The following is a 114852-nucleotide window of genomic DNA, read 5'->3' as shown; positions in this document are numbered from 1 at the left end:
GAATTTAATTCAGTGTAATTTAAATTCAACTAATACCCCGTAAATCTCCGGCAACAGATTGTTTCATCTAATAATCTTGAAACAGACTCAATTCTGTTGAGATAGCCACAGAACAGAATGTTGAGGTGCAACAGCCTCAACACGTGCATGCCCCTTCCACCCCGATTGGAACTGTGCCAATCAATCATGGGGAAAAGCTAGAGAAGTTCAGTGGACTGAACTTCAAGAGGTGGCAGCAAAAGATGCTCTTCTACTTGACCACACTCAGCCTGACTCGGTTCTTGATTGAGGACCCTCCCAAGCGTGCTGAGGATACTGATGTGCAGACCATCAGTGCAGTGGAGGCATTGACTCATTCTGAGTTCCTTTGCCGAAACTGCATCCTCAACTGCCTTGCCGACTTGTTGTATGTTGTGTATAACATGAAGAGAACGACTAAAGAGTTGTGGAAGTCTCTGGACAAGAAGTATAAGACGGAGGATGCAGGGGCCAAGAAGTGTTGGAGCAATCTGGGTACCCTAGGTTTTGATGTTTGGGCAAAGGTTTAAGTTAAATTTATTGTTGTATTTGATATGCATTGTGAGTGTGCAGGATATAGGTACAACACGGAAAGTCCAAGGGTGGCAAAGGAGGAAAGTCCAAGGATGAGTCTTGGCGGTGTAAGTCCAAGCATGTAGTCTTGACAACGTAAGTCCAAGTGTGACTTAGCAATGGATGAACTCCCGGAGACGCGACTTCTTGGCAAAGGAAGATCCGACAACAATGACAAGGCCGATGGAAGCTCCAGAAGGCAAGACGTGAAGGATGAGGAGACATCCGAGGGACACAAAGCTGATGGAGAAGGTTAGAAGGCTAGGTCTAGGTTAGTCGAGCGAGGACGAGTGATGAGTGAATGTACTCGGGGGTTAAATCCTAGGATTAAGGTTTTACTGTAGCGTTACGGTAGCAGTACTGTAACGTTACTGTAGCAGTCGACTGGTGTTTTCATCAGTCGACTGGTGCGGTCGACCGGGCAACCGACTGGGAGCGAACAGAATGCTTCTATTCATTCGGTTAGTAAGTATCAGTCGACTGATATTGAATCGTTGGGTTGTAACGGTCGAATCTCCATAGAGGGCAGTCGACTGATGGTTTTGGCAGTCGATTGGTAGACGGAGTTTTCCAACTCGTGGCTTACATAATCAAGCATTGGAAGCTTGGTTAAGTTTGATGAAATTAATGGTGGTTAACCCTAATTAGAGTCTTTAAGTGTCCAAGTGATCTAGCATGCTTGTACGAGGTTGTGACGAGATTTCTCCACCCACAAGGAGCTACGCGAGCTAATTGGAAGTTCTCCGGGGAATCATCCACCGATGGATTGAGATAGTCCACCTTACGGGCAACTGTGGAGTATGAGCTTTATCTCCAAACCATGTTAAATCAACGTGTTAGGTTAGCTTTCTATTTTTAATATTTGTTTTTGTATTCCACTGTGTGTACTAACCATTGTAGGAAGTGATATTTTGGGTGAGACGCTATTCACCCCTCTCTAGCGGACGTCAAGGTCCCAACAGGAGATCCACTCAAGTTCATAGTGGGTCGATTCCTGGACTACAAGATGGTTGACTCCAAGACGGTGATTAACCAAGTCCAAGAGCTTCAAGTGATCTTGCACGAGATCCACTCAGAAGGGATGGTTCTGAGTAAAACTTTCTAGGTGGTTGCTATTATTAAGAAGCTGTCCCCCGGCTAGAAGGACTTCAAGAACTACCTGGAGCACAAGCGAAAGGAGATGAATGTGAAGGAACTTATAGTTCGACGTCGCATCGAAGAAGACAATAAGAGTTCAGAGAGAAAGCTGTTCTCTCAGGCTACTGTGAAAGCCAACGTGGTCGAGCACGGTCAAAGATCGAAATGGAAGAACCTCAAATCTTCCAAGATGGGACCCAGAGGAGACATCAGCAAGAAGAAGTTCTCTGGGAAGTGCTTCAACTGTGACAAAGTGGGTCACAAATCTTAGGAGTGCAGGAAGCCAAAGAAGAAGCGAGAGGTCAACTTGAACGAGGGACCAGAAATGGACAACTTCTATGCAGTGGTCTCAGAATTGAATATGGTCGGTTCAAACCCGCGACAATGATGAATCGATACTGGAGCCACCAGACATGTGTGCTGCAACAAGGAGTTGCTCCACAACTTCGAAGAAGTCACTAGAGACAAACTATTCATGAGAAACTCATCAACCTCGGACATCATAGGCCAAGGAAAGGTGGTGCTGAAGATGATCTCGGGCAAGGACCATACTCTGAACAATGTATTGTATATTCCTAAAATTCGGAAGAATATAGTGTCCGGATCACTGTTAAGCAAGCATGACTTTCACATTGTTTTTGAGTCGGACAGAGTTGTATTGTACAAGAATGGAATGTCTGTAAGAAGGGGTTATGTATCTGATGGACTATTTAAGCTTAATGTAATAGTTATTAGACCCAAGATAAATAAAAATGAAAGCTCTTCCACTTATATGCTTGAGTCTCTGTGTTTGTGGCATGGTAGAGTAGGACATGTTAACTACAACGTGTTGTGTAAATTAATAAATATGCAAAGCATACCTACAATTCACCTTGACTCAAAACACAAGTGTGAGATTTGTGTTGAAGCGAAAATGACAAGGTCATCCTTTCAACATATTGAAAGAAGTAACGAACCACTTGACCTAATCCACACAGATGTGTGCGACCTAAAATGTACGCCAACACGTGGTGGTAATAAATATTTCATCACTTTTGTAGATGATAACATAAAATACTATTATATGTATTTTCTCAAAAGTAAGGATAAAGCTATAGAGAAATTTGCTCTCTATAAGAATGAGGTTGAAAACCAGCTTAATAGAAAGATTAAGGTGGTTTGAAGTAACCGAGACGGTGAATATGTATCACCGTTTGTTGAGTTGTGTACTGAACATGAGATCAGACATGAAACAACTGCTCCTTATACTCCTCAGCAAAATGGAGTTGTTGAGCAAAAGAATCGAACTCTAAAAGAGATGATGAATGCTCTTCTATTGAGCTCTGGATTGTCAGAATTCATGTGGGGGAAGCTGTGTTAACAATTAATTACCTTTTAAATAAGGTGCCTTGGAAGAAAATAGATAAGAACCCTTATGAGTTGTGGAATAGAAGACAACCACCCTACAAATATTTACGAATGTGTGGGTGTCTTGCCAAAGTTTTGGTGCCTAATCCGAAAAGGATTAAGATAGGACCAAAGACTGTTGATTGCGTATTTATTAGATATGTACAGAACAACAGTGTGTATCGATTTGTTGTGTATGAATCACAAATACCGAAAATACATAAGAACTCGATAATAGAATCGAGAAATATCTCGTTCTTCGAGTATGTGTTTCCGTATAAGACCTGAGAGGATGCTAGCTTCTCAAAGCGGGCATATGAAACACAAGGTGAAGATGATGATGAGGAACCAGTGGAGGTTGAGCTTAGATGGAGCAAAAGAGCTCAAGTAGAAAAAACCTACGGATCAGATTTTATCACTTTCATGTTGGAAAGTGAGCCTCGGAGTTACTCAGAAGCAGTAAGCTCGTCTGATGGACTTCACTGAAGAGAGACAATTGCATCTGAGATACACTCTATCTTGCAAAATTACACTTGGGAACTTGTGGATCTTTCTCCTGGAAGTAAACCACTAGGTTGCAAGTGGATCTTCAAGAAGAAAATAAAGTCAGATGGCAAGATTGATAAGTATAAGGCCAGATTGATAATCAAAGGATACCGACAACGAGAAGATCTCGATTACTTTGATACGTACTCTCTGATGTCAAGAATAACTTCCATTAGTGTATTGTTGGCTATTGTCGCTCTATGGAATCTCGAAATACATCAGATAGATGTAAAGACTGTCTTTCTAAACGGGGGTTTAGAAGAGGAAATCTACATGGAGCAACCTGAGGGGTTTTCAGTGTCAGGACAGAAAAATAAGGTATATAGATTGGTAAAGTCATTAGATAACTTGAAACAAGCACCAAAGCAATGACATGAAAAATTTGATAATACTATGAAGGAATGTAGATTCAAGATTAAAGAATGTAATAAATATGTCTACATGAAAATCATAGAGAATGACTATGTCATCTTGTGCCTATATATAGATGACATATTTATCATTAGGAGTAATGATAAGATAATCAAATCTATTAAGGATATGTTGAACTCAAGATTTGACATGAAAGACATGAACCTAGTTGATGTGATTCTATGAATCAAAATTCTTAGAACAACAGAAGTACTTATTCTTAGTTAGTCTCATTACGTGGACAAGATTCTTGAGAAATTCACCAAGGGTGATACTGTGTTAGCACAAACACCGATAGATATGAGCCAACATCTATCGAAAAATCGAGGTGAAAGTATCTCTTAGATAGAGTACTCTCGAGTGATTGGAAGTCTGATATATTTGATGAGTTATACACGACCAGGCTTGACCTACACAGTAAGTAAACTGAGTAGATCCACGAGTAATCCCAGTGTTGAGTACTAGAGGGATAATAAGAGTACTAAGGTACTTAAGGTATACTCGTGAATATGAACTACACTATACGAGATATTCTACTGTGATCGAAGGATACAGCGATGCGAGTTGGATATCTGATATAACATATTCTAAGTCTATGAGTGAATATGTATTCACTCTAGAAGGTGCAACCATTTCCTGAAAATCTTCTAAGAAAACCATAATAACTAGATCCACGATGGAGTTTGAGTTTGTAACTCTTAACAAATGTGGTGAAGAGGCTGAATGGCTACGGAAATTCTTAGAAGATGTTCCGAGATAGCCAAAACTGGTGTCGGCAATTTGCATATATTGTGATAGTCTATCTGCAATCAGTCGGGCACAGAGCCAATTGTATAATAGTAAGTCTAGACATAATACCATTAGACAACTACTCTCAACGGGAGTTATCACAATTGACTATGTGAAGTTAAAGGAATGAGCTTGATGCCGTTGTCAGCAATCAGTGCAGAGGATACCCAACCTATGCTGACTAGAGATCTCAAGAATTAGGTTTAAAGGGACAATTAATCTGTACTGACTAGACACACTGTGGGAGATAGCCCAATGAAACAGTGACTAGACCAGGGTAAGCCGATGAGCTTTTAATGATCAAGAAGAGTATATGACAATTCTTGAGGGATCACCTATGTGAGAAAGAAATGAGGTCGCTTCGAAGAGAATTAGAGACACAATTCTTAGAGCTTCTTATAGAACTAGGCGTGTTCATGTCCAAGAATGAATACACTCATAAGAACTAAGTTGTATCAGGGAGAGTTTTGGGTGAGATTTGTTACTACTTACACAGACGGTAGGTTCAAGGACATCGTGCCTACTATCAGTCAGTAAGCAACCAAATCTTCACAAGGGAATGCTCAAAGGGTAAAACCTACCTATCATATACTTGACTCAACTGCTGAATGCTATCACATACCCTATCTCCATTTATGTGGGGGATTGTTGAATATGTGTGAATGGAGAAGAGGTGGAAGAGGATAGAAGCTCTATTGTGAATGAGATTTTAGTCTCACATTGGTAGTTTCTTGGTATATTAGTTGGTTTATATTGATTTACATGCATTAAGGATATGAACAAATGCATAGGGAGAGACTCTCTCTCACGCGTGGGTGCACAGGAGGGGTGTAAATGCAGGGCTCGGATTGCACTGAACCATGTTTACTTATGTGCGGGCATGTCTTATGTGCGTCGAATGCCGACCGATCGAGACAAAATTTGCCCAAGTGGAACAACAAACATTTTGCCATATAAACATTTTGTTGCTGTGTAACGGACGGATGTATTAAATTCGAGATTTATGTAGAATCGAAATAATCGATTGATAACGAGTGAAACGATGAGTGTTTCACTGCTCGGAGAGTAATGGTCATTAATCGACCATTAACACTGCCGTTGATCTAAGCTCCTACATTAGGAGGCTGCGATCATAGGTTTACATACCTAATCGACAGAGTGCCCGTGATAGCAATCGGGTGCCAGTCATTTTGCCGTGACCACCAGTGTTTGGTGGGAATCACGGTCAACTGTTGTATCCTGGGAAACAGACGACACTAGTAAGCCTCGAAACACAGCCGGAGATGAGGCAAATCTGTTTCAAGGAAACTGCAACTCTCGCAGGTCTCGATCGATCTGCCAGTCTGCAACGCAGACCTGCTGCTCAGCCAATCAACTGCTCTACAACGCAGACCTGCTGCTCAGCCAATCTACCGCGCTGCAACTTTGCAATCCAGACCTGCTGCTCTGCCACTCTGCAATGCAGACCTGCTGCTCAGCCAATTTGCCGCTTTGCAACGCAGACTCACTACAAAAAAAAGGGGTTTTAGAAGCGATTTAAAGACACCTATAACAACAGTTTTCACCTGCTGCTATACTTATTGCACCAGATAAAAACTGTTGCAGATGTTGGTGACGCTAAAGCCAACTGAAGCGGTAAAGCTAACCGGTGGTTCATGACTTAGAGCTGATTCTAATGGATAAATATAGAAGCGGTTATTAACCGATTCTAATATATACCTATAGAAGCGGTTAATAACCGATGCAAATGGATACTTTTTAGAAGCAGTCATGACCGGCTCTATAGATTTTTCCAACTCAAAAAATTGATCTTTAGAAGCGGTTTTAACCCCTTCTAAAAGTCTAGTTATAGGAGCGGTTTAAACCGCTCCTATTATTGAATTACTAATTTTAAAAAAGATCTTATTTCTTATTGTACATGTAGAATTTCAAATCAAATGCTCAAATTAAATCAATTGACAATATTTATATTTCATTTCACAAACCTAATTTATTTTCATAATACATAAATATAAATTGGATTACAAAATCAACACATAATATTTATAATTCATTTCAAAATATTCATAACACATAACATTAACTCCATGCTATAACATTAACACAATACTTTTTTCAATCTCCAAAATATACACAAGTTTTTAATATTAAGTTTTCTCCACAAAAAAAGTATCAAAAGACATATGCTTCAAATGACAAAAGGCATGTGCTCCAAATGACAAAAGACATTTGCTTCAAGCGACAAAAGGTGTTCCTCCTCATGAACTTCCAGTGGTTGTGTTCCTTCATATTTATCTTGGAGGAGACGATCTACAGCCACTTTAAGTAAATTCTAATAAGAAAATAAATTGTTAATATAATAAAAAAATATCTAAAAGTTAACTTAAAAAGTAAAATATTATTACCTTAATTCGTATTACCTCATCGTCAATAGCAACACCTCCTTTCTTTCTTCTTCTCCGACTCAATTGTTGTATTTCAATACGACTTGGTTTTCTACCATTCTCTTGAGACTAATAAGATAAGAAATCCACATTTAACACCAAATATTAATAATATAAATTTTTCTATATGTACAACAATTTATATTGCTAATTTGAACATTCCATCAAAAGTTAACTAATATACATTACATTGCTTGTAATCAATATTTAGAATATCATAAAACCTTGGAACTTCAAGGATAAGAGCATTAAAGTGTAAAACAATAAATGAACAGTGAGAAACTAACTATAAGGAAGAAAAGAAATAATTTTGACTCTTATAAATTTATATTCCAATGACAGAGTATTAGTGCATCCCTACGCATGAGTCTTTTTCTTTTTGTTTGCATTTTCTCTATTGATTTTTGAAGCTCTCTCACACAAAAATTTATAATGAAATTATAACATTTATAAATATATGTTAAAAATAATTCATAATAGTTATACCTTAGTAAACTTCCAATAGTTACATAAAACTTCCCAAGTTTGAGGTGTCAATCCATGATGAATGAGTTTTATTGCAACAAACTCTTCTAGTGGAGTATTTGAATTATAAGATATAGCTTTCACTTCAGTCCTCCACCGTCTCCATGCGGCCCCCATCATTTACATTATAACTTTTCTTTGGTGATTGGGGATATAAAAACATGCCTGTATCCATAAAATGAAATATGTTCACGCTTTAAATTTAAAATGGAAGCTAAACACTTGTAAACTTACGGTAACAAGTTTCCATGCATCATTCAAGCTATTTGTGGGCATTTTTCTCTAATCTAAAAAGTGTAGGGGCAACACAAGTCCATTATGTGCAATAGTGCCAATAAAATTTGCAAGCGTCGGTTGTAGATCACCGTAAGATTATCCCCTTTCATTGAATTCCATTACGAGCACATGATCGGGATGTAATGCATGTATATTTATCATAATAGTCTTGCCATGTTTTCTTTGCTGACTTTGGACTGAAGACATGACCTCATTTTCAATTAAAAAAAGTAATTTGCACTTAGTATTACAAAAATAATTTATTGTTTATATCCAAAAATATTTTTCACCTTGCTCATTAACCTCCTCATTTTGTATCTCCAATGGTGAATGAGATTTTGTGTATTATGATTCATTTTTATCATTGATCCTGTCCGAAGGCTGAGTCGGACGGAGGCTGGTCGCGGTGGCCTGGTTGTTGACGGAAAGTCGTGGGCGATTCGGCTTCCACGGGCGGCTGACGCTGCTGCAGGACCCTGCACACACTCAGACGATCTCCCTCCCTCACGTTAGAGACCAAAACCCAGGGAAAAAGTCCCCGGATCAGGCCCTTCGATGCTCAAGTCAGGTCCTTTTTCCCCAGAAAAAGCAGAGAGACTAAAAACGAAAAGTTGTGGAAAAATCACCAGAGAGCGCGTACCCGCGTACGAGGAATCTCCTCCTTTTTATGCACCCGCCTTGCTTCCAGAACCTGTCATCCTGTCAGAAAACGTTAGACGCTAGGCTTTGTCGTATATCCCCGACACCTGTCGTGCTGCTATTGGTCGTGAAGGCATCTTCTTCTTTAGGAACCTTCGCCTTTACACAGGGGTTTTGTCTCGTAGTGAGGGACATCTGTCAGGCTGCCATTGGTTATGAGAGCATCCTCTCGCTTAGGAACCTCCGCCTCCGCACATCTCCCTAGTACGCAATGATTACCCTTGACGGACAGTTGTGATCCTCCGACTCCTACACAGCTTAGCTCGTCCTATTTATCGTGGTCTGCATCTACCTCACACCCTCGACCAGATCCCGCCTCTAAGTGTTATCTGCCAGTCGGGCTGACTCCGACCAGCTCTGCTGCTTCCGACCTGTGAGTCGTGACTTGCACTTCCGGGCCTTCAAATCGCAGGCCTGTAAATCGGGCTGCCTCTACCCAGCTCTGCCACTCCTGACCCATGAGTACTTGCTGGCCCTCGACCGTAAGCCCGTAGATCGGGCTGTCTTTGCACAGCTCTGACGCTTCCGATCTATGATTTGTGACTTACGCTTCCGGGCCTTCAAATCGCAGGCCTGTAAATCGGGCTGCCTCTACCCAACTCTACCGCTCCCGACCTATACCTGGTGTTCCGCCTGTCGTTTCCCCTTGTCTTTCAACTACTTTGCCTCCTTGATCAACAAGTCTGCCTGGCCTCTGACTACCCCACATGCTTGCCTCTGACTGCCTAGTCAGCCTGACCATTGACTGCTGAATCACCCTGACTATTGACCGCTACGTCCTCTTGACTTTTGACCGCTATATGGCCTTGAGCTTTCTAACCCTTTCCTTTTGGGCCCCTCCCTTGCCAACCGTATCACAAGCCTCCCTCACAAGTCTAGTCGAAGGAGGACGAAAGTCTGACTGACTAGACCTCAGCACATCTCTGAGATCTCAGCATATCTCTGTGACCTCAGCCTATCTCTGTGTTTCTACCTCAGCATATCTCTGTGCGCTCTGCTTCTTGCCTTACGCATCAACCTTTGTGTCGCGTCGCCTGGGATACCATGCCTCCTTAATTGCTTTGCCAGTCGCTTGGGGTACCGTGCCCACACAGTTGCTTTGACTTGGCCACCCATCCTCTTTATAAAGAGCCTTACGGTCGTTTCTTTATTCTATCTTCTCTTGCCATGCCTTCCCACTTTCTTTTGCTAACCCGCGTTACACCACCTTCTTCCCCGCGATGCATTCTCCTTTTTCTGAGGAGGTTGATCAACCACCTTCCCAAACGCGAATAGATCAGCTCACCTTACAACTTGCTGAGAAAGAACGTGAACTGGAGCGTGTATCCAAGGATCGAGCTCGTCAGCTAACTGCCCTGCGCTCCATGGAAGCCCAGTATCGTGTCGCGAAGTCTTGCGTGCATTCTGAGAAGGCGAGGAAAGAGGAATGCCAGGCTAGCCTGCAGCGCCAACTCAGCCTTCAGGAATGCTTGAAACAAGAGCATGAAACGGAGCTATCTCTCCTCCGTTTGTATCTCGACGACAAGCAAGACACGATCGCCCGGCAACAAACAGTCATCAACTCCCTACATGCGCAGCTGGCTCGAGCCTTGAACGCCCCAGGGGCTCCTGAGTTCCTAAACATTTCTTCACGCGGCAGTGCTCATTCTCCATGACCAATCCTTTCCCCGAGTTAAAATTAGTTCAGGCCATAGTTGTCTCAGTGGCTCCTTTGCCGCAAAGCGTTCCCTCCTGTGGCCTTAGCTGTATCGCCTGCTAATTGAACTGTGCTGCTGTACTTGTATACCTATCCTTTTCCGGCCTAGTCTTTCCTGCTCAATTTTCATCTAGCAAGCTTTTTTAGAAACTGGCTTGTATGTAAGAGCTAAGAGTTGCATCATGACTCCTCTTTATGTATGAATTTTGGATAATAAAATCAACATGGTGCTTGAAAATTAAAACTGCAATAAACATGCAAAACCTGATTCCGCAGTTAACATCGATGCTTTAGGGGTAGGGTGGGTGGCCTCCCGTACTCCGTACCTTGCTTGTTTGCTGCATATTTGTAATTTGCATAAAGGAGCTAAAATGAAGCCAGATGTAGCTGACCTGATTATTTGGAAATCCCTCTGAAAGGTAGTTAGGCGTGGGCGCCGAGTTCACTTATGCTTTTCGCAGGGGAGTTGATTTTTGATTCCCGCATGAGGGCCGACCTGAAAGGTCGTTGGGCGTGAGGACAGAGCTCACTTTTAACTCGCACTGGGAACCGACCTAAGAGGTCGTTGGGCGTGAGCACAAGACTCACTTTTAATTCTCGCATGGGAGCCGACCTGAAAGGTCGTTGGGCGTGAGAACAGGGCTCACTTATAACTCGCACTGGGGCGAGAGTCTGAGACTACCGACCTAAAAGGTCGTTGGGCATGAGCACAAGGCTCACTTTTAATTCTCGCATGGGAGCCGACCTGAAAGGTCGTTGGGCGTGAGAACAGAGCTCACTTATAACTCGCACTAGGGCGAGAGTCTGGGACTACCGACCTAAAAGGTCGTTGGGCGTGAGCACAAGGCTCACTTTTAATTCTCGCATGGGAGCCGACCTGAAAGGTCGTTGGGCGTGAGAACAGAGCTCACTTATAACTCGCTTTGTGGCGAGAGTCTGGACTACCGACCTAAAGGTCGTTGGGCATGAGCACAAGGCTCACTTTTAATTCTCGCATGGGAGCCGACTGAAGGTCGTTGGGCGTGAGAACAGAGCTCACTTATAACTCGCCGGGGGCGAGTGCAGAGATACCGACCTAAAAGGTCGTTGGGCATGACTCACTTTTAATTCTCGCATGGGAGCCGACCTGAAAGGTCGTTGGGCGTGAGAACAGAGCTCACTTATAACTCGCACTGGGGCGAGAGTCTGGGACTACCGACCTAAAAGGTCGTTGGGCGTGAGCACAAGGCTCACTTTTAATTCTCGCATGGGAGCCGACCTGAAAGGTCGTTGGGCGTGAGAACAGAGCTCACTTATAACTCGCACTGGGGCGAGAGTCTGGGACTACCGACCTAAAAGGTCGTTGGGCGTGAGCACAAGGCTCACTTTTAATTCTCGCATGGGAGCCGACCTGAAAGTTCGTTGGGCGTGAGAACAGAGCTCACTTATAACTCGCATTGGGGCGAGAGTCTGGGATACTCCGGTCCGAGACCGGTGGCGATGGCGCTGGTTTGAGACCAGTAATGATACTCCGGTCCGAGACCGGTGGCGATGGTGCTGGTCTGAGACCAGTAAGGCTACTCCGGCCCGAGACCGGTGGCGATGGTGCTGGTCATGACCAGTAATGATACTCCGGTCCGAGACCGGTGGCGATGGCGCTGGTCCGAGACCAGTAATGATACTCCAAACGGCGAAGGCATAGACGCATTGCTCTTCTCTACCTTCATCTGTCTCGCCTATGCCGACCTCATTGCTGTGGTTGATCTGGTCGTTATCGCTAGCTTTGGGCTTACTCATTTGCGTCGCGTTTCTCCCTGCAATTGCATTATGCGCGATATAGAATTAAGGATAGAGGAGGGAGTGTAAAAACCTTACTCAACCCTTGGGCCACAGTGCCCTTGCAGCTTATGATGACCCCACAGTTCTCGCGATGTGCCTGGTTAGCTGCTCAGATCAGGGACTGTCTAGGCAGAGCTACTTGCCCGGATGGTCCGAGCAAGCAACACCCCACAGGCCCGCTTGATACTCTTCTGATCTGACATTCACTTATGCTGACCTGCTTTGTCTCATTCACGACCCTTTTGAATTGCCTGGCGTCTGTAGCTTTATGAAACTTCCCGCCTAGCCTTGAGCCTTTCACGAAGAATGCTTCTTTTTTGAGGCCACGCCCTTTCATGATTACCTTGCCTTGTCGATCTTTAATGCGTTTTTGCTCGCGATGACACCTGCCCGACGCCTTTACTGCGCACGCCTCCTGACGCCAGCCTCTGACCCTTTTTTGCACCCTTCGGCTCTTATTTCCCATCAGACGGCGCTGGGGCGCGTTACCCCAAAAGATACTCGGCTCGACCCTCGATGTTTCCTAGGAATGAATGGGCTTTATAAACCCTAAAGGTAGTCCGCTTTCCTTACTTCGACGCTTCGTTATCCTCCTCCCTTCGTTCGCGGCCATTTCTGGCAGTGCAACTCCTCGTTCTCCTGCTTGCGCCCGACCTGTGACCCCTCTTGTCTTCATCCCCCTTGCCTGCTTGCTCCTCATAATCATGGATGGTAAGGAACTCTTCTGGTATTCACATTACATCTCTGATTTAGACCATCACGACCTGTCTTCACTGCAATCTAACTTGGGGCTAGGCGCCGCATATGAGTTTCGTCTTCCCTCACCAGATGAACATCCTTCTTCTCCTCCCGAAGGATTTATCACTGTTTTTAGGGATCAAATCTTAGGCGGTCTTCGCTTTCCTTTGCATCCTTTTTTCTTCGAGTTGAGTCAGTATTGCGGTATTGGTATCTCTCAGTTTGCCCCCAATGTATTCCGAGCGGTCTGCGGAACCATCATCTTGTGCCGCATTTATCAAATTCCCTTGACTGCTAGACTATTCCATCACTTCTATTCCTTCCGGCGAGCCGAGGCGGGGGTATTCAACGTTCAAGTCAAGCCGGGCCATAAGTTTTTTGATGACCTACCTTCTTCCAATAAAGGCTGGAGATCTCGCTTTTTCTTCCTCAAGCCCCCCGTCCCCTTAGCCGGGCCTTCCCAATGACATCCCATCCTTGCTTCAGACTTCCCTTTGCACATTCATGAGCCTGTCTGCTCCGCGGCTGTGGCCAAGCTGAGCGGTGTTGTTGTTCGCTTGTCTGTATTGATGCTGGAAGGCATTCTGTACGCTTTTGGTCTTAGTCCTGTCCCCACAGAAATCGGAGCTTCTTTTGGTAAGTTGTTGCTTTTTTATATGCCGCTCTTCGCTAACTGAGATGCGTTTTCCTCTTATTCTTGTAGTGGCTGCCATCCTCCGCTCTTTTGCCAGTCAGGAGACACCTTCGGTGGTCGTTCTGCAAGCTCTGAATGAGGAGCTAACACAAGGCCTATCCTCTGACCCCGCTGTTTCCGCCGGTCCATAGCCCTCGGGACACCAAACCTCCGAGACGGTAGCTGCCTCGGCGCTTATTGAGCCACCAGCCCCCAGACTCAGTCATACCCCGCCTCTCTGATCAACCCGCACCCGAGTCGTCGCCAGCAGGGCAAGTGCCTTCGCTCCCTCCTACTATGAAGCTGCGCCTTACGCGTAAGGGCAAGAGAACGGCCCGAGTCACCGCAACTTCTCCTCCACCTCCTCGCCGTCAACGCGTAGTGAGCATCTCTTTCCCCACCAGGTCCTCGGACACGAGCTCGATGTTGGTTGCTACTCGGAAAACCTAGAGGTTCCACTGTACAAAAATTTTGTACAAAGGTCTGAACCTTTTCCTAGCTACCATGTGTTCTTTTAAATTAAATTTTGGATCGTCTGCGGAACTTAACACGTTTGATCCAAAACTTAATCTATTTGTTCTTTTAGGTTTTGACTTGGATCTCCTGCGGAACTTAACACGTTTGACCCAAGTCACCTTAAGTTATTAATTCCATTAAATATTAATTTCCATAATTGGTTCCCAGTACTGACGTGGCGAGGCACATGGCCTTCTTGGATATGGGAGCAACCACCACCGACTAGACAAAACCTTTTATGGAAAACTAATATTTAATTTCCTAAAATAACTTTAGGTTAACCGAAAAGAACAATCAAATCACAAGGAAAAGAAAAATAAAAGAACACAACTTCGAAAAACATATTCGAAATACTAGAATCGTAAGCCTCTTGTAGTTGGTATTATTTCCATAAATAACTAGCATTATGCGGAAAGGAAAAATTACTAGTTATACCTTCTAAAAAGACCTCTTGATCTTCTACCGTATTCCTCTTCTAACCTCGGACGTTGTGTGGGCAACGATCTTCCGAGATGAGAACCACCAAGCACCTTCTTCTTCCTTGCAAGTTTCGGCCACCACAATTCTCCAAGAGAAGTAGAGGTCCGGCCACCACCACCAAGCTCCAAGGGATGCAAGAAACAAAACCACCTTTCTCTCCTTCTTCTCCTAGCTAGAATCGGCCACCATCAAGAGCTCCAAGAGAGGTTGCCGCCGGCCATAAGAAGAAGAGAAGAGGAAGAAGCTAGGGTCGGCCACCAAGGAGGAAAAGAGAGGAGAAGAATAATAGAGTTGATTACCCGTGAAGGCACCTCTACCCCCTCTTTTATAATCCTTGGTCTTGACAAATAAGGAAATTTTAATAAAAAATTCCTTAATTCTTTTGTCATAAAAAATAAAAATTATTTTAATTAAAAAACAATTTTCTTCTTTTAATAATAATGGTCGGCCACTTCTAATTCCCCAAAACAAGGAAAATTTAATTCACAAAAGAATTAAAACTTCCTAATTTGTTTCTAGAAATTTATAAAAATTTCTCCAATAATTTTTATCCCTTCATGATTGGTTAATAAAAAGAAAATTTTATAAATTAAAATTCTTCTTTTAAACATGTGGATAATTTCCAAAAGAAAAGTTATCTTTAAAAATTAAAATCTCTTTTCAATCTACAAATAAGGAAAGATATCAAATCTTTTCTTAATCTTTTGTAGAAACTAATAAAAGAGAATATTTAATTTTTAAACTTCTCTTTTAAATTATTATCATGGTTAAAAAGGAAAGTTTTTCTTAAAAATAAAATCTCCTTTCAATCTACAAATAAGGAAAGATTTCAAATCTTTTTTTAATCTTTTGTAGAAAGCTTTAAAAGGAAAGATTTAATTTTTAAACTCTCTTTTAAAACTATGATATCCACATAAGAAATAATTTTTAAAAAATCCTTTTTAATATGATGTGGCCGGCCACCTAAGCTTGGGCTCCAAGCTATTGGCCGGCCACCTTAAGGCCAACCTTTAGGCTTGGCCGGCCCTAAGCTCGAGCTTCAAGCTTAGCTTGGCCGGCCCCTATTGGTTGGGTAAGAAGGTGGTGGGTATGTGGTGGGTATAAATCTCTATATACAAGAGGCTACGATAGGGACCGAGAGGAGGAATTGGTTTTGGTCTCCCGATGAAATTAAGCTTCCCGTGTTCGCCCCGAACACACAACTTAATTCCATCAATAATAATTCATTCCACTAAAGAACTATTATTGAACTACCGCACCAATCCCAAATTACATTTTGGGCTCCTTCTTATTATGAGTGTGTTAGTCTCCCTGTGTTTAAGATGTCAAATGTCCATTAATTAAGCGAGTTACTGACAACTCATTTAATTAATATCTTAGTCCAAGAGCAGTACCACTCAACCTTGTTATCATGTCGGACTAAGTCCACCTGTAGGGTTTAACATGACAATCCTTATGAGCTCCTCTTGAGGACATTCTCAACCTAGATCACTAGGACACAGTTTCCTTCTATAATCAACAATACACACTATAAGTGATATCATTTCCCAACTTATCGGGCTTATTGATTCATCGAACTAAATCTCACCCATTGATAAATTAAAGAAATAAATATCAAATATATGTGCTAGTTATTATATTAGGATTAAGAGCACACACTTCCATAATAACTGAGGTCTTTGTTTCTTTATAAAGTCAGTATAAAAGAAACGACCTCTAATGGTCCTACTCAATACACTCTAAGTGTACTAGTGTAATTATATAGTTAAGATAAACTAATACCTAATTACACTACGACCTTCCAATGGTTTGTTCCTTTCCATTATGGTCGTGAGTTATTGTTTATAATTTATAAGGTACTGATAACATGATCCTCTGTGTGTGACACCACACACCATGTTATCTACAATATAAATTAATTGAACAACTACATTTATCATAAATGTAGACATTTGACCAATGTGATTCTTATTTCTAGATAAATGTTTATACCAAAAGCTAGGCTTTTAGTATACACTCTAACACTCGACCCAGGAGACAAGCTTGGCCCGGGAGAAGGCCTCTGATCTGGAGGTGGCAGACCCGCCATTGGACCTGACCGCTCCGGTGCCAATCCAGAGTGTATTACCTGCCCCGCCTTCGTCCTCTGGCGATCAGCCCCCGGACTCGCTGGCTCCCTCCGCCTCTCCTCTTCTTGGGCCTCCGAGCTCGGCCCTGCCGACTCTGAACCTGCCTTTTGCAGACCTGGCCTTTGAAGCTTCCTGGAGGCTCCCTTCAGAGACCGACCCGGCCTACGTGCCCGCTGCCGACCTATCGCCTATCTTTGGTAGGGTCGACTTCTATGGGGACTTGGCCATCTCCTGGCAATCAGCCAATCGGCAGTTCTGGGAGAGCAGTTCCCCTTTGGAGGAGTTTGATCAAATTGCTCGCTCCCTGGTAGCGGTAAGCTCTTTCTCTTCTTCTTCCTGGTATCCGTGTGTTTCTGTAACCCCCTTTCTCTTCTTCCGGCCACTTGCAGACCTGCTCCGCGAGTCTGAGCGTCGTGCAACGAGCGGCCGAGCTTCAACGAGAGAACGCGGTGCTCAAGGCACGTCTTCGGGAACTAGAGCCCCCTGCGGCTTCCTCAGCTCCTCCCGAGCCTTCTCTTGGAAGCTTGGATGCTTATCTGCGTGCCGCCGGGGAATCTGCGGCCTCTGCTCAGGCCATTTCCCATGCCGCCTTTGATAAACTTCAACAGTTGGAGACGGCTTTGAAGACAAGTGAGTCTTCCTTGGCTTCTGAAGCAGATCGTCATCAAGCGACAGTTTCTGAGCTGAAAGCCAAAGAGGCAGAGCTGCTCTCCCGATCGGCGAATTTGAGTTCGCTACAGCAAAGTCAGGAGCTCCTGCAAACGGGGTTGGCCGATGCCCAGGCCCTGGCTAGTGCTGCCGCTAGCCGGGAAGCAACCATGCGGACTCAGTGGGAAGCTTGGCAAGCCACTCTCCAATCTTTGCGAGCGGAGTTATCGAAGGCCCAGGAAGTAGTGTCTCAGGGCCAGAGTGATTTATCCGTGGCCCGCGCCGAGGTTGCCGAGAACAAGAACAGTTTGGAAGCGTACCGAGCTGGCGAATCAGAGCGACTAAAGGCGTACAGACTGGCCTACGTCCGCTCTTCCTTCTTCCTCCAAAAGCTGGGACGCTGGATGGTCTTGTTGCTCTGTCATGGGGCCGCTGGTGGGGTTAGGCAGGCCTTCGAGCAAGGTTTCCTACGCTCGGCACCTCCTGCCACCTTTCTGGACACAGCTCGCCTATCCAGGGAATTGCCGCAGGAAACTTTCCCTTCCTTCGAAGCTGATGACGGACTTTTCCTCCTGGAGGCTCCTCATCCTGCGGCCGATCCAGCTCCCGGGGATATTTCTGCCCAGGCCCCTCCTGTTGCTGCTTCTGAAGCGTCCGCTGATCCTGCGTCTTCCGACATAGTGCCAGCCGACCCCGGGCTCCTTCCGTTGGCTTCCCGTGACCCTGCCCCCTCTTCTTCAGATGTTGTGTAGTCGGGACCATGTTGTAATGTTTACCTTTTATGTGTTGATGTTGAACCTTCCCTGATTGTACTTATTCGTATGGTCGTATTGAACTCTGGATGACTGTACTTATCTTCTCTTACATCCGGATAATCGCATCGCTTCCCCTTCGCGTATCCTTAGCTTGTTTCTTTTCTTAGTAGGTCATCCGTGACTTTGGTTGAGCTCTGCCAGTCTGCCTGCCCTTGCTCGTTTTGCCCTGCTACACCGCTCTTCCTTCAATAATTGCTTTTATACCGTGACTGAGGCGCTGCCCCAGATGAGGTGGATCCAAAATGAGGGAGTAGCCTCCTCTCCAAGATCACCCGACCGCGCCACATTATTTCCAGATCACTGAGGGGCAAAGGCAGAACCTCTGATGCGCGGCACAAAACCTCACACAACGCTTCTCCTTCACCTGCTGCCCCGAGCCGAGATCGGGGTCGTGCTCCAGCCGGCCGTCTGGCCAGACGCGTCTTCCGAGGAGCCCCCCGGGCCTCCAGACGTGGTCGCGCAGCCCTTCATTGCGCAGGTCGAAGCTCATCCGGTCGGGGTGCCATAGACAAGGGTGCTGCAACCTCTTCACAGGTTCAGCCTCGCTCTGAGGATTCTGACTCCGATAACCAGCCTCTGCTTCACAGGCGTCGCCGAAGACCAAGTCTGACTTCACAAACGCTTGATTCTATTTCTTCTACTATCCAATTGTCCCCCGCTGCCATCGTGGCTAGCTCCAACACCATTCCCCTTGTCATTCTTGCTTTGTCTATCTGGCAGCCTCCCCCAACCCTTATAGGGGAAGACCAGCTGCATTCCGCTCTGCCCCCACTCTTGCTGAGGAAGATAGCCCAGGCGATCGTCATGACCCCGTGCCAACTGAACCCGTTCCCGAGCCACCTCCCGCTCCTCCTGGTGCTGACGCCGACCCTTCTCAACCTTCCTCCTCCACCCGCCATCATTACAGGACCACTATCCCCTCCGAAGCTGCTCTTGCTCGGTGACATGACGCCCCCATGAGCCTTCTGATGATGAAAGGTTCTCTTGGCAGCTTGTGGGCGGAGAGCATGAGTCAAATGGGTGGTTTGTCACCATTAGCCCAGATGGATAGGTTCTCAAAGTCCTGGGCTAAAGTAAGTACTTCTCACCTCGCACTTGCCATTAATTTACCTCAGCTGAAGGTTGTTTCTTCCATCTAGACTCATGCAGAATCTTTGGTGCTAAACTAATCCTTCCACACCCTCCATCATGAAAGCAAAGAACTCCGGGAGAGAGTTTCTGCATTAGAGCTGCAACTGAACGACCCTGCCCAAGCCAGTTATGCTTTGCGAGCGGAGATTCAAGCCTTAACCAATCAGACCGACCGGCAGAAACGGTCCCTGAAACAGGCGAAAGATGAGCTCCGAGCTATGAGGGAGGAAAGAGTTGCCTCCGAGGCGGGATATCAGCAACAACTAGCCCACCAAGCTCAAGAAATGCAGTCCAAAGATACTCTTCTGCAGGAGAAGAACAATAAATTGGAGGTTCAGGCGGCACAGTTGGAGACTCAAGGGGCTGAGCTGGAGGCCTTGAGGGCGGAACTATCCCAATCTCGGGCGGCTTTGACAGGAGTATCCACTGCCCTGGCGGTCTATCAAGAAGGAGAGGATGATCGTTGCCTGCGAAGTCGAAGGTCCTATCTGAGCTCTCCTGAATTTTTATCCCAGGCTGGGGCACGCTTTGCTGCGACCGTACCATACACGACGGCTGGAGTTATCAGACAACTGCATGCACAGGACTTCTTGAGCTCCATTCCTCCCGCAAACTTCTTGTATCAAGGTCAGATCATTCAAGGCTTTCCGGATGAGATCTTTGCTCCTTTTAACTGATTTGTTCCAACTGCTTAAAACTGATGAAATTTTTACATGTACATACGTATCTTTAAGTTTTGGGCTTGACTACCATGCTATCTCCAGCCCCCTCGGCCGACCTGGCTTACAGCAACAGGGTTGACATCCCTCACACCCGATAGGGCTGTAGGTAGTTAGCACTCCAAGGTCGGTCTAGCTTCCTTCCTTGAGCGTCTTGCAAATAATAGGCCCCCGACGCCAACTTCTTGACAACTTTGTAAGGTCCGTCCCATTGAGGCGCCAACTTTGTCACTTCCCCCAAGGGTTTCACCTGCTTCCAGACCAGGTTACCTTCTCCGAAGAAACGAGGGATCACCCTTCTATTATAGTTCTATCTCATCCTCTGTCTATAGGCTTCCAGCCTGGCAGCTGTTTGCTCGCGAATTTCATTGATGAAATCTAGCTCGGCCAGCCGTCGTTCCGTGTTCCCCTCGACGCACATCATTCTCTTGACGGATGGTATCCCGACCTCCAGAGGCACCACTGCTTCATTGCCATATACCAAGTGAAAAGGTGTCAGACCTGTGCTCTCTCGGGGTGTCGTACGATAAGCCCACAAAATGCTCGGCAGTTCGTCCACCCAACTGCCCCCCGTATGATCTAGCTTGACCTTGAGCCCTCGCACTATTTCCCGATTGACCACCTCTGTCTGACCGTTGCTCTGAGGATGCGCCACCGAAGTAAAGGCCTGCGTTATGCCGAACCCCTTGCACCAATTTTGTATTTTGCGTCCTTGAAATTGTCTGCCATTGTCCGACACCAATTTGTGAGGTAGGCCGAATCTGCAAAAGATATTCTTCCATAAGAACTGGATCACCGCATCTTCAGTGATTTTGGCCAGGGCTTCCGCTTCCACCCACTTGGAGAAGTAATCCACTGCTACCAGCAAGAAACGTCTTTGCCCTGTAGCCATCGGGAAAGGTCCTACGATATCCATACCCCATTGGTCAAATGGGCAAGATACTATAGAAGTCCTCAGCAACTCTGTGAGTCGGTGCGTCAGGTTCTGATACCTCTGGCATGGCAAACAAGTATTCACCAGCTTCTGTGCGTCCTTCTGCAGGGTAGGCCAGAAATACCCGGCCAGTAGTACTTTCCGAGCCAACGTTCTTCCACCTGCGTGATTGCCACAACACCCCAAGTGTATCTCCCGCAAGGCCTGGTCTGCTTCTTCCATATTCAGGCACTTGAGCAGAGGTCTGGAGAAAGACCTTTTGTACAGTTGATCTCCAATCATAACATAAGAATGAGTCTGTCTCCTGAGCACGCGTGCCTCTTCTAAGTTGGTAGGTACAATTCCTTGCTGGAGGAAACTTACTATGGGCGCCCTCCAATCAATTACTCCCTCCAGGTTATCTTGTAGGTCTATCTGGGCTATAAGGAAGGTCTGCGCTATAGATATGTCAAGTACCCAAGTAGTCAGGGAGCTAGCCATTTTAGCTAGTTCATCCGCCCTTTCATTTTCAGCCCTGGGAATCTTAGTGACTGTGACCTCTTTAAAATCTTTCCTCATCTTCTCATAGGCTTCCTTGTAAACTTGCATCTTTTCGTTGTTCGCTTCAAAATGTCCGGTCACTTACTGAGTTACTAGCTGCGAATCCGAGTATATTACGACTCGGCTTGCCCCCATATGCCGAGCTGCTTGCAAACCTGCTAATAAGGCTTCATACTCTGCCTCATTGTTGGTAGCTCTGAAATTTAGCCGTACAGCCAGCTGCATGATGTCTCCCTCCGGAGATATTAGAAGTGCACCTACACCACTTCCCCGATGGGTAGCTGATCCGTCTACATAAATTTTCCAGACCTCCTCCGAGTCTGCTTGATAAACTTCTGTCAAGAAATCCACCAGAGCCTGTGCTTTGATCGCGGTTCGGGGCTGATACTGTATATCATATTCCCCCAGCTCGGTTGCCCATTTGATAAGCCGACCTGCTACCTCCACCTTGGTGAGAGCTCGACCCATTGTACTATTTGTCAGGACGGTGATGGGATGCGCCAAAAAATACGGTCGGAGGCGCCGAGCCATGAGAACAAGTCCGTAAACCAACTTTTCCAGGGCCGAATACCGAGACTCAGCCCCTTCAATAGATGGCTGAAAAAATACACTGACCGTTGTACATTGTCCTGCTCTTTAACCAGCACGGCCCCCACGGTCTCGGGGGTGGCTGACAAGTAGACCCAAAGGGGCTCTCCCACAACAGGCTTGAACAGCGATGGCAAGGACTCCAGGTATTGCTTTAACTCCTCAAAGGCCTGTGTGCATTCTTCCGTCCACTGAAACTTGGCCGCCTTCCTGAGCACTTTGAAGAAGGGCGCCGCTCGATCTGCAGATTTGGAGATGAATTGGGACAGTGTTGTTATCCTGCCGACCAGCTTCTGCGTTTCCTTCAGATTCTGAGGGATCTGCATGTTCCGAAGTGCTTGAACCTTCTCAGGGTTGGCTTCTATCCCTCGTTCAGTCACCAAATACCCCAAAAACTTCCCTCCTTTGGCCCCGAACAAGCATTTCAGGGGATTTAGCCTTACCCCATATTGCCTCAGAGTCCCACAGGTTTCTTCTACATCTTTTATTAGACTGGACGCCAAGGGGGACTTGATCAGGATGTCATCAACATAGACCTCTACGTTCCGCCCGATCTGACTCTGAAAGACTTTGTCCATCATCCTTTGGTAGGTAGCCCCAGCATTTCTGAGTCCAAATGGCATGACCGTATAGCAAAAAGTACCGTCGGCCGTTATGAAGCTGACTTTCTCTTGATCCTCCATAGCCAAGGGTATTTGATGATATCCTTGATAAGCGTCCATCATGCATATCCTTTCACAGCCAGCAGTTGAATCCACCACCTGATCGATCCGTGGGAGGGGATAATAGTCTTTTGGGGTGGCTTTGTTGAGGTCGCGAAAGTCTATGCACACCCTCCACTTGTTATTAGGCTTTTTTACCAATACAACGTTGGAGAGCCAGGACGGGAACTGTACCTCTCGAACATGTCCTGCCTTCCTGAGCTGATCCACTTCAGCTCGGATAATCTTATTCTGGTCGGCAGAGAAGTTTCTCTTCTTCTGCTTGACTGGCTTGGCCTCGGGTATAATATGCAGCTTGTGCTCAACCACCTCTGGTTTGACTCCGGGCAACTCTTCCGGTGACCAAGCAAAAACGTCCCTATTGCGGATCAGGCACCGTATCAGCTCCGACTTAAGCTCCTGTGGCAAGTCACTGACAATGCGAGTGATGCTCTTTGCTCTGTCAGCATGCAGCCGAATTTCTTCCCAAGGGATAGGCTCCTCGGCAATAGGCAGAGGCTCCTCTTGGATAGCGTGTACTCCCCCATCTTGCGTCCTCCGGCTCTTGCGCGCCTCCACCCGGACCATATCAATGTAGTAGCTGCGGGACACCTTCTGCTCTCCCTTGACTTCCCCGACCTGCTCGCCGACCGGAAACTTGATCTTTTAGTGAAAGGTGGAGACGGCAGCCCGGAACTCATGCAGAGCTGGCCTTCCCAGGATGACGTTGTAGGAGGAAGGCAAATCCACCACTATAAAGGTACTCCTCCGGGTGCGCACCAGTGCCTCAGTGCCCATGGAGATGGCCAGCTTGATCTGACCCATGGGCTTGACTTCATTGCCTGTGAACCCGTACAAAGAAGTGGTTACGGGTTGGAGCTCAGCGGCGTCAATCTGCATCTCCTCGAACGCAGCTCTGAATAAAATGTTGACCGAGCTCCCGGTATCCACAAAGACCCGAGCCACTCGGCTGTTAGCGATAACAACCTTGATTATCAGGGCGTCGTCGTGGGGCAACTCCAGACCTTCCAGGTCTTGAGGCCCAAAGCTAATAACAGGGCCGGAGGCCTGCTTGTGGCTGCATCCCACGGCTCCCACATACAACCGTCGAACGTGTGACTTACGGGCTCGGCCTGAGTCCCCGTCAGTGGGCCCTCCTGAAATCATACCGATCTCTCACACAGCAGCGTTGCCCCGGTTCTCCAGTTCTCCAGCGTCTCTTCGGTCTTCCCCGAGGCCAGCTTGGTTAGATGGGCCAGCTAGGTCGGGTCGGGTCTGACGAGCACGTCCTGCTGCGGCCCGTTCCTCCTCCATCCTCTGTATTTGGGGCGCTAACTCCGGGGGGGGCAGACCCTGCTCGGCAGCTCGCCTGGAATCACGAGCAAATTGGAAGCAGTTGCTGAGATCGTGCGTCCTGGACCGATGGTAGGTGCAATATGGTGCTCCCCTTGGTCCAGGCCTGGGCGCTTGTATGGCAGCTACTCGTGGGGCTGGTCTGACTCCCTGAGCGGGCTGAGGGGCAGGCCTGGGTTGAACGCGCTGAAAGGGCTGAGCTGGTTGGGGTGCTCTCCTTTCAGGTCGGTTGCCAGGAGTCACCGTCCTTTCGGCCTTCCGCCTAGCGGCCTGCGCTTCTTCCACCTTGATGTAGCAAGAAGCTTTCTACACCATATCGTCAAAGCTTCGGGCAGGGTTTTTGATGAGGTCCCTGAAGAATTCCCCTTCTCGCAATCCGTGGGAGAAGGCGCTCATCAATATTTTTGAGGTGGCGGAGGGGACGTCATTGGCCACCTGACTGAACCGGTTGATGTAGCTTCACAAGGGCTCGGTCGGATCCTGCTTGAGAGCAAAAAGACAGTGGTCGGTTTTTTGATACTTACGACTACTGGCGAAACGGCATAGGAAGGCCGTTTTGAAATCCATGAAGCGATTGATGGACTCTGGGGGCAATCCATCGAACCACTTCTGCGCCGACCCGGACAGGGTGTGTAGAAACACTCAGCATTTGACAGCATCGCTGTATTGATACAAGATAGCTGCGTTCTTGAACTTCCTCAGGTCCTCTTCCGGGTCCTTGCTCCCATCGTATTCTCCAATGTTCGGGGCTCAATACCCCTTGGGCAGGCTTTCCCTCAGGATCTGAGCCGAGAAGGGTACCTTGTCATCCGGGTCTTCAGGCAGATCTCTGGCAGGGATTATAGCTTTTCCCTTTCCTGAATCCCGAGGTGGATGTAGAGAGCTTTCCGCCACCGATGCCGGCGGCTCCTCTTTCTTCAGACTATGCTCACGAGGTCCGGCTCGATGATAGTTGCGGCGACGCTCTCGGAAAGAGGTACGGGGGGGTTCTTCCTGCTGCTTCCTCTTCGAGCCCCTGTCGGAGGCAGGAGCTGGTTCTTAAGACGCTTTGGGCGCCAGGCGAGGTCGTGAGACTGTTCCTTGTTTTTCAGAGGCGGCTTGCTTCCTGCCCTCCTTGAAGAGCTCGTACTCCCCCGCGGTCATGGTGACATTAATCCTCCTGCTGGAACTTCGACCGGAGTCCTCCATCTTCACGCTTCGGATCAGGCTGTTGTGTTTCCCACAGACGGCGCCAAATTTGATCCTGTCCGAAGGCTGAGTCGGACGGAGGCTGGTCGCGGTGGCCTGGTTGTTGACGGAAAGTCGTGGGCGATTCGGCTCCCACGAGCGGCTGACGCTGCTGCAGGACCCTGCACACACTCAGACGATCTCCCTCCCTCACGTTAGAGACCAGAACCCAGGGAAAAAGTCCCCGGATCAGGCCCTCCGACGCTCAAGTCAGGTCCTTTTTCCCCAGAAAAAGCAAAGAGACTAAAAACGAAAAGTTGTGAAAAAATCACCAGAGAGCGTGTACCCGCGTACGAGGAATCTCCTCCTTTTTATGCACCCGCCTTACTTCCAGAACCTGCCATCCTGTCAGAAAACGTTAGACGCTGGACTTTGTCGTATATCCCCGACACCTGTCGTGCTGCTATTGGTCGTGAAGGCATCTTCTTCTTTAGGAACCTTCGCCTTTACACAGGGGTTTTGTCTCATAGTGAGGGACATCTGTCAGGCTGCCATTGGTTATGAGAGCATCCTCTCGCTTAGGAACCTCCGCCTCCGCACATCTCCCTGGTATGCAATGATTACCCTTGACGGACAGTTGTGATCCTCCGACTCCTGCACAGCTTAGCTCGTCCTATTTATTGCGGTCTGCATCTACCTCACACCCTCGACCAGATCCCGCCTCTAAGCGTTATCTGCCAGTCGGGCTGACTCCGACCAGCTCTGCTGCTTCCGACCTGTGAGTCGTGACTTGCACTTCCGGGCCTTCAAATCGCAGGCCTGTAAATCGGGCTGTCTCTACCCAGCTCTGCCGCTCCTGACCCATAAGTACTTGCTGGCCCTCGACCGTAAGCCCGTAGATCGGGCTATCTTTGCACAGCTCTGACGCTTCCGATCTATGATTTGTGACTTGCGCTTCCGGGCCTTCAAATCGCAGGCCTGTAAATCGGGCTGCCTCTACCCAGCTCTGCCGCTCCCGACCTATACCTGGTGTTCCGCCTGTCGTTTCCCCTTGTCTTTCAACTACTTTGCCTCCTTGATCAACAAGTCTGCCTGGCCTCTGACTACCCCACATGCTTGCCTCTGACTGCCTAGTCAGCCTGACCATTGACTGCTGAATCACCCTGACTATTGACCGCCACGTCCTCTTGACTTTTGATCGCTATATGGCCTTGAGCTTTCTAACCCTTTCCTTTTGGGCCCCTCCCTTGCCAACCGTATCAATCATCAACTCCTTTGTTTGTTGATTCTTCTCTCTTAGATCATCTTTGATTATTTTGGATTAGCTTTCGCATTTTTTTATTTGTTATTTTCGAAAGTTACCTACAAAACATAATATAGAAATATGAATGAACTTTGAAGTGTAAAATCTAAAACTGTTATAGAATGTATAAGCATAATAATCACATTTTATCCATCACTTTTTGCTAAAAAAAACAAATAAGAATAAAATTTGTTAACATGAATCTCATCTTAACTAAAGTTGCCAATTAGAATATTTATCTAAGGATACATACGTACATAACAAATGCATCTTCCAATAAATCCAAGGCAATGTATGATGTAATAGTGGAAATGATGATTTCATGAAATAAGAAATAGAGTTACCTGTATATAGCAATGATTTAATGGTTCTAACCAATCAAGCTTTACAACTACTTGATCATTAAAGAATACATGACTGTTTCTTTTTAAAATAGCTGCAATGCTATAGCCTAGTGTCATTAACCCACCAAGAAGAAGTACACCATATTGGCAATAGAATTCATACATATTATTAATAATAGCATATGGTATATATAAATATTATTACAAGTAAAAATAGAAAAATACATAAATTAGAAAAATAATAAGAATTTCCTAATAATAATTATTCTCTAATAACTAGAAAACAAATAACTATTTTCTAATAATAATTATTCCCTAATAACTAGGAAATAAATAACTATTTACTTATAATAATTATTTCCTAATACGTCTTCTCAAGATGGTGTCCGAGAAATGACACCAATTTTGTTACAAATAGCAAACAATCGAGGTCAAGAAAGCTACTTGGTAAGTGCATCATCCAATTGATCCTCAGCAGAAATATGAGTAGCTCGCAGTTCGGAGGCCCAAATTATCAGTGAAAAGCACAACAAGCGTGGTAACCGGAAGAAGTAGATATGTCAAAAGTGACTTAATCCATTGGATCTCAGATGTCGCAAAGGCAATGACGTGATATTCAGCCTCAGTCGAAGAGCACGCAACCGTGCATTGTTTGGAAGATGAATCAAGAATATTTGTGAGAGAGAGCCGGCGAGTGATGTTGTCAGCGACAACCATTGTAGAAGACGACCGATGGATATTCTTTTAGAGAAAAATCCACAAGTGCGATCAACGAAACAACGATTTGTTGAACTTTGCCTTTGATGAAAGAAGACAACAACTAGAAGGAAACGAGGTGTTGTTGTTTGAAGGCTGGAATCGGACTTGTCATCGAAATAAGAGCAACAGAGAGAGAAGGCTGCATTTTGGTGGCTGCATATGCTAGAGTAGATGTAGAAAATCTGCTATTGAACAAAACTTGGAAAAAAAAAACTTGCTATTTAGTCTATCAAAAGATGGCTAAAACAATACTCATGAAGGAAAGATCACTATAATGCGACTACTGCTTTAAAAAAACAAATAAACAAAGGAGAGGAGGAAGAGAAGGATGAAATTTGATGTCTTTAAACTTAAGAAAAAAGATAATAATATTGCTCTTGCTATGAGAAAAAACAAGAAGAGAAAGAGAAAAGAGGAGGAATTGAACCTCGGTATTAATGGACCTTTTGAAAGAAGAAAACAAAATTATTATACAGTGGAAAAGAGGAAGTCAGAAAAGAGAATTTTTTTTAGGACAAAAAAAACATAAGAAAGGAAAATAGGGGAGAAAGAAGATTCTAAAAAAGCTAAAGAGATCACAGAAGCAGCCGGACAGAAAACCCGAGAAAAGGCGACACCGATGAAGGAGGTGTCACAGGATTGACTTGAACCTGTGAAGGAGAAAGCAAAGGAAGCGTTGGAGTCGCTAAATTTGTAGAGAACGAGACTGGTGATACAAGGACGTCGGCGAAGGAGGGACAACAAGAACTTTTTTTTTGGACAGCGATAAGGCCGATGGTGGGCTATCTTTGGATGACGACGCCTCCTCTTGCCGCAACAACAAGTGAACAGTAGAAAAGACGCGATAGCAGCGAATCCGTGAGAAAAGGAAACATAGAAGAGAGGAGAAAAAGAAAGAAAAAGAAAAAAAATAAAAAAAGATTGCTGTTAAGCTTATCGCTTTGATGTCATATTGACGATAGAATTCACACGTATTATTAATAATAGCATATGATATATATAAATACTATTACGAGTGAAAATAGAAAAATATATAAATTAGGAAACAATAAGTATTTCCTAATAATAATTATTCTCTAATAACTAGAAAACAAATAACTATTTTCTAATAATAATTATTCCCTAATAATTAGAAAATAAATAACTATTTATTTATAATAATTATTTCCTAATACACCAACTTGAACAATAATTCTCGGTGAAATGATGAAGGGGTTGTTTGTGACTCATTCCTAAGCATTCACTCAATTGAATAATAATTAAACTTTATAGATTTAATTAGAATGAATACATGTTTATAGGCAAGAAGATCCATGTTATAATAACAATTAGAGAGATAGGTAGATATTTTGTAGAGTGCTTATTGAATGGTAAAAGTGACCGTTATTTTTGGATCAATTCTTTCAGCTAAGTAGGTCATGATAGAACTACTCTACCAAACAATGCCTTGCTTCAATGGAATTACAAAACTCAAGAAAATAAAAATTGAAGAACCAAAATTTTCCATAAATGAGCAAAAACAATATAACTAAAGCCTAAAAATGCAACAATATACAAAAGATCAAGAATCTGAAATTTTAACATGATGCACGAGGTTTAAAGTACACGCACAAGCATGGATTTGGCTACAAATATGAATTAGTTACAAAAATAACTTAGTTATGATAAAATGCCACAAGTACCACTTGGAGATTGTCAGGATTGCAATTGTAGATGCTCTTAACAGCAGATTGGAATTGGAAATAAGTCAAATCCTCCGTAGAAAACTTCCAAAATCAATAAACAACAAAATAAATAAAAATTTGGAAATAGTGACGGAAGGAATTGGCGACGATAGCTAGGTAAAATAGCTTGAAGGAGGAGGAGGTTATACTAGCTGCGTATCTGGGAGGGGACGGAGGTTCTCCTGGTCGTGTAACTGGAAGGAGGCGGAGGTCAAAGGTCAGACGTGGAGGTCGGAGGAAGGAATCGACGACAATAACTAGGTCAAATAGCTTGAAGGAGGAGGAGGTTATGCTAGTGCGTACTTGGGAGGGGACGGAGGTTCTCCTGGCTGTGTAACTGGAAGGAGGTGGAGGTCAAAAGTCGGAAGCGACGACACAACACTTGCTCGCACTTCATCGCAGAATCGAGAAATAGTGGTAGAATCGAGAAATAGCGGGGAGCGGAGGGGAGGGAGATGAATAGCAGGAATGTGAAATTTTGGGTGGCGTGTGAGGAAGGGAAATTAATATTAATACTCATTTGTATTATTAATGTTATTATTTATTTAATTTTAATCTAATAAAATAATTTTTAAAAAATTGGGAATGCAAATTATGTTAAGGTAATGAAAATTTTGATTAAAATTTCGAAATATGGAGAAAAGTGTTAAGTTATAAAATTGGATGTGGATTCTATTAAAATATTATTTAACCAATTTTAATTTATTTTTTTTATAAATATAAAAAATATTAATATTATAAACTATAAATTTTAATATTAAATACTATTTTTTTTAAAAAAAAAAAAGAAAAATAACTAAAAAAATAACAATAAAAAATTGAACTTATTAATAACAATAACATTTTTCAACTTGAATTATAAAGATGCCAACTAGTCAATAACTCTCATTTAGCATTGAGATAATTGGAAGTTGAATTCCAATTATGCTTAGAAACAACTTCAAATATTGCTATGTGACAAATATTCTTGTGTATTAGTAGAAAACATCAGTTACAATAAATATGCATATTCTGAAACTTAAGAAAATATATACCCTTGATCATTAGACTAAAACACATTACGAAGAAAATAGCCGGAGAGGCTCAATTCTCACGAGATACCACGAGTTGGTACGATTTCAACAACTTATGGAGTTGTATCAATTTCAATACCAATACAAGGAAATGTCTGAGATAAACAGCTGGAAGCTCCTGATCAGTTAGCTACACAAGCACAATCTCAAGATAATTCGGGAGAGTTAAGAAACCAAGCTTAATCTATCACAGCTGCACCAAATTCAGTTTCAGAGACAGTTCTTGTTCCATTGATTTCAAGCTCAGTTTTATCCACTGTTGTGTCTGATATCCCGCCTGCCTTAAGGCCAGATACCCCATTGCAAGTTAATACACCAGCAGATGGAGACAAAGGGGCAACAATTTCAGCTCATGAAAGTTCTAATACTGCCTTATGCACCTTTCCAACTTATATTTCAGAGTCAGAATCAGTTGAAGGGTTGGATCAGAAAATCAGGTAGGAATAGAGATTGAGGGAGAAGCTAATCTACCACTTCATATTTTTAGACGTCTTGGATGACATGAATAACTGTTGCAATCCTGGTTTTAACGGAAAATACCAAAAGACTTTGGCTGGAATTTTAACCTCGAGACATTTTTTCCACCTTTATATGATCTCCTTGATGATTTCTGCAAATTTTTTCATCTTGGAAGGTTTACACACTCTAAAACCTGTTCATTTTCATTTTTCCCCCAATAAATCATGCAACTATTTGAATAAACGTGTATTTTTTCATAATGAAGTCCTAAACTAGAAATTAATTTCTTTGCTTCATAAAATGACTTAGGCACTTGAGCTTCAGATGGAAGGACTTGACGAAGGAAGTCCACAATGCTGTAAATGATCTTTCACTCTATTTTTCATTCACTTTCAATTGAAATAACTCAACAAGGAATGACAGTTTAGAAAACTCTGTGCATCCGATATATAGATGTTGTTTCCCTTCCTCTATTAGTCGATATAAATCTTTCACATTAGATTCCATCGGTGTATAACTCGTTGATGCTCCAATGTAATTTTAATTACTTGTAGATCCTTCATGCATTCCAAATGCACATGTAACATTTCTTGTACCATGGGTTCATGCTAGTTACCTCAGAAACTTGTTGCACCGAATCATGAAGTTCTATGTATCATGATCTTGTACAATTAGTTTTTCTCCATGAAAATTCCAGATGCGATAATCTTGTAAGATACCATTTATCATCAGATGTTCGTGTATTGTCTCACGATCATGACTCAATGAGTTTATGCATTTGCAACAAGGACATGGTCTCGTGACTTCTGGAGTCGCATCACCAAATGCATAATGTAAAAAATATAGGAATCTCACCCGAAACTCAAGACTGTCATGTGGTGCAGCCATCCATTGCTTCTGCATAATTTGATGTTGTTCAATAATTTATAAAAGTTTACACATTGAAACAAGATTTATCAAAATTAAAGAAACTTCATAGATAAAATTTCAAAGAATTCAACAAACATATATATAAAATATAATTCCTAAATATAAAATTTTAAATATATAAACAGAAGGATTTCAAAAGAAAAAAAATCATATATATATATATGCTAATGGTCAATCGTCTTATGAGAAATCTGTGATATTATTCAACTTAGAGAATAAAAATATGAAAATGAAGCTTAGCATCATAGACATGTTGTAAGCAAAAAATCTACCGGCCAACACAAATTAAACCCTAATCGATTATAATTTTATCACCATTAACATATAAAAACATTATCACCATACGAAAACTAAACAAAGAAATTACCTCAAGAAACAAAATCAAATGTGATTTATGATGTGGATGTTAAAGGATGATGTTAGGGTGCAATTAATCTGATAAGTCGCTAGAATAGTGAGGATCGCTGGAACATAGATGGTCGATAGAAAAGAGAAGGTCGCTGGAACAAAAAGGGACGTCAAAATAGAAAGGTTTGCTAGAATTATGAAAATAATATGAGATGCGAGCATGTTTTTTTTATTAATCTCGTATGTAACCTTTAGAAGCGGTTCTGAAACCGCTTCTAAAAGAAACTTATAGAATCGATTCTAAGAACCGATTCTATATGTGTCCAATAGCAACGGTTTACCAACCGCTTCAAAAAAGATCAATTGGACCGGTTTTAAGAGCGATTACACTTGACAGATTCTATTGGGTCTGCTTTTACAACCGCTTCATCAACCGCTGCTAATTTTTTTGGTCCTAATGTCCTATTATTTTTTTTTTGTAGTGCTTGCTGCTCTGCCACTCTGCAACGCAGACCTGCTGTTTAGCTAACTTGCCGCTCTGCAACGCAGACTTGCCGCTCTACAACACAGACCTGTTGCTCTGCCGCTCTATAACGTGGATCTGCTGCTCAATCAATCTGCCGCTCTGCTGTTGGTGCAATATCCCTGGGTTAGGTTGACTAGGCTTGAGTTGACTCAAGCCTGAATCTAGATGTTTGGGTTTCGATGTTTGACAATACATGGAGATTGCAAATGAAATCGTCCGTTTGGGGATATTGTTAATACAATTAACCTCTGGTCAAGATTGACCAGTTAGATATAAAGAAGAGTCAAGTAGGTCAAAAGGTTGACTGAATACTTGACTGGGAAAGTCCTAACTGGAGGTTAGGCATATGGGAAATCCTGGTGAGTGAAGCTAGGTGAAAATTCTAGTGAGTGAAGCTAAGTGAAAGACCCGATGAGTGAAGCCGGGCAATGGAAAATCCTCGTGAGAGAAGCCAGGTGAAAACTCTAGTGAGTAAAGTTAGGTGAAAGACCCGGTGAGTGAAGTCGGGTAGTGGAAAGTCCTGGTGAGTGAAGTCAGGTAGGTAGAAGTCCCAGTGAGTGAAGTTGGACAGTGGAAAGACCTGATGAGTGAAGCTAGGCATGTGGAAATCTAGGTGGGTAAAGGTTGACCGGACACATGGTGTGGGAAGTTCAAGTAGGTCAAAGGGTTGATTGGATACTTGGCACAAGGAAATCCAGATGGGTCAAGGATGACCGGACATCTGGTGGAAGGAAGTCCAAGTGGGCGTGACACGAGATGGCAAGTCCAAGTGGGTCAAAGTTGACCGGATATTTGGCACGAGAAGAAAAGTTCGAGTAGGTCAAAGGGATTGACCAGACACTTGGTGAAGGAGTCTAGCAGGTCAAGGTTGATCGGATGCTAGGTATGATGTTCCAACATGTCATGATTGATCAGATGTTGGAATTAGGAACTCTAGACTTGGTTTAAGCAAGTTAAAGGGAGACCAATTGATCAACTGATTGATTGAACAGGGGTTCAATCGATAAGTCGATCGATTAGGGATGTGATATGATAAGCAGCGGCCCAATTGATCGGTCGATTGATTTGGAACATATATCGCATGCACAGAAGTGTTCCCAATCAATCAGCCGATCGATTGGGGAACTAAAAAACACGCACAGAAGCTGAATCGATCGAGTGATCGATTCAGGCTATTTCCAGAGAGCACAGATGCGCTCTGAATCAATCAGTCGATCGATTCAAAGCCTCCCCAATCGATTGAGAGTCATTCAATCGATTCGGATCCGACTGTTGTGCAGGTTATAACTGTTGACGAGAGTTTTCCTCCGTAGATTTTCGATTCCTCTCCAGCGATTCTTCTCCACTGAGCTCAGTGACACACCAGTTCTTGAAGGGTCTTGGAATGAGGTGCAGTTGCATTCCCAAGCATCAAGAGATATTCCCAAACAAGAAGAGAGCATAAGTGTGTAAACATTGTAAGGTCTGTGTTTGTATTTCTTCTTGTTTTGAGTTGTTTGCATGTGTGAGTCTTGTATAAGGTTTCTCCACCTCCGGTATTTATCAAGGATGAGTATTTTCCTAATGGAGAGTGCTCGCGTGTGTGACTCATTGGATTAGTCACCTCTTCTTGAGGTGGGTACTGTTGGATCGTGAAACGTCGATAGAGGGGGGTGAATATCGATTCGAAAAAAATAGCGTTAATAAGAGTTAAGCGCAGCGGAATAATAAAAAACTTAGACAAACTGAACACGGTGTTTTTTACTTCGTTCGGAGCCTGTGACGACTCCTACTCGAAGGCCCGTACTCCGTGAGTACTTTCGTTGGGCAATCACTAGCAGTTCGAAAATGATTACAATTTAAAGTACAGGAATGCTAGCAAAATAAAGAAAATACCGACAAGAATTAAAGAAAAGGAAAGGAGCGTATTGTCGGATCTTTGTTAGCGTCGCTGGAGCGCAGAGCAGTAGAGCAAGCAGTAGAAGACTTTCTTTTCGTTGTATTTTTGAAGGTCCCCTCTGACCCTCCTTTTATATGAGGCTCGGGGTGCCCTGGATCCCTTCCGGGTGCCCTGGTGGGACGTGGTAGGTCCAACCAGCAAGCTCCACGTGGCGATGCGCGAGTTTGGATAAAACTTACCTCCAGGCACCCGAATCCCTTCCGGGCGCCCGAATCCCTTCCGGGCGCCCGGACCTCCTATTTCCAAGAACTCCTTCTCTTGCAAAATAGAGTTAGTCTGAGGTAAATATATATCCTGTAAAACAAATTGTTAGCACAATTAAAGTTCAACAAAGTAATAGCAAAGAGTATGACTTAGATTCCGTCTTTCCGAGACCGGAATCTAGTCACGATCTCGACTTAGATATCCGAAATGGATCTAAGCCGGATCGACGCCTAATGTTCCCTTCCTGGGAACGCGTCCTCGCAGTCACTCTCCTCCAGTGACTTACCTCACTTACCTATCAGACGTCCGGTCAGCCCGTCGACCCGTCTGGACTTCGTGCCAGCTATCCGGTCAGCCCGTCGACCTAGCTGGACTTCTCGCCAAGTGTCCGGTCAGCTCGTCGACCCGCTTGGTCTTCTCGCAGGCTATCCGGTCAGCCCGTCGACCTAGCTGGGCTTCGTGCCAGACATCCGGCCAGCCCGTCGACCTGTTTGGACTTCTTCTACACACTTGATCAAAGTGTTAGACAACAACAAATTAACTTAACCTGATTTATCATTCATCAAAACCTGGGTTAAATCGTTAGTGCTAACCGCACCAACAATCTCCCCCTTTTTGATGGAATGACAACCTGGTTAAGTTAGTGAAAACATATGCAAGTAACAACATGCATTTATGTGGTTTTTAATTTAGTTTGTATTTTTAGTTTGGTTTGGCTAACTTAACCACCTAACCCTCCCCCTTTGTCATTCATCAAAAGAACAAATGTCAAGTAAGCATAAATATAGACTTCAGACAAAATAAAATAAAAAAATAATGTCAAGTTAACCTAGGGGAGTAATTTAGCTTTCGTTTCTTAACTTTTGTAAAATAACTAAGTTTTGAAAATAGCTAATTTAGTAACATAACTTAGTATTTTGTACATTTTGAGTAATTTTGAAAGATAATTTTTGCAAAATAAATTGACTTTGCAAAACTTAAGAAAGAGAATTTTAAGATCAAATTTTCAAATTAAGTTTCAACTTTAAAAACACTTTTCAAACATGTGTTTTTAAAACCAAAAATTTCAAGGTTTAGATTTTCAAAATGCGTTTCAACTTTGAAACACTTTTCAATCATGAGTTTTCAAAATCAAAGTTTCAAGACTGAGTTTGAATAAATTTACTTTTCAAGACTGAGTTGGCAAAGGATTCAATTTTCAAAACCTCAGTTTATAAAGTCAAATTGAAGAATTTAGTTTTATAGAAACTAGTTTTCAAGAATAGGTTTATAAGGATTAGTTTTTAAGATTAAGGATTTCAAAACTAAGTTTGAAGAAAAAATCTACTTTTCAATACTGACTAAGTTTGTAAAAACTTTATGTTTAAGGTGGAGAGAATAATTTAGGTGCTAAGTGTTGATTTAATCCTCCCCCTAAACCTGATATCTAAAATAAAGCTTTTGAAAATATTTGCTAAGAATTTTTAATATAAGATTTTCAAAGTAATTTGGGGTAGAATTTTCTAAAGAGATTTTAAAGAGAAAAAATAACACTTAAGGATATTAAAAAAAACTTCCCCCTGAATTTGATACTCCTTTAATTTCTTACTCTCCTTTAATTTATTAATTTTCTAGGGGATTTAAAAAGAAAAAAATTGAACCTCCCCCTAAATTGCTTACTCCCCTTAATTTAATATCTCCCCCTTAAGTTAATACTAAGGTTTGGTTGTGTTAAATTTCAAAGCCCTAACACATTTGTCTAATTTAGTAACACATATATTATTATCTCTGTATCCTTGGTATAAAAGTTTATTTAAATTTGATTAATCAATTATTAATTAATTTTAGATTCAGACGCTTAACTTTAGTTTAAGGTTAAATAAGATAAGATTTTATTAATTCAATAATAGTTAAGCATTATCAATAATTTATTAATTAGTTTTTACTTGATTTAATAATTTAATACTTAGTGAAATAATTAAAATTTCATATTACCTGATTGAGTTGGTCAATGAAAGTGTTAGTTATAATTATTATTATTATTTTTATTTATTTATTTAATTTTTTAAAAGGGATTTCTAAAACAGCATTTAAAAGAAATTTAAAATGATTTTTATAATATGTTTTATGTCAATTAACATACGTTTGATTCAGTTTTGATTTTATATTTAAATTAATATTAGTGGTTAATTTAAGTTTAAGTTTAAGTTAAAATTTTTAATTTTAATTGTAATTTCAATATTAAGATTTAATTTAAGACTTAATTTTCAGTTAAGTTAAATTAAAAAATAATTTTAAGGTTAAAATGATGTTTAAGATTAAAAATAAGTTTAAAGTTAAAATAATAATTTTTAAAGTGAAAATAATCTATAGAAATAATTTATTATTATTACTATTTTTTAAGATAACAGAATTTTATTATAGTGAAAAAATAAGAAGAATTTTTCAAAATGATACATAATTTTTTAAATAGTTTTAAAACGATTTTTAAAATGGTTTTTTTTAAATGATTTTTAAAAGTTTTTAAAATAATTTTTTAAATAATTTTTAAGTTTAAAATAATTTTAAAAATATTTTTTAAGTTAATTAAAATAATTTTTATATTAAAATAATTTTAAGTTGAAATAATTTTTAAGTTAAAATAATTTTTATGTTAAATTATTTTTAAAATAAATTTTAAAAAGAGTTTTTAAATAATTTTTTAAATGAATTTTTTTTTAAAGAATTTTAAAATAGTTTTTAAAGAATTTTTAAAATAGTTTTTAAAGAATTTTTAAAAGAGTTTTTAAAGAATTTTTAAAATAGTTTTTAAATAATTTTTAAAATAGTTTTTAAAGAATTTTAGAATAGTTTTAAAGAATTTTTAAAATTTTTTTTAAAATAATTTTTAAAAGAATTTTTTTAAAAGGTTTTTTTTAAAAAAAAAATAATTAAGTTAAAATTATTTTTAGGTTAAAGTAAATTTTTAAGTTAAAATAATAAATTTAAAAAAATTAAGTTTTAAAATAAATTTTTAAGTTAAAAAATAATTAAGTTTAATTTTTAAAATAGAATTTTATTTTTAATTTAATTTGAAATTTGAAATTTAATTTTAATTTGAAATTCAAAATTTAATTTTAATTAATTTTAATTTAATTTGAAATTCGAAATATAATTTTAATTTGAAATTCAAATTTTAATTTTAATTAATTTAATCCTTATTTATCTCACCCGATCTAGATTATCAATCAGGGAATCCTATAATTTTGTGAGATGACTTAGATTTAATTACAGAGTTTGGTTTAACTTGTGTTAGATTCAGGTTTAGCTTTGATCTCAACAAATAGGTATTCTTCGGATAAACTTCTAAGCTTGGTGAGTCACTTGGACGTCATTAGAAGTAACCAACCTTTCGAGGTTTTCCGAATAGTGCTATCCACGGAGTTTAGTACTAAACCTTGGTCTAACTAGTTAGGATCCATTTAAAGGTAGCTTCGGTCGGTTTCATTTGGCCAAATGCACCAGATTGAAGCCATATCTTTCTAGACATGCGATGCCCAAGCTTCCCCAACATACTATCATCAAAAAACTTCACCAGTATCATGATTCAAGTTAAACTTGAACCCTCTTTAACTAGTCCTAATTACCCTGTCGGGTAGATTGGTTGGTGTTACCCTTTTCGGGTAGGTTGGTTAGGGTTACCCTGTCGGGTAGGTTAGTTTTGGAGGTGTCAGCTATTCTGGAGCCTCCCCCTGAATTATTGGTCATTAATTTAGTTTTTAGTTCTGGGTTTATTATAGTTAAGTTTTGGATAAAATTTAATATTTAATTTGTAATTTAGATTCAAGTTTTTAATTTTGAATTAATTAAATTAGTCCAATTATCTTTCTTTAAGAGAATGTTTTTAATATTTAAATTTTGTTTCAATTTCACTTTTATTAGGTTAATTGAATTATCTTTCTTTAATAGCTTATTTTTAAAATTTAAGTTTTTATTCATTTTTAAATTTGAATTAATTAAATTGTTTGAATTATATTTCCTTAAAGATTTATCTTTTAACCTTTTATTAATTATTAATTTTGAATTTTTCAGATTATCTTTATTTAATATGTTATTTTTAACATTTAATTTTAATTTTGTTAAATTTAGTTTTGATTTTATCAAAGTGTTTGATTTTATTCTTATATTTTATTTATTTTTTAAGTTGATATAATTAGTGGAATTTATTAGATTATTCTTATTGTTAAAATTTAATTTTTTTATTAATTAAATTATCTTGGGTTTGGATAGGATTTTCTAGATTAATATTGTCTAGATTATTAAATAATTTATTAATTTTATCTAGATCACTATTGACCTTGTCATCTCTATCATTTGAGTTTTCAGATTTGTTTAAGTTCAAGTTTGAATTTTTTAAATTAATTGGATTTGTTTTATCAGATAATATCATAGGGGTATTTTTGTAATTATTGTCAACTACATTATTTTCACATATATTTTCAGAAATAACTAGATCAATGCTCATATTTTTTAAACTACTATTAGCAGGTGTATTTTGTTAAATATCACTAACCTTGAGCGCAACCCCTAATTCAGTAGGCTTTTCGATTGGATCTAACCCGAGTTCAGATTCGATTTTTACTTGATCCTCGAGCTCCATCGGCTCCTCGTGAAGTTTGATCAATTGGGTCCAAAGCTCATGCGCATCTTTGTACTTTTTTACTCTGCATAAAACATTGTTAGGTAAAACATTACAAATGATTTTACTTACATTTGTGTTTAGTTCTGAGTTCTGAGAAGGTTTTCTCAATATCAGCCAATAATCAAAGTTTACGCTTCCTAAGAAGCATTCCATTAATCGTTTCCAATAGTTGAAATCTTGATCGTATGGTGGTGGTTCGTGGGGGTTCCGTCCTTCTTGAAGAGTCATTTTTCTTGCACACAGAGAAACAGAAAAAAAAAATCCCAAGACTTGGTCTTGGAGTAGCAGTGCTGAAAAAAAATAATATTTCACTATTTTCAGAAAAAATAATAAAATATTATTAAAATATTAATAAAATATTAATAAAATATTTGAAAAATATTATTTCAAAATTTTGAAAATGTAATATTTTTTAAATACTAAACAATGGTGAAAAGATGGCGATGTATTTTTCAAAAACCGTTTTAGAGGGAAAAAACGAAAGGCGTACCTTTGCTTGATTGGTGGTTGCACCAAATCAGAGCGGTACCTGCTCTGATACCACTTGTTGGATCGTGAAACGTCGATAGAGGGGGGGTGAATATCGATTCGAAAAAAACAGCGTTAATAAGAGTTAAGCGCAGCGGAATAATAAAAAACTTAGACAAACTGAACACGGTGTTTTTTATTTCGTTCGGAGCCTGTGATGACTCCTACTCGAAGTCCCGTACTCCGTGAGTACTTTCATTGGATAATCACTAGCAGTTCGAAAATGATTACAATTTAAAGTACAGGAATGCTAGCAAAATAAAGAAAATACCGACAAGAATTAAAGAAAAGGAAAGGAGCGTATTGTCGGATCTTTGTTAGCGTCGCTGGAGCGCAGAGCAGTAGAGCAAGCAATAGAAGACTTTCTTTTCGTTGTATTTTTGAAGCTCCCCTCTAACCCTCCTTTTATATGAGGCTCGGGGCGCCCTGGATCCCTTCCGGGCGCCCTGGTGGGACGTGGCAGGTCCAACCAGCAAACTCCACGTGGCGACGCGCGAGTTTGGATAAAACTTACCTCCGGGCGCCCAGACCTCCTATTTCCAGGAACTCCTTCTCCTGCAAAATAGAGTTAGTCCGAGGCAAATATATATCCTGTAAAACAGATTATTAGCACAATTAAAGTTCAACAAAGTAATAGCAAAGAGTATGACTTAGATTCCGTCTTTCCGAGACCGGAATATAGTCACGATCTCGACTTAGATATCCGAAATGGATCTAAGCCGGATCGACGCCTAATGTTCCCTTCCTGGGAACGCGTCCTCGCAGTCACTCTCCTCCAGTGACTTACCTCACTTACCTGTCAGACGTCCGGTCAGCCCGTCGACCCGTCTGGACTTCGTGTCAGCTATCCGGTCAGCCCGTCGACTTAGCTGGACTTCTCGCCAAGCGTCCGGTCAGCTCGTCGACCCGCTTGGTCTTCTCGCCAGCTATCCGGTCAGCCCGTCGACCTAGCTGGGCTTCGTGCCAGACATCCGGTCAGCCCGTCGACCTGTCTGGACTTCTCCTATACACTTGATCAAAGTGTCAGACAACAACAAACTAACTTAACCTGATTTGTCATTTATCAAAACCTGGGTTAAATCGTTAGTGCTACCCGCACCAACAGGTACCAAGTAAATCCTTAGTATTAGCATTATAGAATGCTTTGTAGTCTTATTCCGCTGCCCATCAACAACGACGAAGCAAGCAATCAAGCGCGACGAACTATTCACCTCCCCCCTCCTCTAGTACATTTCGATCCTAACATCTGCAACACAGATCTGTAGCTCAGCCGATCTATCGCTCTGCAACATAGACCTGCAGCTCAGTCGATATGCCCGCTCGGCAACATAGACCTATTACTCGGCTGATCTGCCCGCTCGACGACTCAGCCCGTTCTTCGATATGTAGTAGAAATCAATCTCTACTGGTAGCTTAAAATTATCCGTTCAGATCAACTATAGGTTGAATTTAATTTAATATAATTTAAATTCAATTAATAACTCATAAATATCTGACAACCGATTATTTCATCAACCCATACTAAGCGTGTCTTGGGTACTTGATATGATTAACTCAAAATAGGTGTCAATATAAAGGTAATGCGCCGAATATTGACAAGTAATAGAAATGTTTAAACACATCTTTCGATTTTTGAATTGTCCCATGTAAATTCATGAGCTTTTATTAATATAATTTATCTTCCTCTAAAAACAGAAAATTATCTTTTACAATGTATAAACGCGTCCTTTTAAATTTTATTAATAAAATTAGATGTCTCAAATTATATTTTATATAAAAATTTACTTTTTTATTATATATATATATATATATATATATAAACCTAATAATACTCAAATAATTTAACCCCTCTAGCATAGTTAAGTTGGTATTTAAGTGTAGATTGTCACACGAAAGAAGGGATCAAATTCTCAATGAAATAATTTCTTAGAGAATAAATATTTTTTACCTATAGAGGTTATTTGGAGAAGTTTATGTCTAACAAAAAATATTATATGATTTTTCAGGGATTAAATAAAAGATCTATTTGTGAAATTTAGATAGGTGTTTGCAGTCATATAGTAGTTTTATCTAAAACTTCTATATGGATTTAAATTTTATAAATTCCATAAAAAATCACTTTATTTTATTTTCAAGATCCTATTATTCTATGTGTTTTCAACTGATTTTGAACGGTTTAAATTTATATAATAGTTTTTACCCAAACAGTTATAAGAATTTAAATAATAATAATAATAATAATAATAATAATAATAATAATTGTTGTATTTTTTAGACTTTGGAGTTGTTTTATTTATTTATTTTTAATTTTAAAATTTTGACAAACAAACACTTCTAGAGCTATTTTATGTATTTTTAAAATTTTGTAAATTTCATTAAAAAAATATTTTATTGTATCCACAGATTCTTTGTAATTATTCTATATTGTTTTTCTAATTTTGAACCATTTAAATTTATATAATAGTGTTTATCCAAACAATTACAAGAATCTAAATAACTAAAAATAATAATAATAATAAAATTAGTGTAACGAATTTAGGATCCAAAACTAGGATGTTTTGTTGGTTAAGACGTACGGTTCTAGTGGTTTCATCCAAAATTGCTTGCTTAAAATAACATAGACACTAAAAAATTAACCCAAATATATAAACCTGAAGCAAAACTCTAAAAACCATGATTCATAAAACCTCTAAACATTTCACAGCAAACATTTACGTCTTATTTACTTGAGGGGGGGACTATGAAAAATTTTCATAGTGAAAAATCTTTCGTTGTTTATTTTGTAAAAATAGATGAATTATTATTTTTTTTCTTTTATTTACGGGTAGACAGATTGACAAATCCCTCCGTAGATAATTTTTTTTTATCAATTTTTAGTATGTTCAAATTGGACAAAAATGAATTTTCTCCCTCTTAATTCCATGCGTAATCGAATGTCTCCTAACCTAACTCGCAATCAAACCTCGTACGACAGCAAACAGTGAACCCGCACCACCACTATCAATAGCCTGGCCGTGGGCACAAGGTCACCTCAGGTAGTTGCGATTGACGACCCTCATGCGAGGTCGTCTTTAGAATCATAAATAAATTAAATATTCATGAATAAATTTAATAATGTTAGACATGTTAAAAATTTATTTATATTCGTTCGACAAATATAAGATCATTAAATGAATAAACTTGAACAACTTGTTAAATTAAACAAATAAGATTGAACATATATGTATTCAGTTTATTAATAATCATAAACTATATTTATAAATTTTAACATGATAAATAAATAAAGAAATTTTCAAAATGAATAAATAAGTTTATACTATCAAACTTAATAATTAACCAAACAAGTTTAAATGTAAAATTCTAAATAATTAAACTAACTTGAATTGAGAGTTCAATAATATTGGTGCAGCGGGGCTGATAAGAGGGGAGGGGTGAATTGCTTGTAAATAAAGAATATCCTCCTCAAACTTTCAACTCTAAAATTATAGTAACAATAATAAGAAAAATAAAATAAAGCAAAATAACATAAAAGAAAGAAAACTCAGCGATTTTGACTTGGTTACAATCAAGAAGGTTGTTAATCTAAGGCGGTTGGAAAATGTACTAGAAAAGTCTCCTTCTCTGAAGGCGGAGAAGTCTTTTACACACTAAAAGCTCTTACAAGTTGCTAGGAAGTTGTTACTGAGTTGATTGATTAATTTCCTAGCTCCAGGGGTCTTTATATAATTCCTGAAAAACCTATCCCGAGTCCTGAAGGCACCTCCAAGAGGGTTGAGGGCGCCTCCAAGGGGTTTGACCGGATAAAACTTTATCCGCACTCAAACGGTCAAGTAGACTGGGTCTGAGGCGCCTCCAATGTTCTTGAAGGCGCCTCGGACAGCTTGAAGGCACCTCAGACAAGTCTAAGGCGCCTCCAACACTGCATGGTATAAATAGCTTCCAACTTCTCTTTTTCCTCTTCTTCCGAAGCTCCGATCGCTTGGTTGATTTCGGCCAAACGAAATAGGGCTCACCCGAACCTAATTTCTGGCCTTCTTCTTGAGCAGGCTTCCGTCCCGGCTTCTTGTCCCTCGAACGCCGCACACGTTCTTCTCGCCCACCGGTGTACTCTTCCGTAGTTCTTTCGTCCTTCGGATGCACCGAGCCCGTCGGCTCCCTTCCTGTGTCGTCTTTCTTGCTAGCTATGTCTTCTGCTCGACTTCCTACGCTTCTAAGCTCCTGCACACTTAGACACAGGGATCAAATAATAAACAGGACCTAACTTAACTTGGTTGATCACATTAAAACAACCACGGGATCCAACAATCTTCCTCTTTTTGATGTGCATCTACCCAAGTTCAAGTTAGGGAAAAAAACAGACAAGTAGTAATTTAAAGAAATTACTAAACTAACATTTTAAGCAGAAAGGTTGCAATAAAAGAATTTACAATACTAGCTACATTTGGTTGGGTGTAATGTAATCTTGCTTGTAATGTAATCAAATTTGTAATGTAATATAATGTAATCTTAATTACATTACTACGTTTGGTAATGTAATGTATGTAATATTTGATTACAAAGATGATTACATTCTTTTGTTTGGTGTCTATTATTTTTTATAAAGAATGTAATTCGTATTATTATAAAATGACAAAAAAATATCCTGCGACCTCTATCGATGGTCGCCGCACCTCTGCCGGAGCTTGTGACAACCAACGGTTGTTGCCGTTGGCCTCCTCTGCTGGCAACCGCCACCGGCGACGGCGACGATCGCCGGCGGTGGCCGACGGTGGTAGCCGGCGACGATCGCTGGTGGCGGCGGCGGTCGGCGGGCGACGACCGGCAGTGGTCGGCGGCGGGCGACGACCGGCGGTGGTCGGTGGCTGGCGGCGGGCGACGACCGACGGTGGTCGCCGGTGGCGGCGGCGGGCGGTGGTCGCCGGCGATCGGCGATGGTCGCTGGCGGCCGATGATGGTCGTCGGCGACCGACGATGGTCGTCGACGACCGACGGTGGTCGTCGGCGGCCGGCGGTGATCGCCGACGGCAACCGACAGGCGGTGGGCAGCGACAGCCGACGACAGTGGATGACAACCACGGTGGATTAGGGGTATATTCGACATTTAAATTTTGGTTAAACGGTGACTTCGTAATGTAATCCGATTACATAGTATTTGCTTTGTAATCCAGATTACAAAATTTCACTATTTTTTGTAATCCAGATTACATTACATTACAAGTTTAAAATTAAACCAAACAAAATAATCAACATTGTAATGTAATCCTGATTACATTACAAGACATATTACAACCTACCAAACGTAACTTTAAGATTTTTTTTTTATTTTTTACTCTCCCTAACTGGTTCCTATCTCTCTCTCTTTGATTATAGCAAAAAAAAAATGGGATCATAATTATCAAGTAGAAGCTTTCTAAAGAAAAGTTCAAGTTTTAAAAGAAATCATTTTCAAAAATACTTTCTAAGTAGAAGAGAAAAAAAGTTTTAACTTAGTCAATTTTTTTTAAAACAATTTTGATAACTTCTCTTGAAAATTTTTTAAGTGAAACTATAGGTAAGATAATTTTTCTGAAAAAAAATTTAAATAAAAAATTATTTGAAAATTTTTTTCTAAGTAAAAAATTTTATGTATGAATCATTTTTCTAAGTATAAAAATATTTTTGAAAAAATTATTTTAAAAATATTTGAAATTTTTTTTAAAACATTATTTAATTCTAATTTTAATGATTTACCATAAAGTTAATTAAACATTTTATTTCAATATTTTGACTTCCAGGTCGTGACGAGACACTAGGTTTTCTTGGTTATTGGAGCAACAACCACTTCCTTAGACAAAACCTCATAAAAAAATTTTAACTTTTAATTTTCTCGTTGAAAGCTTTAACAAAAAAAAATAGTCTAGAAAAGATTTTGGAACCCAGTAAAGGTTCCTTGCTACTGGATTAATCAGGAACTTAGGGGGTACATAACTTTTGAAAATTTCCCTAAGTTGTCCTTGATGTTTTCTAATGTACCAGTTTAATTTTCTATACAACTTGAGTTTTGATTTTGAAAATTTATTCAAGCATAATCATTTTTGAATTTCATTTTTCAATTTCTCATTTTCTAATTTTAAATTATCGTACATTTCTAGTGGACATGCTTTTGCTAAATTTAATTTTAACTCACTATTTTCTTTTTCTAATTTAACTAAATCTTTAGTGAGTACTTTAATGAATTGAAAGGATTGATTGAGAGTTAGATTACGTACCTGACTTACCTTTATCTTCGATGCTCCCCCTTTATCGCAGCTTTCTTCTTCTGATGATCCTCCCCCTTCATCTATGCTCATCTCCGAGCTGGTTTCTTCAAAAAGATGATTGACCATTAGTGCTAATCCCGAGAAGACTTTGACTTCTGATTCCGAGGATGATGATTCATCCCATATAGCCTTCAGACTTTTGCGTTTCGAGGACGTCGATTTTTGAAACTTCTTCTTGTCCCTTTCTTTAGTCTTGGGCAGTCATTCTTGATGTGCCCTTCCTCGTTGCAGTTGTAGCAACGAACCGTCCTTTTGCTGCGTTGATGCCTTTTTGACTGCGATCTAAATTTATTAGTTTTAATAAATTTATTTAGTTTCCTTACCAATAGAGTCGCTTCAGACTCATCAATAGACGTTTCAAAGTCGGGATCGTCCTTTTCGGCTTGTAGGGCAATGTTGAGATTTGGCTTCTCTACTTGTTTAGGCTCTGCAATTCGAGATTCGTGAACTTCAAATGTAGAAAATAAACTTTCTAAAATACTTACCTCAAAGTCCTTAGAGATGTAATATGTATCTACTAAGGACACCCATTTTGGAGATCTTGGGAAGGCGTTGAGCGCGTAACGGATCGAGTCTCGGTTTGTTACCGATTCTCCGAGATTATTTAGCAGAATTATCAGCTCTTTGATTCTCGCTTGGAGTTCTGCTACCTTCTCGTCGTTGTTCATCCGGAGATTCGTCAGTAGAGTCCGAAGGATGTCCCACTTTGCTAGCTTCGCTTCTGAAGTGCCTTCGTGGAGCTCCAGGAATTTTTCCCAAAGGTCTTTGGCGGAGTCGTAGCTTTCGATCCGACTTACCTCCTGGGGCGGCAGAACGTTGAGTAGGTGAAATTCCGCCTTTTCGTTGGCCACGAAATCGGCTTGCTCCTTCTTCGTCCACTGATACTCTTCTTTGTCTTTTGGAGTTGTAAAACCAAATTTCATAGTTAGAAGAATGTCAAAATCTGTTTTAAAAACTACCTCCATTCTTCGTCTCCATGTAGCAAAGTCTCCGTCGAATTTTGGAGGATGAATGTTTGTTCCGGCCATCGTTTTGATTTTTGTACTTTAGTCGGCGGTCAGTCCTTCTGAGGCGGTCTTGCTCTGATACCACTTGTTGGTGCAGCGGGACCGGCAAGAGGAGAGGGGTGAATTACCTGTAAATAAAAAATACCCTCCTTAAACTTTCAACTCTAAAATTATAGCAACAATAATAAGAAAATAAAATAAAGCAGAATAACAGAAAAGAAAGAAGACTCAGCGATTTTGACTTGGTTACAATCAAGAAGGTTATTAATCCAAGGCGGTTGGAAAGCGCACTAGAAAAGTCTTCTTTTCTGAAAGCGGAGAAGCCTTTTACACACTAAAAGCTCTTACAAGTTGCTAGGAAGTTGTTACTGAGTTGACTAATTAATTTCCTAACTCTAGGGACCTTTATATAGCTCCTGGAAAATCTATCCCGAGTCCTAAAGGCGCCTCCAAGGGATTTGAACGAATAAAACTTTATCCGTGCTCAAACGGTCAAGTAGACTGGGTTTCAGACGCCTCCAATGTTCTTGAAGGCGTCTCGGACAGCTTGAAGGCGCCTCGAACAAGTTTGAGACACCTCCAACACTGCATGGTATAAATAGCTTCCAGCTTCTCTTTTTCCTCTTCTTCCGAAGCTCCGATCGCTTGGGTGATTTCGGCAACCGAAATATGGCTCACTCGAACCTAATTTTCGGTCTTCTCCTTGAGCAGGCTTCCATCCCGGCTTCTCATCCCTCGAACGTCGCACATGTTCTTTTCGTTTATTGGTGTACTCTTCCGCAGCTCTTTCGTCCTTCGGACACACCGAGTCCGTCAGCTCCCTTCTCGTGTCGTCCTTCTCGCTAACTGCGTCTTCTGCTCGACTTTCTGCGCTCCTAAGCTCTTGCACACTTAGACACAGGGATCAAATAACAAACATGACATAATCTAACTTGATTGATAATATCAAAATAACCACGGGGTCCAATAGATAATAGTTAAATTAACTAAGTTCAAGTTTTTTTAAAAAAATAAATCAATCTTAAATAATCATTTCAACAATTTAATTTATTTTAAATTTAATTAATCTTAACTTAATTCGATTATCTTATCAAATAAATTTAAATATTATAAAATTTGACAGACTCATTTATAATCTTAATCACCTCATGCGACCATGATATGTGACTCCAATCACCCTCACGTGACCACATAGTGGCCCAGATAAGGCCACTGCTATATTTTTCATTTTTTTCTAATTTCTTTTTATTTATTTTCTTCCTTTTTTTTCCTAAAGATTTTTTTCCACAATATATTTCTTTTTTCTCTCTATTCTAAAAGAGGGTTAATGAATTGCTCATATCGTTAAGGTGTCATTTTTGTAAATTGTACGTCAGGGTAGTCTCACCAACACCCTAATACCCTAAAAGAATCTCACCGCTATTTGTTAAGAGTAGGTGAGTGACGAACCATTAATACTTATTGGACGGTCAGTAATTTATTTTGATTGGGCCGCTGGGTAGGTAGTTGACTGATTGGTGTGGTTCAGATAACTTTTTAAAAATTGAACGAAGCATTATAAAAGAAAAGGAAAAAAAAATAATTACAATTGATGAAAGGACGGTTAAAGTTAAAAATTATTGAATATATATATGAATAAAGAATAGAGGGAAGAGAATAAAAGTTGTATTGTGAATGTGATTTTAGTTTTATATTAAAAGTTTCATAGTATGTTGATTGATTTATATTGATTCATATGTATTGAGGATGTGAATAAATATATGGGGAGAGGCTTTCTCTCATGCATGAGTACGTAAGGGGTGCAAATTTAGGACTCGGATTACAATGAATCATGTTAATTCCTGTGTAGGCAAGACCTGCGCATGCCGAATGACGTTCCGGTGCCTGTGGTAGCAATCGGGTGTGTCTTAGTTCACCGTGAGCACCAATGCTTGGTGGGATTCATGTTCAGCCGTTGTATCCTGGGAAACAGATGACCCTAGTAAAAGCCTCGAAGCACAGCTAGAGGTAGGCGAATCTGTTTCAAAGAAACTGCGACTCCTGCAGGCCTCGGTCCTTTTTCTCGCTCGGAATCTTCGTCCAACCAGCACCTGTTCGCCTGATCAGTCTCTTTGCTCCTCGGTCTGTCAGCTCGCCCGATCGGTCATTGTCCACCCGACCAACCTCTCTGATAGCCCGACCTGTCTGTTTCACCCGACTGACCTGTTTGTTTCGCTCGACCTGTCTATTCCGACCAGCCTGTCTGTTTCGCCCGATCGACTTGTTTGCTTCACTCGGCCTGTCTGCTTCGCCCGATCGACATCAACTTACTCGACCTGCCTGTCTGTTCGCTCGACCGACATGTTGTTAGGCCTGACTACTTTGCCCGGTCGACCTTACTGCTCTCTCTATTCGCCCGGTCGACCTTTCTGTCGCCCAACCTTACTGCCCGATCAACCCCTCTTTGATCTGCTACGTTCGATCGTGCTACTCTACTGCTTGGCCAATCTGTCTACTCGGCAACACAGATCTATCGCTCTTTTACACGTAGCAAAAACCAACATCTGCTGATAACATGAGATTATCCACTTAAGTCATCTCTATTGTAAATTGAATTTAAATTATATATAATTTTAAATTCAGTCAATTCTCAAAAAATATATATATATATATATATATATATATATCCGACAACATATTATTTTCCCAATAAGAAATTCATAGAAGACCAACTTAATTTTCAGATTTCTTTAAAGTACATTATTTCTCATTTTACCTCTCTTCAGTCAACGAATCAATTTTCATTTTTTAAAAACATCCGAGTTGTTGTGTTTTTTTAAAAAAAAAATCAAAATCAGAATATAAAATAATTGTTTCACAACAGCCCTGCTTAAGCAGTTGTATATATATATAAAAAATCCTCCTTTAATTTATATTCATATTTCGTTTTTTAATACTTCTCGTTTTCTATTAAATTGGTCGCATCGCTTCCCCTGCCTTACAACCTCTCATCAATGGCCACGGCCTTCCGCTCTTCCTCCTCATCCACCATCCTCCCTATCCTCCTCGTCGCCGCCGTCTCCCTCACCGCCGCCGGCGCGACGGTGACCCACCTCCACTTCTTCTGGCACGACCTCGTGACCGCCCCAAACCCCACCGCCGTCACCGTCACGCAGCCGGTCGACCCCTCCAGCGGCTTCGGCGCGACGGTGGTGATCGACGACGCGATGACGGAGGGGCCGGAACCCTCGTCGACGCCGGTCGGCCGGGCGCAGGGGTTCTACGTGGTGGTCTCCCGGAACGCCTCCGACTCGTCCCTGCTCATGGCCATGAACCTGGCTCTGACTTCGCCCGAGTACAACGGGAGCACCATCTCCATTATGGGCCGTAACCCGGTGCTCAACCATGAGCGGGAGATACCCGTGGTCGGCGGCACCGGCCACTTCCGGCAGGGCCGCGGCTACGCCCTGCTCAAGACCTACAGCTTCAACGCTACCACGGGGAACGCCGTCGTAGAGTACGATGTCTACGTAACGCATTAGAGAAGAGTTGGGATTTCTTGGATGCTGTACTACCATTTTATATATATTTATCTTTTTTTTTTCAAATCATATATATCGAATTAATAAACTCAGATGAAGACTTGTCTATAACTATACTGATTAGATCGATCACCAAATTCAAAAAAGTAGCGTATTAGGTGTGGGATGATTTTTTTTTTTTCCCATCAAGAAATTAAGAACTGGATCTGTTTCACCTACTCTAGAAACAACCAACAGTCCAAGATGCTTTATGTTTTGTCACTTTGAATTGTCTCCTTTTCGATCTTCTTAAGTCTCTCTGAAGTCATCATGCTGCACATTTTTCACCGATTAAGCAGCCACAAGTCAAATAAAATTAGCAGTAGATGAAGCGTTGGAAGAACAGAGAAGAAAGTGCTAATAGCAGGCTTATAATCTCCAGTAAGTTGCTGATGTGATTTATTAGCAGAATTAGATGTTGTTAATTGGCCATGGCCCTTAGAAGTCAGCTCCGTGGGTTGTTAATTTAGCAACAGCAGGAGAAAAAGCAAGGAGAAAAGGAGTGCGAGTCGTTGGACTTTCATAGCCACACACGTCGTGCTCCTTGGTGGCGACGTGGAAATTCGCTGTATACCACGTGCGCTTGCGGCCGACCATGTGCAAGTAGCTCTGGCGTGTTCGTTTCGACTTTGCGAAATTATATAAAAGATTTAAGGGATGTTTAGTTGAGAGGAATTTTAGTGGGGAATAGGAATAGAAATAGAAATGATTAATTGTCATTATTGATGTTGGAGTATAGGAATGGAAATATAAATAAAATAATAAATTTATATAATTGGGTAATAATTTATTTTGTAATGCTTCGTCTTTTACTGACTAAGCTGTAAGGCCGGGGGTTACGTTTGCTAAACTATTCTATGTCTATCACTGAAGTATAATGTGCGAAAAGCTGAACTAATTAAAATCTCTGCTAATTACTATAAAATCTAGAATTTATGTTCAAAATACCATTTTATTGGTGTACATATGCTAAAGGATGAAATCTAAACTTTTAATGCAATCATCATACAATAGAACACATACTACCATTCTAAGCTATTTAATACATGTTTCTATAAAATTTAGCATGCTTTGGCAATTTCTAAGCATACGAGTGGAACCATGGCTTTGTATCAATTTCATACTAAAACTAAGCATTGATACAAACTAAACATGCCGCTAGCAGCACCCCAACATCCCATACAACAATGTAAGTGCATGATAAGCATTCCTCAATTAATTCGTATACAATTCAATGTATCAACTGAAAAGCATCATAACATTACTAGGCATGTCATTACTGTCATTGTTCATAGTTTATTAACTAACATCAAAATAACTAATAGTCTAGGCATAGCATGATGCACACTTTCACAATTCATGACATTTAAACATTCTAAAGGTGCGGAATAATAAGAATATAAGAAATTCTAATTCTTTAGACTTGCTAGTCCCCAAGAGTCTTTATTCCAAGTTCCTTCTCACACACATCTTGATACATTGCCCTCCAGCCTCCGTTAATCCATCTTCCCTTTATCTTTATCTGCAGTATAAGGAAAATGAAACTATAAGCTTGGGAGCTTAGTAAGAACCATCTACCTCACAAAACATGCATTCGATGAAATCATGCTTTTAAAAGATACTATTTGAAACACATGTTGATAATTATGCTGAAAATGCTAAAAAAACATGGCATACTGATATATGAGTCATGACAATCAAATACTGATCATAGAACTGTCTTGTGGGATCAATAAGAAAAAAACAATTAAACTGATATAAAAGCTGAGCTAAACTAATGCTAGACTAATGCTGAATCTGAACTGTATTTACATAACTGATTTGTGAAGTTTTGAAACTATTTTTATAATAGATAAAAATAATAATCATGCTGCTGATGGGTCCGACAACTGTACTTGCTATGCGCGCATCCTTAACTAGACCCGAGGTAGCTAGTCCCGAATTTAATAGCGTTTACTAGGTTATCTAAATCTAGGGACGACTATGGGAGCCCAACCCAAGGACAACTAAGAGTCCAGTACAGTGCCACTGATAAAAGTAAAATACTGATTCATAAGCTAATTTATCTTATCTTGCTCTTACTAGGTTATCTGAACCTAGAGCTAGGTTATCTGAACCTAGGGCGACTATGAGAGCCCACCCATTGGACCGTAGTCCCATATAAACTGAAGCAAGACTAAGCATGCTATTTTAAATGTTTTTATTGTTGGTTGCTACTCGGAAAACCTAGAGGTTCCACTGTACAAAAATTTTGTACAAAGGTCTGAACCTTTTCCTAGCTACCATGTGTTCTTTTAAATTAAATTTTGGATCGCCTGCGGAACCTAACACGTTTGATCCAAAACTTAATATATTCGTTCTTTTAGGTTTTGACTTGGGTCTCCTGCGGAACTTAACACGTTCGACCCAAATCACCTTAAGTTATTAATTCCATTAAATATTAATTTCCATAATCGGTTCCCAGTACTGACGTGGCGAGGCACATGACCTTCTTGGATATGGGAGCAACCACCACCGACTAGACAAAACCTTTTATAGAAAGCTAATATTTAATTTCCTAAAATAACTTTAGGTTAACAAAAGAGAACAAAAGAAAAAGAAAAAACAAAAGAACACAATATCGAAAAACATATTCGAAATTCTAGAATCGTAAGCCTCTTGTATTTGGTATTATTTCCAAAAATAACTAGTATGATGCGGAAAGAAAAATTACTAGTTATACCTTTTAGAAAGACCTCTTGATCTTCTACCGTATTCCTCTTCTAACCTCGGACGTTGTGTGGGCAACTATCTTCCGAGATGAGAAACCACCAACCACCTTCTTCTTCTCCTAGCTAGGTTCGGCCACAAAAAGCTTAACCAAGGATGAAGAACAAAACACCAACCAAGCTCCAAGAGATGCTAGCTTTCTCTCATTCTTCTTCTTCTTCTTCTCCAAGTAGTATCCGGCCGCCACAAGAGCTCCAAGCCTTTGAGAGTTTCGGCCACCACAAAGAGGGAAAGAGGAAGACGATGGTCGGCCACTCCAAGGAATAAAAGAGGGAGAGAAATAATAGAGGTTGTGTCTTGTGAAGGCACCCTCACCCCTTCTTTTATATTCCTTGGCCTAGGCAAATTAGGAAATTTAATTACAATAAAATTTCCTTAATTTCCTTGACATGATTTAATTGAGAAAAATAAAATAAAATTTCCCAATTTAATCTCTAATGGCCGGCCACATTAAAAGAGATAAATTAGACACGTTTTAATCAACAATTAAAACTTCCTAATTTGTTTCCGGAAATTTTTTAAAATTAAAATTGCTCTTTAAAAATCTCTTCATGGTTGATAAAAGGAAATTTCTATAATTTTAATTTTACAACATATGAATAATTTTTAAAGAGAAAATAAAATATCTCACCAATCTACAAATAAGGAAAGAGATCTAATCTCTTTCTTTAATCTTTTGTAGATCTTTTACAAGAGAGATATTTTAATTTTAATTCTCTTTAATAAATTATATCTCTCACATAATAAAAATTAAAATTAAAATCTCTTTTTAAATTAATATGGCCGGCCCCTCTAGCTTGGGTTCAAGCTAGGGCCGGCCCTAGCTTGGTTCCCAAGCTAGCTTGGCCGACCCCCTATTGGTGGGTATAGAAGGTGGGTATAGGTGGGTATAGTACTCTATAAATAAGAGGCTACGATAGGGACCGAGAGGAGAAATTGGTTTTGGTCTCCCGATAAAATTAAGCATCCCGTGTTCGCCCCGAACACACAACTTAATTTTATTAATAATAATTCATTCCACTAGAGAACTATTATTGAACTACCGCACCAATCCCAAATTACATTTTTGGGCTCCTTCTTATTATGAGTGTGTTAGTCTCCCTGTGTTTAAGATATCGAATGTCCACTAATTAAGTGAGTTACTGACAACTCATTTAATTAATATCTTAGTCCAAGAGTAGTACCACTCAACCTTATCATCATGTCGGACTAAGTCCAACTGCAGGATTTAATATGACAATCCTTATGTGCTCCTCTTGAGGACATTATCAACCTAGTATCTCTAGGACACAGTTTCCTTCTATAATCAACAACACACACTATAAGTGATACCATTTCCCAACTTATCAGGCTTATTGATTCATCGAACTAAATCTCACCCATTGATAAATTAAAGAAATAAATATCAAATATATGTGCTTGTTATTATATTAGGATTAAGAGCACACACTTCCATAATAACCGAGGTCTTTGTTTCTTTATAAAGTCAGTATAAAAGAAACGACCTCAAATGGTCCTACTCAATACACTCTGAGTGTACTAGTGTAACTATACAGTCAAGATAAACTGATACCTAATTACACTACGACCTTCCAATGGTTTGTTCCTTTCCATTTTGGTCGTAAGCTACTGTTTATAATTTATAAGGTACTGATAACATCATCTTCTATATGTGACACCACATACTATGTTATCTACAATATAAATTAATTGAACAACTACAAACAAATGTAGACAATTTGACCAAATATGATTCTTTATTCATAATGAATGTTTACAAAGCTTAGGCTTTCAGTATACACTCCAACAATCTCCCACTTATACTAATGACTAAGCTGCCATATCTTCTACCATACATCTGATTCTCATTTCCTCCACATGCCGATCAAAAGCTTTCGCCGGAAGGGCCTTAGTGAAAGGATCTGCCAGGTTATCTCCTGATGCAATCTTGGCGATGACAACTTCTCCTCGCTTCACGATATCTCGTATCAGGTGGTACTTGCGCTCTATATGTTTACTTGCCTTATGAGCTCGTGGTTCCTTCGAGTTTGCAGCTATTATCACAATAAATTGTGATAATTTTGAGCAAACCAGAATCACATCTAAGTCCATTAGAAAGTTCCCGAGCCATACGCTTCTTTAGCTGCCTCAGAGGCTGCCACATACTCACTTCCATGGTTGAGTCCGATTCTGCTTAACACTCCTCCATGAAATGGCTCCACCTCCTAAAGTAAACACATAGCCTGATGTAGACTTACTATTATCCCTATCTGATTGGAAATCTGAATCCGTGTAACCCACAGGGAGCAAATCGTCTGCTTGGTAAATTAGCATATAATCTCTCGTCCTTCTCAAGTACTTTAATATATGCTTTACCGCAGTCGAATGTCCTTGTCCAGGGTTACTCTGATATCTGCTGACCATGCCCACGACAAAACAAATATCAGGTCTCGTACATAGCATTGCATACATAAGGCTTCCTACAGCCGAGGCATAAGGAACTGCTTTCATGTCTTCTATCTCCTTTGATGTCTTAGGAGACATCTCTCTAGATAGAGCTATTTCATGCCTAAAAGGTAAGAAACCTTTCTTGGAATTCTGCATGCTAAAACGAGCAAGGATTGTATCTATATATGAAGCTTGGGACAGATACAACATTCTTTTCTTGCGATCCCTTATTACTTTGATCCCAAGAATGTGTGCACACTCTCCTAAGTCCTTCATATCAAATTGTTTGGACAACCATACCCTTACGTCTGATAATACTTTGACATTGTTGTCAATTAACAAAATATCATCTACGTATAGTACAAGAAATACCACCACGTTTCCGTTACACTTCTTATATACACAAGACTCATCCGGACTTTGAATAAATCCATATGACTGGATTACTTCATTAAACCGGATGTTCCAAGATCTTGAAGCTTGCTTCAGTCCATAAATGGACCGATTGAGCTTACACACTAGACGCTCTTTGCCCTTTTCAATGAACCCTTCTGGTTGCTTCATATGGATGTTCTCTTCAAGACTTCCATTAAGGAAAGTTGTCTTGACATCCATTTGCCAAATCTCATAATCCATATGAGCAGCAATGGATAAGAGTATCCGGATAGACTTAAGCATGGCTACCGGTGAAAAAGTTTCCTCATAATTGATTCCCTCTTTCTGAGTGTACCCTTTCGCAACAAGCCTAGCTTTGAAGGTTTCTACCTTCCCGTCTGTCCCTCTTTTCCTTTTGTAGATCCACTTACATCCAACGGCTTTTACACCATCAGGTGGTTCTACAAGCTCCCAGACCTTATTAGAGTACATAGACTATATTTCAGAATTCATCGCCTTTTGCCAAGATGCTGCATCTATATCTTGGAGTGCTTCGTCATATGTCCGGGGATCAGGTTCATGTTTACCCGGGATCAAGTCTGAAGACTCTCCCAAAAACATGAATCTCTCTGGCTGCCTCACAACCCTCCCACTACGACGAGACACTGTCTGTGGTTGTGTATCATGTGTGACACGTGTTGCAGTCTCTTGTGGTACTTCATCTTGTACTGTTGGTACTAAAGTAAACGTGTCCTCTCTTAGTTCTTCTAAAACAACTTTACTACTAGGCTTGTGATCCATTATATATTTTTCTTCTAAAAACTGAGCATTGGTGCTAACAATGACCTTCTGGTCTTTAGGACTATAAAATAAACCACCTTTCGTTCCTTTGGGATATCCTACAAACACGCAAACTTCTGTACGGGATTCTAACTTATCAGCATCTGGTTTCAACACATGTGCTGGACTACCCCAAATCCGAATATGTCTTAGACTGGGTTTTCACCCATTCCACAATTCTATGGGAGTAGAAGAAACTGATTTAGAAGGTACTAAGTTCAGAACATACACTGTTGTTTCCATAGCATATCCCCAAAACGAATTTGGTAATTCTGAATAACTCATCATCGATCTAACCATCTCCATAAGAGTCCTATTCCTTCGTTCTGCTACACCATTCTGTTGGGGTGTTCCAGGTGCAGACAATTGGGATTGAATCCCAGCCTCTGATAAGTAATTCCTAAACTCTTCTAAGAGGTATTCGCCACCACGATCAGATCGTAGCTCCACATCAGCCTTGTATTCTTTGAACTTATCAAAGCACTCGGACTTGCGGCGCATTAGGTAAATATATCCGTATCTTGAATAATCATCTATAAAAGAGACAAAATATTCAAAATCACCTCTTGCCTGGACAGACATAGGACCACACAAATCAGAATGAACCAATTTCAACACTTCTTTGACTCTATACCCCTTGGCCTTGAATGGCCTCTTGGTCATTTTACCTTCCAAGCAAGATTCACAAGTTGGAAAATTTTCCAACTCTAATGAACCCAAAAGTCCATCGGCTATTAGCCTCTGAATCCTACTTAAGTTAATATGACCAAGCCTTAGATGCCAAAGATACGCTTGGTTCATTTCCGAAGGTTCTTTTCTTTTATTTGAGTTAGAAGATGAGTTATAAATTTTCATGTTTTGCTTTGTGGAAGAAATTGGATTTAAAGTATACAAATTACCAACTAATGTACCAGAACAGATAATCACTTTATTTCTCTTAATAACTACATCGTTACTGAAAGAAACTGAATATCCATCTAAAAACAGTTTAGAAACTGAAATTAAATTCTTTCTAAAACTGGGTACATAAAGACAATTTCTTAAAACCAATTTCCTATTTCTACTAAAAGATAAGTAGACGTCTCCCACTGCAACAGCTGCCACCTTAGTAGCATTGCCCATGTAGACGGTAATTTCTCCTTCAGATAGTCTTCGGGTTTCCTGGTACCCCTGCAAGAAATTGCAGACATGATCAGTGGCTCCCGTATCTACACACCAGGTGCTGGTAGATAACACCGCTAAACATGTTTCAACAACTAGAGCATGAGATATACCTTTGTTTTGGTTCCTACGAGGACAGTCCGCCTTCCAATGTCCTGCCTGCTTGCAGATGAAGCACTTGCTCTTCGGCTTCTTCACTTCAGCTTTAAATCCCGTACTCTGAGACTTATTCACTTTCTTTGCTGAACCGACTTGTTTCTTCTTCTTCTTTCCTCTCGACTTAGAAGTAGAACCATTTTCAGCATAGTGAATTTGAGCATTGTGACGAAATAATCCTTCTGCTGCCTGAAGTTCTGTCAGTAGTTCCGCCAATGAATATACCCTTTTATTCATATTGTAATTCAGGCGGAATTGCTCAAAACTTCTAGGTAGTGTTTGGAGGATCATATCGATCTGGGTTTCCCCATCAATTTCTCCTCCAAGGATCTGTATCTCGTTCAGATAAGCCATCATCTTTAGGATATGATCCCTCACAGGAGTACCCTCTTGCATGGTGGCTGTCATTATCTTTCTCATGGCTTCTTGTCTAGAAGCCCTATCCTGATGACCAAAGAGTTCCTTGAGATTGTTCATAATATCATAAGCTGTTGGTAAGTCTTGATGCTGATGTTGCAATACATTTGACATTGAAGCCAAAATGTAACACCACGCCATCTCATCTACTTTTACCCATTTCCTATGATATTCAATCTCCTCTTGGGTAGATTCACCAGTAGGTGCTTCAGGGCAAGGCTTAGTCAGTACAAATTTATAGCTTTCAGCAGTAAGAACAATGTCCAGTTTCCTTTTCCAATCTATGTAATTAGGTCCAGTAAATCTATTCTGTTGAAGTATGATGGACAGTGGATTGAAAGTCATCCTAAGAATCACAAATAACTTTTGGTCAGAACTCTAAATTTAGAATAATATTGATTCCTCAAACAATACTATTTTAAATTAACCAACACCTCAAAACACCGTGAATTTTGTATGCCGCGTTAGTATGGACGTATACAAATTCAACATTTGTAAAAGGAGGGTTTTATCCCATTAATTTTATTATCTTGTCAACCTAACTTTTTGACAAATAAAATTAATAGTTGATGTCTTTTGGTTACACAAATAATAGCAGTGACTCCGATGGGGAGGATACTATTAGATGTGTCTAAGTGTATATCATTACTTGACACTAAGTCCATTAATAAGATTATGCCCTTTCCGTTGGGGAAGATCACACGCTCTTAATTAACTTCCTATAGTCATCCAAAAATGGAAGTCTGTTCTAGTGATCCACAAACAAGCTCATCCGTTATGGAGGAAGGCACTCAGAGCCAACGCGCAAGCTTGTTTGCATCACTTACAAACTTGTAATGGAGACCATGGGATTTATTTAAAAATCCCTCTCCCACTTAGTTATTTATAAATGAGAAATTTTAACTATGCTAGCCTACTAAATATGTAAACTAACATATACACACAGCACAATATAAAAGCAATAAATAGAAAATATAATTTTCAACTATTATGGCTTTTATCTCTAGTTGTCCTTCGTGTGTTGTTATCCCAAGCTGCTGCCATATTTGGCCACCGCCACCGGGTCTAGCTATCGCATCCATCTTGCTCCTAGTTCCGCTGCGCCTCTGGTCCTTAGAAGGTTCCACGCTTTGCAAGATTCGATCCGCGACATAAATAGAATTTTACATTTTTGATCCTATATTCCATAAAAGGAATGTACATGTATCTAGATCAAAAATAAAATCCTAATAAAACTAAATACAGCTCCTGCTGTATTTTAATACAATCATGCACACACATATAAATGCCCTTGACATGTCCAAGGGTCCAATCACACACATAATAACTAAAAGCCATAATAGTTGGATCCTGCATCTACAAAGTTAGCACATCCTACTATTAACCTGCCTAAATTATGTATGACATGTGCATAATTAAACTAATACCAAATGCACAGAGGCAAAACCCTAGCTCTGATACCAATTGTTGGTTGCTACTCGGAAAACCTAGAGGTTCCACTGTACAAAAATTTTGTACAAAGGTCTGAACCTTTTCCTAGCTACCATGTGTTCTTTTAAATTAAATTTTGGATCGCCTGCGGAACTTAACACGTTTGATCCAAAACTTAATCTATTTGTTCTTTTAGGTTTTGACTTGGGTCTCCTTTGGAACTTAACACGTTCGACCCAAATCACCTTAAGTTATTAATTCCATTAAATACTAATTTCCATAATCGGTTCCCAGTACTGACGTGGCGAGGCACATGGCCTTCTTGGATATGGGAGCAACCACCACCGACTAGACAAAACCTTTTATAGATAGCTAATATTTAATTTCCTAAAATAACTTTAGGTTAACCGAAAAGAACAATCAAATCACAAGAAAAAGAAAAAATAAAAGAACACAACATCGAAAAACATATTCGAAATTCTAGAATCGTAAGCCTCTTGTATTTGGTATTATTTCCAAAAATAACTAGTATGATGCGGAAAGAAAAATTACTAGTTATAACTTTTAGAAAGACCTCTTGATCTTCTACCGTATTCCTCTTCTAACCTCGGACGTTGTGTGGGCAACTATCTTCCGACATGAGAAACCACCAACCACCTTCTTCTTCTCCTAGCTAGGTTCGGCCACAAAAAGCTTAACCAAGGATGAAGAACAAAACACCAACCAAGCTCCAAGAGATGCTAGCTTTCTCTCCTCCTTCTTCTTCTTCTCCAAGTAGTATCCGGCCGCCACAAGAGCTCCAAGCCTTTGAGAGTTTCGGCCACCACAAAGAGGGAAAGAGGAAGAGGATGGCCGGCCACTCCAAGGAATAAAAGAGGGAGAGAAATAATAGAGGTTGTGTCTTGTGAAGGCACCCTCACCCCTTCTTTTATATTCCTTGGCCTAGGCAAATTAGGAAATTTAATTACAATAAAATTTTCTTAATTTCCTTGACATGATTTAATTGAGAAAAATAAAATAAAATTTCCCAATTTAATCTCTAATGGCCGGCCACATTAAAAGAGATAAATTAGACAAGTTTTAATCAACAATTAAAACTTCCTAATTTGTTTCCGGAAATTTTTTAAAATTAAAATTGCTCTTTAAAAATCTCTTCATGGTTGATAAAAGAAAATTTCTATAATTTTAATTTTACAACATGTGAATAATTTTTAAAGAGAAAATAAAATATCTCACCAATCTACAAATAAGGAAAGAGATTTAATCTCTTTCTTTAATCTTTTGTATATCTTTTACAAGAGAGATATTTTAATTTTAATTATCTTTAATAAATTATATCCCCCACATAATAAAAATTAAAATTAAAATCCCTTTTTAAATTAATATGGCCGGCCCCTCTAGCTTGGGTTCAAGCTAGGGCCGACCACCCCAATTTATACCTAAGCCGGCCCTAGCTTGGTTCCCAAGCTAGCTTGGCCGGCCCCCTATTGGTGGGTATAGAAGGTGGGTATAGGTGGGTATAGTACTCTATAAATAAGAGGCTACGATAGGGATCGAGAGGAGGAATTAGTTTTGGTCTCCCGATAAAATTAAGCATCCCGTGTTCGCCCCGAACACACAACTTAATTTTATCAATAATAATTCATTCCACTATAGAACTATTATTGAACTACCGCACCAATCCCAAATTACATTTTTGGGCTCCTTCTTATTATGAGTGTGTTAGTCTCCCTGTGTTTAAGATATCGAATGTCCACTAATTAAGTGAGTTACTGACAACTCATTTAATTAATATCTTAGTCCAAGAGTAGTACCACTCAACCTTATCATCATGTCGGACTAAGTCCACCTGCAAGATTTAACATGACAATCCTTATGAGCTCCTCTTGAGGACATTATCAACCTAGTATCTCTAGGACACAGTTTCCTTCTATAATCAACAACATACACTATAAGTGATACCATTTCCCAACTTATCAGGCTTATTGATTCATCGAACTAAATCTCACCCATTGATAAATTAAAGAAATAAATATCAAATATATGTGCTTGTTATTATATTAGGATTAATAGTACACACTTCCATAATAACCGAGGTCTTTGTTTCTTTATAAAGTCAGTATAAAAGAAACGACCTCAAATGGTCCTACTCAATACACTCTGAGTATACTAGTGTAACTATATAGTCAAGATAAACTGATACCTAATTACACTACGACCTTCCAATGGTTTGTTCCTTTCCATTTTGGTCGTGAGCTACTGTTTATAATTTATAAGGTACTGATAACATCATCTTCTATATGTAACACTACATACTATGTTATCTACAATATAAATTAATTGAACAACTACAAATAAATGTAGACAATTTGACCAAATATGATTCTTTATTCATAATGAATGTTTACAAAGCTTAGGCTTTCAGTATACACTCCAACATTTATGACATTTAACTGAGCTATTAAAATACCTACTGTAGCATTTAACTGTACTAGTCATTTTATCGAGCACTAAGTGCGCTCTAACTCTCCTCTCTATTAGGGGACCACCTCTAGGCACTCGACAGCGTCTAAAACCCCAAAACTGGAGGGGAAAACATGTCTGGCCCTTCTAGAGGTGCTCAAATAAACCCTAAACCTGCGAGGAGGGTCAAATACACCCTACGTGCCGAAAAAAAAATCTGCATATGGCTGAACTAAAACATAAAAACGTACGATTAGCTACTTATACTGCAGGTGAGGGGTTACTTACTTCCTATGCTAGGTTTCTTACAATTCTGATCGCTAGATTTCCGGAGAAGAAGATCTCTTCGGCGATCTTCTTGCGTTTACGCGTTCTTCTTGCGGAGAGGAGTGCCCTCGTATCGAAGTCGTCACCGGAAGGTGCTCCTAAGACCCTAGGGATGGAACCCTAGGTCTCTTGGGCTTGGTGTGCCAAGAGGGTGAGGAAGAAGGAGAGGTCGGCAGGTGAGGGTGAGGAAGAGTTGCCGATCCAAAATAATAAACTCTCACTTAACTTCCCTATTTATATTAAGTGATTAATACGACTCAACTCAATCATAAATATAATTTCTCTCATTTTCTTTTAGCACACCCTTGCTGGGGTCATCTGGTTGTTAAAGGCATGTTATAAGTTGTAGGGTCTGATAGGTCGCGAGTTCAATTCCTGCTTAGGTTATTTTACGTTTTTTATTTAATTTTGTTACTTCCGCTACTCCAAAAATTTTATAAAAATATTCTAAAATTCCAGAAAAATAATAGAATATTTCTAAAATTTATTTGAGAATTTTCGGGCATTACAATCACCCAGGGCCGGACCTTTCACGAGGCGAGAGAGGCGACCGCCTCAGGCCCGGCCCAGGAAGGGGCCCAATTTTTTTTTTTATTATTATATAAAAACACAAGGTAAAAGGCTACGCTAAAGTCTAAACCCTTTTCTGCTTTCTCTCGGCTCCGACTCCTCCGAGGCACGCCGCACGCACCCGCTGCAGAGAGCCAGAGAGGCAGAGAGCCCTTCGACTCTTCGAGGCGTCTGCGCGGGGCAATCTGAGGTTCACTTCCCACCGAGGATATTCCGCTCGGTGTCTCCGGCGGCGGGCAGCCAAAGATCTTATCCGTCGGATGCTTTACAAGGGCAATAGGGCATCTCCAGAAGGTTCTTCGCCGGCGCCGAGCAAGTCCTGAGTTAGTATCATCCAAACTTCCATCCTTGATCCCTCTTCCAGTCTTCCTCTTGCTCTCTTCCTCTCGCTTCTTTGTCTTTTTTTGAGATCAGTATTACTATTTTGCCGGCTGCCGAGTGCCGAGATCGACTTTTCACGATTTTTTTGGTCAAGAACTCAAGATTTCTCGAGCTTTTGATTGTTTTAACCTAGCTGTAGCTGACTAAATTTTATGAAGAAAACCAGTGTTTTTCCCCAATTTCTCAAATACAATCCTGATATCCTGTCTAATAAAGATTCTTTTCACCAAGTTTTTTTTTAGAGAAAAAAACCCCTGTAATTTCCCTCTCCCCTTTCTTACTTTTCTAATGATCTTCTAATTTCTAAAAACTTAAGGTAAAGACTTGGTTTTTATATCTCTAACGTTTGCTAATCCCTTCTGCAGGGCATCCCTAGACTCTAGAGAAGCGAGAAGGCATTTTAAGCCTATGCACATAGGCATAGCGTTGCATCGCACCAACGCTGCTAACATCACATGATTTTTCTCCAGTGTTCAGACATTCAGTGTTCTTTCCAATTGCTCTTCTCCAATTCTCCGACATTCTTGAATCTTGATTCGTCAGCACTCAGCAGTAGGATTTGGACATTGGACAATTTGGTTAGATTTTATTTTTGTACATCATTGTCTAATATTAAGTTTAAATGTTTAATTTTAATCTTTCTTTAGACTTTCTCTTCTTTACTTTTGTATTGGATAATTGGATGATATTTCTAATTTTTTTTATTAGTTCACAAACAAAGGTTAGTTAGGTCAATGGATGGTATTTCTTTTCTCCAGTGTTCTTTTATCAGTTTTTGATCTCTGCTTTACTTTTTGTGCTATCATTTTCACATATTTTTTTTTCTTTTATCAATTCTAGTTTCAGTCTTGTTAATTCATAATTGAACCAGCAATTAGTTTACTTTGATGATTTTCTAGAAAAGGTTAAACTCCTTTTCATTTTTGATGATTTTCCATGCTACGTCTTTTACTTTGTTGTTTATATAAATCACCTATTAGAAAATTAGTTAGGTGATCAAATCTTTTAAATCTGCAATTAGCTTATATAAATATATTATGTAAATTGTAAGATAATGTGTTTTCTTATTCATTGAAAATTTGAAATTAGTCCAATAGTATTCTTATATACATTGTCAGTTAATTGTAGCTGCCTCTTCTTATTAAATGTCGTTTGATTTAATCAATTTTTTATCAGAAAACTATCCAAAAAAATCTAACATAATATATTGTTACTCTTGAATGTAGACATGAATTATTGAGTTGATATTTAATTTTAATACCTTGCAGGTATAATAAAAGAATATTAAAAATGCCTCCTAAATATATGTCTGGAGCTCAAAAGAGAAAAATGAAACAAAGAGAGGAGGCATTAATTCAAAGTCAAGCCGGTGATATTAACAAATATTTTAGAAGAAGTAGCAGAATAGAAAGAGAGGAATTAGTGGATAATTTGGTGATTGAAGAACAAAGTCACAATGAAAATGAGGAATTAGTTGAGGCTGCCAATTTGATCGAGTCGAATGAAAACTTAGAAGAAGACTCTCAACATGAAAAATTAGATTCAACTCTGAATTTGCAGGATCCTGAAAATTGGAATAACATCAGTCAAAAATTGAGAGATTACTTAATAGAAATGGGTCCAAAAAGAGTGAATGATTTTTTGTTTCCTAAGGATAGTAACAATAGACATTTTGATTCATCGCATTATACACGGGTAATGACAAATGGACAAACAATAGATAGAAGATGGCTTGTATATTCTATTTCATTGGATAAAATATTTTGTTTCTATTGTTCAAGAATTTGGGTAATGATGGATACAAAGACTGGCGTAATATGCATAGAAGTCTTAAACAACATGAAGCTAGTAGAGATCATATGGATTGCATGATTGCTTGGGTTGAATCAGAAAAGAGGCTGAAAAAAAATCAAACAATTGATTACAGTATGCAACTTCAAATCAACAAAGAAAGACAACATTGGAGGCAAGTGTTAACAAGAATAATCTCCATTGTGAAAACACTTGCTAAAAATACTTTGGCCTTTCGAGGGGATGATGAGAAACTTTATGTCGAGAATAATGGGCTATTTTTGCAAATGATAGAAATGGTTGCTGAGTTTGATCCAGTGATGGAAGAGCATGTTCGGCGTTGTGAAGCAAGGGAATCTCAAAATACATATTTTAGTCCCAAAATTCAGAATGAATTGATAGAAACTTTGGCAAATGAAGTGAAAAGGTCAATCATTGCAAAAGTTAAACATGCAAAATATTTTTCAGTAATACTTGATTGTACTCCAGATGCGAGTCATCAAGAACAAATGTCTCTAGTGCTACGATGCTTGGATGATTCAACAGACACACCAAAAGTAGAAGAATATTGGGTTGAGTTTTTGAAGGTGGATGACACATCAGATCTTGGGTTATTAAGTGAACTTATGAATGTGTTAACTAGAGTTGGGCTTGACATTGATGACATAAGAGGACAGGGGTATGACAACGGATCTAACATGAGTGGAAGACACAAAGGTGTACAAAAAAGATTGCTTGAAATAAATCCTAGAGCTTTTTATACACCGTGTGGTTGTCATAGTCTTAATTTGGCCTTAGTTGATATGGTGGAATGTTGTCCTAAAGCCAAGTCTTTCTTTGGAGTGGTGCAACGCATCTACACATTGTTTTCTTCCTCTACAAAGAGATGGAAAATTTTTAAAGATAAGGTGCCTGGTTTGACTGTTAAGCCATTGTCACATACCCGTTGGGAAAGTCATGTCGAAAGTGTGAAAGCCATAAAAGAGCAAATTGTACATATAAGAGATGCTTTACTTGATTTGGCAGAAGTTGCTGAAGATTCTAAAACAAAGAGTGATGCTGAGACCTTAGCCCTATATGATCTTGAGAGTTTTGAGTTCTTGCTTGGAATAGTAATCTGGTATAACTTGTTACGAGCAATAAATACCGTGAGTAAGTTTATTCAATCTGAAGATATGGATATTGATATTGCAATCAATCTGTTACAAGGACTTGTTCAATTTCTTGATGAGTTTAGAGATGAAGGGTTTGCTAGTTCCATGAATGAAGCTAAACAAATGGCAAGTGAAATGGGGATTGAACCTACATTTCGAGAAAAACGCATCATTCGAAGAAAGAAACAATTTGATGAAAGTGACAATGATAATGTAACACGATCAGGTGAAGAGTCTTTTAGAGTTGAATATTTTCTATTTATAATTGATCAAGCTCGATCTTCTCTTCAAGTTTGATTTGAACAATTTAAACAATATCAAAAGATTTTTGGGTTTTTATTGAATTTGGAGAAGTTAAAGAATGAGCCTTTAACTAGCTTGATGAAGTCTTGTATGGAGCTTCAACAATTTTTGAGTCACAATGGACGTTCAGACATTAATGGTGATGAGTTGTATTCAGAGTTGATTGTCGTGAGGTGCTATTTAACAAATGAAAAAAGAGCAATTGATATGCTACAATGTCTGGCAAAACTAAATGGTTTATTCCCAAATACTTATATTGCCTATAAGATTTTGTTAACCATACCAGTAACAGTTGCATCGGCAGAAAGAAGTTTCTCGAAGTTGAAGTTAATCAAGAATTATCTTCGATCAACAATGTCACAGGATAGACTAAATGGGCTAGCAATGTTATCGATTGAGAAAGAAATAGTCCGGCAATTAGATTATGCAGATTTGATAAATATTTTTGCCTCTAAAACAGCTAGACGAGTAGTGTTTATGTAATTATTTCAAATATTTGTTAACTTTTTATTGATGTAATATAGTATTTTTGGTTTATTTGTGTATTTTATGTATTTATTAGTTGCAAATTGAACATTACAATTATTTATCGATAAAAGGCCACTTTTTATTTTCGCTTCGGGCCCCGTCAAATACAGGTACGGCTCTGTAATCACCCATACCTTATAAAAAGTTCGTCCTCGAACTTAAAATAACTCTGGGTACTTCTGTCTCATACTAGCTTCTGTCTCCCAAGTTGCCTCTTCTGCTGTATGATTTTGCCACATGACTTTTACTAATGGTACCTCCTTGTTCCGTAATTTCTTAACTGCTCGGTCTATTATCTGAATAGGTCGACTGTCATAGCTGAGGTCTTCGCCCGATCGACATCAGCTTACTCGACCTGTCTATCTGTTCGCCCGACCGACATGTTGCTAGGCCTGACTACTTTGTCCGATCGACCTTACTGCTTTCTCTATTCGCCTGGTCGACCTTTCTGCCTCCCAACCTTACTGCTCGATCAGCCCCTCTTTGATCTGCTACGTTCGATTGTGCTGCTCTACTGCTTAGCCAATCTTTCCGCTCGAAAACATAGATATGTCGCTCTTTTGCACGTAGTAAAAATTAGCCTCTGTTGATAATATGAGATTATCTATTTAAATCATCTGTATTGCAAATTGAATTTAAATTATATGTAATTTTACATTATTTCTCATTTTACCTCTCTTCAGTCAACGAATTAATTTCATTTTTTAAAAACATCCGAGTTGTTGTTTTTTGTAAAAAAAAAAAATCAAAATCAGAATATATAATAATTGGTTCACAACAGCCCTGCTTAATCAGTTGTATAAAAAAAAAATCCTCCTTTAATTTATATTCATATTTCGTTTTTTAATACTTCTCGTTTTCTATTAAATTGGTCGCATCGCTTCCCCTGCCGCCTTACAACCTCTCATCAATGGCCACGGCCTTCCGCTCTTCCTGCTCCTCCACCATCCTCCCTATCCTCCTCGTCGCCGCTGTCTCCCTCACCGCCGCCGGCGCGACGGTGACCCACCTCCACTTCTTCTGGCACGACCTCGTGACCGCCCCAAACCCCACCGCCGTCATCGTCACGCAGCCGGTCGACCCCTCCAGCGGCTTCGGCGTGACGGTGGTGATCGACGACGCGATGACGGAGGGGCCGGACCCCTCGTCGACGCCGGTCGGCCGGCGAAGGGGTTCTACGTGGTGGTCTCCCGGAACGCCTCCGACTCGGCCCTGCTCATGGCCATGAACCTGGCTCTGACTTCGCCCGAGTACAATGGGAGCACCATCTCCATTATGGGCCGTAACCCGGTGCTCAACCATGAGCGGGAGATACCCGTGGTCGGCGGCACCGGCCACTTCCGGCAGGGCCGCGGCTACGCCCTGCTCAAGACCTACAGCGTCAACGCTACCACGAGGAACGCCGTCGTAGAGTACGATGTCTACGTAACGCATTAGAGAAGATTTGGGATTTCTTGGATGCTGGACTACCATTTTATATATATTTATCTTTTATTTTCAAATCATATATATCGAATTAATAAACTCAGATGAAGACTTGTCTATAACTATACTGATTAGATCGATCACCAAATTCAAAAAAGTAGCGTATTAGGTGTGGGATGATTTTTTTTTTTCCATCAAGAAATTAAGAACTGGATCTGTTTCACCTACTTTAGAATCAACCAACAGTCCAAGATGCTTTATGTTTTGTCACTTTGAATTGTCTCCTTTTTCGATCTTCTCAAGTCTCTCTGAAGTCATCATGCTGCACATTTTTCACCGATTAAGCAGCCACAAGTCAAATAAAATTAGCAGTAGATGAAGCGTTGGAAGAACAGAGAAGAAAGTGCTAATAGCAGGCTTATAATCTCCAGTAAGTTGCTGATGTGATTTATTAGCAGAATTAGCTGTTGTTAATTGGCCATGGCCCTTAGAAGTCAGCTCTGTGGGTTGTTAATTTAGCAACAGCAGGAGAAGAACCGTTGCGAAGGAAGGAGAAAAGCAGTGCGAGTCGTTTGACATCGATAGCCACACACGTCGTGCTCCTTGGTGGCGACGTGGAAATTCGCTGTCTACCACGTGCGCTTGCGGCCGACCATGTCCAAGTCGCTCTGGCGTCTTCGTCAGAGCATCTGCAGTAGGAATGATTGGATAGGATATTTTTTTTAAATATATATATTTTTTAAATATTTTTTATTGTAGAGATATTTGAAGGATGATTAAAAATCATCCGACATAATGTTTTTATACCCGATGATTTTTTCTTATTTCTTATGGGATCCATCAAAATAGTGGGCCCTCACTGTTTTTGATTTTTTTTATTTTTATATTTTAATTAAATCTAGTGTGACCCATTCAAATAGTGTGAGAGTGGAGAATATTTTATTGTGAAAATTGAGATATTTGAATAGTAAAATATTTAAAAAATCATGTAGAAATGGGAGCTATAAATATTTGAGAGAAATATCCCTATTTATTATGAATGCTCTTATGAATTTATAAAATTATATAAAACATTTAATAATTTATGCATACTCCCGACAGATATTAGCATTGTCTTGGGTGCTAGGATATATGAGTATCACTCAGTAGTATACATATGAATATCACCCAGTAATATATTGAATTGATGTACAAACTAATTAACTATTATATATATATATAGTACCCTTTAGCTTAAATATTATAAGCTGAACCATAAATTATAATAAAATTAATAATTTTTTTTAAAAAATAATACTAAATATTCACGGGTTATCGATGAATAAGTGTGTCGAGTAACATTTCACTATAAGGGTACGTTTGATTCGGGGTTATTCTTGATAATCTTGGTTATCCATCTAAGGTTATCAACAAAAACCTTGTTTGGTTTAGGTATTCGATGATTCCCAAGTAATGTTCCATGCCTGACACATCAGTAAAAGGGTCATGCAGCCCGGAATCGGAAAACCTCAGAAAATTAAGGTTTTTGTTGATTCCGGGGTTAACGAATTTTTTTTACCAAAAATACCCTTCGATAAGAAAAAACATGAAAAAAAGAGAAAAAATGTAAAAAAATATTTAAAAATGTAAAAAAAATAAAAAAAAGTTTTAAAAAATTTAAAAATTTAATTTTTTTTAAAAAATAAATAATTAAAAATAATAAAAATAATAAAAATTTTAAAAATAAAATATAAAATTTTTAAAAATGTTAAAAAATTATAAAAATTTAAAAAAATATATAAAATTATAAAATTTTTTTAAAAATTTAAAAAAATTATAAAATTTTTTTTAAAAAAATAAAATTAAAAAAAATAAATAAAGAAAATTTAAAATTTAAAAAATGTGAAAAAATAAAAAAATATAAATATAAATAATATAAAAATATAAAAACATTAAAAAATAAAAAAACACATAAAAAAATAAAAAAATATACCAGAAAAGGAAAAGTAAAAAAATATTTAAAAATAAATAATAATAATAATAATAATAATAATATGTATAGTTGGTTTTATAACTGAGGGTAATACGGTAAAATATTAAACTAGGGTATTCATTAAAACCTTCAAACAAACAAGTTTTTGTTGCATTACCTAAGTTGAACCAAACAATATTTGGTTATATTTTATTCCCTATAACCTTGGTTATGTGATTACCTAGTAATCACATAACCAAGATTATATATAATGACTTAAATCAAACGCACCTTAAGAATTTTGTCATACTGCACACTCATCTACAAGTACCTATTAGTTTAAATTTTATTTTAATAATTTAAATAATTATATCTATAATATTTAAAATTAAATATGTTGAATCAATGCGTAGAATAGTATTTCATTAATTATATATATATATATATATATATATATATATATATATATATATATATATATATATATATATATATATATCACAGTGAGTCCTTAGTTTAATTTTATTTTTAAGTTAAGTTTTGAAGTTTAAAAGTTAAGGTTTATGTTTAGTTTAAAGGAAATGAAAATAAAAAAAAAATACTACGTGCTCATAGGGTGTTTATCGATTTGATGCGCGCACCCATCCGTGACTATCATGTGAACACGTTAATCTTTTTTAAGGCATAAGGTTTAGGTAAAGAGTTTGGGTTTAGATTAAGGAAGTGAAAATCAGCATAACAAAAATTATACCTATATAGGGAATTTATATATATATATATATATATATATATATATATATATATATATATATAATCCTGTCCGAAAACTGAATCAACGGACGCTGGGCACATGGCGCTCTCCGAGTCGCTGACGTGGATCTCAGGCCGGTCGAACGACGCTCCGGCGAACTTGCAAGGAAGTCGGGCCGGGAAGGGGTTCCCGGCGACGACCCTCCGACGCTCAAGTCAGGCAAAGCTCAACAAGAAAGTGGCTCCGAAAGTTGTAGAACGCGTACCTCCGGCGAAGGATGAGGGTCTTTATATAGGGCTGGGGAGAAGCGGATGCACACATACCGAGGTGTACACGTGTCCTTAGCCCATACCCTAGTAAGGGCCTGTCAGTGAGCTTACCTGATCCCATACTGCTACAGTCCAAGCATGTCTTCGATGGGACAGCGGAATCCCCTGTCGTAAGATTTGGAGTATGGCCTAAACGTGGAACATGCCCGCTGTCAGGAAAAGATGTCCCTTGTCCTTTTCCCCTTTGCTTCTGGCCGGTCGTCCGACCGACCGGCCTGCGCTCTGGGCGTCCGGCCGGCTTGCTGCCTTACGTTCGGCCGGGCGCATATAGTGGTCTACTTGGAAGATTCTCGGTGATGTGCTTTGTGAAAACTGTTAGCAGTATGTTTCCTCATGTTTCGGCCGAGCGTGTCCTCCGCTCGGCCCTACGATCCTGTACCATGAGCGTCGGGGCCCAGCTTCCTGCTGGAGCGCCCTTTGCCATCAGTTAGACCTCGGTCAGCCGGCCGGGCGTTCGACCCACCCATCTCCGGTCGGCCACCTGACCCTTTGACTTCCACGTGGCGTTGACTCCCTAGAGCGGGGGTCCCCTGTTCTTACCGCCGGATCACTTGCCTCCCTTTCAAATCTAGTCGAAGGAGGCGATTAGTCCGACTGACTGGACTGCGAGTCTAGCCGGGCGGCGCATCCGTGCCATTATACTCCGCTCGGCCACTAACAACTTCTAATTCTCTTGCCAGAGATGGGTGGAAGAGATAGCTGTCTCCAACCGCCTGGCGATGGTGGACGAGGAATTGAGACAACTGAAGGCGGTTAGCGGCTCGTCCGGCTCTCAAGGCCCCTCGTATGCCGAGCGGCAAAAGGAGCTGAAGAAAGCTCAAGATTTGTTGGCGGCCGAGCAGAAAAAGACGGCCGATCAAGCCCATGCCTTGGCCGAGTCCGAGCGACAAGTCAAGTCGCTCGACACAAAAATAACCTTGGCCACCACTCGGAAAAACACGGTGATTTCCGATTTGGAGAAGAAGAACGTGGAGGCTCGGGGCCTGGAGCTGAAGGTAAAGGAGCTGACGGAGCAGTTTGATAGAGAGAAGGCGGGCCGCTCGGCTGACGCGGAGAAACTTCAAAATCTGCAGGATTCCCTTACTGCCTCCCAGGCGGCCCTCAAAGAATATCAAGAGGCCGAGCCGAGTCGGGTCGCTGCCCTAAGACAGAGCTACATCCGCTCGCCTGAATTCTCTGAAAAAATCTGCGAGCGGATGTACACAGCCTTCGACTTGGCTATGACCGCCACCACCACTTATCTGAAGTCTAAGGGTCTTCTTCCGGAGTCCACTACTATTCCGGCCGGCGATCAAGTGGCGCTCCTGGACAATATCTCCAAGGACCTTTATGATTACATTGAGTAGACGTCTTTATATGTAATTAGGCCACTAGGCCAAAAAATGATCTTTTTTTATACTTAGGCCGCTCAGCCTAAAGTTTTAATTTTAATGCACCATTTTCCTTTCGCGTACTTTGTCCTTTTGCTAGTTAATGTGTGTTGTCCGCTCGCCTATTATCACATCTCTGGTATTAGAAAAACATGTGTTTTTAAGCATTTGGCGTTGCCCTTCCGCTCGGCTAAATATGTAATATTTCCAATATGCAACATTCCGCTTTGATAGCAGAGACCGCTCGCTAGACACCGATGAAGTACCTTTGGGTACTGGGTCGAGCGGAACGTGGAGACGATCGAACGATATTGACGGCGAGTTTCTTGGACAATTGCATCCTTTTTATTGGTCTCATCCGCTCGGATGATTTATAGACGTCGGCTCGTCTCTCGATATTTAACGTCGGAACTCGACGGTCTTCCGCTCGGATGATTTATAGACGCCGGCTCGTCTCTCGATATTTGACGTCGGAGCTCGACGGTCTTCCGCTCGGATGATTTATAGACGCTGGCTCGTCTCTCGATATTTAACTTCGGAGCTCGACGGTCTTCCGCTCGGATGATTTATAGACGCTGGCTCGTCTCTCGATATTTAACGTCGGAGCTCGACGGTCTTCCGCTCGGATGATTTATAGACGCCGGCTCGTCTTTCGATATTTAACGTCAGAGCTCGACGGTCTTCCGCTCGGATGATATATAGACGTCGGCTCGTCTCTTGATATTTAACGTCGGAGCTCGACGATCTTCCGCTCGGATGATTTATAGACGCCGGCTCGTCTCTCGATTTTTAACGTTGGAGCTCGACGGTCTTCCACTCGGATGATTTATAGACGCCGGCTCGTCTCTCGATATTTAACGTCGGAGCTCGACGGTCTTCCGCTCAGATGATTTATAGACGCCGGCTCGTCTCTCGATTTTTAACGTCGGAGCTCGACGGTCTTCCGCTCGGATGATTTATAGACGCCGGCTCGTCTCTCGATATTTAACGTCGGAGCTCGACGATCTTCCGCTCATCCCGATATTTAACGTCGGAGCTCGACGATCTTCCGCTCGGATGATTTATAGACGCCGACTCGTCTCTCGATATTTAACGTCGGAGCTCGACGGTCTTCCGCTCGGATGATTTATAGACGCCTGACACTTCATCCACCCAGCTTCCTCCCATATGGTCGAGCCGAGCCCGCAAGATGCGAAGAATCTCCCGATTGGCTACTTCGGCTTGACCATTACTTTGGGGATATGCCACGGACGTGAAGTGTTGTTCGATGTCGTAGCTTTTACACCAATCTTCGAACAATTTTCCTGTGAATTGCCGCCCGTTGTCGGAAATAAGTCGACGGGGGATGCCGAACCGACAGATGATGTTCTGCCAAATAAATTTCTTGACCATCTGCTCAGTGATCTTGGCTAGCGGCTCGGCCTCCACCCACTTGGAAAAATAATCAACCGCCACCAATAAAAATTTTCGTTGTCCGGTCGCCATAGGAAACGGACCCACAATATCCATTCCCCATTGGTCGAACGAACACGACACAGTAACGACCTTCATTTCTTCCGTCGGTCGGTGAGAGAAATTATGATACCTTTGACAAGAAAGGCACGTCGCGACGATCCGAGCGGTGTCTGCTTGTAAAGTTGGCCAGAAGTATCCGGCCAGCAGTATCTTTTTAGCTAGTGATCGCCCGCCCGGATGTCCCCCGCACGATCCTTGATGCACTTCTTGGAGGATGTATGTTGCATCTTTTGAACTCACGTATTTCAGAAGCGGGCGGGAGAAAGTCTTCTTGTATAATTGATCTCCAATGAGCGTGAACCGACCGGCTCTCCTCCTTAGTAGCTGGGCTTCATCCCGATCGGACAATGTAGCACTCGAGCGGAGAAACTCCATGATGGGTGTCCTCCAGTCGCTCGGGAACGTGAGACCCTCCATACGGTCGACGTGCGCCACCAACAATACTTGTTCAATCGGCTGTTGAATGGCGACCGACGTTATTGAGCTCGCGAGTTTGGCTAGCTCATCGGTCGTTTGATTTTCCGCTCTGGGTATCTTCTGGACAATGACTTCTCTAAAATTGGCTTTAAGCTTCTCAAAGGCTTCAGCGTAGAGCTTGAGCCGAGCGCTGTTGATTTCAAAGGTGCCAGAGAGCTGCTGAGCGGCCAACTGAGAATTTGAATGTATAGTCACCCGTCCGGCTCCCACATGCCGAGCTGCCTGCAAGCCGGCTATGAGAGCTTCATACTCAGCTTCATTGTTTGTAGCTTTATAATCCAGCCGGACGGATAAGTGCATCTTTTCTTCTTGAGGGGAGAGCAACAGTATTCCAATCCCGCTTCCGAGCCGAGTGGATGATCCGTCCACAAATATTTTCCACATAGCTTCCGGCTCTGAATTCTGCATCTCAGTCACAAAATCTGCCAAGGATTGCGCTTTGATTGCCGAGCGGGGCTGGTATTGGATGTCAAATTCACTTAACTCCGTCGTCCATTTGATGAGCCGCCCGGACGCTTCTGGATTCAGTAATACACGCCCGAGCGGGCTATTGGTTTTGACAATGATGGTATGCGCCAGGAAGTATGGACGAAGGCGCCGAGCGGCGAGGACCAAAGCGAAAGCTAGTTTCTGGAGCCCCGTGTAGCGAGATTCAGCATCTTTTAAAATATGACTAAGAAAATACACAGCCTCTTCTCTGCTCGCCCTCACCAGTGCCAAGCCGATTGCTTGTTCGGTTGAAGACAAGTAGATACAAAGTGGCTCACCCGCAGCCGGCTTGGCTAATACCGGGAGAGAGTTCAGATATGTCTTCAAATCTTCGAACGCCCGATCACATTCTTCGTCCTAGTGAAACTTAGTGGCCTTGCGCAAGAATTTGAAAAAAGGAAGGCTCCGGTCGGCGGTTTTAGATATGAATCTGGACAAAACAGTTATCCGACCGGTCAAGCGCTGCACTTCCCTCGTATTTCGCGGAGGCGGCATGTCTTGTAGAGCTTTCACCTTGCTGGGATTTGCTTCGATACCCCGCTCGGTCACTATGTAACCTAAGAAACACCCTCCTTTTGCTCCGAACAGGCACTTCTGAGGATTTAGCTTAACTCCATATTTCCGCAACGTTCGGAAGGTTTCCTCCATGTCTTTGAAGAGATCGGCCGCTCGGACGGACTTGATAAGAATGTCGTCCACATAAACTTCCAAATTCCGCCCGATCTGCTCCTTGAACACTTTGTTCATCAAGCGTTGATAAGTGGCTCCCGCGTTCTTCAATCCGAACGGCATCACATTATAGCAATAGGTGCCGTCGGCCGTCACGAAGCTAACTTTTTCTTGATCTTCCCGGGCAAGCGGCACTTGATGATATCCCTGATAGACGTCGAGCATGCATATCAACTCGCAGCCGGCCGTAGAATCCACCAATTGATCGATTTGGGGCAAGGGGTAAAAGTCCTTTGGGCACGCCTTGTTAAGGTCCCGGAAATCGATGCACACTCTCCACTTGTTGCCGGGCTTGGAAACTAGCACCACATTCGCCAGCCAGCTCGGGAACTGGACCTCGCGTATATGGCCGGCCTCCAAAAGTTTCTCCACCTCCGCTCGGATGATGGCATTCTGCTCGGCGCTGAAGTCCCTTTTTCTTTGCTTTACTGGCCGAGCGTCCGGTCGGACGTGGAGCTCATGCTGCGCTATACTTGGTGAAATTCCGGGCAGCTCATGGGTCGACCAGACGAAGACATCATGGTTTCTCCGGAGGCATAGGATCACCTCCTCTTTCTGATTCGCCTCCAGATCGGACGCGATGAATGTCGTGGCCTCCGATTGGGTTGGGTGTATCTGCACTTCCTCTTTTTCTTCATAAACTAAAGAGGGAGGCTTTTCAGTTATAGCATTCACCTCGATCCGTGGCGACTTCCGAGCGGAATTTGCTTCTGCTCGGACCATTTCAACGTAGCATCGCCGAGCTGCCAGTTGATCTCCCCGTACTTCTCCCACTTTGTCTTCGACGGGGAACTTGATCTTCTGGTGGAAGGTGGAGACGGCCGCCCGGAACTCGCTGAGCGCCGGTCGTCCCAAAATGACGTTGTATGATGAGGGAGAGTCCACCACCACGAAGTTTGCTGTCCGCGTCCTCCTGAGCGGCTCTTCTCCCAGTGAGATAGCCAGCCGTATTTGTCCGACCGGCAGGACTTCATTGCCCGTGAACCCGTAGAGGGGGGTTGTCATGGGCAAGAGCTCGGCTCGGTCAATTTGTAGTTGATCGAACGCCTTTTTGAATATGATGTTGACCGAGCTTCTTGTGTCAATAAAAACGCGGTGAATAGTGTAGTTGGCTATTACCGCTTTGATGAGCAGAGCGTCGTCGTGGGGCACTTCAACTCCTTCCAAGTCCCCGGGCCCGAAACTGATTTCGGGTCCACTCGCCCGTTCTCGACTGCAGCCAACTGCATGGATCTGGAGCTCCCGGACGCTCGTCTTTCTTGCTCGGTTAGAGTCTCCTCCGGTCGGCCCACCAGCTATGATGTTGATCTCGCCTCGGGAAGTATTATTTCTATTTTCTTCTTCCCGAGCGGACGGTCGGGGACGTTCCCTAGACATCCGAAGATTCTCCCGCCTCGGAGAGCGATGCCGCTCGGGAGTCTGTTGTTGTCGTCTGTCGGCTACCGTCCGATCGACTTCACTAGGCTTCTGTCGTCTGTCGGCTGATGGCGACCGATGACCGCCACCTCTGGGAACGGGGTGGGCGATTAGTGGAAGACTACGACAATCCTTGGTGTTATGTGTGTCCGTCCGATAGAAGGAGCAGAGCATCGGGGTCCATCTCTTCTTTGGCCTGGGCCGCGCGGTAGCTACCTCTTGCACGTGGGACCTAGCATGGGGGGAGCGGATTGCTTCGGCCCTTGGTCCTCTGGGTGGCTGATGAGCAGCGTTCGGCTTCCGTTCGGCATGAGGAGCCTGCTCGGCTAGAGTTTCTTTTTTCCGGGCCGCTTGCGCTTCTTCCACGTTGATGTATTCGTTGGCCCGGTGCAACATGTGGTCGTAGTCTCGGGCCGGCTTCCGAATGAGTGACCGGAAGAAATCCCCATCCACGAGGCCTTGTGTGAAGGCATTCATCATAGTCTCCGAGGTGGCCGTTGGAATGTCCATGGCCACTCTGTTGAACCGCTGGATGTAAGCTCGGAGCGATTCGCGGGCTTCCTGTTTGATGGCAAACAGACTAACGCTGGTTTTTTGATAGCGCCGACTGCTTGCAAAATGATGGAGGAAGGTCGTTCGGAAGTCCTTGAAGCTTGTGATGGATCCGTCCGGCAGCCTCCGAAACCATCGTTGAGCTGATCCGGAAAGGGTGGTGAGGAAAACTCGACACTCACCCCATTTGTGTATTGATGCAGAATTGCAGTGTTATCGAATTTACCTAAATGATCATCCGGATCGCTGGTTCCATTGTACTCACTGATCGTCGGAGGCACATAGTGCTTGGGCAGAGGGTCTTTTAGAATAGCCTCTGAAAATTGGCGGTTGATCCGCTCGGGCGATGCGTTCGCTCGGGGGGCTTTTCCTTTTCTGCTATCTCGTCTTGGCATTTCATCCGAAGATGATCCCCGATCTCGATTAGTTGCTGCGGCTTCAGAGGTGCGGAATAGAGCTCGATGGAATGGAACCGTGGCCGGTGGTGCTTCCGCTCGGCCACCTGAGGCCGATGTGGCTTGCTGCTCAGGCCGCTCGGCTAGTGCCTTCTGTTTTTGTTCCACAAGCTTGACGACCCTTAACTCGATCAGAGCATCAAGTTCTTCCGTGGAAAGCGTCACCGTGTGCTGTCGTCCAGCCTCGCCCATTGTTTCGGTTCGGATGCAGGAGCGTTCCCACAGACGGCGCCAAATTGATCATGTCCGAAAGCTGAATCAACGGACGCTGGGCACGTGGCGCTCTCCAAGTCGCTGACGTGGATCTCAGGCCGGTCGGACGACGCTCCGGCGAACCTGCAAGGAAGTCGGGCCGGGAAGGGGTTTCCGGCGACGACCCTCCGACGCTCAAGTCAGGCAAAGCTCAACAAGAAAGTGGCTCCGAAAGTTGTAGAATGCGTACCTCCGGCGAAGGATGAGAGTCTTTATATAGGGCTGGGGAGAAGCGGATGCACACATATCGAGGTGTACACGTGTCCTTAGCCCATACCCTAATAAGGGTCTGTCAGTGAACTTACCTGATCTCATACTGCTACAGTCCAAGCATGTCTTCGATGGGACAGCGGAATCCCCTGTCGTAAGATTTGGAGTATGGCCTAAACGTGGAACATGCCCGCTGTCAGGAAAAGATGTCCCTTGTCCTTTTCCCCTTTGCTTCTGGCCAGTCGTCCGGCCGGCCGACCTGCGCTCCGGGCGTCCGGCCGGCTTGCTGCCTTACGTCCGGCCGGGCGCATATAGTGGTCTATGGCCGAGCGTATCCTCCGCTCGGCCCTACGATCCTGTACCATGAGCGTCGGGGCCCAGCTTCCTGCTGGGGCGCCCTTTGCCATCAGTTAGACCCCGGTCAGCCGACCGGGCGTTCGACCCACTCATCTCCGGTCGGCCACCTGGCCCTTTGACTTCCACGTGACGTTGACTCCCTAGAGCGGGGGTCCCTTGTTCTTACCGCCGGATATATATATATATATATATATATATATATATATATATATATATATATATATATATGATGTAAAAAATGATTAATTTGTTAGAAATTTTAAATTATGTGATACATTTTAACGATTGAAATCCAACAAAATTATGCACTTGGAAAGAAATTAGCATTTTGGCGATAATTTTATTAGAATGACGGAGCTACCCTGTATTTAAAATAAAGTCCGAGGCCTTTTCCATAAACTTCCTGATCACAGGATTCCCTTTTGCCATCGACGGACGGAGCTCTAGGTGGAGGAAGAAATCGAGGCCAAAATTCATCGTTTCTCTTTGATCTCCTTGCCGGAATCATGTCCTCCTTCAGCGGCGATGAGACTGCTCCTTTCTTCGGATTCCTCGGAGCCGCTGCCGCCCTCGTCTTCTCCTGTAAACCTTTCGATCTGGTCGCTATTTGGTAGACTGTATCTTCGCTGCTATCTTACAACTGGTTCTAGTCCGCTTACAGGCATGGGAGCGGCGTACGGGACTGCAAAGAGCGGTGTTGGGGTGGCGTCCATGGGTGTGATGCGGCCGGAGCTGGTCATGAAATCGATCGTGCCGGTTGTCATGGCAGGGGTGCTCGGTATCTACGGGTTGATCATTGCTGTGATCATAAGTACCGGGATCAACCCCAAAGCAAAGTCATACTACCTTTTTGACGGGTACGCTCATCTCTCCTCGGGCCTCGCTTGCGGTCTTGCAGGTTTGTCTGCAGGCATGGCGATCGGGATCGTTGGCGATGCCGGTGTTCGGTAAATTTCTTTGGATCTCTTTTCCTTTACGTTTATATTATATGTTGATATTTTATCTGAATTTTGATGGCATTCATGATCCTAAACTATTTAAATTTTCCATCTATTATTGTTTCTAAGTTCAAATGAGAATGATTTTATTTATTTCATCATCTGGAGGCATGATTTTGGTTGTTCTCGTGCAGTTGGTGATTTAAAGAATCTGCTATTGTAGTTATTCGTTGTCACCATATCTGCATGCTATGCTTTTTAGTAGTTTTTTTTTTTCTATTAGAATTTCGTGTGACTTAAATATTAGACCTTTCTTTTATTATAAATTGAAGGGAAAACTAAACAAAATTAGGAAGAGAATGTAGCCATTTATTTATTTATTTTTGCATTGGAGTAAAAAAAAAAAATGATTGGTTTTATACACCATGCTCTCCTATTCTCAACAAAAACCTTGCATACCTCTATTACCTTTTGGGAGGCTTATGTCCTTTAGAAACTGCCTGTGTTCCTTGGCTTGTATGTACTAACACGAGGTTAGAATTTTAGCTTTTCCAAAGTGATATCTCAATGATGGCTCACTCCCCCTAGAAGGATGTTTTCTTTGCCTACCACCTAAGCCGTGGTAAAGGCTCAAAACCAATTATAGGGAATTATAAAGCTTCATAGGGTCTTTCTTTCTGGGTGTGGCTAGTTTGCATCTTTATAGACATGTCCATATCACCAAGCCTCGATCTAAGACAATGCCCAAATCGTTTTGCCTTTTGTTTGGGTCAGAACTTACCCGGAAAGGAGTAACTTTCCAGGAATTTTTATTGCACTTATGTTCATAATTGTAGGAATTGGGCCAAGCTTTCTCCAACTCCTTTTAATCAAGGGACTCTTGACATATACAAAGGAGTACATTTTGTTCGACAAATTCCTACCTCAAATGTTCTAACTTAGTCAATTTAAGATGTAATATATCTTGATTGTTAATTTACTGCATCTTTAATTCATAAAAATGTGGAACCGCCACATCAGCGGCCCCCCTAGAGCCGGTCCCACGGATATGGAGGGAGGTAAATGCAGGTACACAGGTGGAAAGTGCATGGCGGAGACGTTAACCCCAGGACACCCCGGGGATCGACCCCTGGACCTTTCAGCCACAGAACCATGCACTCCCCATCTGTGCTACGCCCTGGGGACTACTGCATCTTTAATTCATGCTTTATGCAGTAGTGGCTTTCATCACATGGAGTTGGAACAGAGCACATGAAGCATTAAATAGGGTGTAATCTGTTGGTGGTCCTAGATTGTTTTTTCTGCCCCTGGTCTTGGATCTTTATGCACTTATGTTTGATGTTTATTATACTCGTTTGTACTTTTTAAACTAACATGCTGGAATTTTTCTCTTGTTTGGATTTGAATTTTGATCTCATAATTGCTTTTTATTTTTTCTTTCCCCTCTTTCCCTCTGTTGTTTGATTGATTTTTCTCTATATATTCGTAACTCATCTTATTGGAGGAATATATTCAACTAATCTGTTTAGTTGGTTTAGTTTCTTCCTAGATGACAGCATTCATGTGAGTTACCATCAGTCCCTTCTATTTGTTTGACCAAAATTCCTCCTTTATCTTTGAATGTAGTTTAAAAAAAATATCTTGTCATGATTTTGAATTCACTCTCATTTCTCGGATGATTCTTTTCAAGTGCAACTAGAATAACCTCCTCATGTTTTGTTTTGAGTCTCAACTTACAATTATATAAAAGCTAGCCTCATCATCAATCTGTACTTCTGCTGCAAAATGGACAAAGATTGGTCTCCTCATTGGTAGTTTAGCTATTCCTTTTAATAAGAGCATAATGTAGGCCTAGAGGGATGTAAGAGTTAATCTATGGTGGAGACTTGGCTTTATCGTTGACAAACTTACCTTCCATGGGTATTGATCCAGTTTGAAACCATGAAGCTGGAAAGCTAGGAGGTGGCGGCTTCGCTGACCGGACGTGGACTTCGCTCCGCTCTGCAAAACAAATGGTGTCAGTGTCGAGTCAGGGAAGGGATTCCCGGCGTTAGCCCTCCGACGCTAAAGTCAGTCATCGGAAAATGGGGAGAAGTAGAGCAACAGTAGCAACAGTGGAATACAATAGTAACGCGTACCTCCGCCGGTGAAGGACCCCCCCTCTTTTATATAGAGCACTGGTAGATGGCGTGCTCGTTTCTCGAGGCATGGACATGCTGGCACGCTCTCCCATATGTCCCATGAAAGGGCCTTGTCAGGAAAGTACCCTTGACACCATACTTTAACAGGGCACGAATATCTCTAACACGACAGTAGAAGCTTTGACTGTACGATCTACCTGTCGACCATGCCTCGTGTCAGCGACAGTATCTCCCAAAAGGATGTTGAGAGATACTATAGTGGTATGCTTGTCCGAGCGGAGTAACTACTCGTCCGGGACTCTGCTCCGTCCATGACTAGGTCCCGTTGCTGGGCTGAGCGGGGTAGCCGCTCGGTCGGGACATCGTTGCGTCCCTGGCCAGGTCCAAAATGATCCTGTCTGAAACCGTGAAGCTGGAAAGCTAGGAGGTGGCGGTTTCACTGATAGGACGTGGACTTCGCTCCGTTCTGCAAAACAAACGGCGTCAGTGCCTAGCCAGGGAAGGGATCCTTGACGTTGACCCTTTGATACTCAAGTCAGTCACCGGAAAATGAGGAGAAGTAGAGCAACAGTAGCAACAGTGGAATACAATAGTAACATGTACCTCTGCCGTGGCAGTTGACCCCGTGCTAGGTAGGCTTACACCATCGCCGCATCAGGTATGAAAGAGGAGAATGACTGTGCACATATGAGAACAATGTTCAACTCATCTTCACTATCTGGGATTGTATTCCAGAGTTCTTTTCTGTCTCTTCCTTTCTTGGCTCTCAACCTGGTTGTGGACTGGATCATTAGAAGATCTGCAAGAACCTAAGCAATCTTGCAGTATAATACCAGATCATAACAATAACAAAGGGCTGTCTTGGTCCAATTTCATCTGAGGCTACCTCTCCGCCTTTGCAACCGATTGAACCAACTGACTAAAAGGTATCTGTATCTCCCGTCCCTGAGGTCTGTGTTTCCTGGTGGAAACCACGACCAAAAGGCAACATACTGAGGAAATGTTCCCTAGGTGACCTTATTTCTGTTTTTGTGTAGAAATGTGAGTGTAGTTCAGACTCCTGCCCTTGTGCAGCGAGGAGTCACTTGCTTACTTTCTTGGAGTGGACATCCCACATGGAGTTGAACAATCCTTGCTTATACAGTAGGCCAATGGTACTCCAAGATCCAATTATTTAATTTCTTTTGAATTCCTTAGATTTGATCAGGCATTGATTATATACCCAAGTTACACTCAACTCCACCGGGCTAGACAATTTACTGTGTCTTCTTAAAACTAACCTCTTTATTCCCTCCTATGAGTCTCTTCCTTGTTCTAGGGAAGTATTGGTCACTGACCCAATTACTAAATTACCACAATGCCCCTGCGCTATTACAAATATATCCAAAAGCTTGAATCGAACTCCACCTTTCTCTTAAAGAGGTTCCAATGGTCAAACAAGAGTTTTTCACAATTGACAGTGTTTGAGCTTAAAGAAAGCTTTCCATGGTGACTGCCATTATCAACCATGTATGCTAGCTTTTTGTTATTGCTGCAAAGAAGGTAGTAATGTAATAGCATAAAAAAAAAAACAATTATTGATTAACATATTGAGCATGACGTATAAATGCTTTGTGCTGCCCAAACAAGTTGCAGCATTTGGTGAATTGTGCTACTATTTCTTTCTTTAAGGGACTGCAGGCACAATTTATGTTAACAATTTTCGTGTTGATTTCAGGGCCAACGCGCAGCAGCCTAAGTTGTTTGTTGGCATGATTCTCATTCTCATCTTTGCTGAAGCACTGGCACTCTACGGTCTCATTGTTGGTATCATTCTTTCCTCTCGCGCTGGCCAATCCAGGGCAGATTAAGATTCTCAAGCTCAACATTCGGTATCCACTGGTGACTTGTCTCCATGTTCATATTGAATATCCATACAATCGAGTTTGCTTTCTTGGTTTTATGTTGCATTCTGAGTAGAGATATGTCTGCTAAGAAAGTTTTCACAATACTATTTTTCTGCCAGCCACATTGTTTTGGTCGATATCATGCAAATGGACGCTATATGTTAATTGACATAATTTTTTATCCGATAATGTTATCCATCTTTAGATGGAATGGAATTTCGATTGATGTACTAGACAACTTGACATATCAGTGCTTCACACATTTACACTAAAAGAGGATCAGAATAATTCTCTAAGCACTCAAGGGTCATGTGTATGTTTGTTTCCCCTAAAGGACTTGGCTTGATTATTTAGGAACTTGAGGGTTCATGTGTACAATTTTATAACCTAAATGATCTGATTTGGATCATTTCTAAATTTTAGAATTTTTCTGTAACCATTTGAAATCCATATTCGATAGATGTGCAATTTTCTCTCTTTGAGACTCCTAAGCGTCCATGTGTGTAGTTTTCTTACTAACCTAAATGGCCTTATTTAAGTCATCAAGAAACACTCTTTAGTGGTTAATTTGAAGTCGAACATCGGATTATGTCATGTGAAAGATTACTACTCTGGAAGTCTGTCTTATATTTTATCATTACGGGGTTAAAATATAAAATATATTGAAGCTTAAAAAATAGAGAGTAATTTAGAGATATTCTTTTAAGAATGAAAAGACGGTGAGTTCCATAGTTAGTTTATTAAAAATGAATCGGTAAATCCGATCCGAATGCTTGGAGTTTTATCCGCCACAGCTCGGATGAAGACAACCTGCTCGTTCCTGATCTCCTACTTCGCCCGAGTCACAACAGGCACAAATACTCGCCAGTCCTTTCTTCGTCCCAATAGGGGTCCATCTCGTGCCGCGGCCTACGCGAACCACGTCACACATGACGCGTTCAAACACGAGGCGCCAGAACACGCGATCCGTCCCCAAGCTCTGCCAAACCCAGCTGTCAACTGTCTCCATGTAATAATCCAAGCTTGGAGCTCAGACCAGTCTGCTTCGTCCTCCCTCCACCGATGGCCCTCCCCAAGCTTCTCCTCTTCCTCCTCCTCGCCCTCGCCAATGCCGGCGAACCCCAAGAGGAAGGCACCAGCTCGAGAAGCCTAGTGAGGGACTCGGTCACCGAGTGGCCCTCCTCCTTCCCGTTCGCCCATTTCGAGAAGAACGACGACGACGACGACTTCGAGCTGTATGGGGAAGAAGAAGAAGAAGAAGAAGAAGAAACGGAGGAGGAGTTGAGGAGCAAGAGACGGCGACGGCGGCGGCGGAGCCATCCGGTGTTCTTGCCGCCCCAGGCCCGCTACTTCATCTCCTACGCGGCGCTGTCGGCCAACCGCGTCCCCTGCCCGCCGCGCTCCGGCCGGTCCTACTACACCCACAACTGTCACATGGCGAGGGGACCTGTCCACCCTTACTCCAGGGACTGCGAATCCATCTCCCGATGCAGGAGGTGATCATCATTGGCCATGGCGGAGAAAGCTCTTGTCACATAATTTACTACTACGCTTCTGCTTCTACTCCAGCTCCACTATTTTACCTGCATTTCTGTGATGCCATCGCTATTCTATCTATCAATGTTTTTGTTCGTCTACTAGTAAGTTATGAAGATCCAGCGCTAATTTCATTGGAGATCTAGAATAATCTAAATTGAATGTTTGGAGATGACCAAGAACTCATCATGAATACGGCGTCATCTGTAAATTAATTTAATGCAGACCCCGCTGCCATGCAACCAAGGCTGAAGTCTTGATTTTCAAAACTCAACACCAGGCCCCAGCTCTGATTCTTATCTGATTGATAATATCAGTTTATTACAGGCAACTAGCTCATCGCCAAAGGGGCGTGTAAATAAAGAGAACATTCAAATTATGAAAAATGAGCCAAGAAATTAATTTCCGTGATGAAGTAAGATGGAAAATTGAGAAACAAAGGCTGCTTGGTTAAGCAAATTAAGGACCATATTCATAGCACAGATTCATCTTTACATAAGAGGTATATGTTGCTGTAAACACTATACATGACCACACCAGCTGTCTCTAATGATACAAGAACAATGCTCACATGCCATGACACTACATGTTAAATGCATTAGTTAAAGTCTATATGAGATTATGGACCTCAGCATCACATTTCCATGGGATCGTTTGGGGAATGGGGAGGTTTGGTTGGTTGGTTGTTCGAAGAAGCCTGACTTTGAGATGGATGCAAATGCTGGGCTTGACGTCCATTGCGGGGAGGCAATTGAGGCATCAGAGAGTAGTAGTTTGATACGGATTGCTGAAGCCCTCCATTGAAATGATTTCCATTTGCATTTGGAAGTTGTCCGGTTACTATCTTAAGTCGTTGCACTTCTTCTCTTAAAGTCTCATTGAGTGCTGTTCAAGAATCGAAAAGAATAGATCTAGCAAAAAACCATCAAGACTCAACCGTAAAATTAATACCTTGAAGCCATGTGAATATAAAAACACCAACAAATTTCCTATCGACAATGGCCTTACTTTTGCAGTTGTACCATCAAGACATTTAAAGAGCTTTCTATCCAAGGATAAGTCTTTTGGTTGATGAATAAGGACCACACCTTAGTTAGATTTAAATTTATAATAGTGCAGTCAAGCTTACTGATGAGTACGCAAGCAGCATTTGTGTTACGTAAGATAATTAACCCTACCACACCATGCCACCACACACGACAACTAAATGGTCCTTTTGTTAGTGTATTAAAAGAATTATGGTCTTCTCCAAATTAATGTGGCAAAGTTTCATATGGCTACCAGCACTTGGATTTGAAATTAAACAAGACCATTGTTCAGCATGGACATGGCTGAAAATAAACATAGTTTCCTTGGATATCTATCCATAATTGTGTGATTTAGGTGTAAATAAATATATAAAAAAAAAGTGGAGTACACATTCGATTCTTCTGCACCAATTTGGACAAGGTAAATGGAACAGCCAGAATTGAAGGAGAAAACTATGAATTGTTATAATAGCAAGAAAGTGCAAGTTTAGGAGCAGGAAAAAGGAAAGAGCTGTAGTGCTACTTAGCAAACTTCAATTTATCAGGTAGCGGGTAAGCTAATTTTTGTAGACTTTTTACTCTCAAATCTAGCATGATAGAAAGCTAATCCTACAAATAAATGTAGGATAAAGATCTAACATGAACTGCAAGTGATGAAGTAAACTTATTAAAGTCCCGAATTACCCTATCTATGATATGAACTTCTCTCTATCTTGCATAATTGATACTCTTCATACAGGATTGACTTGTAAGTACTAGTTCTGTTCAAAATTAATAAATAGTGTAACAAAATTTTCAAGACATTCAGGGGATTCATAGTTCTGATCTTGATTTACAAATGGACTACAGCTTCAAGTGAGTTAATGGAAAGAACAGATTGAGCAGTGCTTAGATTAGGAAGCATGGGATAGTTTAAACATACCATCACGAAGCTGAGCCTGTTGTTCCAAAGCCTGCAACCGCAATTTGAGTTCTCTGTTCTCTGCGGTCAAATCTGTAGTATCTCTCTGTATTATTAAAAAGTAGAGATAAGTCCTTGAGCTCTTTAGAAATGAAATATATATATATATATATATATATATATATATATATATATATATATATATATATATATATATATATATTTCATTACAGAAAATAAATGTTAAAAAGAATGTAATCTTTGTTCTCATGGGAAGAACAATTAACAAAATAGTACAGAAAAAATACAATCCTAGGAGAGGGAAGAGTTACAATAGTAGATTCTTTCAAATGTGCATTGTCATGTAGGTGGAATAAACATACAACTTAAACGTGAAAAGGATTATCCTTGCCATGCTGTGTGATGAGAAGGTAAAAAAAAACATTAGATCAATACAAAATTGAATTTCATATACTTTTCATTAATCATGCAATAATATCAATTCTTTATCAGTCTACAAGGTTGGTAAAGTTGCCTGGTTGTAAAGAAAGAACTGCATTTAGAACAATCAAAGAATAATTTATTGACAGACATATTGAATTGCCCACCCACCGAAGTGTTCACATCATAATCTGAAGTACCAAGTACATGACACATCAATTTAAGGAATAAAAAAAGGACAGCCCGGTACACAAAGCTCCCGCCAGTGCGGAGGGTCGGACCACATTGGGCCAACTGTACATATGAATTTAAGGGATCCAATACATTAATTGACTAATATGATCATTTTTCATATTTAATACCTAACAACTCCAGATAACTTCAGCAATTATATAGCCTTTGATTTCAGTATTAATGTGATTTCCTTTTTTGTGTGGTTTAAATATTTTACAATAATCGCATTGGCATTTAGCTTCCTGGACTGCAAGTTAAAAGTACAGTGCCACTCAAAACAGCAATTGAAGTATAACGAAACATTAGTTAGACTCATTCAATAAGCAATTTTTTCATCTATAAAAGTAAACCAAATTAGCTCTCAAAAGTATCTGTGCTTAATGGCGGAAGTATAATTTACACGAAAGAAGTTTAAACCTTCAATTATTGTCCTACTCCTTATTCTTTTTGCCACCGACTCCAACAAAACTAAAAATTGCCTATTGGAAGAAAATGGCAAGTAGGCATTCCACGATAAGTAATCATCAATGGTTGTCTGGATCACAATTGTAGTCAAAAAGTACATATCAAACCATGACAAGCTCACACATACTGTACACCTCAGAATCATATTCTGAAAACAAAATTATTTGGACAGCCCGAACAGCAAATGATAAGATTAATCGCGGTGAATCTAAAAATACTCTATTATTGATGCTCGAGTATGAGCAGTTTGCATATGCTTGCAAAGAGAAGATGACTAACAATACTGTAATTTCATAGGAGACCAAACTAACCTACTGCCTAATCACCAAATATACTATGAGCAATGGTCCAGCTTAACTTTTGAGTAGGAACCCAAAAAATCATATGCAGATTTCAAAAAAAAAAAACCATTAATTTTGATACCTGGAGAAGGGTGAGCTGTGCAGAAAGAGTGGTTGCCTCAGTCTGAAGCGTTTGCACTTTCCGCTCAAGTTCACATGTGTAACGGACCTTCCTCTCCTTCGAACGGGCAGCAGATTGCCTATTTGCAAGAATCCTGTAGAGTCGATATCCCAATGAAATTAGCAACCAGAATATCCGCAGACACGCCAAGGGTTAATGCATAATCATGGATGATAATTCATAGGAAAAAAAATTCTTGCAGGATGCAAAGGGGAAAGGAATCAAGGGGGGAAATTCATGCCTTTTAGCTCTCTTCGGGTCAAGCAGCGCCAGCTCCGCTATCTTATCGGCCGGCATGGCCTTCTTCGCATTATCCGAGAACAGCGAGGTCGAATCCCCCTCCAACGGCGAGATCGAACCGTCCACGGAGCCACTCCGTCGGTGGTGCCCTCTCCTGCCCGGCCCGACACCAGCATCCCCGGCTGAGGTGTGGAGCCCTATCCCGTCGAAGAGAGCACTGTCCATCGAAAGGTTCCGGAGGTGGGGCCCCGGGACGGGCCTGCTCGCCGCCTGCGGATCTGACAGCTGATGCTCGGCCAAGAGCGGCCCAGATATGGCACCAGACACATTGTCGTCGGAAAGCGAGGGGAAGTCCATGTCCGAGATGCTGAAGTCGGGGTCGTTGTCGAACAGGAAGTCGTCAGGGAGGCGGATGAAGGTCTCGGAGTGAGCCCGGCGGTGCGCGGGGGCGCCGCTTCGGCTACTCGGCGGCGGGATCTGCCCGAACCGGTTGTGGGCGCCGGCAGGCGGCCCTCCGCTCGGCTCCATCGCTGGTGCCGACAGACGAGGTAGAGTCGGAAGGGCTGCTTTGCGATGGTAGGCGGCGGAATCAATCATGCGCAGCCGTCCCAAATGCCAATTAAGAGAGTGTCCGGTGTGTGTGATGTCCGTGTGAGATAGACCTGTCAAACCTAACCGCATGTTACTGCAACAGGCAACAGCATCTTTGAGCGACGGCAAATCCAAGTCTTCAGCTATTACCATCCAAATAATAATAATAATAATAATATTAATTAATTAAATAAAGGCTATTAGCAATTTTTAAAAATTCTTTTACTCTTAAAAGCATTACTCTCATTTATAGCATTTTAATTTTTGTGGAGTTATTAATATGTTTTTTTTTCAAATTCTTTTATTTTAAAAAAAGTTAAGTTACAATACTCATTTATTTGGTGACCTCTTTGTGGATAACCGACGGACGAATGATGATCAAAGTAACTTCAATGGTACTTAGTTAAATGCCATTAAATAATATATGATAGATACTATAGACTGGTGCATGATATTTACATAGATATTTACTCTACTGATATCAAATTAATTTATTATATAAAATATCTTAGATGTTTGATGTATTCTATATAAAATGCCTTTTATAATTTATTATTTTTATGTGTGATCGATGATATTAAATTATTTGGGATTAAATTATAAGTGAGTTAATTTAGGTATTTTTTTTAATTTAATTATTTTACTAAGTGTATAGAAATTGACGGATCTGGAGGACCTGATATTAGACTGAAATCCAACTAGATTCACGGGACCCGATAGTTGGTGCGAAACTCAGATAAATCAAAAGCTCGACCTAATATCTGGTGGGAAATTCGGTTGAGTCTGCGAGACCTAACAACCGGTCGAAATCCAGATGGGTCTGTGAATTTGACAACTGGCATGAAGACTTAATGGGTCAAGATGCTAGTCAATCAACTGCAAGTTGATAAGTGAAGGTAAGTCACTAGAAGAGAGTGACTCGGTGAGGACGCGTCCCGGTGGAGGGATAGTAGGCGTCGGTCCAGTTTATGTCCATTTTAAATCCCTAAACTAAGACCTTGATTAAATTCTGGTCTCGGGGAGACGAGATCTAATTACTACTCATTATTATTGTGCTAACACTTGTTTTGCATGTTATTGGACTCACTTTTTGCACGGCAAAAGGAGCACAAAAGGCCTCGGGTGAACAGTGCTCGAAGCGTCTTCAAGCAATGGAAGACGCCTTCACACTGTTAATAAAAGGCGCCTTCAATGCCATGGAAGGCGCCTTCCACGAGATAAAGTTTAGAAATCGTCGACGATAAGGAGCAACAAACTCGAGATCAGATTTATCAGGTTGGAGACGCCTTCAAGCATATGGAATGCGTCTTCCACACCCTTTATAAGGGCATCTCAACTAAGCTTCAAAACATAACTTATATACAAGCTTCTACGCGTCCGATTAAGGTTCTGACTGCACCGGCTTCCTGCTGGAATTCTGCTATGCTGCTACTACGCCCGTCTACCATTGAGAAGTCGCCTAAACACCGACCTCGAGCTGACTATCTCCGAAAAGGTGTTTGGTAACTTTAATTTGTGTACTTAATTATTGCAAAAGGACAAGCGGAGTGTATTGCACTTGTTCCGACTTTCTCAATACTCAGATGGGGTAAAGTGTAGAGTATTCCCAACTACACTTTCGGGACCAGCACAAAAGTGGTTTTCTCGACTCCCATCAAACTCCATCCATTCGTTTGAAGAACTCAGAACTGTATTTCTCCATTACTTTGCCAGCAGTAGGAGGTATCACAAAAACTACATGAATCTATTTGCCTTGAAGCAGAAGCCAAGGGAGATGCTGAAGGACTATATTTAGCAGTTTAACAAAATGACACAAAACGTTCCTTTCACCACCTCAAAAATGTTAGGATCCTACGTACTCGGCTAGAGAGGGGGGTGTGAATAGCCGCCCCAAATCACTCGTTTCTTCCTACAATTCGTTAGCACAGCGGAAAAATAAACTAGAAACGAAAGGAAGAATATCAAACCTTAACACAGCGATGTACGAGGTTCGGAGATGATGCTCCTACTCCTCGGCGTGTCCGTAAGGTGGACGAACCCAATCAATCCGTCGGTGGATGAGTCCCCGGAAAACCGGCTAATAAAAACTCTCCTTCTGGGTGGAGAAACCTCACCACAGAAACTTCTTGCAACAGCAAGAAAAGAGTACAAGGAAAACAAGAAATAAAGTACAATACAAATGTAAACTTTCTTGCCTTCTCTTCGACTGGAAGAAGCAGCCGCTCCCAAGCGCCTACAACGGTGAGCCTAGGAAGCTCACGCGAAGCTTCAAAGCGGCTCAACAAAGCTCAACGGAATGACGAAGGAAGAAGGAGGAAGAAGAGAGAGAGGCTCGCGGCGGCTCCTTTATAACTGTGAAGAAAGCGAAGAAACAGAAGAAATCTGGCCGTTGCGTCAGCAGCTGGTACTGAATCGATGCGTGGACCGATCGGGCTCCATGTGATCGGTCCACGGACCGATCCATTCCCTCCTCGCCGGTTCCCCGATCGGTCCATGGACCGATCAGGCCTCTGATCGGTCCGGGGACCGATCAGGCTTTGCTGATCGGTCCCGGACCGATCGCCCCTCTGCGTCTCGCTCTGTTCGGCCGATCGACTCGATCGGTCACGGATCCGATCAGTTAACACTGATATGCTACGATGTATTTGATCGGTCACCAGACCGATCAGAATATTCTTGGTATCACTGGATCGATCACCAGATCGATCCAGCTCATGGTTTTCGCCCAAACCAAGTCCAAACCAACATCTGGTCAATCTTGACCTGTTGGTACATTGCGCCTAGCATCCGGTCACTCCCTTGACCTGCTAGGACTCCCCGCTAAGTGTCCGGTCAATCCCTTTTACCCACTTAGACTTTTCTCTCCGTACCAAGTATCCGATCACTCCTATGACCTACTTGGACTTCCCATCACCAGATGTCCGACCACCCTTGATCCATCTGGATTTTCCCTTGCCCGGCTTCACTCACCAGGACTTTTACCTAGCTTCACTCACTAGGGTTTTCACCTGGCTTCACTCACCTGGATTTCCACAACTGCCTGACTTCACTCACCAGGACTTTCCAACTGCCTAACATCCCAGTTAGGACTCTCATTCACCTAGCTTCACTCACTAGGATTTTCACCTGGCTTCACTCACCAGGATTTTCCCGAATGCCTGGCTTCACTCACCAGGACTTTCACCTTCACCTAGCTTCACTCACTAGGATTTTCACCTGGATTCACTCACCAGGATTTCCCGACTGCCTGGCTTCACTCACCAGGACTTTTCAACTGCCTAACATCCCAGTTAGGACTTTCCCACTGCCTGGCTTCACTCACCAGGACTTTCCACACTGCCTAACATCCCAGTTAGGACTTTTCCGTGCCAAGTCTCCATACTTGGACTTTTCCAGTGCCAAGTCTCCATACTTGGACTTTTTCCCGAATCAGGTCAACCAGGTCAACCTTGACCTAAGTTGCACCAACAATCTCCCAAACATCTATTCTTGTCCCATATCAAGAATACAACTCTTCCACGAGTGTCAAACATCAACATGCAACTCAACTAGGTCAACCTTGACCTAAGGTTGCACCGACAATCTTCCTAAGTCAAACATCAAAATATAACTCGAGTCAGGTCAACTCGAGTCAGGTCAACCAGGTCAACCTTGACCTAAGGTTGCACCAACAATCTCCCCCTTTTTGATGTTTGACAAAACCCATAATCATGTTAGGTTAACCCGATAACCTAACTTAGGTTTTCCAATCATCTTCCAATGTCCAATGTTCTTTCCTTGAACATTCTCCGGACATTCTCCCCTTAGGTTAACCCGATAACCTAACTTGGGTTCTCCAATAATTCTCCCCCTTTTTGACACACATCAAAAAGAATTCCAATGTTCTTCCTCGAACATTCCTTGACATTCTTCCCCTAGCTTAGGTTAATCCGATAACCTAACTTGGGTTCTCCAATAATTCTCCAATGAACACTCTCCCCTTTTTAACACACATCAAAAAGAAAAAGAGGGTATCAAGGTCAAGAGTTTCTTCCTAATGAAAGTCCCATTCCTTTCATTGAAACTCTTAATTTCCCCTTGATACTAAACTCAACAATCAACTTAGTGATAATCCCATATCACTAATCCTCAAAAGTCTTAAGGAGTAAAACTCCCTAAAAGTCAACTCCCCTTGACAATTAGGTAAAACTCCCCTAAAGGTCAACTCCCCTTGACCATTTCACCAACAATGTCTTTGTGAGTTCCAAACCTTTAGAAATCCAAAACACTATTTCCAAACTGAAATTTCAGACAACGTGAAAATCAGAAGTTGGTACGCGCTGATCGGTCCCTGACCGATCAGAACTTCCCTGGATCGGTCACCAGACCGATCCACACTTCCCTAGATCGGTCTGGTGACCGATCCATGCCCTGGATCGATCAGAATCCCTTCCCTGGATCGGTCCCCAGACCGATCCAGACTCTGATAGGCAGATTTCTGAAATTTCCTTCCCGAAATTCAGAAACTCCTAGAAAATTCCATAAAATTCAAAAAATTGTGAAATTTTAAGGATACATTCCTCATAACATATACTATCATGGAAAAATAGTTTTCTATGAAAATAACTTCCATTTTTCAATCTTGATACAAAGTTCTAAAACTTTGAAATAGTTCAAGTTTAACTCAACTTTGTATCACAATGTTCAATGATGAATGCTATCACTAGGAAAGCTTCATCAAGGTTTTTCAAATCAATTTTAAAATGATTTTAAACCTTTTAATTTAGGACCATAATCTTAGGGCTAAATGTACATGACTTGTACACAAGCTTTCCCTATGATCCTCCATTTCTTGAATTAGGCTCATCTAGGTACAAAAACTATGCACCTTGATCCTAACTCATGATCCTAATATCTCACATACATCTAAAGTGTATCAAACACATCCAAGTCAATGTTGATGTGAGATATGGGTTTAGGTATCTTAGACTAAGGTCTCATGCATTTTCTAAACACAAATTTGATCTCAATATCAAAATGTGTTTTTCATCCTTAAATCAATTTCATTGATTATTAATGCAAGAGATGATGACATGGCATAAAATGATATCATAAGTAAAAACATGTGCCAATGTCATGATGTCATGACATAAAGTTTGAAAACTTAAATAAACATGACATATAGATAACCTAAGCATTATCATGGCATTTCAAATGATAATAAAATAAATATGATGTCATGGCATGGCATATGGCAACCAATCATGGCAAGTTAGCACAAATAAAATACCTAAATTCCCTATCTAAGTATCCTTAGCCTTGGCTAACTTAAAATCTAACCCTAGATTGCCCATATATCCCTAAGAGAAAACCAAAATCCCAATTATGGTATTTCTCTAGGTTTTCTTAAATTGTGCCAAATAAGATTAAAATCGATATTTTTCAAATATGGCACAATTTACTCTTCAAGGAGTAAACGGTAATTCCTTTTCATTTTCAAAAGTTCACAAAACCTTGAAAATGCTCCTTGAGTGTCAATTTCCTCAAAGTTGGGTTAACTACCCTTCTTATTGGAGTTGACACTCTCTAACCCATTTATGGGGTAGAGAAGATGCTCATAGGAACCCAATACCTATTTGAGCTCATTGGGTTCACTAAATATTCACTAGGGATGACTTCCCTAGCAACCCTCCTAATGACCCTCTTAGGCTTTGTAGCCTTGGTCGTTTGGGTCTCGTCAAGGTCAACTATAGGGGTGACTCCCCTTGTAACCTTGGTAATGGTCTTCCTAGCCCTAGGTTTTGTTCCATAATCGAATGGAACATTGTGGTAAGTGGGCTTGACCATTTGGGACTTAGGTTTGTGACCCAAACCTTTCTTGTCCTTGGACTTGGGTTTTTGACCCCTAGACCCTAGAGTCAAATCCTCAAGAGCCTTTTCTAGAGAGTCAAGTCTTGACCTCAAGACTTGATTTTCTTTCTCTAATACCTCAAGCTTTAATTTATCTATTTTTTTTGAGGTATTCCTAGGCATATGTCTAGATGATTTTGGATTCCTACCTAGGTTTTCCTTAGCCTTAGATGGGCTAATTCTAGGGTTGACTTTCCTAGTGTTATCCTTATCTAGGCTCACATGTTTGGCACCTAAGCATGTGTATCGATTTCTATAATTAACATGCTTATCATTCTTGACAATAGCAATAAGGCTACTAGCATGCATCCTACTAGAATTGCAAGAATGTGCCTTAGAGATTACCTTAGGGTTTGCCCTAGCTCCCCCTATACATGTGCTCGATCTCTTGTCCTTGTGAGATTGCCTCCCTCTCGGACATTGGCTCCGATAATGTCCCCTTCGCTTGCATTGGAAGCACACCACGTGCTCCTTGCCCTTGCGTGTTGGGACTCCGGCTTCCTTGACCTTTGGCACCGGTGGAGTCTTTCTAACTCTCTTTGGACATTTACTCTTGTAATGTCCATACTCCCTACACTCAAAGCACATTATGTGTAATTTGCTAGAAATTAAAATGCTTGAGTTACCTAGGTTTGAGGGTGGATGAAAGCTCTCTTCTTCATCCCTTCCGGAGGTAGACGCTTCTTCTTCTTCTTGCTCCGAACTTGAAGAAGAACTCTCCTCCTCTTCTTCTTTAGATGTTGAGTGGCCCTCAACTTCTAAAATCATTCCTTCATGAAGTGAGCTCCTTGGCTCACTTGACTCCTCTTCATGACTTGAAGTGGAGTTCTCCTCATGGAGCTTTGCCAAGTTATTCCACAACTCCTTGGCATCGTTATACCCACCTATCCTACACAAAACATCATTAGGTAAAGAAAATTCAATGATTTTCGTTACCTCATCGTTGATGGTTGATTTGTGGATTTGCTCCTTCGTCCACCTCTTCTTCTTGAGAGGTTTTCCTTCTTCATCCTCCGGAGGAGTGAAACCTACTTGCACACACCTCCAATTCTCAAGATTAGTCATAAGAAAATATTTCATTCTTACCTTCCAAAACGCGAAGTCGTCGCAATCGTAGAAGGGTGGAATCGTGATGTCCTCTCCGAGTTGATCCATCTCTAGCTTGTGCTCCCTCGGGTGTTAATCCGGCGAAGAGCGACCTCGCTCTGATACCACTTGTTAGGATCCTACGTACTCGGCTAGAGAGGGGGGTGTGAATAGCCGCCCCAAATCACTCGTTTCTTCCTACAATTCGTTAGCGCAGCGGAAAAATAAACTAGAAACGAAAGGAAGAATATCAAACCTTAACACAGCGATGTACGAGGTTCGGAGATGATGCTCCTACTCCTCGGCATGTCCGTAAGGTGGACGAACCCAATCAATCCGTCGGTGGATGAGTCCCCGGAAAACCGGCTAATAAAAACTCTCCTTCTGGGTGGAGAAACCTCGCCACAGAAACTTCTTGCAACAGCAAGAAAAGAGTACAAGGAAAACAAGAAATAAAGTACAATACAAATGTAAACTTTCTTGCCTTCTCTTCGACTGGAAGAAGCAGCCGCTCCCAAGCGCCTACAACAGCAGGTGACCCAGCCGGAAGCTCACGCGAAGCTTCAAAGCAGCTCAACAAAGCTCAACAGCAAGCTTAGCAGCACCAAGAACAGGAAGAAGGAAGAAGAAGGAAGGAAGAGGCTCGCAGCAGCAGCCCTCCTTTTATAACCTGCGAAGAAAACGAAGAAACACAGAAGAAATCTAGCCGTTGCGTCGCAACGGCTAGTGCCTGGATCGGTCTGTGGACCGATCAGGCTCCATGTGGATCGGTCCACAGACCGATCCATTCCCTCCTCCTTCGCTTCTGTTCCGTCCCTGATCGGTCCATGGACCGATCAGGGAACCTCCTGATCGACTCCTGATCGGTCACCAGACCGATCAGTTAACACACAGTATGCTACTGATGTGTTACTGATCGGTCACCAGACCGATCAGAATATTCTCGGTATCACTGGATCGATCACCAGATCGATCCAGCTCATGGTTTTCGCCCAAACCAAGTCCAAACCAACATCTGGTCAATCTTGACCTGTTGGTACATTGCGCCTAGCATCCGGTCACTCCCTTGACCTGCTAGGACTCCCCGCTAAGTGTCCGGTCAATCCCTTTTACCCACTTAGACTTTTCTCTCCGTACCAAGTATCCGATCACTCCTATGACCTACTTGGACTTCCCATCACCAGATGTCCGACCACCCTTGATCCATCTGGATTTTCCCTTGCCCGGCTTCACTCACCAGGACTTTCACCTAGCTTCACTCACTAGGGTTTTCACCTGGCTTCACTCACCTGGATTTCCACAACTGCCTGGCTTCACTCACCAGGACTTTCCAACTGCCTAACATCCCAGTTAGGACTTTCTCATTCACCTAGCTTCACTCACTAGGATTTTCACCTGGCTTCACTCACCAGGATTTTCCCGAATGCCTGGCTTCACTCACCAAGACTTTCACCTTCACCTAGCTTCACTCACTAGGATTTTCACCTGGATTCACTCACCAGGATTTCCCGACTGCCTGGCTTTACTCACCAGGACTTTCCACACTGCCTAACATCCCAGTTAGGACTTTTCCGTGCCAAGTCTCCATACTTGGACTTTTCCAGTGCCAAGTCTCCATACTTGGACTTTTTCCCGAATCAGGTCAACCAGGTCAACCTTGACCTAAGGTTGCACCAACAATCTCCCAAACATCTATTCTTGTCCCATATCAAGAATACAACTCTTCCACGAGTGTCAAACATCAACATGCAACTCAACTAGGTCAACCTTGACCTAAGGTTGCACCGACAATCTTCCTAAGTCAAACATCAAAATACAACTCGAGTCAGGTCAACTCGAGTCAGGTCAACCAGGTCAACCTTGACCTAAGGTTGCACCAACAAAAAATACTCATGAGCGCATTTCACAAGGCTTTCTGGAAGGGAAATTTTTTAGGTCCTTAGTAAGAAAGCCCCTACTAGTTTTGATGATTTACTTGGCTAGTCGGTCAAGTATGTGAACATAGAAGAGATTCAATTCACCTGAAGAAAGGACCTTGGAATTCCTAACAAGCCACTACTAGAATTAAGGTCTTTAAGGACACACATAAATGCCCTTATAGTATACTTTTAGTGACACTAAAGCTATGGTGACACCACCAAAAAATGTATTGATATGCGGTGTTAGCATGGACCCTCTAGCATTCCTGAGATTTGTATAATGTCATTATATAATATTTATGCTAACTTCAAAAGTGTCTTAAATATAGGAATATAATGACAATCGAAAATGTCACGAAAACATATTTCATGGACATTTATGCATGCCTTTTTATTATGTAAATAAGGACAAATATAAATGTCACATAAACTAATTTATATTGATAATTATAAATGTTTAAAATTTTTATATAAGGACAATAAATTATGTTAGTAATGATAATTTATAAGGATATTTTAAAGTGTCATCTTATATAATCTATAATGACATTATGAAATGTTAATTATAATATTTTATAAAAACATTAAATAGAAAAATTTAGAATACACCACAATAAATTAATAATATTTATTCAGAACACAAAACATTCATCACATAATAGAAAAAGTTACACATCATCACAATAAGAATAGAAATGTTTTATATCCAAAATATCCAATCCATTCGCCATATCATCATATATAATTCATCCCATCATCACAAAAATACAAATGCATTACTAATGTAAAAGTATTGAATCCAATGTTAACTAAATACTAACAAATCACTGACTTTTAAAACTAACAAAGTCTTATAAAATAAAAAACCAACTAATTTACTATCAACCATCTTCAACCATCATATGCAAAATCCAAGGACCTATCACCTACAAATACAATCAATAAATTTGTATAAGTAAATTAAACAATGAAAATATAAACCTAATAAACATAATTTAAAAGATTGAAAATCATACTGAATGAGAAACATATAAAGTATTATTCTATATGCACTAATAGAAATCTTCGCACATTGTCAACTGCAAATACATTTCATATTTATTTAAAATTTTAATAACGTGATAAATATAAAAAATTAATAATATTTCACTAAAATGTTTAAATCATACCAAATGACAAGGCCAAGCTATCAGTCTTCCAAGTGCATCCTCAAACCTTTGTAAAAGATCATAAGGTCTAATTAAATTTTCTTCGGGTTCTAGGACAACTAGTACTTGTACTTCACACCAATTTGGTCCTAGTTTTTGTCTCCCTACTATATTATTTGGATCCATGTCAAGGAGCAATCCTTTTGCCACAGTTTTTGTTGAATCAAATAAACTTTTGATCAAGACAGAACTTCCAATCTACATGAAAGTGAAAGATATAACAACAATTTTTCAAGATGTGTAGAATATATAATAAAATAGAAATTAAAAAAAAAAAATCTTACCTCTAAGGTCGGACGAGATGGAATAGAACCTTGTGGATTGCTACTTGATGAAGTGTGTTGACTATTATTACAATTTGAAAGAGGATTTGTGCTTGATTGTTCAGAAATCTTTGTTTCTAACATTGTAATATGTTGACCTTGCTTTTTGATTTGTTCATCCATCTGTTCTAACTTTGCATTCTGTTCCATAACTAGTCGATTGCATGTGCCACGACTAGGAACTACTCCCCATAAATCAGATGGGCTAATTCCATCACCAAGCATACGTACTCGACCAGGTCTATCTGGCCCCATGATTTGAGCAAATATATCATTCAGGCTCACTTGATCATTGTAATCTTCAGGAAGTTGATTTTCTAGTTCTTTCATTGCAGCCTTCAAGACATGTTAAGATTTAGTTAATACATAATGATAATTAAAAAATACTTTAAAATAAAATAAATGAAGAGTATAAAGCATCTTACCAATCTTTCTTTTACAATATTACTTGAGGGAGTTCCATTAGCATGCGTAAAACATGCATGAAATAATTCAACTCGTGTTGGAGGATGTCCCTTTTCTTTTTCCTGAAATATATTTGGTTACTAATTTCTATAATCAAATGCACATAAAATTATAATATGATAAAAAGATCTACCAATGTTTGTTGCACTTGAGAAAAAGATGTCCTTCCCGTGGTTTGATTCATTATCCTTTGCTTTCTTGCATTTTTATTCTTTTCACTTCTTTCCTAATATATTAAATTACACATAATACATAAAATAAAAGTCTACTAACATTATATTTTAAATAAATAAAATACATACCTTTGATTTTTCTGTGTTCCAAAAAGCAACTAGTCGCATATATTGTTCTACTTGAGCTCTTTCATCTCTTTGTTGTAAAAGAATTTGAATTGACAACTCAGGATCATAGTACTTTCTTTTTAGTTCAGACTTCCAATTTCTCCATTTTTTTGCTATTGAGCATAATGTCCAATTTTCCGTCCCTAAAGGAAGGTCATACTTATCCTGTAAAAAAAATATATAGACAAATTATTATTGCATAAATTATAATTTTTAAATCCTAAAATTATACAAAGTAATTCAGTTACCTTTATAACATTTAACATGTCTTTTTTTTTGTCCATTGGCATTTTGTGCCAATCTTCTATATCAATTGGACAATATTTACCATTCCTTGCTAAAGAACCCAAGAAATCAGTAAATTTATTTTTTTTTGTTCCTATAGGACGTCCCATATCATCACATAGAATTTTAATGCGTGGTAGTGTACTTGGTCGACCCCAAATTTCTTTGAGAAATGTAGGACCTCTTTTTTTCCTCTTAACATTATGATCACTAGCTGTACAAAAACAAAAGTTATAATACAACTTTAAAATAATGATTCAATTAAATTATTGCATTCTTCATATATGTTACCTTCATTATATTCCTGGTTCATATCATCATTCTAGTCTGGAACTGAAGACATGTTTTCAACAAGTGAGACATTACCTTACACATCAACATGTAGTTGATTTGAAACTACATCTCTTTGGTCATTCAAGGTACCTTCTATGTTTTGACCATCTGTAAAAGTATTGATTTCATAAAAAAAAGATAAATATGAATAAACGCAATCAGTTATTAAATTTGTCATGCATAAAAATAGATATTACCTTGTTCATGATTTGTGTGATTTTTACTTATACTTGGCGGTTGCATATCTAACTCAGCTTGAAGTTTAAAATGAGATTTTCTCTTAGTTCGACACTTAAGAGTCATTCCTACGACAAATAATAGTTATTAACAGATTATCAATAATAAAAGGTCAATAGTTAAAAATGGAAAGGAAATACATATCAGCACATATCATCCAAACATACATTGTAAGAATAAGCATGTAGTTAAATAGGTAATCAGTTTATAGCAATTCCAATGAAATGAATCATCATTTTTACTATGATATTTATTCCACATTGAAGATGGCTATCGGTGCAGGAAATATGGGCAGAAGGCAGTCAAGAACAGCACTTATCTGAGGTAATTGAGATGGAGACGTTGCATAACATTATGTTGCAGCTTGATGGTGCTGCTGCATTAATATGAATAAATATGAACCATGGAAGTTCATATACTAAGCATAGCATTAGTAAATAATACTAAGTTCATATAAATAGTACTGCAGTGTGATGTTAAATTATACTAAGCATAGCATTAACAACAATAGTACAGCAGCATCCATGGAAGATAAATATGAAGGATGGTATACCAAACATAGCAGTAACAACAATAGTACAACAGCATATCCTCACTATGGATGTTATGCAATAATAGCCTCTACTTTTTAACAAGTGGGGCATTACCTTGCACATCAACATGTAGTTGATTTGAAACTACATCTCTTTGGTCATTCAAGGTACCTTCTATGTTTTGACCATCTATAAAAGTATTGATTTCATAAAAAAAAGATAAATATGAATAAACGCAATCAGTTGTTAAATTTGTCATGCATAAAAATAGATATTACCTTGTTCATGAACAGTGTGATTTTTACTTATACTTGGCGGTTGCATATCTAACTCAGCTTGAAGTTTAAAACGAGATTTCCTCTTAGTTTGACACTTAAGAGTCATTCCTACAACAAATAATAGTTATTAACAGATTATAAATAATAAAAGGTCAATAGTTAAAAATGTAAAGGAAATACATATCAGCACATATCATCCAAACATATATAGTAAGAATAAGCATGTAGTTAAATAGGTAATCAGTTTATAGCAATTCCAATGAAATGAATCATCATTTTTAATATGATATTTATTCCACATTGAAGATGACTACTGGTGCAGGAAGTATGGGCAGAAGGCAGTCAAGAACAGCACTTATCCAAGGTAATATTTGAGATGGTGACGCTGCATAACATTATGTTGCAGCGTGATGGTGCCGCTGCAGCGTGATGTTAACTGCAGCATGATGGTGCTGCTGCATTAATATGAATAAATATGAACCATGGAAGTTCATATACTAAGCATAGCATTAGTAAATAATACTAAGTTCATATAAATAGTACTGCAGTGTGATGTTAAATTATACTAAGCATAGCATTAACAACAATAGTACAGTAGCATCCATGGAAGATAAATATGAAGGATGGTATACCAAACATAGCAGTAACAACAATAGTACAGCAGCATATCCTCACTATGGATGTTATGCAACAATAGCCTCTACTTTTTAACAAGTGGGGCATTACTTTGCACATCAACATGTAGTTGATTTGAAACTACATCTCTTTGGTCATTCAAGGTACCTTCTATGTTTTGACCATCTGTAAAAGTTTTGCTTTCATTAAAAAAAGGATAAATATGAATAAACACAATTAGTTATTAAAATTTATCATGCATAAAAAGAGATATTACCTTGTTCATGATCAGTGTGATTTTTACTTATACTTGGTGATTTTCTCCTAGTTCGGCGCTTAGGAGCCATCCTTACTACAAATAAAAGTTAGTAACAGATTATAAATTATAAAAACTCAATAGTTAAAAATGAAGAGAAAATACATATCACCATATATCCTCCAAACATATATAGTAAGAATCTATTCTATTGTTTTTACAATGATACTTGACTAAATATAATGCATAGACTAGATAAAATCTCTTCATAAATCAGTATCAATTCCACTCCTGCAATATCATCACGAACCCAGACTACTTCTTCATGTTCATTGAAATCTTCTGAATTACAAATATAACTTTGAAGATATGCATCAACATCTGCCATAGGCTGCATATTATACTTTGCTTGTGCATCAATCGTGATAATGACATGCCAATCACAATCATTTGGATCTTCCACATAAAATATTTGCATAGCTTGAGATGCTAAAATATAAGGCTCATTATGACGCCTAACATCTTTAAAATTGGCCAACATAAAACCATCTTCATCCAATTTTAGTCGTTTGCCTTTGGAGACCCACTCGCATTCAAATAAAGCAACTTTTCGGCCTCCCCCATAATCCAACTCAATCACATTTTGCAAAATCCCATAATAATCAAGTTCGCTTAATACTGGATTGTGATCTTTTATACTTGAATAACTTGAAGTAGTTGCCCTAACAGTTACACCACAATTTTGAGTTTTCCTCTTACGTTCCACTTCTTTTGTATGAAACCTAAATCCATTTGAAACGAATTTATGATATTGTATCCCAATGATATTTGGGCCTCTAGCAAGTGATCTCAAATCATTTGAAACAGGATCATCTTCTGGAAGATTTGTATCTTCAATCTATCATACAAGAAGGACTCACTCATTTATATTTGAAAAAAATAATATGTATTTTTGATAACTATTACAACACAACTTACATGATTAGCAAACCATGAGGCAAAAGTTTCACTATGTATACGTTCAATTTGGTGTAATGGAAGACGAGAATGACTAAGTTGCACAATTCCATGATGTTCACTGCAAATTAGTAATATTAATTTCATAAATAATGATGACTAAATAGTTATATATTTAAACAGCATGAATTATATAAAACATACTCTATATAAGATTGTAATCGATGACATTTGAATAACACATATTGATGTGCATTCTTTAATATCTCAATATCAAACTTAGTAGCAATGGTCTTTCCAAATGCATAGCCAGATGTGTTAAACACATCTAATGCAAATGTTGAGTCAATATTTGCATTATCATTTCTTGATGATTGATTAAATCTTGTCTCTACATAATCTGCTAAATATAAAGAGCAGAATGTCAAACATTCCTCAACCAAATAGCCCTCAGCAATAGATCCTTCTGGCCTATTTCTATTTCGGACATAGGACTTCAATGTCCCTAGGTACCTTATGTCAAAAACATAGGAATTAGTATTATTTAACAAATAATATATTACAAATATAATAACATTAAAAAGATATATATATTACCTTTCAATTGGATACATCCAACGATAGTGAACTGGCCCAGCAAGTTGTACTTTAGTAGCCATTATGTCAAAAAATGAGGAGGAAAAAATCTTTTCCAACTCACAAAGGATCACTGCAATATCTCTCCTCAGACGTGTCATATCCGTAGGAGAGATTACTTTACTACATAACTCTCGAAAATATTTGCTTAATCTAATCAACGGAACTCGAACTGACTTAGATAAGGTACTACGTAATGCTACTGGCAACAATTGCTGCATCAAACTATGATTGTCATGACTTTTTAGACCAATTATTTTTGGCGGTTTCATTTGAACACATCGTGATATGTTAGATGCATAGCCATCTGGAACTTTAATTTGCTTTAAAACCTTGCAAAACATGTTCTTCTCTTTTTTCCCCATTGAAAAAGATACTGGAGGTAAATAAACTTTCTTTGGTCCTTTTTCAATAGGATGAAGTGTTGTTCTTATCCCCATTTCTTGCAAATCAAGTCGTGATTTAAGATTATCTTTTGTTTTTCCTTCCATATTCAGCAATGTCCCACAAATATTTTCGCACACATTCTTTTCAATATGCATAAGGTCAAGATTGTGACGTATCACATTATCTTTCCAATACGGTAAATAAAAAAAATACTCAATTTTTTCCAATTAAATGGTGGTGCTGAATTATCATTAATTGTTTTCCTAAATGTAAATTTTAAAATTTTCAACTCATCCATCACCATGTCTCCTGATAGTGTGGGTGGTGGTCTTCCAAATTCTTCCGTGCCATCAAACAATTGAGCATTTTTTTCGAAACACATGATCACTATTTAAAAACTTACAGTGACCCATATAACAGTATTTTCCACCATTTTTTAACCATTGTGAATGTGTAAATTTATGACATACTAGGCATGCAAGCTGTCCTTTAGTGCTCCATCCTGATAAGGTTGCATGTCCATGGAAATCACTTATTGCCCATAATAATGCGGCATGCAATTGAAAATTTTGTTTAGTTGATGCATCAAATGTTTGCACTCTTGTCTCCCACAAATCCTTTAAATCTGCTGATCCTGTCTGAGAAGCTAACCGTGAAGGAGATCCGGAAGAAGGAAACCCACCGTAATAATGAAGAATAATGCCGATAGAGCCTCGACCCGAGAAACCCAAAGCGTATCGGAAGAAAACCAGAGTCACCGAAGGAAATCTGATAAGTAGGAAGAAATCCCCGTCCAGATAGGAGAAAGTCGAACTCCTAAGCTCCTGAGGCTCCCTGCGCACAAGAGACCAACCAACGCTATCGTCAGTGACCTAAGACTGGGGTGGGAATCCCTGGCTAGGCCCTCCGACGCTCAAGTCAGTGATCTCTCTTGATGTGAAGGAAGGAAGAAGAAAGAAGATGAACAGTAGCCAGAAAATTAGGGTTGTGAAAGTGCCCAATGATGTGAACTTACCTTGCCAACGGAGAGGATTCCCCCTTTTATACCACTTCATATAACCTCCGTAGTCATGAAGTGGACCCCGGTTTGTTAGAGTTCGTTATGAGATGACGTCAGCTGCGTACTTGCGGAAGATAATTTTTAAGGAATCTTTTTTGTACCCCAGATGTACCTTCTTTGTCGTTTAGCGCCTGCAAGACAAGCTGAAAGCATATTTCCCGTCAAAATATATATTCTCTATCATGAATTATTCTATTCGATATATTCATGTATGATTCTTCTTCATGTGACTTCTGTTTGTATCTTTGTTGTATTATTCAACATGTTTCTAAGGTATTAATTGAAGGAACTATGTGGGTTCTTTGTTTGAAAGAACCCTCTTGACCGATATTGGTCTATCTTTGCTCTGGAGTGTGTATTGGTCGTTATTGGCTTACCTTCATATGGCAGGCATGTATCGACCGATATTGGCCTACTTTCGTTCGCCAGGCATGTATCGACCGATATTGGTCTATCTTTGCTTTGGAGTATGTATCGGTCGTTATTGGCTTACCTTCATACGGCAAGCATGTATCGACCGATATTGGCCTACCTTTGTTCGGCAGGCATGTATCGACCGATATTAGCCTACCTTCGTTCGGCAGGTATGTATCGACCGATATTAGTCTATCTTTGCTTTGGAGTATGTATCGGTCGTTATTAGCTTACCTTCATACGGCAAGCATGTATCGACCGATATTGGCCTACTTTCGTTCGGCAGGCATGTATCGACCGATATTAGCCTACCTTCGTTCGGCAGGCATGTATCGACCGATATTGGTCTATCTTTGCTTTGGAGTATGTATCGGTCGTTATTAGCTTACCTTCATACGGTAAGCATGTATCGACCGATATTGGCCTACCTTCGTTCGGCAGGTATGTATCGACCGATATTGGCCTACCTTCGTTCGGCAGGCATGTATCGACCAATATTGGCCTACCTCCTTTGATTCTTTCTTCTTTTTCTTTCCTCATCTGAGGACCCTTAAAACCTAACCCATATCATCTGCAATAAGAGGTTGCAAGTAGACGTCGATGTTATTTCCTAGAGCAAATGGGCCGGATATCAATAATGACAACATAAAGTATGGTTGCTTCATACACATCCATGGTGGAAGATTATATGACATTAAAATGACCGGCCATGTACTATGTGCCACACTTATATTTTTGAATGGATTAAATCCATCTGATGCTAAATCAAGCCTTATGTTCCTAGGATCCTTTGCAAATTTTGAGTGTTTATGATCAAATGTTTGCCAAGCCGGAGAGTCAGCTGGATGTCGCATGTAGCCATCCTTTGTGCGAGATTCAGAATGCCATCTCATATGGGATGTTGTTTTGGATGACATGAACAATTGTTGTAATCTAGGCTTTATTGGAAAATACCATAAAACCTTACGTGAAAATTTTCTCTTTTCACCGGTTGAATCATTTTCGGATGTTTCCCATCTGAGCTCACTACATGTTTCACATTGAATTCTTTCTTTATCCAATCTCTAGTACAAAGTGCAATCATTAGGACAAGCATCAATCTTTTCATAACCAAGTCCTATTTGCTTCATCAATTTCTCTGCTTCATAGTATGACTTAGGCAAATCATCCATTGCATTAGGAAATGCTTCTCTCAACAAATCTAAAAGCATATCAAAAATCTTATTATTAATTTTGCCTAGACACTTTAAGTGAAGCAAGCGAATCATGAATGCAAGTTTTGAGAATTTCTTGCATCCTGGATATAATTCTTTTTGTGAATCATCAATTAATTTATAGAATTTCTCAGCCTCTCCCGTTGGAATCTCGTTATCATTTTCAAATTCTGATGTGCTAATTATATTATCATTGTCTGAGATCCTAAATGCCTCATAAACTAAACCTTGCATATCATCTACATAATTTTTAGATGGAACAGAAGTAGAGTTTGTAAATGTACTATATGATATCTCTCCATGAGCTACCCAATGAGTATAACCTTTGATAAATCCATCAACCGTCAAATGATCAAAGGCAACCTCTCTTGAAACAAATATACCAATCTTACACCGTATACATGGACATAAAATCTTTCCATTTATATTTGCATTAGAAAATGCAAAATGTAAGAAACTTTGAATACCATTTCTATACTCCTCAGTTTGTCTTGTAAAAACATCCAACTCTTATCCATAATGATCCTAAAAAAAATTTATTAAAAGTAATTTAACATTATGATATATTGTTAAATTTTAAAATGCATGTATACTAAATTTAACACTTATAAATACAGAACTGTATCACAAATAAAATTCAAAAGTTAGAGAACTCAAGATATAGATAAATCTTTATAACACAAGGACTCAAGAGGCTACAACATAACAATCTATAGCATCTGCATAATTTATCTCACCTAATAAATATCAACAGTACAAAAAAATAACTGAATATGGTATCTTGTTTTTATCATGTCCTAGGTGCAAATTGCTAGATATCTGATGTGGAATAAAATTATTCATTTTTCTTGGCTCTTAAACACATGCAACCATGCTTGGCTGTACATAGTTTGTGAAATACAAAATCAAAGTTTTTAGGACAAGAGGATAAGGTATTGCATGAGAGGATCTCATTTCTACAACTCTCGAGTTGTTAAGTCAAATATAAGTGCAAACATAGCAATCAACAATCTATACTATGGTTTCAAATCTCCTGCTCTACAAGGTGGATCGATCAATCTCATTTATGCTTCTCTTAATTCTTTTCATTCTATTTTAGGTACTTTGCTCCAATCCATTACTGTGTGTGCTGGAATTATGATGTGCTGGAATTGTCACCGTGCTGAGTAAAGCTGCTGTCCGTGTGAAGCTGAGTTTGGAATTGCTGTCCGGTTTTGATGTGTTCTTGATATGCTGGAATTGTCACCGTGCTGGATTTGCTTGAAGCTGCTATCTGTTTGATGAAGGCAATATGGAGCTGGCCGTGATGTTGGTGAGGTGTAAGTGTGAACACAAATCCGCATGTTGGAATTGTGTTTGCACCTTGGTTATTTTACTGTGATGATGGTTGGTATCTTGCATGCTCTCATGTTGCATGCAAGTGAGTGTGGAGTTTTACCTCAACTGTTGAGGAATCAACTCCCATGATTTTGTAAGTTTTGACGATTAGGATGAGTAGAAAACTTACTTAGTAGAAGTCTCCAACTCAGCCATAATAATAAGGTAATTTCATAGAACCAACACCTCTATATTATATTGAGAATAAACATGAGATGTAGAGGTGACCAAGTTCAAGAAATTAAGAATCTCTAAAAGTCTCACAAGATCAAACATTTGTACGCTTCTTGTGCAAAGCAACTAAATTATGATTACAACTACAAGGGATACAACCAGTCCGTGGCTCTATTGTCGAACCTTTCAAAGGATGTCTTTAAGCTAGTTATGTTTTGTGCAAAGCACAAGATATAAGGGTGAATTTGCTAATGAAGTACCTTTAGGTGATGAGCAAGGTCATAGCTGACATCATTAACCAAGTGGAGCAAACTAAAGAATCCCTAGATCTCATAACACTCACTAAGATTAAAACGTTACATAAGAAAGAAACCTATCCATCAAAATTCAAAGAAAAAAGACCAAACACATATACAAGTGAAGCTTCTTAGATAAGGACTGAAACTTAAAACTATTATTATATATACCTGTTTGATTCGATTATGTAGAAAGGAGCAAGGTGACTATTAAATTCTTCCAATCCATAACCTAAAAAAAACAAGAAATTAGCAAGAAATTAGTTAGGAGCATATACAATGCAAAACTTCCAATCCACAACATTAAAAAAACAAATTTTAAATCACGGTGAGATCCGTAGATTAGGGAGCAGCGACGACAAGAATGAGTTTGGGAGGAGAAAGGCAGAATCATAGCGTGTAGGCAGTGCTGTGGAGGAATCGTGGTGGAGGCCGGCGGCAGCACAGGTATGCGTGAGCGTGGGTGAAGATCCCAGCGACAGTGAGAGCAGATTAGGGAGAGGAGTGGCAACGAACAAGAGCAGAGGGAGGAGAAAGGGAGAGGAGCGCCGATGAGAGCAGATTAGGGAGGAGCAAGGAGAAAAGCAGCGATGACGAGAGCAAGAGGAGCCATGAATATAGAGGTCGTTCCTCCAGCCCGACATTTCGATCCTAAGCTCCCAAAGCAAGAGCACTTTTGTGTTTACCATCAGTCTTGTGGACACGTACAGAAGACTGTTATATCTATAAGAATCACTAATAAAGAGCTTCTGCTTAATCATGGTACAAGAAGACAGGATATATTCTTGAGCAGCTAAAGCATATGTCTTCTTGGTCGACTCACCGAGCTACAAAGATAGCTGATCTATAAAGCAAGAATAAGAACCCTTGAAATGGCAGAGAGAAGCTTCACAGTCGTCCGAGAAAGAGGGGGAAAGGAGACAAGGGAAAGGTAAGGCTATCCCTTGGGGCCCAGTAAAAGGCCTAATCGGGATAATTTCAGAAGAGCCAACTAATGATGATTCCAATTGAGCTAGAAAAGTCATGTCCACCGTTTGAAAATTTATGCTGTGGGAATCACTATTAGAAAACTAGTAAACTAGTCGGAACAGAAGAGCCGACCCATCTATCATCTTTGGCCTAGAAGACCTGGAGAGGGTTGAAGTGTCACATAAGGATGCCCTGGTAATTGAAGATTTGATTGTAAATTATATTGTTAAAAGAATTTTTGTGGATACATAAAGTTTCGTGAATATTATCTTTAAAAAGGCAATGGACCAAATGTTAATTGACGATGAAGAATTGCAACCCCTAGCCGCACCGCTGATCAGATTAATAGGGCATCAGGTGCAGCTACTCGGACTAATTTCCCTTGCAGTCTCACTCTAAGAATCCACTTTGGAGAGAACACGGAGGACCCCTTTTTATGGTAATGGACACTTTTTCTTCTACAATGTGATTTTGGGAAGACCCGCGTTGAACGCCTTCCGAGCAGTCATCTCCACTTATCACCAGAAGATCAAAATTTTCCCTTATCCCGGCCGACCAAAGATGAAAAGTCTTACCGACCAGGAGAAGATGAGCAAGAGGATATTTGCATTCATCCCAAGAGAGAAGATGGTGTCACATGAATCTTCACTGATCTAGAACCTGGCTTAAAGCAAAAACTGAAGGATTGTCTTATGGAAAACTATGATGTCTTTGCCTGGTCAACAAATGAGATCAAAGGTGTCTTCCCGAGCTGATGGAGCATAAACTAAATGTACTGCCTAATTTTTGATCGGTCAAGCAGAGGAGAAGACATTTTAGTGCTGAACAAAATAAGATAATCTGAGCAAAAGTCGACAAACTCCTTCAAGCAGGACACATAAAAGAGGTGCAATTTCTGCTCTGCCTTGCAAATGTGGTTTTAGTACCAAAGCCAAATAATAAATGTCATGTTTGTGTTGATTTTCGAGACCTCAATCGAGCGTGCTCAAAAGTTTGGTATCCCCTCCCCCGCATAAACCACATGGTAAATTTAACCTCTGGGTGCAAATACATTTGTATGTTAGATGCTTACCAGGATTACTATCAAGTCCCGTTAGTACCTAGTGATCAAGAGAAAGTAAGTTTTTTTTATTGCAGATGGAATATTTTATTATACTGTTATACCATTCAGTCTTAAAAATGCAGAAGTCACCTATCAAATAATGATAAATTAGGTGTTTAAGTACTAGATTGGGTAAAATTTGGAGGTCTATATAGATGACATACTCCTAAAAATAGTTCGAGATGAAGATTTAATTACAGACATTCAAGAGACTTGCAACACTGTGTGGAGGCATATACTTAAATTAAATTCGAAGAAGTGCATCTTTTTGGTGAAGAGTGGGTATTTTCTGGGATATATGGTGATTGAATGGGACATCAAAGCTAACCCTGAGAAGGTAGAAGCCCTGCAACAAATGACTCCTCCATGGAACCTTCAAGAAGCTCAGAAATTGTTGGGTTGAATAACAGCTCTGCCTAGGTTTATTTCTCAAATGGCTGATCGAAGTCTGTCCTTCTTTAAAGTCCTTCGCAAAGCTTTCAAATTTGAATGAGATACTGCATATGATCAAACTTTCAGCGAACTTAAAGAATATTTAGCCGGTCTACCCATACTATCCAAGCTTGTAGCTAGAGAAACATTATTCTTATATTTATTGGTGACTGAGCAGGCTGTCGGCTCGGTCCTATTATTAGAAGAAGGTACTGATCAATATTCAATTTATTTTCATAGCCATTTATTAAAAAATATAGAAAATAAATATCTCATGCTGGAGAAGTTGGCATTTGGACTTATCTTAACTGCTTGGCGGTTGAGTCCATATTTTCTGTCTCATCCCATTATTGTCCTTAGGAATAGCCAGCTTGGTCCGGTTCTAATAAACCCTAAAGTTTCTTGGTGACTTGTTAAATGGACAACTGAGCTCACAGAATATGATATTTAATATCAATCCCGCACAATAATCAAAAACACATGCTCTAGCAAATTTTATAGTGAAGGTGGCCAATATTGACTCAAACAAAATCTGGAAAATATATGTGGATGACTCTTCCAATCGGCTGGCTAGTGGAGTGGGAGTATTATTAATTTCTTCTTGACAAGATATTTTACAGTTAGTCATTCAACTTAACTTCTGAGTGTCAAACAATGAAGCCAAATATGAGGCTCTACTAGTTGTCCTGAAAGCAGCA

At 40.5% G+C, this 114852-nt stretch overlaps 5 protein-coding genes across 5 annotated transcripts; 3 read left to right on the top strand and 2 right to left on the bottom strand.

Annotated features, from left to right (window-relative positions):
* The first annotated feature begins 50512 nt into the window (after window positions 1–50512).
* On the top strand, window positions 50513–51185 carry LOC121973785 (dirigent protein 21-like). Its single transcript, XM_042525137.1, has one exon. The coding sequence runs from the start codon at window positions 50547–50549 to the stop codon at window positions 51072–51074; it is 528 nt and encodes a 175-aa protein (XP_042381071.1). The 5' UTR covers window positions 50513–50546; the 3' UTR covers window positions 51075–51185.
* A 29710-nt stretch (window positions 51186–80895) lies between these two features.
* LOC121971655 (V-type proton ATPase 16 kDa proteolipid subunit) lies at window positions 80896–87145 on the top strand. Its single transcript, XM_042523014.1, has 3 exons — window positions 80896–81087; window positions 81167–81452; window positions 85302–87145. Exons 1-3 carry the CDS (start codon window positions 81012–81014, stop codon window positions 85432–85434), a joined length of 495 nt encoding a protein of 164 aa, XP_042378948.1. The 5' UTR covers window positions 80896–81011; the 3' UTR covers window positions 85435–87145.
* On the top strand, window positions 86533–86970 carry LOC121972927 (protein RALF-like 34). The gene has a single exon (XM_042524540.1). The coding sequence runs from the start codon at window positions 86533–86535 to the stop codon at window positions 86968–86970; it is 438 nt and encodes a 145-aa protein (XP_042380474.1).
* A 311-nt stretch (window positions 87146–87456) lies between the features above and the next one.
* On the bottom strand, window positions 87457–91412 carry LOC121971654 (transcription factor VIP1-like). Its single transcript, XM_042523012.1, has 4 exons — window positions 90779–91412; window positions 90499–90631; window positions 88957–89041; window positions 87457–87891 (listed from the first exon to the last, which is right to left on the bottom strand). Exons 1-4 carry the CDS (start codon window positions 91372–91374, stop codon window positions 87641–87643), a joined length of 1065 nt encoding a protein of 354 aa, XP_042378946.1. The 5' UTR covers window positions 91375–91412; the 3' UTR covers window positions 87457–87640.
* A 10221-nt stretch (window positions 91413–101633) lies between these two features.
* Window positions 101634–102883, bottom strand: LOC121972926. The gene is made up of 6 exons (XM_042524539.1): window positions 102848–102883; window positions 102561–102764; window positions 102392–102484; window positions 102219–102320; window positions 101784–102129; window positions 101634–101668 (listed from the first exon to the last, which is right to left on the bottom strand). The coding sequence occupies exons 1-6, from the start codon at window positions 102881–102883 to the stop codon at window positions 101634–101636; spliced, it is 816 nt and encodes a 271-aa protein (XP_042380473.1).
* Window positions 102884–114852: the final 11969 nt, after the last annotated feature.

Source organism: Zingiber officinale, chromosome 4A (assembly GCF_018446385.1).
Source record: "Zingiber officinale cultivar Zhangliang chromosome 4A, Zo_v1.1, whole genome shotgun sequence".
NCBI classification, from domain to species: domain Eukaryota; kingdom Viridiplantae; phylum Streptophyta; class Magnoliopsida; order Zingiberales; family Zingiberaceae; genus Zingiber; species Zingiber officinale.
Note: the sequence above shows the minus strand (reverse complement) of the source record. Positions and strands in the feature narration are given on the sequence as shown.

Excerpts from the sequence above, each read along its gene's own strand:
- LOC121973785 (XM_042525137.1), top strand. The coding sequence starts at position 50,547 with ATGGCCACGGCCTTCCGCTCTTCCTCCTCATCCACCATCCTCCCTATC.
- LOC121971655 (XM_042523014.1), top strand. The coding sequence starts at position 81,012 with ATGTCCTCCTTCAGCGGCGATGAGACTGCTCCTTTCTTCGGATTCCTC. Across the intron at positions 81,088-81,166 it reads TGCCGCCCTCGTCTTCTCCT|GCATGGGAGCGGCGTACGGG; the intron begins GTAAACCTTTCG and ends GTCCGCTTACAG. Across the intron at positions 81,453-85,301 it reads GTTGGCGATGCCGGTGTTCG|GGCCAACGCGCAGCAGCCTA; the intron begins GTAAATTTCTTT and ends TGTTGATTTCAG.
- LOC121972927 (XM_042524540.1), top strand. The coding sequence starts at position 86,533 with ATGGCCCTCCCCAAGCTTCTCCTCTTCCTCCTCCTCGCCCTCGCCAAT.
- LOC121971654 (XM_042523012.1), bottom strand. The coding sequence starts at position 91,374 with ATGATTGATTCCGCCGCCTACCATCGCAAAGCAGCCCTTCCGACTCTA. Across the intron at positions 90,632-90,778 it reads GACCCGAAGAGAGCTAAAAG|GATTCTTGCAAATAGGCAAT; the intron begins GCATGAATTTCC and ends TCGACTCTACAG. Across the intron at positions 87,892-88,956 it reads ACAGGCTCAGCTTCGTGATG|CACTCAATGAGACTTTAAGA; the intron begins GTATGTTTAAAC and ends ATTCTTGAACAG.
- LOC121972926 (XM_042524539.1), bottom strand. The coding sequence starts at position 102,883 with ATGGACAAAAAAAAAGACATGTTAAATGTTATAAAG. Across the intron at positions 102,765-102,847 it reads ACATGTTAAATGTTATAAAG|GATAAGTATGACCTTCCTTT; the intron begins GTAACTGAATTA and ends TTTTTTTTACAG. Across the intron at positions 101,669-101,783 it reads ATCAAGTAGCAATCCACAAG|ATTGGAAGTTCTGTCTTGAT; the intron begins GTTCTATTCCAT and ends ACTTTCATGTAG.